This window comes from Netta rufina (genome assembly GCF_964035555.1).
Source record: "Netta rufina genome assembly, chromosome: 1".
NCBI lineage: Eukaryota > Metazoa > Chordata > Aves > Anseriformes > Anatidae > Netta > Netta rufina.
The window spans coordinates 180,935,595-181,079,773 of NC_140123.1; the positions used below are offsets into that span (position 1 = coordinate 180,935,595).

Below are 144,179 nucleotides of genomic sequence, written 5' to 3' on the forward strand. Positions count from 1 at the left end.
TTTTAATTTTTCCTCTTCCCGCCAAGAGCACCTTCCCTTTCAGAAGAAAAGCATCATTTTCAAGTTGAAAGGTACAGCTCACATAAATGATTGGAACTTGGGTTCCATTAAGCAGCTCATATTTGTGGGTGCTTGGTTGTCATCACTGAGTGGAACAGCTTTAGGAGACCAAACTCTGGAGACTCACCCCAGAATGACCACACAGGTAGGTCTCTCCCAGGGCGGGACATCTTGATCCAGGTTCATGGTCAGAACTTAGCAGAGCATGAATTTCATCGTTATTTTTGTAACTTCTTTGTGAAACTCCTTAATCTGTGGTTGACCGCCTTATTATTCCGTTACACATCAGCCATTATATCCTTGGTTTCTTTAACAACTAAGTGAAAAGCCAGAGGCCTGAGTTGCTTTATATACCCTTAATATCCCTTACTCCCTTATTTTTGCAACGTAATTGTGGTAGCCAGTATTTTACAATAAACTTTAATTTTCCTAGAGCTCTGGGAGGTATTTTTTGGCATGCAGGATCTGGAGGTGTGCAGTACTGAATTGCTCTGCAGTGGTGGGAGTCTGGGCTTGGTAATCAAGTCTTAAGTACTGGTGGTTTAGGAATTTTTATTTAAAAGTACAATAAGGACTCTTAAATTTCAGGGATTATTACGTGGAGGAATGTTTACTTCAGCAAATTCTATGGACAATTTGAATGCTGATACTCTATTGCCATTGATACCACTGTATCTAATACGATTCCTACTTTCCTGTAATGGAAGCTTTTTTTGTTTGTTTGTTTGTGTTTTTTTTTCTTTTGTTTTGTTTTGTTTTTGTTTTTGTTTTCTTGTAAGGAAGTCACAAACTATTTGATAAAGAAAATGAAATGTCTGTTCCATAGGTAGGTAATGGTGGTTTTCTCTTAATGTCACTTTACTTCTAGAAGAATCCCAGCTTTACATAAGTTCATTGACACAAGTTCAAAGGTCTAGCCTGTAGCCTCAGAAACCTTAACTGTCTATTTAAAATACACCTGCACCTGTTTGGCTTAGCACAAATGGCTGCAAGATCCCATGATGAGAAACAGTTTTTGCCTCATATAAATTTTCCATTGTGTCCAATGTGAAAGGCTTTTAATTAAACTCAGTAATTCACAATATTCTGCTGTCAGCTGCCATGTTTAAAAAAAAAAGCCATCACTCCTCATGCTGGCGAGCAGAAAATCCTTTGTGAAAATGTCAGTCAGCAAGCCCGATCCTTGTTCTTTTGTACTTGAAAACAGAAGTTTTCTGAAGCCTGGCTAAACATGGGGCTTCAGCCTACTAACCTGAATGTCAGCTTTTCCTATGGAGATGGGAGAGAGTCAGACCCCAAAAATCAGACCATGTGTCTAAGAGCATTGTCCAAATGCTCCTTAAACTCCAGCAGGTTCAGTGCCATTACCACTGCCCTGGGGAGCCTGTCCTGGTTCCTGACCACCCTGTGCAAGGACTGAGAATGCTGAGAGAGATGTGTGGAAAAAGGGCAATGGCAGATTGCTCAGACCTTCAGTGCTAATTTGCAGAAGCAAATTTTTTTTTCAAGACCAGAGAAAAAGATCAAGTCCTACAGTTCTGCTTGAGTAATGGCATTGTTTATGTCAAACTTCTTCCATTAAGGTCAGAAAATGTTGGGACCCATAAGGAATTAGTTTAGGCAAAAATATCATACACCAAACTCAACTCACTTTCAAAAAGCAATGGATTAAGTATACATTTCACATGTGGATTCACATGGCAGAGTCTATACTGCATCATTTTTATTGATGATTTTTATTGATATTATAAGATTCTGGTATAGAAGATGCCAGTCTTAGAGCTCAGTCAGGAACTCAAGCTCTTGCTCTTTTAAACACTTGTAAATAATTAAGCACTTTTTGTTATGCGCTAGTTCAATAATCTTTGTTGCTCAACTGTTTAAGACAGCAGGCATGTGCCTTTTACTGAGTCATAGGAAGGTATCAGTCTTGGATTTTTGCCCTTTTAACCTCAATAATATCATTGTTCTAGGATTATTACATGACAGTATGAAGAGGAAGAAGATCTTTGGAAACATAAACCTTGCAAGCTTGTCAGGCTTGGATTCTCAGGCTCTTAATTCCTCTCACATTTATTCTAGACTGAAAGCAAACAAACCCTGAAGTCTTGAGAAAACCTCCAGCTCATTTTCTACCGCAGCTTCCAAAGAACCAAATATATTTTATGAAGTGTGAAGTGCAAAAGTGTGTCCCCGGCATCTGGTAACTTTTTTTGTATCATTACACCAGCTTAATTCAAAGTTGTCCTTTTCATTAGCTTCACTTTTTTTTTCAACAATTGCCACTTCTCGTTTGATTGATTGATTGATTGATTGATTTTTCTTAAATGCAGGTGCTCTGTCTGCTGGGATAATTCTCATTACTGATTAAGCTCTGTCCAAACTGGCATATATTAGGAAGAACTTATTTACTGAAAGGGTTGTTAGGCATTGGAATGGGCTGCCCAGGGAAGTGGTCCAGTCACCATCCCTGGAGGTCTTTAAAAAACATTTAGATGTAGAGCTTAGTGATATGGTTTAGTGGAGGACTTGTTAGTGTTAGGTCAGAGGTTGGACTCGGTGATCTTGGAGGTCTCTTCCAACCTAGATGATTCTGTGATAACCCTCCATAGATCTTAGTATTACTGAGGGTTACTGTCAGCAGGACTTCCATCATTTTAAGAAATCTTTTAGAATTCATGCTTAAAAATCAATATTGTGACTTTCCTGTGTAATCAAGTCAACAGTCTAAACTTTCTCTTCTCAGATTTTAGTTCCTTCAGGACTTCATTCAGCATAAGTTTAGTCAGCAAAACCTCAGTGAGTACTTTGGTACTGCCTTGTGGCAAGGCAGATCAAGATGACACTTCAGCAGATCTAAGGTTTTACTAGTTTTGATGTACTGGGGTTCATCCATCAGTACAAACAGAAATGAATTGTCTCAGAATCGTGTGCTAGTGAATAAAATAATCCATTTTTACTTCCCTTATTCTGCATTAACAGATTCAAAATGCTTAAGGAAACCCTCCAGATTTTTTTTTTTTTAAAAAAGATGTTCTCATGGTTGTTAATAACTTCATAGACCAAATGGCAACTTCTGAACATGTCTAATTTTTGTCTGCTCGTTCTCTCTAGTGCATTTTGGTTGAGAATTGCATGCAACTTGAAATCCTTTGAAGAAGGAATATGAAGCATCTATAGTATCAGCACCTGTAAATTCAGTAACACTGGCACTAAACTTTGGTCAGTATGCCAATTCATCTTATGAAGAAGTGTGTGTACTACACAAGAAAAGTTAACTTGTAATTTTTCCTCAAAAGTTGTAAAGAGAAATTGTATTTATTCCCAGAGTTATCATTCCCTGAAAAACTTATTATGTTACCATTATTAGTAACTTGATACCCTCTAAAGAAGCCTTTGCTGCTTCAGATTTCTTGAAGATGACAACTATTGATTCTTTTATTTATTTATTTATTTATTTATTTATTTTTTCATGCAGAAATAGTTATTAACTGTACTTAGAGAACTTGGGGTAAATTTTCCTTTTTCATGTGATAATGTAAACTCTTCCCCTTTAACAAATAGACTACAAAGGTACAGCATCCTAACAGACCTGAAAAAAACTAGAGGAACACCAACAGTAATTCTTCTGTTCTTATGTAGGTCGGGTCTGTGATGTGCTCATCAGGGTTTTTCCTTTCATAATTTCCTTGTAAGCTTATCAAAAATGTGATCTCCTGCCCATTTTGCCTTTCCAGAATAAGATGCCTGGTATTTGCACAGTACCTCACCTCCCAGCTCTGTACCTTGTATCAGAGACATATATGCATGGTAGAAGACCTGTTTAGTTTACCACGAATATTAAACTGTTTTCAAGGCTTAGAGAGACAATGCATTGAACTGACGTAGTCAGATACTGAGGATGCAGTGTGGGAAAGCATACATGACTCAGTTTGCCAAGAGTATCCAGTGCACTTGGATTAAGTATATTAATCTGCAAGTACAGAAAGTATTGGTTGAAGTAATTCTAGCAGCATTAAGTTTATACATTGGGATACAGGCTTTGATGATGCAAATGGACCCAGACACTGTCAGTCTGGCACCTTCTATATCTAAATATAAAATGTTCTGTCCATTTGTATTCTAAATGTATTACTAACAGGTATTTTCTTTACCTGGTAAATTCCTGTTAATATATATATATATCTTTTTAAAAGGAATGCTGCTGTAGCTTTTATCTTGGTTATGAGTCAGTTTTCTTTATAATTTCTGGGAATGAAGAAGGTCTCTGGAAATCATAATAGTATAAGCTAAAACTGATAAGCAATACGAAAAGCACTATCTTGCTAATTTATCCACAAATAAACTACTCCGGGGAGTTGAGCAACTAAAAATAGAACCTTGTGAGCCATTAAGTAGAAGGCTTTTATTGAACGTTACATATATACTTACAATTCTAGTTGACAAAGTTCTTTCATTGTTACTGCTTCACTGTTTTGTGCCTTTATAAAGTTATCTCTATCTCGACACATGAGCAGCTCAGAGACAATGTTATTTATTTATTTATTCTTTTTTGTAACCAAAACCTATTGGGTAAAGTAAAACCATACCTTGCAACAAGTCAAATAGACCACAGGTCCTCAAGAGCAGGTGGATGTCGGGTGAGGCCGAGCCATCTCATGAGAGGTATTGAGAAGCTGTCCCTGACCCATGGCTTATACTATTCATCTAAGGGGTTTCGAGCCAAGGCTTCCAGCCATTATTTTAGTCACATGGAATGAGGAAGTGAACCCGGGCATGCTGGAGTCCAGCTGGGCACAGGAAAGCCTGAGGGAAAGACCGTTGTCAGGTTTGTGGATCTAGTCCTCTGCTTCAACAAAAACAAATCTGGTGAATACACTCGACTGCTTTGAGTTGAATGAAATATCGCAGACAAAATATTTCCTCATTAATCAAAAGATAATGAAAAACTTGATGTTTGAGTTAGCAGCATCACATGAGGTCTGGTGGCCCTGGGTGGGAATGAGAATGTGTATCCCAGGGCAGGGGAGAGGCCAGGGCTACAGCTTGAAGTTAGTTTCTTTCAACGTGAAAGGACTGAGCAGCTGGTCTGCTTCCGACATGCGTGACTTCAGAACCACAGGGTAAAATCAGATAGATGGTGGCTGTGGATGCAATGGAAGGATGAAGTAGCTGTTGTCATAGCAGGTTGTGTTTCTGTAGAAGTGAAAGAGGATAAAGTAAATGAAATTCATAGATAATACTAAACGTGGAGGTATGTCAGTCCCTGGAGAGAACAGAAATATTACAGTTTATTCCTACTCACACTATTGCTAATGTCAAGTTTCACATTCACATCAGAGGAGTATCTTCAACATCCCTGAGAGGGTTATGAATAATCATTTTTACAAAACCACGAAATGTTAAAAATAAGGGGGGAGTGGCGGGGGGGGGGGGGGGGGGGGGCAAGGAAACATATCGGTAGAAATTTTGAAGAAGCGTTCAAGAGAAAAATGTCAAGAAACAATCCTGTAAAATGCAACCTCGTAAGGTCTTGTGAGTTCGGGGGTAAAATTAGCCAAGTTATTTGCCAGATCACAGAGCAGGGAAGCAGTCACTCCTGGGGATCTGGATGGTGCAGAATTGGTCTCTAGCTGGTACTTTAGGAACCATTCAAGGTTTCAAGAAGAAATAGCCAAATTTTGGGACCTAGAAGGTTCATCATATGAAAGATGGTGTAATTCTTCATGTAAAAAAATGGCATCATCAGCAATGACTGAAGGTGTGTTTCTGTTAGTCCCACATTTACAACAAATGCTCAAGTTGTCTCTGGTGGTAATAGCAACAGGGGAGATACTTCTATGGAAAATACTCCATTAGGAACTGACATTTTTAGCAGTTTGGACTTCATCCACAAAAGGTTTTAAATGATTAACATGCCTCACTTTCTGATGCAAATTACAAAAAAGCCTAACCCCCTGCCTTATTCACGTGCACCAGAAATCTGAAGGCTAGAAAGGGAAGAGTCCATGGCAGGTTGTATATTGCTCAGATCACCTGTGGTCCAGGATGCCTTTAAATTCTGATTCCTCCATTTTTTAACCGAGTGAGAGGACTTCACAGTCTGTTAGGGTCCGACTGAGGAGTTACCTTCCGAGGCGATAGGAGCAGGGGGCTCCCAGCCTCGCCCCGTGCCCTACAAAGGAGGGATGCGTGTCCTCGCCTCCCTTCCTAGCTCAGCACCCCAGGAGGAGCTGGAAGGATGACCGGCTGTCCCCACATCACCAGGGGCCCGGGGGCCGGCTCCGCTAGGTGGCAGGATGCCGAAGGGATCCCGTCCCGAAACCCGGCTGGATTTATTCCTCCTGCCTCCGCGCCCTGCCCGAAGACACGGCGAAGTGCGGGCAGCCTCCTAGAGCCCTGCCTGCTCCGTGCCGCTGCCTGCCGGCTTTGTCACCGGGAAATCCCAGCCGGGAAGGGGCCGTGGGGGCGAAAAGAAGCCCGGGTGCTGTGCCAGGGGCTGGGGACACCTCCTGGCTGCCCGCAGCCCCCGAGGAAGGATTGCCAAGACAAAGGAATCCCCTGTGAAACCACGGCGGGGTGCGGTGAAATGGAAACTCCTGCAAAGTTTGCCGAGAGTTTGGTTTAATTGTGGTGCAAGCTGTAGGACCACGGGGTAGCATGTTTGCCTGTTAAAGAACCAGCTTGGCGGGGAAGAGCTGCGTGCCTAGGAAAGCGTGACCTTTTTCCAGCGATATTTTTTAAGTCACAGAAGTGAAAGAAAAAAAACAAAACGAGTGTGTAAATAGCACTTTAAAGCATTAAATAAAATCAACCGGTCTGCAGCATTAAATCACGAGCTCTTGTTCCTGCTTCTTGACATCTTTGTTCTCCTTTAAGCGTGCTTTCCATCATGCTGTCCCTGAGAGCCGGGCTGTTGTTTGCACAGCGCGCACACAGCGCTGCAAAACCCCGGCTGCACCCGGGTCTTCAGGCTGAGCCCCGGCGGGATGCGCTTTTCCCATCCCCTGAGCTTCGAGTAGCTGTGCCTGCAGGAAAACCTGAAAAAAACCCATCGCAGCACGTGTGTCCCGGAGCGGGCGGCAGCGCTCCCTGCTCCCCACCTGCCCCCGGCCCGCTGCCGGCGCCCACCTTGGGATTTCGGGGGGTGGCTTTGGGGCCGGGGCTGGCTGCAGGGCGCCGGGCAGGGGGTGCCGGGTGACTGCAGGGGGGTCCCGAGGTGCCTGCGGGAAGGAGGGAGACCCCGTTCGGGTGGGGGCCGGGCGCGGCGGGGAAGAAAGAGGAGGAGGAGGAGGAGGAAGGAGGAGGCAGAGCGCGGGCCGGCTCCCCAGCCCTCCCGCTTTTGAACCTGGGCACAGCAGAGGCGGGGAGAGGGGCAGGGGAAGGAGGCAGGCAATGACATCAGAGCGGCCCGAGCGGATAAGGTGGGAGAGCCCCGGGAGCGGAGCGGAGCGGGCGAGCCAGGCGTGAGCAATTGGCGGCCGCCGGTCCCGGCACGGCGCAGCCCAGCGGGCACCATGCAGAGGTCCCCCCTGGAGAAGGCGAACATCTTCTCCAAACTTTTCTTCAGGTGGGAGCCCCGGCGCCGCGGTCCCCTGGCCTCTCCTGGCCTCCCCTGGCCTCTCCTCCCTCCCCTGACCTCCCTACCCCTGGCCTCCGCTCCCCTGCCCGACGAGGGGTCCGAACCCGGGGGGACCCCCGGCGGTGTCGGGTCGGGGTTTCCCCCTCCTTTCCCCTCCTCTTTTTGGTGGAGTCCCCGCCGGGGTTTGGCACCGGCTTCGTCTGTCAGGTGTCATAAAGCCTCCCCGGTCCCCGAGAAATTAATTTATGACCCAATCTGAGCAACCTTTGGTAAATTGCTCAACTGGCTGATCTGTTAGCTCATTGCGCAGAGTGAGAACGCGGGGAGGGTGAGGGGATTGCTCCCCGAGCTGCGGTTCCTCCTCTGTGCCTCATCGGGTTTTTAGTGTTGGCTCAGCAAGGCAAGATTTAGTGGCAATAGTTCCTTGTAAGCCTCCAAAGCGTTCTCTTGCAAGTCAAGTTCCTGATGCCTTTTCTTTTCCATAAATTCAAATTAAAAAAGAGAAGGAGCCAACGCCAGCACCTGTGTGCAACACGCTTTAAAAGACAATATAGACCCAAACACCTTCTGCATCACCTCGCTAGGAGCAACACTGCCAGCTGGAAAGGGCAAGCTGGCTGGCTCCAGCCCACATGCCATCACTTTTGCCCTTTCCCCTGGGAGCTGCTTTCCCCCTGTTGTTACTCAAGGGTCTTTCAGGCAGCACTGAGGGGAGGGAGGAAATCTTGGGCAAAACGTACATAGTGACTGAAATGGGAGCACGTGATATAAAACCATAACATTGGCACGAGGGCTTTGGCCAAGTAACTGACGGCTTTTATCTCCCTTTCTAAACCTTTTGGGATGGCTTTCCTCTTCAGCAGCTTGGTCTGGGTCATTTTTTTTTTTTTTCTTTTTCTTTTTCTTTCAAAGGGTTTCTGAAGGGAAGTTGTCTTTATGAATTGCTCGTTTTGCCTGCCTCCCCCACATCTAGTCCTTTTGCTCACTTTTAGCCAGATGTGATAGTGGTGAACGATCCCAAACTTAACTGGTTTCTGGGGTTTTGCAAACATCCAGGTAAAGGAAAGCATCCTAGGGCTGTCCTTTACAGATACTGCAGTGTGAAAGAAGCTGTACCTGCTCTCAGATGTTGTCAGACCCAGAGCCTGTGGATGATGGGAGTAAACTTGTGTAAATTCTCCATAGAAGAAGTTTCAGTTAGCTCTCCTGTCAAGTATTAAGATACAAATCTGTAGGAAATAAGGCTGCATACTGACTTCATTGGTCATGGAGCCACTTTTTATATTTCATTTTATTTCTCTGTAAAGCTTCTGTCAACACTCTCCTAGAAGCTTGGAAGGGGTAGAGAAAAAATCCCAGTTGGTTAAAGTAAACATTTCTGATTCCTGCCTTAGTTAAAGTTCCCATGGCTGAAACTAGATGCAATTCATGCGCAGTGAGTGCATGATTAACCATCCTTTGGTCTGATCTGGAATCTTTCAAAACCCAAGCCTTAAAGTCAATTAAATGGCATTTGAATCATACACCTCATGCATGATGTGTGATATTGTACCAACTATCTTAGTGTAAATGATGTGGTAATAACTAATACATGAAGTAAAAGAGATAATCATGGTCAATACTGACTAGACCAGATAAATCTATTTACAAAACTTTGTAGTAGCAATGTTTCAAAGAAAAATCAATCTATTAAAGTACACGGTCTGTTCGTTGGGTAAGAACAGCCAAAATTGTATGGAAACGTCTATAAAGACTAATGTAATTCTAATACATTCTGAATGATATGCTTTTGTTAATTACAGTGTCTGCTTACTTGTACTTTAAAAAATACACTGTAAATGCCTTTGTTTCTTGCAAAAATTACATGAAATACTTGAAAAATATCAAAAGTGAAAGCCAAAGGTAAGAGAATGTGTTAGAGCCAAGCTGGCAGAAAGAACAGCTCTCTTTTACACATAAACATGTAAACCAATATACATTTTAAAAAAAAATGCATTATTTGTAGCTATGAGACATATTAGCTTGTTTGAAAATACTTCAGTCCTCAAGGACTCCATCAGTTTCTGTCTCATCAGATATAGATAAGGATCAATGCTAAAGATCATTAAAAGGTAAGCTATCCCAGAGCAAAAATTCATCAAGGTGTAAGAATTGTATAGTGCTTTGAAGTATGCTTACTGTAATGAGCTTCACAAAGACAGAAGTATTTGTTACATATCAGCAAGGAGACCTGTCCACTCAACTGGAAACACCCACAAGGTAGTGATTAATGAGTTAGATTGGAACAAGGTTTTCTAAGATGTCAGAATATTTTACCAGTGTTTTAGCTGAATGTACACACATCAGTGGTTTGTGAAACTGGTGCTGTTTAGTAAAGAACTTCAGGACATGCCTACATTGTATACACTTTGGTTCCATGAAAACATGAGACAGAGCTCAAGGGCATTTTGTCTGAAGTAAGGTGTGTATATGGAAAAAAGTTGCTTTTTCCACTGATAGAATAGTTGCTCTCAAGTCAAACACTGATGAAGGCTTTAGTGAAGTAACTTCTCTAGTCAGTTCCTGTGGTATGATTTGTGAATTATCAATCTGAATAAACTGCAATAAGTTGAAGGCCACTTTAGTAAAAGTGACAATAACGTATTAGTTATCATTTCAGGATTTCAGGAAATCTTGTGGATAAATGTAATGTTATTTAATATTTATTTAACATTTTATGTGTATTGTCAGCTTCTTGATGTTGATGTCTATAAACCTGTTGACAAGGTTTTATTGTTTGATTACATGTCCTGTTTGGGCTAGAGGGATAGGTCTGAATGTATCAAAATCAGAATGGAGGTACTTGCTCATAAGTGTATAATTTAAACATGTTTCAGTGTTGTTTGTAGTTGTTTTTTTTTTTTTTTTTTTTTTTTTTTTTTGTGAGTGTTTGCTTTCTTTCTTTCTTATTTCATTATGCTGAAAGGTGAGACACTGTCATGTGTATACAAGGAGTAGTATCTTAAGCAAGTTTTGCCATTTTGTTTGATTTTCAAGATCACCTAGACTGATGGGGCAAAAAGGAGAATTGTTTTTAGGTGGTGGTGGTAGTATTTAGGCACTAAAACCAAATTTCATCCTAAAATTTGAACAGTTTTGGCTTCAGAAACTGAGTTTTGATGGTTCAGAAATGAGATTTGAAGACAAGAGGTTTGAGATCTTCCATTAGTATGACACTTACAAACCCCTAGCTATTAAGTGTTTGGGGTTTCAGGGTTTCTCTGTCATTTTTTTTTTTTTTTTAATTTTATTTTCCTTATTACATTCAAAGAGTTAATCCCTTTCATTCCAAAACACATGCAAGAGGTTTATCCGTGCACTGGCAACTTTTTGTCTTGTTTGAAGAAAATAAACTTTTATGTAGAAGCAGTCAGATAGTTATGTGCTTAGCTTCATGTTTGTTGGGTAGCTTCATTCTTGTCTATGTAACAAGATTGCATATGGTCATAGGGTTTTGCAGGGTCAAGGCCATAATGCTTGTTGCAAACAAGTCAGAGCACTTTGAAGTGACTTGGTTTTATTGTAGATTAGCTGAGGTCAGGAAGTATCAGCATGGTTTAATTAATGCAGATATAATTCATTTATGGCCGGGTACTAGAAACACTTATCACTGGAGTATCAGAAGTGGCTGCAACTTTGGGACAATTCTTTTATTTATTGTTATTATTATTATTATTATTTGATATCCAATATTATCGGATTATAATTGGATTATCTGAATTTAAATACAAGTTCACAAAAGGCAATCTTTATGCTCCTGTCCAACTCTCTAAGCATATACTTTTGCTTTGGTATATACCAATATGACAACTGTCTCAGCAGGACTGAGTATTTCAATGCATGTTTATTATTAAATCCAGATGAGCAATCTAAACCAAGCCATCTTCATGCTCTGCCTTCTCATGGGCTCAGTCCAGCAGGCCTCCTCTAGTCGCTTTTTATTTCCAAACTAGACAGAAAGTAACTCAACATCTTTTCACATGGCTATCCCTTTGTTCCAAGAACAATGTAGTGTGATGGGGATATGTGTTGGATTCCTTCTTCTGCTGTGTGTGGCCTAAGAGGGATAGGAAAGCAAATTCAATTCACCGTGTCTTTCCCTCTAATGTCTTCTGGGAGGTGGGACTAGTTACCAGTGTATGGATAGTGTCTGTCCCTCCCAAATCCTTGAATTACTGTTTTTAATACTTCAGGCATTGACACAGAAAGTAGATTTATTGCTTCTATTACAGAGGTTTCTAGAAACCCTAACAGAAATTTGAAGTCTATTGTATTAGACACTGCAGAACATTTAATAATGAAGTTTGTTTTGAAGATCTTAAAGTCAAAGTAGATAGCACAAAGAATGAGTTAAAAAGAAGTTTGCTTATTAGTTCTGTAGAGAATAAAGAGGGGTGCACAAAGATTGACTTGTCCTGAGAGCATGTGATGGAGTTGGTAAATGGAGACTGCTTGAGATCTCCTGTCCAGAACTTCAGTTGCCCAGGGGTATGGCAATGTTATCTCAGGATATTTCTATAGCAAGTAATCATCACATTTTTCATGCAAAAGAGTCTCAGTCTCTGATTATCTACATTTTTTGAATGTGCTGGCTTTCAAACTGGTGAGACTAGTGCTGTTTATTGCAGGAGAGCTCTACAGGTTGCCATTATTATTATTATTAATTAAAAAAATATATATATTTTCTAGCAACATATGCATGTAGTTACAGGACTTCTGGGGTCAGGTTGGTGCCAAACCTTACTCTGGATAATAATGTGTCCCAGTACGTCTTCTAAAATAAGTAAGTAAATCAAAAGTCCAATTGAACTGCGGTAGCTAAGAAGACTTTGGCATTACATATTTTGCAACGTAAGCTTGTAGATGTATTTCAACTGCCTTCCATGGGAGAAAGGGTAAGCCTAGCTACATGACCAAGAGCTCACATGCTGTTTATATATCACGAAGTCTCATATAAGCAAAAGGAACTCCATGAGCATTTTAGGAATCAGCAAGTAGCTAAACCGAGGCAATGTGTCATGAAGCTCCAATATCAGGAGAGAATACGTAGGTGCTTAAGAGATATTTTGAAAATAATTGTTTTTCATTTGAAACCAGAACCCTCCTGCCTGTCAGATACAGGTAAGCATCCTTCCTTTGGGAGAGGGTGGGCAGGAGAAGGGACTGCTCCTGGAAGGCAGTGCTTGAGTGGCCTGCTGCAGAACTGTTGCCTTGACTCCATGGGCAAGGTTGTGCCTTAGGAGAAAATCCCAAGTGACAGCTGGGAAGGGTACTTGGTTCCAGGTATATTCTCATGGTCAATCCAACCTTTCATTCTAACTTCTTTCAGTTTAACTCAGTTTAAGGTTAGTCTTTGAAATCTAGGGTGCTTTTATTTCTCTGGAGGTAACAAATACTAAAAACCAACCAACCAACCAAAAAAAAAAACACGCACCAAAACCAAACAAATAAACAAACAAAAAAATACCACCAGTATTGTTTTGCTCAGAGTCCAAGATCATTTTGAAAATTGGGAGATGTGAGATATTTTCTCATTCATTTGCAAGAGTCAGACTGAAGACTGGCAGCATCATATGATGCAGGATGCAGAGAAGATGGCAAAAAGCAAGTCATAAGAGAGGCAGCCTACAACTCTGCATTAATTGCGTATCATTGTAGCGGCAATTTACTTGTTGATACTTAGTATTTATATTAAATAAATAATTTCCTTCCCTTTTCCTTCCCCTTTCCCATTCAAATTGCTACAAATCTATTCAATTTGAGAAGATGTTTACCTTTGATCCCATGCCAGTTGCTGATGCTGGAACAAATTACAGATTTGGAAGGGGCTATTGCATGCAAGGTGCAACTGCCTGCTAATTTATTATGAAATGTATCTATAAATGCATAGCTAAGACAATGGAGTGCTAAACCGAATCAAGATAGATGGTGTTATAATTAGTGACACATCTGGGAGCTTTTCAAATTCAGCTCAGTCATGAATAGCACAGCTCTGCAATGATTTTGTTGATACAAACTGTCTTCAATATTCTTTACCTGTTTTAAGTGTCTTTAAAAGAGTAGGAAAAAGAATGAAAATGAAGAAGCATCCTAGACAATGTCACTAGAGGTATATATTGAAACTGTTGCAAACCTCGTTTGTAGCACATCATCACCTCTATGGTATGTAGTAGCTTTATTAAAGAAATATTTGAGGCATATATTACACTTGATTTTGGTATCCAAACAGTTGACAGGCTTTAATAAGCTGATTGTATGTTACACTGCTTAAATACCTTCATACTTTTTTGTTTGTTTGTTTGTTTTTGTTTTCTTTTGTTTTGTTTTTTCTCAAAAATTTTTCAGTTCTGCAAACTGAAAGATTTTGACTGTCTTATTAACTGTAAAGAAAAATAATGCATTTCTGCTAAAAGTCTGAACGTCAAAGAAACATTTAGAGATTAGATAGATAGTAATCTGAATAAATACCACTTGCAATAAAAAAAAAAAAAGACAAAAAATGCAAGACTTTCTCAAGAGTTGCTGTGGAGTAATACTAATTAAGATTAGCTATTGAAATCCTGGGGTTTGAGCAGAACATCAATTATTCTTAAAACGGTGCTGTTCACAGCTAGTGGCAGAGTCAATGATATTGCAGCTAAACATTTTTCATGTCAAATAACTCCTTGTGGAAAAGAAGTGTTTATTAGTGAAGAAATTTAAATCCTAATCTTGATGGTCTGTTTAAAAAGAAAAGAAAAGAAAAAAAAAACTACAAAGAAAGCAGAAATAAATAGGATCTGCTTTTACCTTCTGTTGCTGGAGCCCTACAATAAGTACATATTAATATTAATCTCAGAACATCACATCTGTTTCTTCCTAAAGGGGAAAATGCTGAAGGTTTACTATAGCAGGCTACATACCCTGAAAATTATTTCAGCAGGTTACCATGTGAAGCAAAATAAGATAACTAACGCCTGTTCTGCCAAGGGCAACAAACCCCAGGATTTAGGCCGAGGTGCCTGGCAGATGTGTGCTGTGGGTGCTCTGGGTTGTCCCACCTGATAGCAAGGGCCATGCAGAGCCGGGCCCACCCTGTGTGGCTGTGTTGAGGGATGCTCCGAGGAGGGGTTGGGTGCTGTAAACACATTTCAAGTGTGGTGGAGCTGCCACCTCCTGTATAACGTAAAGTACAGTTTGCAATTTGTGCTGCTGCTGGAGCGATGAACTTGGGGCAGGACAGAAGTGAGAGCCTCTCGTAGCATCTGGTCTGGTGTGACCCTTTGGGAATGGCTGAGATCTATGCAGTTTATCAGTCTTTTCCTACGGTCAGTAGGAACTAGTGGCTCTACAAACACCATCGGTTACACAGCATCATAACCTTGGCTTGATTTTCCCCCCCCCTATAACTGTTCAAAGAAGGGATAAGATAAAGTCAGAGGCACTTTCCTTGCTTCATCTCCGTCAGAGTTTAGGCCCACTCCCTTAGAAACTGCAGGTACCATCCCCATCTGTGCTACCCACAGGTAATGATGCCTCATGGGGGGAAAGGAGCACAGCTGTGGCCAGCTTTGAGCTGCTCAGTAGACGTCCCTGAGTTGTACTTCTGACATCTGCTGGGACAGCATCAGGTCTAGCAGATGCCCCTCAGGAGAGCTGCTTCCCTGTGCAGGTCTCAGCAGTGGTGCCCAACTGTCCCGGAGCAGCATAACACCACTGCTCTGCTACTGTGCCAAGCTCTTCATGTCTGAAAGAAGGTCCCAGGTTCCTGGGAAATTCCTGTGCACTGGAGGAAGAACCATGTGGTCGACTTAGCAACACACTTCTGTCCTTCTGTCTTTGGTGGCACGCAAAGCAGCCTAAAGGGAGAGTCAAATCCTATTGACAAGTCAACACTGTGTGATAATACTCTCTGGGAAGCCAAAGACATCTGTCCTATCCCTACAATTTGCCTGCGTGGGGTGAGACTGCTAGGGAAAGAAATAGCTATAATAGCAAATCTATTATATATTGCTAAAGTAAATGATAAAGAGATGGTCATTAGAAATCTAACCAAAGAGAACTTCAAACAGATGTTATGTATATGATGTTTGTATATCAAACTTATAAGGTATTTTCTGCTATCAGGCAATTAATATAGAGGTGGAACTTGTTTTCCATCTTTTCTTCTTTCCTACCATACACCCTTGAAACTTGTCCCCTGCTGGGTTTCATGTGTGTGTACCCATAATAACATTCCTAGTTAGTGGCAAAACTCTGACAGCACTACAGGCTTCTCTGTGAAAGAGTTCATTAAATGCCAGCCAGTAATCCGGTGGCATTTGCTAACATAATGCTGTAAAGCCAACCTGTTTCCCTTCCTTCTTGCTTTCTTCCTTTCAAAAGAAATTTGTCATTCTCTGTAGACATGAAAAGAAAAAAAAGCTTGGAATTAATGCTAGCAAATCACTTCTATTAAGCTTAAAAATAGCAGAGGCATGTTGGTTAACAAACTCTGATTCAGATGTTTTAGCTGTTAAAAAAACAAATACATTAAAATACATTAAAAATACACACAAATAAATACAGATGATATTGCCAGTTAAAATAAATGTATACCTATTTTGCATTTCAAAACTTTGCAAGAAATCAAAAGCAAAATGGTAATCTGGATGGTATGCGAACCTGGCAAAATCTTGTTTGCGAGAGATATTCATATATTCTCTCTCTGGTACATTCTTTTTCATTATATACAGTCTCGTGTGGTTATTGACAGCTGCTGTTGAAAGACAGTCTTGAGACAAATACCATGCAATGGGCCAACTCCTCCCACTATGACCATTGCTAGCACCTGAGGCCACTTGGCACAGCTCATGGCTGGCCACATCTAGCTAGAGTGGGACCTGCAAGGTCAGGACAGCTGGGAGGTGAACACTGATGTGTGTGCCCTGCCGTAGACTGCGTTAGAAACCTGGCTGCAGACCAGGAGATCCCTGGAAGGTGTCAGTACTACTCCTGTAGCTGGCTGGAAAAATTAATCTGCTGTAGGTGCAGTTGCTCTGGTGAGCAGATATATGAGGACAAGGAATGCACAAAGTGACTTGTTGACTTGGGAGAGGGGTGTGATTTAGGGGCACATAATTTAGGCTGCATTGATGAGTACAGACAGTTAAATATATACAAGATTGAAAACTGTAAAGAATTTCTCTTTTGTCAAGACAATTTGGTAATTTATTATTGTGGTCTCAAAGCATTATTAAGGAGATCAGCAAGGAGATTAACTACGATATTGAGAATTAAAGAGGTTGCTTAGGAAGTACTATTGCTCACTTGTATTAGCTGCAGTACCGGTTTAGTGTCCCATAACTTATTTTATCATTGCCAAAATATATCTCCGTATACAGAACTTCTGATGAAGACAGTCAAGGAGAGCTGCTGTTCCTGAAGGACACGGATTAGTCATTTCTACATGTGATGTGCACAAAGTCAATACCAACTGGTCCTTTTTGCCATCTTGTACCTGGTTTATCATGTGCATTGGCTGACAATGACTTTCACATAGCAGTATTATTTTAAATTTAGAAGTTTTCTGCTAATCCATTTTATTATATCCCTGAAAAATCTAGTCCCTATTTCCAGTACTGGTGAAGTTGATGGATGTTTTACCAATAATTCTCCAAAGTGGATTCTCATAGCTGGCTTTGCTATAGCATAATGTGAATTGTGTGTTATTTCTCAACTAAAGTGGTGTCAAAGACTAAGCTAAGCCCATATGATTTGACTGAAACTACAGTATGATTGCAGAAAGGAAGGATAATTTTCCAATTTCTTAAAGCATACTCTCTTACAGCAGGTGTGATATAATTGTTCACTTGGGAAATATCTTTGTATTCTGCTGAATTATGGGGATTATAGACTTGTGTCTCACACAACCTGTAACTTTGAAATGAACATTAAAATGGATGTGGTATGTTTTTGCAAATACAGTGAAAAGAACTCAGTGCCCTGCTCATTACCTTGTACTGATTAAATAGGCATTTTGGGGTACAATTGAAATCCAAAACTGATTAAATGAAGTGATTTTGCATTTATTCTTTTAACATTAAGTTTGTATATGTAGTTTAGTAAATATGATACAGAGCTGTACTGTATTATGCCATCACACATAGGTGCTGTGGACAAAATGTTCAGGCAAGGCAATGCAGCTTCAGAATTAACCCCAGAAACAGTCATCTTTTTTTTTTTTTTTCTTTTTTTCTTTTTTTTCTTCCTTTTTCTGCTTAGATGGACAAAGCCAATTCTGAAAAAAGGTTACAGACAACGACTGGAACTGTCGGATATTTATCAAATTCCTTCTGCGGACTCTGCTGATAATCTTTCTGAAAAATTAGAAAGGTATGAAATGTTCATGGATTTACTTTGTTTCAAGAATCACATTGGAAATTTCATCAAGAAGTTTTTGGATAAATTGTCTAAATAATATTGGGTGCAAGATGGTGTCTATTAACTGGCTTAGAAGTGTCCTCATTCAGCAAACAAGGGCATTCAGTTGTCCTTTGGAGCTGACGGGGATCCCTGATGTGGATGTATCACCTCAATGCTCTGAACTATAATGTACAGGTACCTGTGACATCTATCTGTTGACTAGTGGGACTAGAAACACAGTTTCAATGTTAACTTCCTGTTCTGCTATTCTTTCTTCCAAAATAACTTTGTCAAATCTTTTTTTTTTTTTTTTTTTTTTTTTAACCTTAATTAATTAATTATTTTTTTAATGCCATTTCTAACAGGTTTTATTTAATTGCTTCTACAGAAGTCATGCCCTAACTTTCCTCATGTAGGCTTCCTCCCTACCCTTTCCCAGTGGGTTGTAATTCAGAAACTGCTGCACTTAGAAATAACTCATACAGATACCTGGGCTTCAGTTCAGTCCGTCTTCTGCATCCTCTGGCACAGCTTTTCCTGATGTTCTGGGGCAGTTCACATCTCCGTGATTGTGCCAATCCAATTAAACTTAAGTGCAGTGTGACATACATATTCAAAACTGGTGAAAAGTATTGAGAATATTGGTATGCTTAATGCATTTTGACACAGAAAAGAAGGTATAAATGGAATATTCTTGTTATTTAATATTCTGTTGAAAAATGAAGAAAAGTGTTGACTGATTAAATTCTTAGGAGTGCTTTAATGTGTGAGCTGAATTTTGACTAAACATATGCTTACTATATATAGCATTGCTTCTGATTAGTTAGCAATTATTGAATGCATAGTTATTGCCCTAGCAACATAGATTAAAATAAGGCTATGCAGTAGGAAAGTCACATTTTTGATGCTTTGTTGGTGTTTTCTTTCTGCAGACTGGAAGAGCTCCAAAGCATTTATTTGCCTATTATTTGTGTGTTGGTCTTAAGTACAGCAGGTTTCTTTAAAACATACAATGTGACCTTTTCATGAATTAATTCCCTGCAGGGTGATGTATGGCTGAGTATTTAAAACTGCCAAATATGTGGCTGAACTACGTTTGAACTTTTATTGATCTATCAAGTCAATGAGGACCAGGTCTTCAGGGTCTCTGCAAAGCTTTGTTTCATTATTCACCTTAGCTAAATCTCCTTGGATATACTTGAGTGAATTGAAGTATGTCAGAGCCATAGACCCATGTATTTGCTCACACAACTTAATGGTCTTGTTTTTCGGTTTCTTTTCAGAGAGTGGGACAGAGAGCTGGCAACTTCAAAGAAAAAGCCCAAGCTTATTAATGCTCTTCGACGATGCTTTTTCTGGAAATTTATGTTCTATGGAATATTATTATATTTAGGGGTAAGATTTGTTCTTGTTTCTTGTAAACTTTCAGTGTTCCAGAAGTGGATGCAAGTCTTAGGGATTCCTAAATTGATACAGAATTACGTGAATAACTACAGGTTTTGCTCTGTATATTGTTCAGAAAGATGGTGAGTACAGAGAGATACTCAGGGGCCTTCTTAAATGAAGTATTTTCTTATCACGTGTTCATATCTTTGAAACGTATTAGTAACTTTGAAATGTACATGTACATATTGCTAGGTGCTAGCATATGTTCTCGCAAGCATGTGTGTTTTTTTTTTTGCATCACTGCTGAATTTAAGTAATTATTTTCTCATGTGACATTTTAAAAAAAGTTAAAAAAAAATCATGAATTTGCAAGAGAAAATTTCGTGTACATTAGAAAAAAAGACAGTGAAATATCACATAATTTGGTCAATCTTGCTGAAGTGACTATCACTCAGCTCTATAGCTAAATGGTTTATTCAGGCTTACATATGCAAAAAAAAACAAAACAAGTTGTTTTCAGTAGTGGTAACAATTCTGCATAAGTAACTGTGTAAAATATATATGATATATACATATTATAAATATATATATATATAACAGATATAATGGCCAAAAGTGGTCAGATGTACTCATATAGTTAGTGTTTTTTGTTTGTTTGTTTGTTTGGATATGAGACAGATCTCTAGGTCAGATTTTTATTTTGGATAGGTTGATACAGAAAGGAATTAATTCTATCACCATTAGAGTTGAATGTGCCAGAGTTTAGCTGTCCTTTCAAGTAAGATTGTGAACTGGGCAGAAGGGAAATTTGTGTGAAACAACTCAGAAATTTCTCAGAAGTTCATTCTGCTTCCTATGAAACAGTACTTATTTTTCTAGTTTTCTACTGGGTATCCCAAGGAACTATTATAAGAGAATAACAAAGTTATAGAAATACAAACTTTCATTTCCATTAGAATGATCTCTCTCCCAAGTAGGAAGGGAAGAGTAGTATGGAGAGTTGTCATCATTCCTATGAACTTGCTTATCATTCCTCTCATGATACAAGTGTAGATCACTGTTAATTTGATTTGGATAATGAATAACTGACTACAATTGCACTTCAGATGAACTTTTCCCCTAAGAATTATGGAAAAACTATCTGCTTTTTTTCTCTTGTAATACTGTGCCAATGGGTAAATGTAGCATTTTAAGTTTCTACAGCACTGAAGTTTCAGTGTCAAGTATCAGTAACAGAATCAGAAAGTCACAGAATAAAATAGCCTAAAGAAAGGGAAGAAATGTTCTGAAGGAAAAGTAAATTGTTTTCCTTAAGATGCAGCATTCACTTTCTTTCTTGACTGTAGAAAACATACAATATACCTCAGTATGTCATGCTTCTTCATAGATTAAAAAAATATGTAGGCCTTATTTATTTTTAATTTTTTTTTGCAATCACATTATGACTATCCCTCAGAAGTAGCTCATCAATACTGAAATTTCTCATCACCAAGGCTTAATTTCAAAAATAAAACCTAGCATGAAAAAGTTCTCTACATTTTAACTTTATGCTTCTTTCTTTTGGGTGGATACACTCACACTTTTATATACACAATTTCTGATTAAAAGTAGGGTAATCAAGATGGTTGCTTAGTTGAGAAGAGTTATCAAAGAAATTAGCTCCAGACCAACTTCGTTTAAAGCTTAAACAAAGCTTTAAACAGCTTAAAGCTCTCTAACTTATTGGGCTCTTGTCACTGATGAAGAGCTGTAGGTCTCCTCTGACTGACATTCACCTCTCTCAATGTGCTGCTGCTGAAGATCTGGTTCAATGAGATGTGCTCTGTTTACCTTCTCCATCTACAGTGATTACACAAAGAGAAAGGAAAGGAGAGGTGGCTATGGTGCATTATGTGCTCACTCTGTAGGGTTTCGGTGACAAATTTGGGCTATCCTCTGGCTGTTCAACTATCATACGGGCCTGGTGGGAGGCAACGTGGCTAGAACTGAATTTGACAAGTCAGTTAATTATTTTTCTTATCTGTCTTTTCCAGGTATGGCAGTTAATTATCTAGGGCAGAGGCTCTTGGTGTGTGCAGAGCTATCATAACACTTATCTCTGTAATCTTTTACCTTGTTTGTCAACAGTTCTCTGGGACAAGACCATTTCTTTGTAGACTCCAACACAATTCTGTCTAATTTGCTCCTGTTGTCTCATTCCTCTTGCTAATTTTTTAACATATTTCCTCTTGTGTGTAATAGATGCCAAGCCAGTGACTCCTGATTCATGTCAGGATTGTGTTTGAAAACAACAGCAGTTCTACAGATATAGCCTGCCATGTAAAGCAGAGTCCATCAGCCTAAACTACTGGAGTAATGCATTCTTGTTAAAAGTTAAGCAGTGTCTGAAGGCTCATGCAGACAGTTCTGAGCATAACAGCCTTTCCCAGAACATGCGCAAATAAAGTACCTGGGGGCATGCATGCATGTGATGTGATGCATGCATGTGATGTGATTTCTCTGTGTGGACTTTTTCTAACCAAGTACAATTTTAGACCAGTTGCAGACAGAACAACAACGGGACTACAAAATTTTTGAGTCATGTTTGTTGTCTTTTTCCATTTCTTTAAGAAATTGCAGATGTGAAATTCAGCACATAGAAATCAAAATATGTACCTTTCACAATAAGCATGGCAAGATCAAATCTTAGTTTAAATTCTTGATTTCATTATGAGCTGATAAAGCTCTTCATTTTATTGGAAGCTGTAAGAGGAAAACTGTCTGCTAAAGCTGCTGATGTTCTTTTCAGGCCCTGCTCACGGAAATTAACGGGAGCCTTGCCATTAATTTAAATGGGGACAGGATGTTGTGCCGTATTGGCATAAGTGCAATCAAGTTGTGCATTCTTTTGAACTTCACTTTCCTTTCAACTCTTCCCTTGTCTAATCCCTGAGCCATTTCCATAACACCTTCCTCAAAGTGTGTTTTAAACTCTGCTTACATCCCTGCTGTTTGTGCAGTTGTTGTTGCATCTAGAATCACAGCTTTGCTCTCATCAGGTCTAGTGGTTTTTCTGGCTCTCTTTTTTCCCCTCATGCACTGTAGGTAATGATGTTATTAAAGGGTGGACACTTGCACTCTGGCCCCCTAGAGTACTATGTTTCTCCCTCATAAGTGGTGTTGTGTTAGTTCACTTAATGTATCTGCTCCCCTGCTGGCCTAAACAGCTTCCACATTTCACCTCATCAGCAGATGTGTTTTGCAATGTAAAGAAAAGATAGTGCAGTGGTGAAACAAAAATCTTTCTTTTTAACAAGATGCTGGCTAGCAAATTGGGTACTTTACTGTGAGGATCAGTTTGATTCTACTTACATTTTTGTCTTATAGTTATCCCCATGAAATTTATATTTTCACTCAGGAGAAGTTGCTGCTAGCATTAACTTTGAAATGGTTTTAGTATCATGTCCCAAAGGATTCTAATGAGGATTTCCTGAAGTTCTCACATATAGGTCATGTGTATGAGTGAATGGGGCAAGGAGGGATATGAAAGTCCCAAGGCATTTCTTGGGCCAAAAGCAGAGATGTGCATTATTGTCTTCAAATTCAGAGTGAAGCATATGGGGTGCATATTTAATTCAAAGTTCTCGTTGCAAAAGAGTAGCCATGCCAGACCAGGATACCATCTAGCATGGTATCTTGTGTCATACTCTCATATCTCATCAGAATTTTGGTCTTTTAATTATGATTTCTGTGAGGGGAATTTTTATGAGTTTTTCAGTGGTCTATGATGAATGCAGAGGGAAGAGCAAGAAAAGGAGAAGCAAAAACAACTCCTGAAAAGTGGATTTTCTGTTTGATGCACAATTCCTTTTTTAGATGGGTTATTCAGATTACACACCCATACTTATATCCATAGGTAATTTTGTGGTTGCAAGAGGGAAAATAAAAAGCATCTAGTTCTGCTTTCCCTTGTATGTTGACTGGATAATAGTACCTTCAGAAAACAAGCTGATAAAATTCCACAGTAAATGAGTGGATTTTTTTTTTTTTCTGCAGAAGATAGCAAAAAATTTGGCTTATTGCCAGCCATTTTTCTGACCTTAGTCTGTAAATCACCTTTTCTTTGGAGCAAGCTAGGTATGTATGCAATGCCATTATAGTCACAACAAACACAGTAGCAGAGCATGGCATTTTCACTGGAATAAAAGTAAATACAAAAAAAAAAAAAAAAACACACAAAAAAACAACAACCAACAAACCTTGCTATTTTAAGCATATATATATAAGCTTATCTTGGAATCTCTGAGAGTACAAAAGCACTGCATTGTCCTTGAAAGGTGACTGTTTTGTATTTTCTGACTTTTGTGGAGTTTTGGTTTGCCACTTCTGGATGCATATGGTCTAAGCACAGCTGCCTTGGGTCATGTGTGTTTCAATAAACACCCCTCCCTTTGCCTACTGATAACACTGAAGTCTTTGTCAAAGCAGGCTCCAGGTTTACAACATTTGTTGAGGCAGAATTGCAGTTAATCAAGTAAAAGTAGTGTATATCACAGGTTTAAGATGTAGTGTATATCACAGGTTTAAGATGTTTAAGATGTAAAATTTCATCTCTTCTGTCGAAAAAGTGAGTTTTGAATATCTACTTCACCAACAGTGATATTCAAAAGAGATTACAGTACAAGTTGAATGAGTACCTGAGATGGACCTTGTGTGAGAGACCAAAAGGAGAAGGGAAATACAAAGGGGATTTTCCCTATCTATTTATCTTTGTAAAAGGCAATTATAGCTCAGTTGTGCCAGTTCACAGGAATGGTTGGAGAGCTGCCAGGCAGAGAAGGACCTGGGAGTGATGGTGGATAGTCGGCTGAATATGAGCCAGCAGTGTGCTCAGGTGGCCAAGAAGGCCAACGGCATCCTGGCTTGTATCAGGAACAGTGTGACCAGCAGGGCTAGGGAGGTGATCGGCCCCCTGTACTCGGCTCTGGTGAGGCCGCACCTCGAGTACTGTGTTCAGTTTTGGGCCCCTCGCTACAAGAAGGACATCGAGGTGCTTGAGCGGGTGCAGAGAAGGGCAACGAAGCTGGTGAGGGGTCTGGAGAACAAGTCCTATGAGGAGTGGCTGAGGGAGCTGGGCTTGTTCAGCCTGGAGAAGAGGAGGCTCAGGGGCGACCTTATCGCTCTCTATAGGTACCTCAAGGGAGGCTGTAGCGAGGTGGGGGTTGGCCTGTTCTCCCACATGCCTGGTGACAGGATGAGGGGGAATGGGCTTAAGTTGAGCCAGGGGAGTTTTAGGTTAGATGTTAGGAAGAACTTCTTTACCGAAAGGGTTGTGAGGCACTGGAACAGGCTGCCCAGGGAAGTGGTGGAGTCACCATCCCTGGAAGTCTTCAAAAGACGTTTGGATGTAGAGCTTAGGGATATGGTTTAGTGGGGACTGCTAGCGTTAGGTCAGAGGTTGGACTCGATGACCTTGAGGTCTCTTCCAACCTAGAAATTCTGTGATTCTGTGATTCTGTGATTCACTCCTGTCTGTGTCTCTGTGCGGTAGGCTGTGTGTTTTTGAGCTCAAAGACATAATAATTTTTGATAGAATTTAACACACCTGTACAAAAGAGAATTTGATGGTTTCTTGCTATTTTTGAAGTACCACTCTGCTGAAAGTGAACAGACACAACAGAAAGATGAGGAGGCACATGTAAAAATTCTTAAGAATATATTTTTACATTACATGTGCTCTTTTGTTTCATTTTTAAATTTGTACTTCATACACTTCAGAAGCTCATGCAGAAGAAGTAAGTTGTTAGAACACATAGCACACAGATGACTTTTGCAGTTTTTGTGGAAGAATTGGGGAAGGAAAGAGAGGGAAGACGAAGGTATAAGAACAATCATGGCATGAAGAAAGGGAAATGTAACATGAGTGTAGATAAAACTAGTGGGGTTTAATTAGAATAGCAGAGGAATCTGAGGACATATGTAACAACAGGCTATGGTGGCAGATCATTTGGATGCCTTGTAGTTTAGCAGTGTGATTACCCCTCATTTTTCTCTCCTGCTCTGATACTCTGCCATGTTACTCATCCTGGGATGCGAAGTGTTGGAGCTGGTTGGGCAGGAGGTACTGATTTCTTCTGGGGCTTTTATCAAACTTACCTCTCTTACCTTTTACATTTCTCATCTTGCTTTTATTATGGCCATGGATACAATGGTCTAGAACTGTTGGGTAGGATGATCCCAATTGTTTATCATTTTATTCTGGTGTTATTCCTATTTACCGTAAGTTTTATCTGTGTTACCTCAGTATTCATTTCAGAATTTGTGAGTCTTCTTGTGTCCTATAAGCTCAGTAAAGTGCAGTGAGATTTGTTCCCCGATGGCTAAAATGGAGATCCAACCTGCAAAACTGGATTCTGTCATATTATGCAAATCCATTACATCTTTGTAAAGTAAATCTGGAAGCTAATATCTCAGTTGTCATTTTTGTAGAAAACAACTAGCAAAATTTAAAAGCTAGATTTGTTTTGGTGGAGTTGCAGGAGCATCACAGACAGAGTTATCACTTCCAGTGTGATTGCTAGTTATTTCTGTGGTTTGCACAGAGAACAGAGCCTCGTTCCTCATTTAAGTGTAAATCTCAGTTGGTAGGTCTTGAAATTACAATGCATCACTTTGGGGTGAAAAATAAAAATAATAATAAAAAAAAAAAAACCACTGACCAAAACTATTTTCTCTTGTTTCCATCTTCAGGAAGCCACCAAATCTGTGCAGCCCCTTCTGCTGGGAAGAATAATAGCTTCCTATGATCCGGACAACTCCTCTGAAAGATCCATAGCCTACTACCTGGGCATTGGCTTGTGCCTTCTCTTCCTTGTGAGAACACTGCTCACACACCCTTCTATATTTGGTCTTCATCATATAGGGATGCAAATAAGGATAGCATTGTTTAGCTTGATTTATAAGAAGGTAATTTTTTCATTTGCACTTAAAGCCAAGCTTCTGTCTATACCCTGCATAGCTTTTAGGGCAGCTTTTTAAAATGTTTGTAGTTTTGTTACAAAAAGCACACAAAAGAGTAATACAGTTAACATCCGTTTCTGACAGCTGTCCATTTCCTATGTCCAAATAATTAAATAAATGTCTACAGCTGCTTTGACTGAAGTCAGACTCTGTGTGAGCTCAGACTCACTAGATATGTAGTGAAATGCTTTAATTGTTGTACCACTGCGCTCCTGTTATGCACATGTATAGCAAAGGAAAAATAACATGCTAGTGGCTAAGGAGTATTTTCAGAAGTATAACACAGAAGGGACTGAGTTGGAATGATACCATGTGAGTTCTCTATAGCGTGAAGAATCAACAGAAGTGGAGGCATTTCATGTTCATAAATCCAAAGGTTTTAAAAGGTGTTTGCTTTTACCAATAACAAATCCAGCTAATTTAAACAAACCTGTTAGTTACTCTATTTTAAAGCTCACTGTGAAAACATATTTCAAAAAACATTTGTCTAGATAGGCACAGTAGGAGATTTTTGAGGAAGCACAGCAACACACAGCATGCATGCTTAATTAAAGCTTGTATTTCCATACATATCTATATACATAAAATATGCAACAGAAAACAGGGGCTAAGTCGATAAATCAATAGTTGTAAAGCAATTTAATGACTATGTTAAATTCAAGTGACATAAATAACAAGTTTAATGAGAGTTTCCTTATAGCATGAAGCTGATAAGTGAGTTGTAATTTATGCTACCGTACAACTGCCTATTATTTTAATTTGTATTTATTCTGTTTTAAAGGAGTGAGTTACATGGCCATTTTCCTATTGTTTTGTTTTCTTTTACAGACCTTAAAACTGTCAAGCAAAGTCCTAGATAAAATAAGTACTGGACAATTGGTCAGTCTTCTTTCCAATAATCTGAACAAATTTGACGAGGTACGTTATTAGTTGATTAATGAACTTAAAGATCCATCAAATACCAAAGCAAAACCTCAAACAACTCATGGCAATCATTAAGGGGGGAAGGAGAATAAATGTCAGACTGCACTCACTGTTCATTGTAGACATAAAATGAAGCCCATCCTAAGAGTATGTTTTGACATCTGGTCACAGAAATGCTCATTCTAATAAGTACATCTTCCTTTTTCTCCTATGCTGATAAGAAAAGCAAACTTACACACTAGATATACCATAAAAACATTCTTGTTTTACAGTGCAGTGAGAATCCACCAGGAAACCTCAGTTTACACAGTTGGTTTCATAGCAGTCAGAACCTGCTCATCCAATCCTTGTCATTTTTTTTTTTTTTTTTTTTCCTGACCACCATATCTCTTTCTAATAAGGTGAACCGGTATGGTGCTCCTGCTATTGAACAAGCGATGTTCAGCATCCTGTTGTTACTATTACCCACGCTCCTTAAAAACCTAATTACGTGTTGATGTAAGACTATTAGAAATCATTTCCAACACATCCATTTTAGACAATACAGAATCACAGAGTAGTTGAGGTTTGAAGAGACCTCTGGAAGTCACCTGGTCCAGCCTCCCTGCTCAGTCAGAGCCATCAAAGCAGGTTGCCCATGACCACATCCAGGTGGCTTTTGAACATCTCCAAGGAGGGAGGCTCTGCAACCTCTCTGGACAACCTGTGACAGTGCTCAGCCAATACATTCAAAGTCTCCTGTAAAACTTTTCATTAAAGGTATGGAGGTAGTTTTGTAGTAATGGCTCGGAGGCTGGAAACTCTGTGAGCTTTTGTTCTGCGTGTATAATTGCCCCGTTGATGGTATGAGGTTTGCTTCGTACGGGAGAAACAAGAAACCTGACGTCAGAGAGACCCTACAGTTCCAGCTTCGTGTCTTTTGTCTATGTACTTTATGCACTTTATTACTATATAGAACAACTTGAGCTAGCACTGACAAGCTAGGCCAAGTGCCCTAGTAGTGCAGTAGTGTAGCTGCAGCAACACAGAGCTCTGTGCAAGCTCTGTTTCTCAGCCTGACTACAGGATTCAGTCCAAAATCTATCTAATGATAGACAAATGTGGAGAAGAAGGCAGCAGTCTTCTTTGAATTTGCTGCATTTTTACAAAAGACATATCTTCACCAGAGTAATGTTGGCCTCCTATATCAGATGAAGTTACTCTCAGAAGAATTGTTTCCATATTTTTCCCATCTTGCAGTGATTGAAAACACCAGTGTTGATAGCAAATTCTGTTTACTTTTCCAAAGCTGGATTTTTTCCTCGTGTGCACACATAGTGAAGAGACAATTGTGTACTGAACTTTGCCTTACAAAAATCGAAGTTCAGGTGTGGAATGCATATGTACTGCTGCGCTGTCATCATTATTAACACCCAGAATGCTATGTGCTCAGAATCACAAATTCTCCTTTATAAACTTGTTTTACTACTGGAAGTATTTGTACCATCCTTCATTACATTTTTCAAAGTGTCACTTTAATGACTTCTTCCTTTTCTTGTAGTTTTCAAAGCAGTCTGTAACTTTCATTATTATTGTTATTCTCCTGTGGGCTTCTGCAGGGTCTTGCTCTGGCTCATTTTGTGTGGATTGCACCTTTACAAGTGGCACTGCTGATGGGACTGCTCTGGGATATGTTACAAGCTTCTGCATTTTCTGGACTTGCTTTTCTAATAGTCATGGTCTTTTTCCAAGCCTGGCTGGGACAAAGGATGATGAAATACAGGTGACGAGACTATTTTAAAATATTTTTTAGTATATTTTCCTGAAACAAGCGGTTTTATGAAGTTTATACTACTTAATTAAGGGTATCTCATTATTGCATTGTTACAAAAGAGATGTCCAAAGAATGCTGGATGAGTCAGAAATGTAGGGACAAGCCTTTACTTATTTAGTGGCACCTGTCTAAACTTATAAAAAAAAAAGGTCTAACATGTTTGGTGATGCATTGATAGTGATAACGCTTTGTAGTATTAAATCTCCTTGTTAGTGAAGTGATTAATGCTTTTAGAGCTTCTGTTTTCTCCTTAGTAAAGCAATTATTCCATTTCTAATAATTCCTATCACATTCTTCATAAGAATTTTGCTAAAATAAGTATATTAAGAATAGGTATGTAGGGAAAGAATTTTCTTAAGATACAATGATACAAAGATACAATGTGATACAAAATAACTATGCACGGTGAAATAGATGAGGATTAACCTACTGTCTTTTTACTTTATAGGGATAAGAGGGCAGGAAAGATCAACGAGAGACTTGTCATCACCTCAGAAATAATTGAAAATATACAGTCAGTTAAAGCCTATTGTTGGGAAGATGCAATGGAAAAAATGATTGAAAGCCTCCGTGAGTAAGTGTTTTCATTTGTTGGTCAAATTTCTTACGTGTTCAGAAAAAAAATATTAAGTGACTATGAACACTTTCTGTGGTCATGTTAGTTAAGAAGTAAAGCACACAAATATTAATCCTCCATAAACTAACCATGCATTCCCACACTGAAGTTATTTTTTTTTCCCAATTTGTCAAGTAGAGATTTTTTTTTTATTTGCTTCCTCATTCGTTATAAAGGTATTTCAGTGGTTAGCTTGTGCAGGTAAAACAATTGTGGCATCTGTGTTTGTTTCTGGCCAACCCTGTCCTCATCTTACAATAAAAAGCCCTTTTGTGATGGTTACTTAAGGCTTTACAGACTTTCCTATTCTGCAGTGGAGGAAACAGTGTGAGTCCTCTTCAGCCATTTTCTGAGAAATGCAATAAATCTGGTTTTAAATGTTGCACACAATCTGTGTAAGGATCACAGCTTCATATATTCATTCTGTACAATTACATTTACATTTATTGTCTGTGGAAAGTCTTTTATAAAGTTTATATTCTCAATTAACAATGAGACTGCACTGGAACTACCAGACACGATGCATAAAGCAGGTAAAAGAGCTAAGCTGGTTAGCTGAGTCCTGGGGGAAGGGAGGAGAAGTGGCACATTGATTGATAGGTGACGCTGCACAAAGCACTGTGTTTGTTTAGTCCTTTAGAGAGAATTGGAATTCGGTGCCAGGTGTGTGATTGGTAAAATAGAAGAAAATAGAAGAAATATAAGTGCCATATTATCGTGTAAATAAAAGAGATGAAGCGATATTATTACACAAACACCTTCTTGTTCAGCTGTTTTCTGAAAGACAATAAAGGAAAAGTCAAGTGCTCTTTACCTTCAGAATAAGAAAGTTCTTAAAATCTGTAATGTAAATCATCTGAGAAAGCTCAGTTTTAGTCTAGGTCTGGAGGTCCAGTTCTAAGATGGAACCTGGCACCACTAGTCATATGCATTGCTTTTAGGAAATTTTAGAGTATGCCTTGTAAGTAAGTTGTGTAGAAGTCACAGAAAACAGAAAAAGAACAGTAATTTTACATTTTATATTTTCTACAATAGGTAATTTGGTAATGCTGAAGTTCAATTGTTATCATATTAAGCATGGATTTTTTGAAAAAAAAATATCATGGAAGAATGACAGAAATATTATAAGATCATGGTATCTCTCTTCTGCTACTTTTGCTCCAAAATACCATATTTTTTAAGTGATCCAAAAGGTCACTTGGTGAATACATCACCAGAACAGGTCAATCTGGGAATGTAAGAATTTCATTTGAATTTTGCTTGCTGAGACCTCCCATAAATTAGCTCCTTAGGGTGGTGGGAGATGAGACAAGTTCATTTAACTCGTGCCCGTGTTTTAGCAGCCCTACATTATAACTCATTTGTTACCAAACTGATTCTGTATCCTGTCAGTTTCTGATGCAATCTGGTTTAATCTGCTCTAATTTAACGAGCTAGATATAACTGCACCCTTACTGGTAGACTTGAGCTGCCAGGGTTGCCCATCCTGCTGCAGGCAAACTCCCCCCTTATAGCTGTGACACTTCAGAGGGAGCAATATGGGCTGTCACCTGCATACCCTCTGAAATCTGTGCTAATTACTGTTCATAATATGTGTCTGAATAAACATGTTTGCATTTCTATCAGTATACAATGTATTTAGGAAGTAAAAAAGCACAATACCGACCCGTGTCCCTGAACTGCAGCACAGCACTGCAGAAGGTTAAGTCCAAGGCTGGAAGTGCCTCTATTTTGTCAGCAGAAGATCCATCTTTCTATAAAGCAGAGAAGCTCAGGCTCATTTGTTTGTACTTATTGTGGTAGCATCACTTCAAAACCAGACATGCATAGTGTAGACCAACATATATAAGATGCACATAGTGTCCTTTATGTTCTCAATGCAAGTGCCTATGTTACCTCAGCGAGACATGTTCCAAACGAGTGGTTAAGTTACAGAACTGTCGAGCCTGGATCACAGACATATCCACCCCTGGAAAGCCACTCACTTGTGGCTGGTACTTGGGAGTATACTGAAAATGGTTAGTGCATTTTTCTGTCCCCTGTTGGAGCAATGTCTGTGTGCTTCAGCACTAGGGGTGGTTTAGGTAGTTTCCATCCAGATGTCTGCATGGGACTGGCTGAGCATCACATCCCCTAGTCGTTGTTATCCCTATTTAGTCCCTATGTGCTGCCACTCACAGCCTCATACAAATTCTGGAGGAACTTTGGTGGCACTTTTTCAAGGTCCATGATTCCAGCTGTGGTGGTTACCTGCATGCCTGGCTACTCTCTTCAGGCCTCTTTTTGTGAAATGCAGACATAAGAAGAGGTGCTAGGCATCCTGCTTCAAAACTGTCTGGGCTCAGGCTTTCTCTGAGGGACTTTCAGCAACACTTTTTCCAATGACAGTGGTAGGATGCTGATATACATGCAACACTTGTGCACATGCAGGGTGGGGCTGGAAAGTGTTCCCACTCAGCACCCAAATACTGGACTTAGTTTGCATGCAGACTCTGGATCAATACCAGAAGACATGTAAAGGTTATGATGCTCAGCCTTGAAATGCCATGAATTTCCATCACTGACGTGACTGTGAACTTCAGTGCAACAGCCTAGTGGTGAGTGTACTCACCCAGTAAATGGGCAGGTTGGGATCTAGCTCCATCTCTACCCCTAGTTAATTTGAAAATCTGGTCCCTTCCATTGAAGCAGAGGTACCTGTGTTCAGACAAAGCTGAGCTGCTGTGTTCCTAGGATTATGGAGTGAAGGGGTTCAAAAGGAGAGCAGTGAATAGAAAGCTTAACTAGTGACTTTTGGTATCGGCTTAGAAAATAAATTCTACTCCCTGGATTATTTCTCTTTTTATTTAATATTTTGCTGTAAGATGCATAAACATTGTGGAGGCAGATAGGAGTAATCACCAGTTGTGTTCCTGACTGCACAGTAGTCAGTAGGCTGCTCCATGAACTGAGCTTCATCAGGAAAGGTAGAGAACAGACTCCCTGCCTCCCACTACATCAAGCTGAGGCCAGCTGATACCTTACTTCTTGGGTGAGCCTGTTAGTAGGGTGGTTTGCAAAAGGAGATGGCATTATTAGAGTTTTTATAGTCATGTATAGTAAATCTGGCACTTAAGAATATCTCATTTCCAGAGGGGTTGTGTATCTAGGTGACCATATGAGAAGGGGATGGCACTTGTGTTAGCGGTAGATGCTTCTGGATGCTTGAGCCAGGAATTGTAGAGGCTTGTGGATTATGAGATATTTAAATCATGACATAGATCATTTTTATTTTGTCTAACATCTCTGAAGATTGGTGTCCATATTTGGCTGTAATTATTTTTTTTTTTTTAGGTTCAAAATTGTTGAATTGTTGAATCTTGTTTTTTAACTGCTCTCCTAAAAATAACAAAGATGGATGAGCCTCTACGTTAATTGTTTTACCAACAGTTCCATCCAAAATTTTATGAAATGAAAACCGTGGAACCATATACTAATCATCTGTATTTGTTTTTGTTTTTAACAGAACCGAACTGAAGCTAACCCGAAAAGCTGCTTATGTGAGATATTTCAACAGCTCAGCCTTCTTCTTTTCAGGCTTTTTTGTGGTGTTTTTAGCTGTGGTTCCATATGCTGTGACTAAAGGAATTATTCTCCGCAAAATATTTACCACCATTTCATTTTGCATTGTTCTTCGAATGACAGTGACCAGGCAGTTTCCTGGGTCTGTACAGACCTGGTATGATTCTATTGGAGCAATAAACAAAATACAGGTAGGGTACATACACTTCAATCTTCCCAAATACGTAAGCTAATTCTTTATAGCATGTTATCTTGTCAGTTGATCAACAAAAGCACACAGTATTTGTGCAGACTTTCCGAATAAACTATATATTGCTTTGATTATACACCATGAAATGTCATTATAAATCTTGATATTGTTATATGGTTCCCCAGGCAGCATAACCATGGGAGTCTTATGCTACCTGCAGGCTACTTACTTTGAAACAGAAGAGGTTTTTTTTTTTTTTTCATTGCAGAATAACAAACAATAAAAATATATCAACATTTGTGGTGCTTAAGAGATGTTTTTCCTTCAGAAAAGGAAGTACAAAATTAGTATGTATTTTATATAGCACAGCTTCCAGTAGTTGCAATCACAAACCTTATTTTTTTGTAGCTATTAGTGGCAAGAACAGCAGGAGATTGTACATCTTATGCAAATGTTCGTCTCATTCATTATGAGTGCTAAACATAATTAAGGTACCGGTCTTCTAATTATTACCTACCATACCTACCAAGATCAATTGCTCATAAACCAGCATGAGAGGCAGAGTCATCTCAGAGCAAATACTCATGAACTCTGTCTTTTTTACCTGCTGTTTTCAAATCAATCCTAAGAGGAAGAATTCTTGTTCTATTTTCCTTTAAAATATTAGGGTTTTAAAAAATATGTGTAGATGTTTTTCAGTAAAATATAATTTTATTATTTTTAGCATGATAAAGAATACCAAATACATTACTTAAAGACCTTAATCAGAAATCTGAACCTTAACATAGAAAGAGGAGTATATATTAGATTCTTCTGGTATTTCTGATTTTTAACTGAACAGAAAGTTCAAAAGTCTAACCATAAGCCTGTCTATCTGACATTCAGAAGGATGCCTTGCTGGATCCCAATTTACACAGCCCTTGTCTTGATAGATTCCCTAGGTGTTTGTGGAGGCATCCTGTCTCTCTTATTTCCTGGAAGAGTATATCCTATGCCCTTTCAGAGAATTGGCAAGCCCAGTTATCATACCACTTTGCTGGCCACTTGACTCTGGGGATACTAGCTATGAGGCTGCTCTAGAATTTGTAAATAATAATCTCTTTGTGATAGGTTGAATATAGACCCAATATACTTCACAGAATCCCAAAACACAGACGTTCTTCACTTGTCACAGGAAATATGCAGATATAAACAGAAATAATAAACCACACATACATTTCTCTGATTTAATTTCCTCATCAGGTTAGAGAGGTTGGACCAGTCCCCAAGGTTATTGTATTTGCCATGTGGCTGCATCATATATTTTAGACCTTGAAGTCCTTATGGATCAACATGTTTTCTCTCACTATCACTGCTCCAGCAACTCCACTGGATGACCCCACAGCCTTTGTTATAAAAACCTATCTAACCATTTCTTTCTTTTGCACTGTGTGTGTTTTGCCTTTTTTTTTTTTTTTTTTTTTTTTTTTTTTGGTACTTGTCCTTTCAATCATTTGCTTTTTCACTTCTGCTTGTGCTCATTGGGAAACTTTCAGGTTTATTGTAGAGAACTGTTTTTTCCCCCTTACCATTTTCCCTTAGTTTGCCCACTGTTGCCCCAGTAGGCCTTCTTGGTCCCAGCTAACTTTAAAAGGCAATTTAGAGAAGATGGTACTTACAGACTGCATAACCTTAAGAAAATCATGGAATAGAAAAGTTAGTTTTCCTTCATTATCATGGATTTACACTTCCTTCTCCTTATATAATCCTAGAATATAAACAAGTATAGTGTTGCCGACTTCTGTCCTTTGAAATGACACTAATTCAGTGCTGCCCTAGCCAGGATTATTATCTGCCTTTTGTGCTGATTGAAACATAATTCTAATTCATTTAAACTCTTTCTGTTTTGGAATAGTGAGTTAGCAGCATGTAGCTGCTTTGTTTCGCTGCCTACCAGAGTGTAACCTTCCATGTCCTACTCCAGAAACAAAGGTTTATTTGAAAAAGATTAAGGTTGGAGGGCTAAGGCTTCCCAATGCAAGTCCTGAAATCAAATGAAATGCCAAGTTTTTATATTCTTTCCAAACAAGAACCAAATACATTCATCGTTGTATTTTCACTAACAATGTAAGAAATGGAAGCTTCAGAAACCATTTTCTTCTGCATCTGAAAGACATTGTATGAGATGCATTTATGCCTTACTTGAAAACACTAGAATGCAATAACTCTATCAGAAATATTAACTAACGCAGGCAAGTCTGTGCTGCTTTGCATGATACACCTGTCATCCCTTTCCATTTTCTGTAATCTGCTTTTGTTGTCTTTCTAGGATTTCTTGCTAAAAGAAGAATATAAAGCCCTGGAGTATAATCTAACAACGACTGGGGTTGAAGTAGACAAAGTAACAGCTTTTTGGGATGAGGTCAGTACTTTCACCCAAAATAAATTCAAATGCAGAGTACAGTTTAATTTTTGTTTTGTTTTGTTTTTATTGATATTTGCCTTAGCATTCTCTAAAAACAGCAGACTGCACACCCTCAGTTTAACTGCCTTCAGCTAACAGCAGGCAAGGAATATGTGGCAAGTAATGAATGCATAATATCAAATTATCCACATCTGAGAGACTTTGAAAGAGGCTTTTTAGTAAATGTTAAGGCGTATAAGTTATTTTAGATTTAAGCCAGCCTGGAAACAAAATCAAACTCCAACAAGTTATAAACATTAGAAAGCAGTTCAATTATAGGAGTATTTTGTTTATGTCTACAACTTTAGGAGCGAATACAATGCATACATTAAAACAGATATTATTTTAAGAATTTAATAGATGTGTTATGGATAGGAAAAGTAATGTCAACAAAGTAAGTTTGCAAGTCTTTGTAAGTCTATAGTAGGATGTAAATTTCTGCATATGCATGTCCTATTTGTTTTTTATGTACATACAAACACACAAATATGTATGTTGCAGGGAATTGGAGAGCTCTTTGTAAAAGCAAAACAGGAAAACAACAACAGCAAAGGTCCTAGCAATGACAACAATCTCTTCTTCAGCAATTTTCCCCTTCATGCATCTCCTGTTCTTCAGGATATAAATTTCAAGATTGAGAAGGGAGAGTTATTAGCTGTTTCTGGATCTACTGGAGCAGGCAAGGTATTTGTATTTCTGTTTTTTCAACAAAAGTCATATCAATTTTAAGGAATAATATAATGGTATTGGTAGCTGCAAGAAAACGTATGAATGAAATATGTTTCAATAAAATGTCCCATACTCATTTAAATTTATCTCTATGGCCAACATGAGAAAGAGTTTGCCGGATGTTTTTCTTTTTTTTTTCTTTTTCTTTTTAACGTACAAGGATACAGACTTAGTAAGGAAATAACAATTTAACTTACAAAACTAAAAAAAAAATTATAAAGCTTAACACTGATTAGTCTGGTAACTACAATGCATACCCCAGATATGGGGCACACCTAGTCATATGGGCTCCACTTCCTACAATGTATAGCTTGGATACACCAAGCTATACTCTCAGACCTACATAAAAGCCTGTGGTATAAGTCTGTGGAGGCACTGTTCAGTGTTGGTCTTCTGAGAAAAGTTGTGGTTTAGATAATCATCATTTTAGAACTGGAAAAATGTTATCAGTGCATTTAGTTTGCAGATAACACATCCAATTAACCTTTTTACTATGAAATGAGTTGAATTTTGATATTCATATTCACTTTGAACTGCAAGGAATTAGACAGGTATTTCAGTTTCAGTGAGTCTTCTGAGAAGAAGTGAAAGTCAAAACAAACATTCATTATGCATTTGGCAACTTTTTTTTCCTGCTTAACAAATTATCAGTGAACGTATTCTGATTCCCTTTACTTTCATTGATTTGGACTCTTTTGGGTGTGGAATCTCAAACCATGGAGATCCTGGGTAACCTGTTCTAGGCATCCCTACTTGAGCAGGGGGATTTGGACAAGATGACCTTGAGAGATCCTTTCTGACCTTAATCATTGTGTGATTCTGTAATTCCACATGAAATCTTTGGTCTATTGAACTCAATGGCAAAGGACCCATCAAATTAAATATGGTCAATGCTTTAATATTTTTCAGAAAGGACACCAATACAAAAGAACAACAGACAGAACATGAGGCTGTCCTCTAACTGATATGTTGTATTGCATTTTACTATGATAATTCTGAACTAACAGAAAAGCTTTTTTACATTGCTCAAGCCCCTATTAACCCCAAATGTCTATTGCTAAAGCTTGTAATACAAAAATGTCAGTTATTGTAGAACGATTTATATATATCTCATTTATTTGGCTACTTAAGAAATTTAGAAAAATTCAGATCACACTGAGCAGCCTATGTGAGCATTGTATATATACAACAGATCTGCACGTTTCCAGGCAATAAAGATAAAAACTTTATAATATTATCTGAAAGATTTATGTAAAATAAGATTTACGCTTAATTCCCAAGCAAAAAAAGTTTCTCCTTTCCTTTCACCCTCTTAATTTATGGTTTCTTTCTTGTTGCTTAAGGGTGGTACTGTAAATTCTTGGAATTGTCAGGCCTTTGGAACATACTGTGTACTTATTTTTTCTATAATTGCTATGAAGCCTGATATCAACTTTTTAATACAACTTCACTCGTAAATGTTATTTATTTATTTATTTTAATTTAAAATGCACAACACTTTAAATTAAAGCACAAAGTGGGTCAACATTGAGTGTGCAAAACATACTAAGCAATTATCCTTTCCAAGATCAAAAATTTCTTACTCAGCTTTTGGGAAAATTTAGATTCTGGTATGATGGAAAGACATCTTTTGAGACTCCCCCTGCATATTGTACAACCTGTCAGGTTAAAGGATCTCTGGGGTTGAGAAGATAAAATTGTGACTTGGATAGATTTTTAGGTCTTTGGCTGTTACGTCCTGGCTTTGTTGACTGCTTACTAGTGATAAGAACACCATTGGAATGCCTTTGTAACATATTTTTTCCTTGTATTTCTCAACTCTGTTCTTTGATCTAGTAGCTAGTGATGTGTGACAAGGTTACTAGAAGCTACTGATTAACTTTGAAATTATAACATGTCAGTACTGAAATTGCAATCAATTCTTTTATGAAGGGAAATAGTAAATATGCTTAGGTCATGTATTCACGTAAATGAGTTAACAGTCACAGAGGAAACTTCAGATCACACTGAGCAGTTTGTGAGCAATTAAATCCACAGACAGAGAAATTGCACTTTTCAGGGCAATTCAGATAAAAGGCTTATAAACACTAGAAAGATTGTAAACATGAATAGTGTTGTACAAAGAACAAGCGAATAGCTACTGATGTTAAAAATTTTCACCAGAATACTTGTAATACCTGATGTCTGTATGTCTCTTACAGATACTCACATTTTTACCTTGCAAAAATGATACAATTTTAATTAAAAATACATGCTTTTGTGGCAGCATGCCTTGTTTACAGGGCATCAGTTTTTCTTGTTCAGTGAATGAAGTTTCTCTCACTTCAGGGGCCTTTCAGACATACATGTCATAAAAATCTCCACTAATTGCTGCTTATACTAAATTAATGGTTGTAGGGACACTCTTTACAGAACAAAAGTACCATCCTATTGTTTTATTTTAGTGGAGTGACTCCCTTTTTTGTTTAGCATTTATTATGGTTGTACAGATCTCTGCTGTATTAACCATTAATATATTTTTTTTCAGACTTCTCTTCTGATGTTGATAATGGGAGAATTGGAGCCTTCTCAGGGTAAAATTAAACACAGTGGAAGGATATCCTTTTCACCTCAAGTCTCCTGGATCATGCCTGGAACAATAAAAGACAACATAATTTTTGGTGTATCCTATGATGAATACCGATACAAGAGTGTCATCAGAGCCTGCCAACTGGAAGAGGTCAGTCATCTAGGAATCTTAAGACTGAAGTGAAAAAATAAATAAATCAGGGAGTGCAATTTTAAGTAAGCATGACATTTCTAAGGTTTAAGGAACTCATCCTAGCATTCAGAGGTTGTAGAACTCCAAGTCAGCCCATTGCCAGCTCCTTCAGAGATACAGACAGTGTTAATTCTGGGAGTTAAATAAATTGGCTCAGCAATTATAAGGTGACTGCATTCTTAGTCTTCCTTGCTGGCTAAAAACCCAAGTAAACCTGATAATATTGAATAAATGAGCTAAAAAGTATTGTTTCTACATTTTTCTCATATATTTATGTATGTATGCGTGTGTGTACATTACTTCCCATAGATAATACTAATTTCTTTACAAGTTTGAGAAATTAACCTGTATTCCTCTTTTCTTTCATGTCTCAAAAATGTTCTGATGGTATTTAGAATGCTGTGCCAGAAACCTGAATTATTTAGAGGAAAATTTTAACTGAACTAGTAGCTTTTTTTGTGTGTGCATGCTGAACATTTTCACTCTGGAAATTATTGCAGGACCAGTCTTTACATACCATGCAGTCCATAATGCAATGACGTTGGAATGTCCTTGTGTTTGTCTGATGTTGCCATAGGGTAGTGTAGGAAAGGACACCTTTTCACATTGAAAGATATAAAAGGATCCAGCATTTTATACCTTTCCACACTTGGTGCTGTGTCATAAGATCAGACGTTCTGTCAGTAACATGTAGATGAAAACAATAAATATTTAACTGTGCTGAATAGGATCTTTCTTTAGACCACACAGTGAAACATTTTCCTTAGTGCCAGTCAAGCAAGAAAACAATAGCCAGCCTGTTTAAAAGCAAGATGAAGTTACTGCATTTTATCTCAGAGCAGGGTATAGTTAAGTGATAAAGCAATCTGTTCTTATATGCTTGTGGCCATTTCAGCCTGTGTTTGGATTGTGGTTTGCTGGAAATCTTCTTTGAAAGCTTCTGAAGACAGGAGAATTAGCAACTTCTGTTTCAGGCTTTCTGAAGTGAGAAGTCCTTACCTCCAGTGTTAAGAGCTGTAGTTAATGCCAAAGCTCCAAGAACCAACTGCAGCGATTCGAAACTGTCCTTGCTCAAGGAGGCTTTCCAACCCAGGCCCTTGCTAGAGCAGAATGTGGTTGTTTCAGTGTTGGTGGGATGGCTTGGTGTCTCGGTGTTGGTGGGACGGCTCAGTGTGTTGGTCTTGGTAAGCTGGAGCTCCTTTGTTCTCCAAACAGGCTCGATCAAGCCAGCTTTGATCTGTGTTGGTGCAGCTCTGTGCTGAGTAATATGCTTCACCTCCTAGAAGGGCTCATTATTTGAGACCAAGTTTGATATTTATGAGGATACTTTCTTCTGTACTGAACCTGAATAAATTGGTTGGACTGAAGAGAAGGCAGAATGGTTTGGAATCAATCCAAATGCATTACCTTGTTGCTATTATTGTGCTTGTTAGTCTCACTAAATTTCACATTCAAGTTACCAAATAGGACTGAGTATAGCAGATTTAAGTATGGATTTCAAATATTAATTCATTGTTTCTCCTGAGGGTGCATTTCTTTGGGTTTTATTATTAAATGAAGGATTAGTTCTTCGTTGGTTTGGGGTTGTATGTATTTTCTTCATGATGGAGAGATACCTGACGATTTTTGCCTACAGGAGTACACTTCTCCTTCTTCTCTGCAACTTTACTAGGTAGTTTATACCATTCACCTGAATGCAAGACTGTTGCTGAGTCTAGCTTTTACAAGGGCTCTTAAAGGTGGACCAGGGCGATAAAAGAGAGTTTATTTCCTTATTGAACATATGTTGAAAGTCAGTTAAAATAAAGCTCTTAACAGTGACTGACTGAGATTTTCTTTCAAGCTCCATGCTCACAAAAACTATTTTTTTTGGGGAATACAAAGACATCTCCTTTGACCCTGTAAGTGAATGGACATGTATCATGTAGTAACACACCTATGAAACGTCCCTTTTGCTTTTCAATCTCCACCTTCACCCTATAGAGGAAGTGTGCTGAAGAATTGACCCAGAGAAAGCAATAAGTACTATTCCTAAATTCAGTGTGTTTTTCCCTTTGTCTTCACTTGTGCCAATAAAATACCACAGGTATTACCATCAATACCACACTTTACCACCACTCTATGGTGGTCATGCCATACCATGTACATAGGTTTCAGACTTCCTAGAACACAGTGTTCTTACCCATCAGCAGAATGGGACACTTAAGCTTCATCCGAGGTGCTCTGCACTTTGTTTTAGGTCTATGCAGATATGCAAATAATATTAAGTAAGTGTAGTTTAAGTAGTTTGGGGATGCATGAGAATTTTCAGAATGGTTGGTGCTAGATTTTTTTTTTTTTTTGGATTGGTACATAGCTGACTTGCTAAGGAGTTATCATTTGCAAAACCAGGCTCCCCAGGGACGTAGTCACGGCACCAAGCCTGTCGGAGTTTAAGAAGCATTTGGACTGTGCACTTAGTCATATGGTCTGGAGCAGCTTGCTCCTCCTCCACTGCTAGCCTTTTGTGAAGACTTTCAACTTCTAGATCAAACTAGTCCAGCACAGATCACTAGTCCCCACTATTTATTCTTTACTCATTAGCTTTTTTGAAATAACCTGTTTGAATGGGTTGAATCCTGAGTGTACAGATATTATTACAAATGTATTACCTTTAACATCACAGGTTGACATGCTATAATAGAGAGAAGCCAGAACCTGAACTCACTCTTTTTCAAAAGACAGTCCCCATAGACAAGCTTAAAGGTACTTGAAAAGTAAGATAAGATGAACTGGTGATGTCTTAGCTTATGCTACCTTTCTCTTTTCGACAAGGTGTTTTACCCTTTTTATCAAGTACTTTTCATCACACATGATAAAAATCAATTAGAAAGAGAAAATGAACTAGCATTAGCACTTCAAATTAAGGTCCAATTAAGTATGAACAAATTTAATACTGAGAACATCATGCATAATTCTCTGCTTTTTATTCACTTTGCTGAATGGCAAAAAACACATGGGAGATGTGAACTGGATGAGTTTATATGTCTATGGAAACTTGCTACTAAATTTGTAGTAATTCCACAAGTGCAACTTCCATTGAGGCTCAAGGGTCATATTAATGTCATGGCAGGGATAGCATGAATACAAACGAGAATTTTGTAATAGCAGTTAATGGGTTTGCAAAATCTTCATTACGGATGTAAGGATAAATGTGGAAGGAACGTGGCTTGATTTTCAGATTTTTAGCATGAAAAATCATTATTGATTGCATACTATACAAAAGGTGTGGGTTTTTCTTTTGTTTTTATAATTTGTCGAGTTAAGAAGGAAAAGTCTTTGAATGGTTATTACAGGAGTTTTCAAGGATGCATGCTGCTAGCATGGAACAAAATAATCTCAAGAGAATGTATTCTTCTAGTCAAGACTGCAGAAGTAGGCACATTATAATCATCATAGTTAAAAATAAACAAGCACTGTATCACATTTGAAGAGATGCAATAATTCGTTTGTTTTAAAATTATACTTTTATGACTTCTGGTTTTGCCTTTTTTGAAAGGTAAGAGATGTTTTTCCACCTAGTTAGTTCATTCGATCCCTCAGTGGTTACTGAAGAGGCCATAAACACATAATGGCAAACTACCTTTAAGAGGCTACCACTCTTAAAGTAAACACATGTTCTGATTTGACAGGCACCAGCTGCTGGTGGATGTAATGTTTAACATGGCATGCAAACAGAGGAAGTGTTTCTATGCACAATCAAATCATATAACAGTACAGAAGAAGTCTGTGGCCAGATTCTGTCTTTTTTGAGTCATTTTTACAGGGAGTGTGGTAAATACTTTTTCAGTGAAGATCATAAGAGAATAGGTAAAGAAAGAGACTGTTAATATGCCAAGCCCTGGTTTCTATTCCTGTATGTTTGGCACAAAGGATGGCATCCATCCCCGTGTGACCAGTTCTCTGCAATGACAAGGATGCTCTGAAATGGAAGCACATATCCTTACTTGCATCTCACTGTACTTCTTCAGCCTCTTTTATCCATGCTGATGGCTTGTTTTTTTGGCAGGTGTCCTACTAGTCTGCACAGAATATCAAATCTGGAGCTGAATGCAAGTGCACATTGAACTAATCCGCAGGGGTTGTGAGGCAGCTTGACAGCTTTAGTCAGACAGTGAGTGAAGTGCTTAGTGCTCTGTTTTTGTGCCCATTGTTCACAAGGGCTATTGACACATTAGAAAGCGGAAGAGAGGAACAATAAGGACTCAAATCTGGAACTGAGTGCTTCATAGTAAGCAACTCTCTACAAGCGGATATTAAGAGGTAGCTTGGTTACCTAATCATGTAGATGCCTGCAGTGTGGACAACCATGAAGAAGCATGTTACCAGGACTGTCTTCAGAGTTGGCGACAGACACAGGCACGTCAAAGTGAAATTCATCTCATCCTAATGTAATCAACTAAAATAGCATAAATTAATTTCCTGCATCTTTTCCACTGATTTTTTAGAGAGAACATGTAGCTTAGGTGTCTTCAATACAGGTAGTAGGTGAGCTGAGTCCATACATGAAAAAGATGTCTGAAAGCCGCCAACCTATTGGCTCACAGGAAAAGACAGTAACTGTCAGATAGTTAAAAAAAAAAAAAAAAAAAAAAAAAGAGGAAAAAAAAGGCAGAAAAATGCTAGAGTAAAAAGAAGACATTTGTTTATAAAAATTATAAAAGCTCATTGGAAGTGGGTAAACTTCCAGAAATGTGGTCAGTTACTTGGAAGAAAGTGGCAAGAATTTTCTTTAATTTAAAGACAGTTGATATCTTTAAATTAAGATTGTGCTGTAAAATATCAGTTCTTGTTGAAACAGAAGTTGTGGACTTGATATAAAGTGTAATTTAGGAGTTTTTTTCATATATTCTAAATCTAAAAAAAAAAGAAAAAAAAAAAAAAAAGCTGTTCATCCAACATTTGTTTCACTGTTAGGTGAGTTTATTTTAGCTGCTTTAAGGTGCACTAGAAATTATTCCTTGTTCATTTTGCAGAAAGTGTAACTTTCTGTTTGTCCTGATTTTCAAAAAAGCTATGATCTTGAAAGTAAGACAGGTCTCAACAAAACTTAAGATTTTGAGGTTGTAGAGATTTGAAATCAAGTTCTGCGTTTCAGACTCACTAGGGAACATTAAGTCTAAAAAGATAAGAATTTTCAGTGTATTTGCCTATCTTGGCTCTTGGGTAACCAGCTTGAACATACCAGAGACCTCATTTTCCTGGGCCAGAAGCCAGAAAAACAGACCTCTTTAAAGGATTTCAAGTTAGAAATTACTTTTAAAAATTGTGTTTTATTTAGGTATGTCACTTTTCTCTAACCACCGATGTTCTCTGAAGCTCAGGCTTTTGTTAGATTTCAGCTGAACCATTTATGAGGGGTCCAAGATCCAATATCATAAGTTTTGTTTTCACAAAAATTTGTGACCTTCAGCAGAATGTCAGACTCACCCAAAACTCATACAAATGCTGGCAAAACTTGCTTTCTGTATGGTGAAATATTCCTGAGAAGCAGAGTTTTGAAACATGTGGGTAGGTTAAGCACAGGGTAAGTGAATTAGATATGATTCCAGAAGTTACACGGAAGATAGGACAGCATCCAAGATAATCTGCTCTGTGCCTAATACAGGGAAAGGGGCAGGGAGAGCTCTCTTGACTGAAACAGGTTTTTAACCAAACGATATCAACATAGAACTTAACACAGTAGCTTCATTAAACATATTTTTATGATTACTGATAAACTGTTTGAACTTGGTCCATTTACTCCTTCAAGTCAGTATCGATTTGTCCTAAGTGAGATGCTCCCTTGCTGAAAGGAAACTGTGCCGGCCTATCTACTTCGAGCCCCCAGGGAACCAGCTGCACTAGCAGCTGACCTGCCCATGCTTTTGGGCCACAGACAAGAATTTCAGTTAGAGGAGTCTGCCGGTGCCAGTGGATCATATCAGTGCAAGATGAAAAAAGTATAAAGGTAGCCAGCTTTTGGGTTGTCCTGTCTGAGATTCAATAGTTGTGCTGGGAGATTTGACATAGCTTGTGGACTTTCTGCCTGAAAGAGGCATTGTCATTTCAAGTTCATTTTCTGAAAAATTTCACTGAACTCAGATCTGGAAGTTTGTTCCAGTTCCATTTTTGTTTCTTTGGAATATTCAAGTTGAATACAATTTTTTAGAAGCATAGAAATAATTGTGAGTGAGAAAATGTTATATTTTCATCTTATAAGAAAAGAGAAAAAAATCAGGTGGAGCAGCACTGGAGCTCCTGTTTGAAGCCCTTGGCACTGCTTCTGCTTAACTTGAAGTTGGCTTTATTTGTCCTTATATGCAATAAAACCTTTGGTAGTTCTCTTCTAATTTATTGCAAATGGTCTGTAGTACAGAAAGGAAATTGCAAGGTGTGTTCAGATGCAACTTCTCCCCAACAAAGGGAGGAAGAAGAAGGAGAAAAATTGAATATTTTGATAGGGGAGAATGAGGTAGCAAAATTAACAGGGAAACTGCAAAAATAAGCTTGGGAAATATTAATGGCAATGAAGAAAAGGACAGGGTTAGAGATGGTAAAGACATTGGCACTGTTGAAAAAAATGGTAAAATAGAAGGAATGGTTAGTGAGGATCAAATGGAGACAGTCAAAAACACTGCTCTGTTCCATCAGTTTCACAAATGCTCTTTTTCTTTTTTTTGGGGAGCAGAAGACAGGAGATCTTAAGAGACATCTTTAAGAAAGAGGGGCTCCATAAGTAGCATACATATATTCTATCGTTACACCATTACAACTCCTGACATAGCCTTGAATATATACAAATCATATAAATATAAAGCTCGTAAGTCAATAGTCACTGATTATTGAAAGGTCTGCTTCTCAGAAACTATTTTCTGGCATGCTCTACTATGATAATAGTTGCTAAAAAGTGTTATTATCATGAAGATGTAAATCTATCAAATGATTTTGATAACAAAGAATTTCTAAGCACAAGAAGTCCTTTTTTTTTTTTTTTTTTTAACAAGACCATGTTCATTATTTACTGTGAAAAGATATATTACCTTAAACTATCTACTCTATATTATTCTCTACTAAGTCCACAGGTGTTATTGCTGCTGACATAGATGAATATGACATTTACACCATTAAAAATGCAAACACATTAAAAAGAGTACCTTCTCCTTGGGTGTGATATTTGCTAGCTGATATTAGAAGCCCTCACAAAAGAAATTAATATCTATGGTATCTGTGTGAGTGTTCTTTAAATATTTAACTACAATTTTCTCAATTTCAGCATTTAGAAATTGATATGATGAAATAATCTAGTAGATGCTTCATTAGTATGCTGGATTTTGTGCTGTTCAGCATCATTACATTAGGTTTGTCCCTGGCTTAATTTCACTTCCTGCATGAAATGACAGCAAGGATGTATTTGGACAAGCCCTATGTACTTTTTTACAATAGGTAACGCACGTTCCAACAAATAGCATTGTGCATCTATTGGAATTCTTCACTCTGTTTACTCCATTGAAAGAAATTGCTAAACATTTTTTAATTATTATAATTACAGCCTGAAAAGTTCTTTGTCTGTTCCATGCCATATATTATCCGGAGGTGAAGGGTAGAAGAGAACAGAAGGGGAACTCATTAAAAGTTTGATTAAAATTCCATGTTGACACACCTGCAAAGAAATATATCTGACAAAATTCAACCACCATATTAAACAATGGGAGTTATGAAATTAATTTCAGTAGGACTAGGATTTTACCTTGTTTGCAGGGGGATATATACTGGGTTTACTACTTCCCTTTTTTATTTTTCTTTTTAAATTTTGTATTTTTTATTTTATTTTTTGAAGAAATAGTAGAATCAGGAACCAGCAACAGCACCAACACGTTTGCAGGCTGTAGTACTAGTAGAAATGGGAAACTGTTGAAATCAGTTTAGATATCTCAACACATAAGCAGAGAAATCCTAATGTCCAGTTGAAGACATTGGGTAAATGTCAAAGGTACAGATGTATAAGGATTCCTGTGTGCATAGTGAAATCAGAAGGGATCTGAGCAGGTTGTCTCAAATAAATGCCTTAAAACCTTTATGCCAGAATTTCATATGTTCTTTCTAAATGCTTCATGATGATGATTTTTTCATGTTCAGATAATCTTGCTTCAAAAATGTTGCCACGATTCTTTGCATCCTTCTGTCTGTAAATACCTTAACTGTCATGTTAATAACAAAGATGTTTTGTGGCTCTCCTTTTACAAGAGGGAAGTAACTAGTTAACATTAGAATAATTTGAAAATCACCTGCAATAGCTTTTCCATACATAAGAGCTTCTTGATTTTAAGGTCAGACTCCTCTGAGCCAGGAAGTAAATGCTATTATCAAATAAGAGAACTGGGAGAATCTCCCATTTCCTGGCGGATCAGGCAGTCAATTTCTAGTCTTTGAGCTGCTGGACTTTAATCTGTCACTGATCCAGGGCTGAGCAGCATTGTTCACTCTGTTCCTGAGGTCAGGGCAATTTACAGGGGAGGAAGAAGGAAACATTTATCTGGCAAGATTTTTATTTATTTATTTGCTCTGGAAAACCACAGGGGCCTGCAATGCCCGACAGAGAGTGGTTAGCAGTCCAAATCTGAGTAGAGGTGATCAGAATTGTATTATATCTGAGTTCATACGAAATGTTAACTTCTAGAGAGCCGCTCAGCTTAGATCACATTGCTCTGGATGTCTGGTGAGCCTGGCATTCAAGCCCTGGTGGGTCTTGGTGTCTCAGCATTTCTCTGTACACACTGTGAATGATGCAAATTGCATGTGTAGAGCTGGAACTGATTTTCGTATGCAGATACCACTGCCGAAAATGGGAGTCCTGGGTTAGCTCGTTGCAGACATGATGACAGATTTTCTGACTCTGCCATGGGGAAACTTTATCTCTCTCCTCTACTTTTTTCTATTTTATTCCACATCCTCTCCACCACTGTTTTAGTAACAAAAGTCAATTTAGTTCTCTGACTGGGCAAAGATTTTGATAACCTCCAGAGCAACCTAAGCTTGTTTCTCCTACCAAGTGGTAGGCAACGGCTTTCTGATTTCATACATAGTAATGCCTACAAAAAAAGCTTCATGCAGGTCTTCCAACATTTTACTCAAGGAAAGGTAGCAAACCCTCCTTTGCCCGAGTCACAGTTATAACTTCACACTGGAGAAGAACTTTTCTAGTTGGGCAAGGCACAGCTTCCTCCAGCAGCAGTGGGAGGCCATCTCTGCTATGCCCGTGCCCTTCGTACGTGCCATCCCTTCTGGTATCCTGGGTCAGCTTCCCTGGCTTTGGGGCAATTCTATGAGTTATTGTGGTTTGCATAGATCTGTGCTAACTACTTCTACTCAAAAAACCTGGCCACCTCTGCCAGTGAGGCACAGGGAACTCTGCTGGCTTCCCTTTCTGTCTCACCTAAGAGCGAAATGGTATTCCCTGTTTTCATCACTGGCAAAAGATTCACTCCTAGCATAATCATAAATCATAAGTAAATTATAGCCTAAAAGGTAGAACTTGGTTCCTAAACTGTTTGCAAACCTTGAGCATTCCTGGCATACTCTTCTGGGAATTTTGTGCAAGTTTTTTTAATGAAACTGTCTGAACTATAAATTTATTTGAGGTTAGATGAATTCACATATAGACTTTGCTTCTTGCTTTCTCTAGTTTTAATAGCAAGTGCATTTGTCATTGTTGTTTGAGAGGAAACTCTAATGGTTACCACTGATATTGTATGAAGGTACATTCTTTACTTTTAGAGATTTAGCAATTATGACAAAAGTTTGTTTTTGAGATCTTGTGCCTTGAGATTGCTCTTTGAGGTAGAATGATATGCTTTGTTTAATCACCATTTCTGATTACATAAACAGGTGAAAGAAATAAAGAAACAATTCTGTGTATTTATTTTTCTTAAAAAACTTCTCTCTAAGCTGCCTGGTCAGTACCGTATACTATGCCTCCATTGAGTTTGTAGTTTAAGATTCTTGAATATGGAAAATACGTCTGATTGTTAAAAAAATAAATAAAAATTGTTAACAGGATATTTCGAAGTTCCCAGACAAAGATAATACAGTGCTGGGGGACGGTGGAATCACTCTGAGTGGAGGCCAGCGAGCACGAATCACACTAGCAAGGTGAGTATTTTGTTATCTATTTGAATATTTCATATGTTCAATGTTGCATATATGGGGGAAATGATAGGACTAAGCACTTAAAAACATGTGGATTAAGTCCTACTATATAAATATGCCCCAGGTGTATCAGGAACTTTCTTTTACCATCAGAAATCTGAGTTTTACTCTGCAATTTCATTTATGATGCATCTGTATTTTTATTCCTTAAATTTTAAAAGTTTGCTGTTAGACACGTGCTATGGCTTAGCTGAAGATGAATCTTTCCTTCCTGATGCAAGACACTGTTGGGAGATTCAGAACTTCAAGTGTAGCTTTCTAAGTACCAAAGAAAAACTTGCCATGCACATGTACAAAATCAAGTAGTATTCCAGGAACTTTTCCTGCTATGTCACTTATGCAATGCAGTCTTTATATCAATTAATGACATATTTTCTGTCTGTAATTAACAAAAATGTAAACAATGCCATGTTTCAAAATGTGTTTCTACTAGTTGGGGACTATTTTTTTCATATAAAGGAGTGGAAGACAATCATTAGTTGGTACCTCTGAGTAATTGTTTAGCCTTGTCCTTGTCTGTTGGGCTTTTCAAAGTTAGTAAATAATTTTGAAGGCATACAGAAGAATAGCATAGGTGTTTTTCTTATAAATTAGCTGTGTTTCTACTGATTCACATAGCTGTTGTCAAAAATCCACTAATAATAGCTCTAATTTGTAAATGGTCCCATTTATTTCTGTGCCAAATGCAAGTTGGGCTGGTTCCCATGCTCAGAAATGCTTGGTAGAGGTAAAATCAATTATGGTTATCCATGCTGGCATCCCATGAAAGATGTGCATGCCTGTGTAAGGCTAAAAATGAATTCATTAAAATAAGGAGGCTCTCAGTGTGCATCTTAATAGTGGATTTGTGAGAGAGGAAAAGGGATATGCCTGTTTCTGTTTTATGTGGTAAGACAAGAGAGAAAGGGGAGGAGCAGGCAAAGATTTCAGAGAACACCAAAACAACAATAACAACCACAAAAAACAATCAAAATCCATTCAGATTTTCATCCAAAATTTATATGAAATATATCCCAGATTCTATGAGTAATTCTGTCTGTTTCTTTTCATATGATCACAGCTCATTTACTGGAGTGTTATACAATTGATACTATGTATACATTGTCAGCTATTAAATAATTATGAATAATTGAATGTATCAGAGGCAGTAGTTGTATCTGCTTTGAATTTTGTTTGTGCTCTAGTCTAAACTCACCATACATCAAAGTGTGCAGGTCAGTGAGCTGCAGATGAAGGCCTATGAAAGCTAGAGGAGAAAATTTAGGATTACAGCCCTGGGTTGTACCCATCTGCACTGGAAATAAGCTGGACAATATTTGCTTGAAGTGCCTGCATCTGTATGTCTGGTGTATTCTATGCAAAGTCATATTAAATCAGAATGTCTTCTAGAAGTGCCATCAACCATCTTTCATGAGAAGCAGATGCAGCTTGCCTGAGGTCATACTTCTAGTGAAGCACTGTTGGTGCATGCAGCTGCAACAGGGAGAAAGAAAGGCCCGTGAAAAAACATACTGTGTGTGCCCTAGGTTTGAGTTATCTCACTGGCCCAGGACCCTAAAGTCAGTCATATGTGGCTAATAAGTCCTCCATACAAATTATAGCCGTAATCGGGGTGCTACTATTATTCCAGGAAACAAACTGCAAACTTTTTACTGGTGAAAAAGTGCCAAGAACAGTACGAACTTGTTGTTGTTGTGCAGCCACTTCATCATAATGTATGGTTACTGAAATCAACCGCAACAGAGGCTTTTTTGATAAAGTTGCTTGGTTTATTAATATAATTACTGTTATTGAGGGTTGTTTATCCTGGTGGCTACATATTTTCACATTGTTTAACATAATGTTTTTAAAACTCATTTATAAGGTACTTTAAAAAGTACCGAAATGCAATTGTCCAAATTTTCTTTACTAATTATACCCTGATTCATATCACAACACAATTTTCATGCTGATGGAGGAAGACAAGGGGCCTTTTTTGAATTGCTGTTGGAATTGATCTATAAAAAACCCTCTTAACCACAGGTTTAGATCTCACTGAGCCATGTCCAGGCACATGCAACTTAAGGGACTAAGGCTACAAATAATTTTTCATGTTCTGAACTCGAAATATTGTACAGTCCCATTTAAGATAACACTTGCAAGGTTGTGGCTTGCTAATACACTTGTCTTGGCTCACCAGTTTTTTCAAAGTACTTTTAAAACTAAGTCCCAGCACCCAAATCCTTTCAAGCATTTATTTACATATGTGTAGTATTCACTCAGGCCTCAGAAGACATTAAAGTACATATTAAATTCCCATTTAAATGTTCATTGTATGCCTAGACAGACTGTCAGATTCAGGTGTTAAACAAATCTTTAGAGTAGCCTGTGTAGAAATAGCTATATTGCTTCTTTTGCACAGAAATTAACTAAAAAGTTAGTTTGTAACTTAGTCGGCAGCAAAGAAATGTTTTATTGAAAACTGTCTTATAAGCGCATGAAATGTTGAACTCTGAATCCATATTGATACTATAGAAAAATCTTTTTGAGACAAAGTTATAAAGGCACTCATTTTAAATTATATTGATGTAAATTTACAAGATTTGTGAAATTTAATTTCATTTCCATTTCTTTTTTTCAGAGCAGTGTACAAAGATGCTGATTTATATCTCATGGATTCTCCTTTTGGATATTTAGACATTTTTACAGAAAAAGAAATATTTGAAAGGTACTGTATATTTTGAAAACTGTACTTCAGAATTCCATCAAGTGGCACAAAGTAAAACCAAGAACAAAAATCTGCATCCAATTGGTACAGAATTTAATAACTAAACAAAATTCCTGCAGTGATCAAAATGATAGCTTTTGGGGATTTTTTTTTCAAGAATTCTTGTGGGTGACTATTTAGTGTACAAAAACATTAAGACAGTGTACTGCACATAACAGGCCCGGGTCAGGTGCAAACACTATTGCTCAGTCACCATGGATTGAACCTGCTATAATTTATTAATTCCAGAGCATGCGGTTTTATGTCTGCTATGCCAGTGTACCAGAAAATATTTCTTTTAAAAATACTTATCTCAGTACACATTTTTACAAAAAATCTGTATTTTGTCTAATTTTTTTTTTTTTTCTATTGCTGAAAGCCTGGTCACCTGAAAGTGCCCACTGAAAGTGGATGACAGCAAGTTATCCTTGTGGCTTGTCCTGTTGGTGTAGTTCAAAGCAGTAAGGACATGTACTCTGCCATCCATAAAGTTTTCTGCCACCAAAAATTTGAAGTTTTGAAATTGAGCCAACAGATCTAAGTTACCCTAAGATGAAAAAAAATAAATTAATTTTCATATTGAACTGTGCTTTTTCCCCCTTTTTTTGGCTTCTGCATTGAAGTGCTCACCCTTCGCACATCTCACACTTACCACCTCCTCTGTAATTTGAGGAAGCACCAAAGACCATTCATACTGGGAGGGAGGAATGGATTGAAAATGGAAGGGATAAAAGCAATGTCTAATCATGAAGAGAAAAATATAATTTTTAACACTTTCCCTTTTTTATAGCTGTGTGTGCAAATTGATGGCAAATAAAACTAGGATCTTGGTTACTTCAAAACTGGAACATTTGAAGACTGCTGACAAAATATTGATCTTACATGAGGGAAGCTGCTATTTCTATGGAACGTTTTCTGAACTTCAGGGTCAACGGCCAGACTTTAGCTCAGAGCTAATGGGATTTGATTCTTTTGATCAATTCAGTGCAGAGAGAAGAAATTCAATTATAACTGAGACTCTCCGACGATTTTCCATTGAAGGAGAAGGCATGGGACCACGAAATGAAGTAAAAAAGCAATCTTTTAAACAAACATCAGATTTTAATGACAAAAGGAAGAACTCCATAATTATTAACCCACTTAATGCAGGCAGGAAGTTCTCGATAATGCAGAAGAATGGGACACAGGTCAATGGAATGGAAGATGTCTACAACGACCCACTAGAAAGGAGGATCTCACTGGTACCCGACTTGGAACAGGGAGACCTGTGTCTGCCTCGGAGTAACATGTTAAACACTGACCATATGCTGCAAGCTCGGAGGAGGCAATCTGTGTTAAACCTGATGACAGGTACCTCTGTGAACCAGGGGCCACGGTTTTCCAAAAAGGGGAGTACAGCATTTCGGAAAATGTCCATGGTGCCTCAGACAAACCTGTCTTCTGAGATGGACATGTACACCAGACGCTTGTCTCGAGACAGCATCTTGGACATAACTGATGAAATTAATGAAGAAGATTTGAAGGTGAATGTTGATTCACATGTATCTTTTTTTTTCTTTTTTTTTTTTTTTTGATATAGTGATAATTTTGTGCAATATATTCCTCATATCTTTTTCTGCCTGACTGTATCATTCCTAATGCAGTATTTCTCTGTGGAATACCTTTTTACAGTATCTGTGATTTTTTTTTTTTTTTTTTTTAAATCTCAAATACCATATTGAAATCCTTGAAATGCTCTTTTTTTTTTTTTTTTAAATAGTTCTTGAATACTGTCTGTAGAGGCTTTAAGTAAAGAATATTTGATTCTCATAGACTTAAACCTCAGCTTAGGATCATTTACACTACAATTTGAAACTGTAACATGGCAGAATGTTATTTTAAAACATTTATGTACAATTGACTTTTTAAATATCAAAAGCGATGAAAAAAAAATGTTTGAAGTAGTAGCCCAGTTTTTAAAACTAGAATTTGATCCAATTTGACAAGTTTGTCACACTGCTTAGCTCATATTCTGATATGAATAATGAATAGAGGAGTAAACTGTTTTTTACTCTGTTCTTATGAACGTTCTGGAAAATATGCAATTAAGCTTGCATTTTATAACAGTAACTGGATGAATATTCCTTTTTCTTATAGTTATCAATTTTACATGATGAGCTACTTTCCTTTCTAAAATTACCCCCGCCGCCCCCCAGTTTATTTAGAAAAAACAACAGTTGATTTTCACACGACAGGAAATTTTTCTGAAGTAGTTTCCTGTATGGAAAAGAGTCTAGAAAAATCCTGTAAATTCATCATTTGCTGAAGCACTGCCCATCTTTTCTTTTGCTTTATTGGTCTCCACAGGATGAAGTACCTGAAATTATTTATGAATGTATTCTAACAGCACATTAAGAATCTACATTTCAAAATACATTGAAAGAAAATAGCTATTGATTAACTATTACTTGATTTCTAGAAATGTTGGACAAATCTTGGTTGTTCCTTTCAGTGCTGTCTGAAAATTTCAAATTGTCTGCAAACTGTGTTGTTATAGCAAAGATGATTCAACCAGTCAGTACCTTCCTCTCTAGTCATTGTCATCCAATTTGAATCATAAAATCACAAAATGGTTTGGGTTGGAAGGGACCTTAAAGACCACCCAGTTCCAACCCCCTGCTATGGGCAGGGACACCTCCCACTAGACCAGGTTGCCCAAAGGCCCATCCAGCCTGGCCTTGAACATCTCCAGGGCCAGGGCATCCACAGCTTCTCTAAGCAGGTGTTTCAGTGCCTTGGCACCTTCATAGTAAAAAAGTTCTTCCTTACATCTAACCTAAACCTACCCCATTCTACTGTCACTACACTCACTGAGAAAGAATCCTTCCCCATCTTTCCTGTAGGGCTCCCTCTAGGTACTGGAAGGCCACTCTAAGATATCCCTAGAGCCTTCTCTTCTCAAGGCTAATTAATCTCAACTCTCTCTACCTGTAGCCTGAATGCTACAGCTCAATTATTTGGAGTCAGTCAGCATAGGGAGTGACAGCAGTTGTGAGTTAGCAGAACGAATGATGGCATTCATGTGTCAGTATTTCTCATATGTGGATACTATTATCATTCTAATTGCAATCTTATCAATTCTTTGGCAGGAATGCTTTAGTGATGATGCTGAAAGTATGGGTACTGTTACCACATGGAATACTTATTTCAGATACATTACCACCCACAAAAGCTTCATTTTTGTACTAATTTTGTGTGTGGCTATCTTCTTACTTGAGGTAAGAAAATCTTCTCCTGCTGTCATTTTACTATGTTTGTTCAAATTATGTTGTTTGTGATAGAAATATAAAGGGATAAACCATCAAGACATTAGCTCGTGTATGCATTACTTTGTGGCAACTGCTGTTAAAATGATATTTTTTTGTATCATTTTTCTGCTGTTTAGTTGAGCATTGCTCACCAGAGATAGCGATTAGTACATGGTAACAGCAGACCCACCAACTCAAATAACTTGCTGATTGGTACCAAAAAATTAGACTTGTCCTGAGCAGGTCTCTTGTCCACATGTGAGTAATCTAATCTTCCATTTTCCGTTAAAATATATCTTTGCAGAGCCCTGGGAGGTTAACAACAATAAACACTAAAAAACTGTTAAAGAACGCATACATAAATCCTGGAGAATTGCTTTCCAAAATGAGTTACTAGGTTGAGTTTAGTTTGAGATCCCAGATTTTTAAACCATCTCCAAAAGCAAAATTGAGCATTTTGAAGTGTAGCTGTTCTTATCACATCAGCTTTATTTTAATAGTAGTGGAAAATGGCAGTATAAAGCTACAACAGCAAAGCTAAATGTGAGTTGCAGGGGTAAAGGAAGTTTTAACTTTAAGATACATCAGGTTTACGTCTCTATATTTGGTGCAAATTTCCAATATCAATTACAGATTTTTGCTTTGAAACTAGACAAAAACCTTTTAAAATAATTTAAAATCCTCATCTTCTAATTGAAGAACAAATCTGATGACAAAAAATGTATGCATCTAAGTTAAACTCCACAGTGTGTCTATTGCTTAAGTAAAAGCAATGTTTAAATTTAGGCTATTGTGGTCATACTATTTAGTTATTTACTATAAGACCTGAAAAAGTTAGTAGTTCCCAAGCTGAAGGTGTTTATTATGTGCTGAGGTATTATCATAACATATTCCTGTACCAGCACCATAAAATATATGGTAAGGGGATCCTAGAAATTACATTTAGACTCTTAGAAATCATAGGGAGGAAAAGATCCAGACTGAAACATGGTGGCCTAAATGAAGATCTCCACTGGCTTGGTGGACAGACAAGAAAATGTGTTATAAAAGAAACTTCTGTTGGGTACTCAAGCATCTCACAATAAAGAGATGAATTCAACATTAAAAAAAAAAAAAAGACCCCCCCCCCCAAAAAAAAACACAACACCATATGCACACACACAAAACAAACAAACAAACAAACAAAACAAAACAAAGCAACATTAAAAGAGTTTATGTGTAGAATTATGTAAAACTAGCAATGAAACAAGATCAGACAAATAGATTTATCAAATTTAGGTATCAGCTGGCAAGAACAGCAATGCAAGAGTAGAAATGCTAAAGGTTTGACATTCATATTTGAATAGCTGCCTTTGAAGATATTGGGAAAGAGACATGCTCTTTTGGGGCTATCAAGAAACATCAGTCTTTAAAACTTAAGATATGTTAAAGCTTACACTGAGTGTTCCTTGTCATTAGGAATGCATTAGCAAGCCTTTGTTAATAGTATGGTAAAAAACAATAAGGGAATATTTAGGCACTTGAGAGCCAGATTGTAATAAAAGCCTAACGTAACTTTGCTGGTGGGATGCACTAAGTGGTTTCTGTGGAGGGAGGAGCAGATCTGACAAGGTTTTTGCTTTAGGGAAGTTTGATTTCCATCCATTTCTAATCCTCTCTCTACAAACAATTGTAATGTTAGTGAAAAAAGGTAAGTGAGGAGAACATAATGCGACAAGACAAAAAATTGACCCTGTTTTCTCTTGTTACAGGTGATTGCTTCTCTTGTTCTGTTATATTATTTTAAAACGTGAGTAGTTATGATCATTTAATGAGGGAATGGGGACTCCTTTATGTTGCTTTTTACTGTAAATAATTAATAAATTCTGCCAGAGGTCTATGTGTATGGGCACTAGCTTATATTTAATAAAGTGGTTCATAAATGGGTGATCAAAATACCTTATGTAGATGGTATCTTATGCTGGTACTTTGTTAACTGCTAACAATTAAATGGTATGTGCCTTCTTACTGGATGCATGACAATGCACACAAAACAATTCCTGAGTCAGCTCACTCTAGAGATTTCTGGACTTGACATTCCTGAATATGTTGTGGTTCATCACTGTCTTTCAGTGGTGCAGTATGAGATATTTGCTTAGGAATATTTGAAGTGAACGGTTTCTACAAGACCCTTTTCATATAATTTCATCAATTATGAAAATTGCCAGAAGCTGCAGGGTCAAGCAGATGAAGGTTAAAACATGTTGAGCAACAGCATGGCTTTTCCTGGGTTAATGATTTTGATCCATATTTTAGTCTGCGTCACTGTCTGTATGTTTGAGCATAGGAAGCATATGGTGATTGGGGTCTGATTTTGAGGGTGAATTTTTACCCCTTAGAGTAAGTCACTAAGACATTTGATTTTACAGAACACCTGATAAATACATTTAGAGTCAGTATATTTTCACAGTGGTTTGGAGAAAACTCTTGGAGGATTCATAGTTACAGACATATGGCTTAATGTTTATCATTGTAAAAACACTTGATTGCATAACAACAACCAATTTTAGAAATTATTACAAATGCATCAGCATCACCAAGGATGTCTGAGGAGAAGAATATGGCATATATTAACTTGGCACCTGAACACACACACAGTAACTTTGCCTTATTGGCACATGAGGTAGATCAGGATTTATATTTTATACAGGATATTATTAAAAATTATGGGAAAAGCATAAAGCTAATCATTAACATAATTTAAAAACTTTTTAAACAAATGTTTAAAAACATTGCTGTTTATTAGAGAAAATAAAAGAAACTTGCAATTTCTGGTAATACATTTATTTCTTATTTCCGTTGCACAGCACAGCTCCAGAAGTAAATACAACACAACTAGAAAACACTACCAGTGACAATGTTGCTGTGATCATCACTAATACTAGCAGCTACTACATGATTTATATTTACGCGGGAGTTGCAGACAGCTTTCTGGCCATGGGAGTCATCAGAGGCTTGCCCCTTGTGCATACGCTTATAACAGTGTCTAAAACTCTTCATCAGAAGATGGTGCATGCAGTTCTCCATGTACCTATGTCAGCATTCAACTCTTTGAAAGCAGGTAACTAGGATAGGAATTGATTGACTCATATATGGGTTTTATTTTAATTAAGCAGTTTTTATTCTGTTAAAGGATACTGTTGCTTTCCATTTATATTGCCAGTCAAGCTGAATGGTAAAAGTTTGCTACATAAAGTAATTTCTGAATCTTCTAATGAGCCTTGGTTGCACTTTATGTATGGCATATTCCAGTTGTCAGTTCTCATTCTGAAATATCACCACCTAAGTTGGCATATAAGGAGAAAATGCACTGTTAAAGCTCTTAGACAATAAAACCAGAAGAGGTTCTAATGAATAGCCTTTGTCTAAAACTGTGATAGAAAAGATATAGTCAGCTATGTGGTGAGTGACAAGGAGTCAGATGTGGATGATAAATAGTGCTGTATTTCGTGAGTAGTCCTACTAAAACGGCATGAAACATCAGTTAGTGTGAATAATGGTATTCATATTCAAATTTGGCTCTGGAGTTGATACAGAGTTCATTATATAACTGGTGCAACAAGTTCCGTCTGCTGCTGTATGTGAAATTCCTTTCCCATACTAGTATGCACTTACTGGTGCATACTAGATTACAGGGAGCATTGGTAAATGCAGTGTAACACAGGGTTTCTTCTTCATTTTCCCCTTTTTATTCTTAATTCTTTTATTTGGTGATTAACACAATAATTCCACTCAGAAGCTAACGGTGAACAAATTCATAAAATAAAATTTCTTTTTTTTTTTTTTTGGTTAAAGTAATAAATGTTGGATTATTAAGTAGTGATAAAACATTTTAACTATTTCTTTACTTTTATTTTTTCTTAATTCATAGGTAGCATACTTAACAGATTCTCAAAAGATACGGCGATACTGGATGATTTACTTCCACTTACAGTATTTGACCTCATTCAGGTTTGTAGAACAAAAGTTCTAGATTTTGCTCTTATAGTACTGTAAAGTTTCAGTTATAAATCATGGAAAAGAAAAATTATTATTTTAATAATGATGTGATATATCATTTAATCATGTTAATAAGAACTGACAACCAGAATCAAATCCCACCATTCTCTTTCTTTCAGTCTGCATTTCTGTTTACATAGCTGCTTACCTTGTTAGTCAACTTCATTGCTTCTTTTTTTTTTTTGAGTTCTTGTTCATTGTCTACCTCCACTGTTTGTGCAAGCCATTTATAAGTACTCAGGCTCAGAAACATTTTCGCCTTGCAGTTCTATTCAGTACAAGGACTCCTGCTGCTGTCCACATTCAGCTCCGAAGATGTAAAGGGCATTCTTTGATTTCTTTCAGTTATCTTTATTCAAGATTAATATTTTTAATGCAATTCCTTTGATTGCATCCAGTCATTTTCATGATATTACCCTTCTAGTCTCTTCTGTTCCCAGTTAGGTAGCATCAAAATCAATTTACTTGTCGTTTTGTTTTAATGTATTTTCATTTTTTTCTGTTCTCTTATCTTCTGTGAAACTCTTTCTGGCCTGCTTTATTTGGAAGTTTCACCCATGGTAATATGTTTTCAACTCTTAGTTGGGCAGTTCTGATTTTCCTTTTCCCTTTCTTCTTTGTTTCATTGTTCTTTTCTCTTTTCTCTCTCTCTCTCCCTCTTTTTTTTTTTCTTTCTCCTTTTTCCCCTCTTTTCTTTCCTTTTTTCTTTTTCTTTTTTCCTTTTTTACCATTTTCATTTTTTTCCTTTTTCACTATTTTTTTTTCCCCTTTTTCCTTCTTCCTTTTTCTCTGTGATTTAAGCCAAGTCTGCGAGGCTAGCTGTGTGTGATGAAAGAGAGCTTTAGGAGGAGGAATTCTTTGGAAAAATTGTATGTCTTAAGAGTTGTAGAACTGCAGACTTTCAGAGTGGTGTTTTTTTTTTTTTTTTTTTTTTTTGATGGAAACACTTGTTTCCAGCATAACTCCTGGGAACCTCCATGCATTATAGAATCTCAATGAGTTTTGAATGACCTTTCAAATCATTCACTCTGAAGAGAATACTGATGAAATACAGAGAGAGACAATTCCTATGCTTTCCAAGGAGGCCACCTTTGTTTGCTCCCAATACTGCCTGTTCTGAGACTCTGTGGCCCTATATAGATCCTCAGTAGCCCTGCTGAAGATCCCCCTCAGTAGCGCTAATGCTACAACACCATTCTTTTCTTAAATAGAACATGTTCCTGGAACATTTAAAAAATAAAAGGAAATGCATCCATGGTACTCCTGTTCTTCTCTCCATTTAGGAGACTTGCATGTAGGAAACATGCAAGTCAGATTCATTTATCACAAACACTGTGCTGCAGTCTGCTTGTCTCCATCTATGAGTTTGCTCTGATTTACAGTCCTTACCAACATGATGATCAGTTCAAAACCAAGTCCCTTTTCTCTATATCTTCGTTAGTAATTGATAAATTTGTCTTGTGACTTTAGAGAGGACAGTGCAGCTCCACCTTAAGAGGTTCAGGAAAATTACAGCACTACTTTGTGCCCTCCTGAAGTCATGGAGCTTTGCTGAATCAGTATACATGGACATTGAGCCACTCTCTGAGTCATTGATGTCATGTTCAGTGTGATCAGGATTCACTGTTGTCTTTTCTGCTGCGGCTTTTTTGTTTCTGATGTTTTGGATGTGCCATGGAGGAGATATTTGAAGCTTATTTTTGTTAGTCTGTCTCTGTGTCAAACCCTGACTAGTTTTTCAGGTTTCAATGATAAGGAAAACCACTAGATTTGGCTTTTCCTTTCTGATGCCTTTCAGAAGCTAACCTATAGTCTTAAGATCTCACCTCTGTCTCCTAAGTCTCAGCTGCAGAGGTTCTTGGATATGCACCATAAGCCACCTTGTTTTCCCATGTTCTTCTAGAGAAGATCATTGAACCTACCCACTGTCTTGAGCACTTTTTATTTGTCATCCCCTCATAAAATATTTCTGCTAGAATTCAGACTTGTATATTCAGACTTGTTTGGCAGCTTCTGACTTCCAGGAACACTGCAATAAAGGTCAGATTAATCTGAAAGATACAGAGAAGTTACATGTACGACTTTCTCTTGATATGATGATTATCACTGAATCACAGAGTGGTTGATGTTGGAGGGAACCTATGGACCTAGGACCTGGGACCTCTCCAATCTTTCTGCTCAAAGCAGGGCCAACTGCAGCCATACTGAATTTTGGATATTGCCAAGGGTGGAGACTCCTCAGCTTATCTGAGTGACTTGTTCCAGTGTTTGACCATCCCACAGTAAAAAAGTTTTTCTTACGTTTAAGTCCAATTTTGTAAATTTTGACTTGTGCCCATTGCCTCTTGTCATTTCAATGGGTGGCTCTGAGGAAAGTGTGGCTCTGTCTTCTCTGCTCTACTCCAAATACCTGACAACATTTAAATAAATATAAATTCTAAATATATTTATAAGATATTTTCTATAATTAGAGATTAAATACCATTAGGTATTTATACAAACTAATAAAATCCCTCTGAGCCTTTCCTACATAAAATCAAACAATCCCAGGTCTCTCAGTCTGTCCTCATATGTGAGATGTTCCAGTCCTCTATCATCCTCATGATCTTTCACTGGACTCAATCCAGTATGTCTATATGTCTCATACTGGAGAGCCCACTCCAGTTATTGTCTCACCAGTGCTGAGGAGAAGGGGGAGATCACTTTCCTTGACTTTCAGGCAACGTGGCCTTCTCTGCTGCAGGGATGCGTTTACTGGCTCATGGCCAGCAGGACCCACAGAACCTTCCATGAAAAGTCAGTCTCTGACCTGTACTGTGGCTTGTGGTTATTCCTTCCCAGGTGCAGAGATCTACAGAAAAAAAAAATGATTTCTAAGTCTATTGGGATGACCAAATCCAGGTCTGAAGGAGATGGAAACTTGCACTAGCCTTCAGTTTATGGTTGCTTACGTTTGTCATTAGGATATGCAAATGACTTCAGAGCTTTTCCCAAGAATTTGGCACAAAATTTTAGAGTCGATTCTCATTCCCTCTTCTATGAGAATGAGATGACTCACATGACTCTCATGTTTAGGGACACTGCCTCCTTCTTTGTTACAGCAATGGATGTCATGATGCATTTTTTTCTTAGGACTTCTGTGAGCATTAGACATATCCTCCTTTAACAGAGCATGGTTCTTCATCCAGGATAAATGAGGCCCCAGGATTTCTCTTCAGTCACTGAGATACACCCAGTTATGCAAAAAGGAAGAAAACCTAGTAAATTTTACATCAACTGCAAGAGGGAGCATGTGTGATGTTTTCTCTGACAGCTATCTGGCCTGCTTCCATATATTTTGAGTATGAATTATAGCCAGCTAATGACTGCAGTAGCATTGCAACCAGCTTAAACATCTATCTGTCTTCTACCAGTGTACGCAGAAGACAGGAGGGGTCTTACAAGGGGGTGATAATTTTTTTGGAAGTCCTTCATATAAGATGCTGCTAGTATACGTTGGTTTTCCCTAGGGTTTATATATATACATATATATATATCATATAATATATATATTTCATATATATATAATATATAAAATAAGTTTTGAGACTCACACAGAAAATTACAGTGAACTCATTGGGCATTTATAGCTATGGTCTTGACTGTGTTTCCCCTAAATTAATAAACCACCTTTGGTTAACCAGTTTGACTGCTGCTGTCCTTGCCACTCTGAATGCTGGCTGAATTGCTATCTCTACCACCAGCTGTGTTTTCCAAAATGATGACACAGAGGAAGCACTGGAATGTGTCTCCTGGTCTGGCCTCTATCCCAGTCCTGAAAGCTCAATCTCCAGGGTTGCTGCAGCGCTGCACTGTGGTTCTTAATTGGTCCACATTAACTCTCTGCTGGCGTTCCCTGGGTATATACTAATGCAGCCAGCTTGTTTTTATTTTATTTATTTTATTTTATTTTATTTTATTTTATTTTATTTTATTTTATTTTATTTTATTTTATTTTATTTTATTTTATTTTATTTTATTTTATTTTATTTTATTTTATTTTATTTTATTTTATTTTATTTTATTTTAATTTTTTACTGCTGTGTTTTACAGCAAATAGCAACTTTTGTTTGACTTCATACTTATCTATAAAAGCACTAATTTTCATATTCAAATTTTCATATTCATTTTTCATAAAATAACTGTTGGGCTGGTAGTGATAACTATATGGCATCATGGTGGTCTTTGCAAAACTTGAGTAAATGATGGAAAGGGGAACTAAAAGAGCCACTGTGTGACTGTCAGATCTCAAGTAACCTGAGAGCTGTATAATTTGGCTGATATCATTTGAATAAGTCATTCTCTTCTTAATAATTTAGGATACAAGAGGTACTAAATTCTGCGGTTTGAAATAGTGAGTAACATAAATCCATTCTTGTGTTGCTACAGACCAGAGCTATACAGCCTGTGCATGTGCTACTAACGTGTGCCAGCATTCTTCTAAGAGAAATGGGGAAAGTAATGAAAGAAATCTGTAACTGCTTCATCTGCTAAATTTTATTTTATTTTATTTTATTTTATTTTATTTTATTTTATTTTATTTTATTTTATTTTATTTTATTTTATTTTATTTTATTTTATTTTTCATGAATGATCAGTGCTATGATTGTATTGATTATATTTCTGATGAAAAGAGAAGGTAGGAATTTTGAAACATTCATAACAGTGAACAGTAGCTTGTCTGTGAAAGGCATCAAACTTGGAATACTAAAAATATTGCCTTGAAATCATGTAGATGTAACAGCAAAACCAAAAACTGCAATTTTCTTCTTAATGTGAGATTAGCTTTCCTCTCCATCTTTTTCTTTGCTGAGGCAATGGGCACAAACTTGCACACCGGGGGTTCCCTCTGAACATCAGGAAGCACTGCTGTGCTGTGGGAGTGACTGAGCTGCCAGCACAGGCTGCCATTCTTGGACATCTTCAAAACCCCCCTGGACATGGTCCTGGGCAGCCAGCTCTGGGTGTCTCTGCTTGAGCAGGGGTTGGGGCAGGTGGCCTCCAGGGGTCCCTGCCAACCTCAGCCTTGCTGTGGTTCTGTGAGCTGGTCAGTTAGAGTGATGTTTCAATGTGATATTCATCTTTGTCAAAATTGTCCATTTGCAGTTGTTTTCAGATGATAAGCTTGCAGACAGAAGTAGTTGTTTAGTGTGAAAGGTAATGCTCCTATATAAAGCAGACCTTTGCTATTCTGCATACATGGATGTATCTGTTTTTCACCAATTCAAGTACAAGACAGAAACAGTCCTAGTGCTTAAGGTGCTTCCAGAGTAAAGATCAAGACCTGATTTAGCTAAATCTCTCTAGAGCTACTGAGGATGAGGTCTTAGGAGAATGGTAGTACTTTCTGGTGGGTTAAATAACTTAACTCTGGAATGATTTTTTTTTTTTCTGTTTGTCTTCTATCTCCTTAATACATGTTTGTTTGTTTGTTTTCCCTCCTATGTAATTTTTCATACCACAAGTTCTCTTATGACTTATCTCCTGTCTTCTGATCAGAATGACTATAATCACTAGTTTCATATGTAGGTTACAGTCCCTGGGACAGGTGCCAATGTACTATTTCCCATTTTTCCTGACCCTTGGAAAAACTGATTGCCCCAGAATCTGCGGGAGACTGAGTCTCAGTTTCTGACAATCTAGCACACCTAGCCTAGGAAAGACAGCTTCAGTAGGCTTGGGAGGTGGCTGCAGATACAGCAAATATCATTCTTAGAATTTTAACTGGAGAGTGAGTACAGAGTTGTTGTTATTGTTGTTGTTTGTTTTGTTTTGTGTGTAAGAGTGGCTTCATAATTTAGAAGTTTGCATTACTTGCTGTACTACAGAAAACATTTCTTCTCTGTGTTAGAAAAGATGACAGCCATTCCTCAATGTCATAGATCTGGTCTCAGTTATTCATGATCTTTTCACAGAGGCTTGTTCTCAGCTGCAAGTCATACGTAGGTTAGCATTTTATGGTTCTCAAAACAATACATAGTTGCCATGGGAAGGAGATTCATCATCAACCTCTAGTCTATCAAATGACAAGTTTACTATATCAATAGTATTTTTCTTTCATTCTACAGTTAATACTGATTGTGATTGGCGCTATAACAGTAGTCTCAATATTACAACCCTACGTTTTCCTGGCATCAGTGCCTGTGATAGCAACCTTTATTGTGTTAAGGGCATACTTCATCCACACTTCTCAGCAGCTGAAACAACTGGAATCTGAAGGTATGAGCAGAAAAATTAGTAGACTCCTAAATCTGCAACAAATCAATTGAGAAGTGATTCACCCTTTCACCTCTTCTTTGCCTTTTCTCTTGTAAGATGCCATTGTCCCTGCAAGCAGAACACAAATCTCCTTAGGAGCACTGCTGCTACTGATCCAGACAATACTGAGTGCTCTGCTGCCAAAGAGCAATGGAGAAGACCTATTTAAAGCTGGGCTTTATCACCACTGCAGCTGAAAACAAATAAAGTCCTGACATACAGATTTTTGATAGTAAACTTAACGTGAAAAAATGTGGTCAGGCTTTTTATGTGCCCCAAGAGTTTCTTTCTTTATAAGAAAAAATTACAATGTCTGTATATTTCTTTCATGACTGCAAATAATTCTTATTTCTGAATAAGTTATTTGACTAAATTTCTTTTTCTCCCCCTACTATGAAGTCTCATATACCCCATAAAATGGAAGAAATGATTCTGAAGTATGGGTTTGCAGATCAGGACTGTGGTCTGGCTTTACAGCAAACTGGCAGACCCTCGGTTAGTAATTTGTGAATCTTAAACACTGATGATGAAGTTATGCACTTTTACTCATGCATAACTCTGAACGTCCTCAGATATAAATTTAAATTAGTTTCATGTTCACAGAGATCCAGTATCGTCTCACCACTTTAAACAGATTGTGTAAAATCTGCTTAAAGTTGCCACCATGTCAGTAGAGTGGAATCCAGGGCATTACAGTACTCTAGCTGTGCTAAGCAAACAACAAAAAAACCCACAACCTTCACCTGATGGACTTTGCAGAACTGTAGGAATTCATTTTGGCTGGGGAGGAGCCTTCTTTCCCTTGTGACATCTTACAGCAGACCAGGAGTTACCCCAAGTAGCATGCCAAATACGAGGAATTAAAAGACACTTTAAGTGTCTTCCTGGCAAGACACTGAATGGAACTTCAACCCATTCCCACAAATGCTGTTGTTGTATAGGATGTTGTTGCTGGGATTACTTAACATAAATTAAACCAATGATAGTAGTTACACTGCTGAGAGTTAGAGCACAGGGCTGTGTATTTTTGTGATATCAAAGGTATTTTCTTATGAGTGTTTATGATGTTTCTTATTTAAACACTTTATAGCTCGGAGTCCAATATTCACACATCTTGTTACAAGCTTAAAAGGACTATGGACGCTGAGAGCTTTTGGGAGGCAGCCGTATTTTGAAACCTTATTTCACAAAGCTCTGAACCTACACACAGCAAACTGGTTCCTCTACCTGTCAACGCTGCGTTGGTTCCAGATGAGGATAGAAATGATTTTTGTTGTCTTTTTCAGTGCTGTGGCTTTCATCTCTATCGTAACTACAGGTACAGTAACTTTATCTTTACTGGAATACTGAAATGCAAAACTTGCTTCTGCTCAACAGCTCAGCTGTAGACTCTTCTGATGGAAATAAATCATTGTACAGTCCAGCATACATTGGACTCACTGATTTATGTCAAAAAATTGAAAATATGATTTACTTAAAATAGAAATTATACAATCTTGTCTGCAATCTGCTGTTGTAGAAGACTCATAGAAAGGATTAGTTTGCAAATAATATCTGAGGGGCCAGAACTTTCTTTTCTTGACTCTGATGGTTATAAAAGTAATCCTGTGGTTTCTAAACCACATTAATGTAACCAAATGAGTGTACCAAAAAGTTTGGATGGTGATTATCATCTGTATTGCTTGACGTTGTTCAGTAAATCAAGGTTAATATTCCTCCCATTTTGCAAATGCCTGGGTAAGACATGGAAAGTTTTAATGATCTCTTAAAACCACATCAATAGCAGAAGTACTCATTCAGTTTTCTAATTCCCACCCACTGACCTTTTTCCTGATTGCAAATTCCATTCAAAATATCCATCAAAATGAGATAAGACAAAAGAGAATGGCTGTATACCTTATTATCTTGCTTGCATTTGAAATGCTGTCTGTGGCTGGGCCAGGTGTAGCTAGTAGCTAGCCATGGCAAGCAGTGTAGGAGCTGAAAATTCCCAACATGTTGGAACAATTCAATTTTGTGGAAAAACTCAAAACTCAGCAGGTTTAGCTACAAATAAATTTTAATACAAGTTTTAATTCAGTATACTTTTATTTTGTAAGTTTTTTTTTTGTTTGTTTGTTTTGTTTTGTTTTTAATCTTTATTCTCAGGCAGTATACTCCTTCTTCCCAGTTTTACATGGAAATTTTTATTCAGGATCTGGATATAGTTTAACTACAATGAAAACTGATGAACAAGGAGTTGCTGATTTTGTGAATGAGGTTATTTTTTCTAACAACATCCAAATGTAATTTGATCATATTTCAGTGTTGAGAAAGAATTATATAAAAGTGCACATTTCATCCAGTACTGTATTGTGTATGAAATATTATCCTCTGTTTACTGTACTGGGAGCTCTTATGACTCTTGGAAGGGAAAAGAAAAAAACACATACTTTCTATATGAAAATGTGCATCTACAGTACTTTTGTTACCTAGGAGACTTTTAATTCCTCTAAGATTCATAGGGAAACAATATTGCATCTCCCCTTTTCATTTTTTATTTTGTAGACCTAGTAGTTTTTTTCTCCATTTTTTTTTTCATGAGTTTGATGACTAAACTGTGAGTCTTTTTGTATTATCAAAAAACCCATGTTTTCTCCATAAAATAAAAGAGAGAATTTGAATATGTATTTTAAGATGTTATATGTATCTTATATATTGTATTTGGTATATACATATTATTTTCCTGATCTCTGTTAGCTTTTTATTTGCATATAAATTGAATGTATTTTTCTCTCTGCAGGTGAGGGACTAAGCACACTTGGCATTAGTCTTACTTTAGCCATGAACATCATGGGAACCTTGCAGTGGGCAGTAAACTCAAGCATAGATGTGGATAGCTTGGTAAGCATAAATTGTGTTGTGCTGTTTGTGTTGAGGAATTGCCTTATTTTATTGATTGTGGATGTTCACTGAGTTATTATCAGACTTGTATGCCAATCAAACCTGTCAGGGAAGTTCTCCTTATACCATTCGCAGAAACCTACTGGCTTTGGCAAAGCACCCGCCAAGTTTTTCTATGATCAGAAGTATTCCTGGACTAGAAGAGAGAACAGCAAATACTTGCATTTGAGGATTCAGATTGCACATGTAGCAGTGATGGGAGAACTTCGGAAAGACTTGGTGTTGTTTTGTTACGGTTATATATCTAATCAAACCTTACTTGGTTGACTTAAGGACTTTGCACAGCAGATCATAATGAATGTGTTTGAGCTCCTTTCTTGCAAAATTAATAGTGATAGGCATTTTTCCTAGACTTACTTTATGGTCTTTTTCTGGTTTCATTTAAAATAACCTATAAAATAAGGCTTTGGAGTTGTTCTTGATTATCTCTTTAATTTGTGTAGTTAGTTCATTAGTTAGGACTGACTTTAGGCTTTAAGGCAGAATATTTCACATGGTCAACTCATCATCATTTATTTGTTGAGATGTGAGAGGCAGACAGGAAACTCATAAAAGAATACATTTGTTCCTACAGTTTTCATCATACATGAGCTTAAATGTATGAAAGTTTCATATTTTATTTTTAAATTTAATAATTACACTTCAGGCATTCTAGGGTTCATTTTGGACAGAAGAATTCTTCCAACAAAATTCAGAAGTCACATAAACTGTAATTACATCCGTTAAAAAATTCTGAGAAAAAAAAAAATCTCCCACATCCAGTCATACCCCCTCTGAATCCTAAATTAGCTTCTCAAGTCAACTATTTTGGCACTGGGAAACAAACAACTTTTACAGGAGATCTTGGAGACCATTAGATCCTGATTAGCTGAAATGAGTTATTTAAAAAAGAAATGGGGCAGACGGTGACAGTGAGGGAATATTTGCCAATTCAGCATTTTTTTTTAAATAAGTAATTCAACTACCCTCATCCTGAAGGAAATCCTTAAGAGCCCTAAAACTGGGAATTAACCACTTACAACATCTAATCTCTTGTTTATGTGTATGATTAGTGATAGTCCAGAAAGCTGACTTCCATTCAGGGACATATTTTTTCCCTATCCACCAATTGTTTTATGATGATTCTTCCTTGGGTTGTTAGAATAGCCTGTCTTGAAGGGCAAGCAATTCGTGCAAGAGCTTTCTTGACATAACTGCAAGAGCAGCTGAACTGCAGCTCTGTGACCAATACAAAGCAAAACATGCCATTGGTAAGGCATGATGGTGACAGCAACATTCAGACAGCTCTCTTGCATAGTATTTTAGCCCTATAAGGCGTAACGTTATCATTTGAAATACAACAATCTGTATGAGAATCATATTTAGCTATTATACTGCTTAATGCAATCAGATGACATTTCACAAAAGAGCAACTGAAAATCTTACTGTGGGATTCAGAGGGTGATGGACACATTAGTGTTTTAATAAAGAAGAACATCTCCTTTCTAAAAAACACTGATGTATCATCCATTAGTAGCAATAAAGAAGTAACTTCATTCCCTTTCCAAAGTTGCAATTTGCCTTAGGTGTTTGTGAATTCTTTTCTCTATATTAAGACAAACCGGAGTACTGGAGCACCGGTTTCTATTAATGACAAGTTCTATTAATGACAGTCTCCTAAGTTGCCTTAGTTTATAGACAGATGGTCTGGACTTGTTTTGTCAGTGGATGGCTGCCCATCCCCATTGCATGGGTGTTTAAGTATCTCATGTGCCAGGCTCATAGATATTCCTGTTTTTCCTGACATTCAAAAGCTGCTTTTGTGCATGAAGAAATAAGAACAGCTTCATGGTTTTGGGCTAATACTGCCTCACTGGGTGATGCAGTTTTATTATTTTCTATACTTCGTATTGTCTACATTTCAAACTTCTCCCCCCCTCCCCTCCCTTTAAAGTCTTTTACAGTCATTTGGTTAAAGATGGCCTGCAAAGCCCTACATGTGTGCCTGGTGTAGTGCTCTGTTTTGGTTATAGTTCTCCCAGGGGGTACTCCAAAGCTCCCCACAGTACCAGACCAGTAAGAATTGATGCATCTCCATGTCTCCAGTAACACATATGCACACACTGTTCTTGATGACATTACTCCTGCCCTTCTTTGAGCTGTGACATCCATGCTTACCAGCCGGCACACAAGTGTGCCTGAGTACTCACAGCTGTAGGTGGTGTCTTTGGTTGTCAGATAAGCTGGTATTTTCTGCAAGTGATTGAAGCCCATTGCTGATGACACAGCTGCTGCAATTAGTACATAACATTAACCTTATGCTGATTATTTTTTACAAAATATGCAAGATATGGGACACTAGAGAAATAAGTGCAGACAAAAGGACAGGAAGGTAGGAGAATAGGTAAACAGGATCATGTGAAGAAGGAAAAAATGTACTAGAAGAAATACTGGCCAAAGAGATTGGTATGTGGCAAATTTGACTTAATTCCATGCAGTCTCCTTCTACAGCTTTCTGTGATGCTGGCATACATTTTCAAGCAATCTGAGTTTCTAGTTTCTGGATTTTTGTTTTACATGCACAGATATACTCTTCTTTGAAGTGATTTCTGTTAAATCTTATTTGGTTCTAGCTGAAAAATCCCTATTGTCTTTTAATACCCCGTAATGGTTTTGGCATTTTGTTCTCTCATCTCCTGATACTTTATCTACTCATTTTCTCCTTTTTTTTTTTTTAAACATATGTTGGTCACTCTGACAACTATCCATTGTTTCATTTAAAGCTACCAGTTAGGCTAGATTTATCTCCTCACTTTGATCATTTCTACTAAAACCTCTTTAGCTGGTCTTCTTTTTTTTTTTTTTTTTTTTTTTTTTTTAATCCCACCAGGCAGTCTCATTACATATGTTTTATATATATATAAAAAAATATATATATATTTTTTTTCTCTGTAAGGAAATAAAAAACAACTTTTTCATTAACAGATGCCTTCACAGATAAGCATTGGCTAGTCCCAGTGGAATGTTAATGCTTTATAGCCTCCTCCTTCACTGATGTGTATCCTGCAGGAGCAGCACTAAAACTGGGAAGGACAATTCCTTTTATCAGGGAACAAGAAGTTGCCATGCTTTCACTGTTGCCATGATTACTCATGTAAGGAGATATAAAAAGAATCCCCAAAATAGATATTAAAAACACTCTTGCTAAACTTCATAGTGCCCCATCCTGTACATCACTGATGCTGAAGAATTATAGTGCATGGTAGAGAAGGGAACCAAAGAAAAAATTAGGAAAAATAATGTTGCTTTTACAGCTGGTTTTCATGCTTTTGTTTTTCCATGCTATTTCTCTTTGAACCTGTTCAACTGGTAATTTTTAACTAGGAAATGATCTCTATATACATTTTACTATGGTCATCAGAAAACCTGAGAACACTGTTAGTCTAGTAAAACTTTAGAAATTGTAAAATTGACTTGACTGTATAATCTGCATCATAGTGACAGCTCTCAAAATGAAGGGCACAGAATCAACAAGAATCTGTGAGAACGTTTTCTTTTCTGTCTGAAAAGCAATACGAGAAAGAATAAAAATATCATTAGAAGTTTGTACTAAGTATTTCAATTTTGCAGTTTGGAAGAGGATTATATGACCTGTAAGTGCAGCCAAAACATAACAGCAAAATATAAGAAACCTTGGTAATAACGTATGGTCTGCCTGCACTGACCCAGTTTTCACAATGACTAACTGCACATTTTTTGTTTGTTTGTTTGTTTTTCACAACTTGAGCCATTGGACCAATCCCTCATAGCGTTTCTCAGATGCACGCTGCATGTTGTGGGTGGCCTGTTTTTGAGGGGCTGGTGTGTGCAGCACTGCTGTTAAACACAGTGCCTATCCAGTTTGGAGAAAGTAACTGCTCTTTCTAGCAGAAGAATATAGGGCCTTATGAAATGAATAGTATTAAGTTACTTGTAAAAGAATTACTTCTTCCACAATCTGGAAATACAGGTTACATAATTATATTATGAATTCTCATCCAACGTTAAGAGTTTAAGTGATATTAATGAGAAAGTAAATTAAAGAATTTGTAATGTTATTAAAATTTCAGTAAAATACAATTAGGCAAGGCTTAAAATAGTGTATTGTGAACTAGACATTTTTAGCTGAAAGTAGTAAATATACTCCTTTATTCTAAAGCATTAGTTGGAGAATGTGAATATAGCAGGTAAATTGCTGATGGGAATAATGGATAAGAAACTTGCTGTCACCTACACTATACCTGTCATTATGAATGACAGAAGATATCTACCAGTGAAAGGAAGAATGGATATCATTGTAAAATGTTGCTGACATTTATGCTGAATTCTGCCCAGATCTAAATCATAATGCAAATTACAGAATCGGGAAAGCATCTTTTTGAATTGATTTAAAGTATTAAGTTGTCTAAAATATCCTCACGTGTGAAGTGATTGATAAATCTGTCAGGGGAGCTTGGAAACAGAGATTAAATTTTCTGTTATAAGGTAAGGCTCGTTGGCCAGATGTCTTCCTAGCAGATATTAGCTATTTAGTAGTAGGATCTTTGGGGCAGTTACAGAAGTTCATTGATCTTGACAAAACCAGGAAAGAATACGCAGTATTTGTGAAGCTGTGATATTTCTAAAAATATAAGATTTCAGGTTAAAAAAAAAAAAAAAAAAACAGAAAAAAAAAAAACTGCAACTAAAATAAATGCATGGTGTTCATTGAGGGGGTTTACTAAACACAGTCAGACAGGAAAACAATTGTCAGTCTTGTCCAAGGTCCTTCTGTTTTCATTACCAACATGAGATGCCATTCATATGTCAACATGATGAGTACCATGCCTTTCCATCTTGCACACTAGTTGAGATGGAAATTGTGATTGATAGGCTTGCGTGTTAGCATGCCTCTCAAAACTTCTGTCACAGTTTTATTTCAAGGTGATGAGAAATGAAAGCAATTTTCCTAATAGTTCCTGGTATTATTTATATTTGCTTCCAACTTGAAAATCCACCTAACAATATTTCAATCTGGATCAAAGAGCAGGAAGGAATGATAATACATCAAGTAGAATGAGTTTACAGAGGGAATACAAAAACATTTAAATAAGGTCAAAGACGTAAAAATAGATTTCCATAATGTCTTTAAAGAGAGAGATCTGGGAGTACGGATTAGAGAACAAATGCTAATAATAAGGCCCAAATAGTCCTGGATGCAGTAGCAATGTGTGTATATATTTACTTACTTATTTTGTACTTAATTGGACTTAATGACCAATAAGAATTGATACGGTCTTATAGCTTACTCTTGCTTTCAAAAGTAAAATGTTGGCAAAATAAAGACTGTAGTTAACTCAATCAGGTGGACTAAAGTGCATAGGAACCTGGTTGTAGAAGAAACTCATGTCTGCTTGAAGTGAGGGGTTGGAATTTGTTTCCTGTGTAGCATGGGAATAGCAGCAGGAAATTATGGAGACTCTAAAACTACTGGTATTAACAACATTCTCTAGAAGCATATTAGTAATGAGAGTCTCCACAGAATGAAAACAAGCTATGCATTGGAGATCAACAAGCATAAAGAGAAGCACAACTTGACAAAATCAGAGTTAGATTTGCAAATGGCCCAAGCTTTAGACAAATACTTGGTCTCAGTTTTCAGTAATGACAGTGTTTAATATTGGGAGTCGGAAGTGGAGTGGAAGGTAGGAATGGGATTTATAATCTCTGAATGGGAAATTACATGAAAAACAAACAAACAAACAAACAAACAAACAAAAGTCTAGTTGTAGATACATAATGCAAATAAACACCTAAGGTATAATCCTGGTCTCCCTAAATTTCCTGTACAGTCAGTGGAGAGTTACATACACCACCACTGAGTTGGTCCATCTAAAAGTGGAGTCTTTAACTGAATGTGATTGGGTTCTGCAGTTGGGCATTTCAGTTTAACCTGTAAAACTGGGCTGGAATAAGGCAGACCAATGCACTCATACTGGGTGGGACTGGACCCAGTTCAGAGTTCATCGCAGAGTTCAGATAGAACTGTCTGAGAAGCTGGAGATCTGGTAACTGCTGCTTTAGATGAACTCACCAGTCTGGAGGTGGTGGCACATGATAACAAACATTACTTTCAGTTAAAAAGGAGAGATTAGAAGTCACTGATGCCACCAGCAGATTGTTAGTCTGATGGCAGAATCTTCAGAAACTAGTTTGAAGAAGTAAGCAAAGATGCAGTGCTTACAGAGGGAATAAACTCAAGTTTGCTGAAATTAGGTTGTGTCAGACTAACCTGATAACTGTGTTTGATGATTTATTTTCCAGACAAAAGTAATGCAGTAGATCTGATCTGATCTGTCTTCTGGAAAGCACTGGCTCTAGCTGTGTTTCAGAAATTATATAAATGAAGGGAGATCAGGATTATTACAAAACTGTAAACTAGTTAATGAATTGGATAGAAAGGAAAAGGCATTAAGCTGTAAGTATTAAGCTGTAGACAGGCTACTCAACAAAGATTAGGTTTGTGACTGAGCTAGTTTTAATCTTTTTTTTTTCTAATGCTCTCAACAAAGGAAAAAAAAATGTGTTGAAGAAATCTGCCAAAGGCACAAAGCTGAAGGGCAGCGTCAGCACAAAGAACACTGAGAGTTAAAAGGTATTAGGTGACCTCAGATGACAAATATGAAACAGATTTCAGTAAACAAAGTGCAAAGGCTTAACTTAGAGACTGCTAAGAATAACCTCTCTTGTAAGTAAGAATCTCTTCGGTTAGAAATGCCTGAGGTGGAGGAAAGCTTGGCTGACCACTGCTTGATCAAAGGATGACTATAAAATGTGATTGTGAAGTAAAGAATATGTGTTAATAGAGTTAATATGGTAAATATAGGTAGGAAAGTACCAATGCATTTGTACCACGTCCCTGTAAACATCATCCAAAATGTTGTATATGTTCTGATCAGCCAGGAAAGATTAATTTGAACTGGGATGTCTGGAGAAAGAGAACATATGCTAAGAAAGAGGCTTAAACCTGGATTTTCTTTAGTCCTGGAGAATAAAGGGTGACTCGATCTAAGATGGTCCCCCACAAATAGGTGGGGAAAGCAGCTAGGAAAAAAGAACTGCTTAGAATTTAAAATTTTAAAATGCCCAAGAACAAACCTGCCCTGAAAGTATGTTTTATGATGACCTGAGCAGTGAAGTTATAGTGAAGGAGATGAACTAACTATCTATTTAATCGACCTGTTTATAAAAGGTTATGTATGAGGTATGGAGGATTACTTCTAGTCCTGCACTTTGAAAATTCACCAAGACAGCTATAAGCAGATAGCAATTTCTGTCTGAAGTCCATGACTTGATAACTTCACATAATATGCACAATTACATATGTAAAAATAATTACGATGGAACTTCCTTCTATTTCTTTTTCTAAAAATCTGTAGATAATCTCTCATAAATATTCAGATGATAATGTCTGATGACCATACTCTTTACTTGATCATAAAGCTTTGCAGCTTTCAAATTCCATGCATTCGGCTGATCTTTGAAGACTAATCATTATTCAAAGAAATTCAGTTTTCAGGTATGGCAACGCCCTACAGGATGAAGACTCCAGGATTTCTTTCATGTTAATAGTTTGCTTTCATATATACAGTTCATCTACAGTTTTCACAATACATTATAAAGAAAAACAACAACAACAACTATTGTGCCCATTTTAAAATAAAGCAAGCAGAATCACATGCTTGGCCAGTGTTGAGAGTACAAGAGAAAGAGAATCTAGAGCTCTATAAGTGAAGTAGCCTACCTTTTAAAATTATATCACAGTATATCTTATACAGAAAAGAGACTCACTGTTCTGGCTAGGAATTAGGAATAATTTTATTTTGTTTTGCTTGATAACTAAATATAATTAGAATACTGTTTGTTTTGATTCCTAGATGCGGTCTGTCAGCCGGATATTTAAATTTATTGACATGCCAACAGAAGAGATGAAAAACATTAAGCCACAGAAGAATAATCAGTTTTCAGATGCCCTTATAATTGAAAACAGGCATGCAAAGGATGAGAAGAACTGGCCATCCGGGGGCCAAATGACTGTGACGGACCTTACGGCCAGATACATTGAAGGAGGAGCTGCTGTCCTGGAAAACATTTCCTTTACAATAAGTTCAGGGCAGACGGTGAGGCACTGTTTTGTTGTCTTTGATCTGACTTCTATTAATTATGGAGGTGTCATTATAAACCTATTTATTGACTCAGTAAGTTTTTGTAAATGGAAACATGAAATTATTGAAGAACAAGGTAATCATCAAAATGACTTGAATGACAGAAATGTCTGAAAAAAGAGCTCATCTGTATGATTATTAGCTATGGACAAAAATCGCAAGGATAATCATTAATGGCTTAAGTATCCTAGAAGTCTTGAAGTTATTTACACCTCAGTGAAGCATGGTGAGGGTGTTTGAGCAGAATAAAAAGGTAAAATATATATGCAGCAGTTCTCCAAGTCCTCTTGCGGTGCCTGAAGCTTGTCTCCTTCTCCTGTGGACAAGGAAGTGTGCAAATGAGCACAGATGCTGGGGGCACACTGACCCAGGTGGAACAGGGCACGAAAGAATACCGGCTGGTGTGCCAAGGGTATCAACGCACCAGCGGCTCGGCGGTCAGAGGGGTGTTCCACGGGTGCTGTAGGCTATGCCAAATTATTATATAGCAAACAATAAACAGTTCTATTCTTTAAAAGGTTTACCACCCCCTAACTAATCTTAGTGCATGTGTGGAGTTACGTTCAAGAAAGAGCTCTCTTTTCAGGGCAGCACTTAGGCAGGTGTTGAACACTCTGCTTGAGGTTCACGCTGAGGTATCATCCCCAGTAGGGTGGAAAGAAAGACTTGCAAGATCTCCTGTGCTTAAGCTGTATGGATGAAGAGCCAATTTTAACTCTGTCACCTAGATGGGAAAACAGGTTCAGCGACAATGCTCCAGCCTCGCCATGAGGCAGCTCTCAGCTCCTTGTTTGAACAGCATCAGACTCTGCCAGATTTCATAGATCTGTATTAGTTTACATGAACTGAATGTTTCATCTGCTAAGTTTGAGGGCATCAACACTTTGATACTGGGGGTCTGACTTCCAGCAGCACCATCCTGAAACCACTCTGCCTATGGAGAAGAGGCAACCTGTGATTCCTGGAGTGTGGAGGTGTTGGTGCTGCTGCAGTCCGGTTGATTTACTTCCTGGAAAATCCATTGAAGCAGAGGAGTAATGGGAATGAAAGATACTTTTGTACTGTACAGAGGAGGGGCAAAACAATTAAAACAAAGATCCTTTTACAATGACTATGATTTAGACATTTTATCCAATTCCACTGATGAACCCTGCACTCACAGGTAATGTGTCCAGAATTGGAGCATGCTCCTTAAACTGAAGAAGATTTGTAGGGAAGCAAGGGAAAAGCAAACATGAACAGGGAGAGCTCTCATCTGCTGAAGTTGCTGGTGACACATAGCATAGACATTTGCTTGTCTTGTTTGGTCTGAGGCACTGCTGTGGAAAGGATGCCAGGTAGCAGGAAGAGTCCTCACATCACCTCCACATTTATATTGTCATCTGACAAACACAGCCTACACTTGGGGACCACAATTCAGATTAGCTGTATAAAATCCAGTTATTGAAAAAGTCAGTATTGCAGCTTTGGCTGGTGGTTACAGAATAAAAAAATAATATATAAGCAAATTTATGTCCTTTGGCTAAGCATAGACTAGTGGATTGTCTTTCCTAGTTAGTTCTGAAGGTTTACACCAGCAAAACAGAGCCTGGAGCAGTGTCTCATTCAGCCCTTGCTGTAGGCTTTTATCATTCCCAAATGAATGGCATACACCATCCCACTGAGAGCCATTTGGATTGCTCTCCGCTGCTAAGATCTCTTAAGTATTGCTGCCTTAGTCTGTGGTTAACGTGTGAGCAATATTAAGTGTTTGCTTTTATGAATTTGCATTGCAGGTGGGCCTTTTAGGAAGAACTGGTTCAGGAAAAAGCACTTTACTTTTTGCATTTTTAAGACTGTTGAATACAGAAGGGGATATCCAGATTGATGGCATCTCCTGGAACACAGTCAGCTTGCAGCAATGGAGAAAGGCCTTTGGAGTGATCCCTCAGGTAATGAAAATATTTTATAGGCAGCAAAAGGGCAATTGTGTACCTTTATTTTTATTGATTGTATATCCATACGCATGAAGTTACCTTTAGGGTGAAAGGTAGCTGTTTTAGGATACGAAGCAGAAAAAGAAAAAAAAAAAAAAAAAGCAAAGATTTTGTGAAAGGGGAAATTGGAGGGATGGAAGTGATAATTTGCAGAAAATGCTACATTTTGAGAATTTCTGTTACCCTTACAAGAACTGTTCTAAAAAATGAGAAGTTACACTCAAACAAAAGTTTAGAGCCTGCTTATCTCTCTGCCTCTGAAATGGTTTACATGTTGATTCAAAATAAGATGGTGCCACCTAAAGAAAAAAATACAGTCAGTGGTGTTCTTACCTCCTGTTTTATAACCATCATGTTTTATGTTTAATGTGTCAATACTATACATTATTTATTTTATTTGATAGGCTAGTAGCAGTTTTAGAGTCATGCCCTGAAATTCATAGAACTCTATAATGGTTTGGGTTGGAAGGGACCTTAAAGACCGTGTAGTTCAATCCCCCTGCCATGTGCAGGGACACCTCCCAGCAGACCAGGCTGCCTAAAGCCCCATCCAGCCCGGCCTTCAGCACCTTCAGGGGTGGGGCATCCACAGCTGCTCTGGGCCTCACCACCCTCTGACTGAAGAATTTCTTTGTAACATTATTGCTTCTCCTATCATTACATTCCTTTACACAGAGTCCCTCCCCAGCTTTCCTGCAGGCTCCCTTTAGGCATCAGAAGGCCACTGTAAGGTCTCCCAGAGCCTTCTTTTCTCCAGTCTCAACAACCCCAACTGCCTCAGCCTGTCTTCATAAGAGAGGTGCTCCTGTCTCTGATCATCTGTGGACTTGTTCCACGTCCTTCTTGTGCTAGGGGCCCCGGAGCTGCACACAGTGCTCCAGGTGAGGTCTCACAAGAGCAGAGCAGAGGGGGAGAATCCCCTTCCTCACCCTGCTGGCCATGCTGCTTTTGATGCAGTCCGGGATATGGTTGGCTTTCTGTACTGCAAGTGCACATTGCTGGCTCATGGTTTTTCATTTACCAGTACCCCCGAGTGCTTTTCCACAGGGCTGTTCTCAATCCACTCATTGCCCAGCCTGTATCTGTGCTCAGGATTGCCCCAACCCATGTGCAGGACCTTGCCCTTGACGTTGTTGAACCTCCTGTTGTTTGCACAGGTCCACCTCTCAAGCCTGTCAAGGTCTCTCTGCGTGGAATCCCTTCCCTCCAGCACATCATCAGTGTCGTTCCTCTTTGTGTCATTCATAGAGCTGCTGAGGGTGCAGCAATTCGCCAGAGGCAGCAATTTTTAAGCACTTTGACCTTGCCAGAGCAGCCTCTTCCTTCACTGCCAGCTACGCCAGGCAGTCACTGCTCAGGTTCTCCTCCTGGCCCAGCTCTGCCCACCAGGCTGAGCCTGGCTGACTGCCCCGTGGCAGCTGATCTGTCACCCTTTCTTCTATGCTCTGCAACTCTTTCATTTCTGTCTAGTCCTGTAAAATTTTATTTGTTTATTACCACTGGTTCAGTGCTGTCAGCATGACTTTTGGTTGCAAGCAAGAAAAAAATGTCACCCTTTCAGGTCAAGGTAGCTGTGCTGTGGATTGTAAATACAGCTGTGTCTAGATTGGCAAAGATTGCCTTGATGGTTTAGTATGTAGAACAGATATGTTATATGACTTGTTGAAGGGTGTTTTTGTGAGAGTAAGTTGTCTCCATTGGGACATTTTTGTGATATAGTATAACTTTCTGTGTGAGAAGGGGCTTCCCTGTCTCTCCCATAATAATCCTTTGCTTTCACCCTTTTCCTCCCTTTGGGATGTGGGTGCCCAGCAGGGTTTTTGTTTTCCATCTACAGATAGCCTTGAGAATGCATGAGCTGGAGAGAAAACTGAATGCGTTGTTACTAGTAGCCTTGCTGTCACTTTGAAAACTATGATTAGTAATTCCCATAGATGAGAACTCTCTGCAGAATCACTGATGGTATGGGAAACATCACTCTGCAGCCATCAGCCAAATGTGAGAAATGTTAATTACGTGAGCAATGTAACTTGCTCTTCTGCTAGTGAGACACATTGTTTGTTGTTCAAGTCACACATTTAATTCAGTTTGGAAGTCCATGATACATGGATCAATGCCAAAAAATCTCAGCCCTGCATTCTCTGGAAATCACAAGTTGCCAGTCTGTTTCCGTGCTTCATTTTACAGCTTCTGTCCAAATCTCTTTCTGAGAAACCTCACATTATACCTCAAAAGCTCCCACATTCAGAGTGAAATAATGTTTTCACCAGTATTTTCCCAGCAGGGAAGAGAAATTACTTATGCCACTCCGCCTTTTCCACCAGAACAAAGAGAGCCTTTTGTTCTCTGCCATTCACCTGCAGCTTCAGAATGAAAAAAAATAAATAAAAAAAAATCACCTTTCCTTTCCTGGGAGGCTGGCCTATAACAACACATGGATGTTCACAGCCTTAGGAGAGAGGCTGCACTAACAACAAGAGAACAGAGCTAGTTTGACCTGAGGCATGCTTCCTCATGAAAATTTCCCAGCATTGTTCTTCTCCTCCTAAATTTTGTAATTTGAAGGAAAAAAAGCTACTTTTCCTCCATGGGAACGTCATGGGATGTCTGCGTAGCACCTACGGAGTCCTAATGGCAGCACGTACTGCACTCTGCTCCAGGCAGGAGGTGCTGAAAGAGCCTGAGAGGCAGTCAGGGCTCACACTGAGCCAGAGCAAAGGCAAAGATCCATCTGCTCCTCTCAGTATATCAAATGCAGCTGTCAGTGCACGAACTGGTAAATCATATAAAACAAGTTTCCTGGAGCACCCACAAGGAAGTTCCTTCCTGCACCTCGTCAGAGGCTGGCGCTGGTTAAGCACAGCCTAAACCACAGCTCGGCTCCTACAGGATGTTTGTAATTCTCATGTAAAAAAGTAACTCAGCGATAACAGGCTGCTGGAAGCACAATCACAGCCCATCATCCCTTTTTACGGGCAGTCCTTTCTGATGCTTCTTCCACAAGACTTTCCCCACCACATTTCCAATGTGTTTGGTGAGGAAAGCCAGCTGCATCCGATTTCATCACACTGAAGCTCTTCTGCATACTGGTCCTCAAGCAGATTATGTCCTGAACAATTTGATAGAGCTAGATTGGTGAAACAAACAAACAAACCCAGAAATTTATCTTTGAAGGGAGAACGGGAGATCTAGAGCCAATTTCCCATTAAAACAAAAAAGGAGAAACCTGAGATCCGTAAGGTGTCACAGTGGATATTTCCTTGAGCCTTGAGTGTTCTGTTCATATTTAGACTTTTAATCATCCTGGTAGATATCACAGCATTTCCTACGTTAAATATTTGGTATAGAGTTAAAATCAAGCTTATTATGGAGAACAAGATTACTACTGTTAGTGGGATTGCCAGCTGACTCCCTTTTTCTCCTTCTTTTCACTGAAGAAGTGACATTTTACAACTTTCACCTATGTAATTCCAGTTTTTCAGACGCCATCTCACTTTGTTATATCTGCCTGTCTGCCTATCTCCAGCATCAGCTTGGAGGTCGCAGGAGTGGCTGTTTTGTACCATCCCCAGTCACTCCTGTGCCAGGAATCTCAGCACCCTGGAGGCGCTAATGTGAAGGTCTTGAGGAGTCTGGATTCCTGCAGGGCATCAAGGCATGTCAGCACCACCACACCTGGGAGCATCTGCTGCCCCAGGCCCATGCACAGAACACTGGTGGAGATCAATAAGAACCCCACAGGCTCATTCGGGACATTGTGCCAGTTATCCTCTGTGCATGGGTTCAGTGCTTCCAGGAGCACAGCACCTGTGGGAGGCAGGGGTTTTAGTAGCTTCAGGAGAGCTTTGAACCTTACAGAACTGGTTCCAAAAATGGTGCCAAAGATCTTCATTGCTCACATGCTCTTATGGTTGACTGTAAATATTTTAATGTCAATGCAGTCAGTAAAGGACACTTACAAAAACAAAACCTCCATACCTAATACTAAGGCATTCGGATAAAAATTTCATTTTTCTTTTGTGTTAATATTCTTGCCATGATATTTACAAATTGGAGGAGGCAACATGGAGGTGATATGGCCGTTACTTTAACTTCTCTGTGTGTGCAGCTGGTGTCATGGGTCTTGCTAAGGTTGCACTTGCTCTCCAGCCCTGGGCACAGGGGAACAAGGAAGGGTTCCCAAGAAGAGCAGAGTGATGGGTGCTGGCCTATGGGTCTGGCTCAGGGCTTGCGTGGGTCTTTGCGACAGCAGCTGCTCACAGCCAGGGTATTTTCACTCCTTATCAGCCTCTTGTAAACTGATCCTCGACTCTTCTGTATGCATTTCCATAGGTACGTCAGGGTCTTGGTTCTCTACACAACACTTAAATCACTTAGGGAGCTTATCTGCACAAACAGTATACCCAACACCATAACCAATACGCAGAGGCTCTAGCCACTGAGGGGGATTAGTGCCCTTTAGAGGGGTTGATTTACAATATTTGGGGTGGGCAGAACATAAACATGACTCTATTTATATTCCTAAGCCTTTTTGCTTGTGGATGGGTGTCAGCTCTGAGAAACTATTTCTTGTGTGATCACACCCATTATCAGCCTGGGCGAATATGAACAAATGACCAAGAAGGAAATGGTTCCAGACTTACTGCCAGTCTCCCCAGCCATCCAGCTCCCCTTCCACCACTTTCCTTATTCCAACTTCTTCCATATTTATAAATGACACACAAACCCATGGAGTCACTTTCCTCCTCCTCCTTCTTTTTTTTTTTTTTTTAATTTTAATCTTGTAGCATTCAAGATTTTTTTTCTTTTTCTTTTTCTGCTTCTTTTTAACTGGACTGTAAATGGCCCATGTGACTAACACCATATTTACTCAAGTGAAGCCTATGTGGTTTCTAATGAGCTGGGAGGAAGGGGGTGTTGAAATGAATAGAGAAAATACCAGAATTCGGGACAATTAAATATTTACCTTGAAAAAAAAAAAGTGTATTTTGGGGAATAGCTTGCTTTTCATGCCCTACTTCTTGAAAGCACACTTATTAGAAATAACAGCAGTTTCTGTATAAAGTGGTTCCCTTTATTTCTCTCCCTGCTGCACTTCAGCAGGAATGTTATTCAGACCTATCTTCTTCAAAACTGGTTTGTTCAGTTAGCTATTCTTCACCAGTGAGAACTGAAAATACCTATTCCCTTAGTTAAGTGGATGGCGCTCAACGTGCGAACAAAACCATGCCTGACCCTGCTTCCACGGCGCTCTTATTTCCACCGCACTGACAGAAAGTGCTGCTTGCAAGGCCCTCGTCCTGCTGCACACACGTAGCTCCACGCACACCGACTCACCAGCACAGGGCAGGGGGCAGGACGGTGCTGCACACATTGAGCATTCGGTGTTAGGGGAACGATGATTATAAAGGAAAGGCGCTGCTCTTTCCCTGGTATCTGCCAAAGGTACCTCAAAGCCTGTTAGCTGAACACTCTGCTGCCTTCCCTGAGGCTCAGTTGAGTTCTTGCTTGTGGAGCAGTGAAGGGGTCTCAGGTAAGCACCTCCAGTGGCTGCAGGGCAGCAACATGGGTTTGGTTTTCTCTGCTCTCTTGAACAAGATACTTCCTTCCCTCTTACACCTCAGAAGTTACTGCCAATGGTTTGAGTCCCTTAATTAAGTAAATTAATTACAATGATTTATTTTAGCTGCTACCTTTAAACTCCTAATTAATCTTAACAAAATGATTAATGCAAACGTGTGTATAAATCACTTTGAAATCTGATGAAAGAATGCCAAGTTCCCAGGTTGGGCCAGACAGCTGACAGGCCGCACTCCGGGAAAGTATCTCCTAACTATATTGCTCAGCCCTTTTCTGCTAGAGCAGCTGGTCCTTCACTGCTTTCAGTATCATTGGACTACCAAGACTTGTTTTAATTTCATCCAGAAATTATTTGGCTGTGAATTACTTGCATTTCAACTTATCATCTCTAAATAAATATTTTATTGTAGGAGGACAAAAGGAGAGGAAAATAATTGTCTCAAATCCTTCCTCTTGATATTTGTTCCGTATGCACAAGGAAAGAGCATGCAAATGGTAGTATTTCCCAACACAGTACTTTACATTCTTTGAGAGCAAGTTCTCCCTGCTGTGAGCAGCAGGTGTACTGAGCAAGCAGCATAGAAAGCAGCAGCCCAGTGTTATCTCATAAGAAATGTTGTGCAATCTCAGTGTCACTTGAAGAACCTCATTTCCACTGATGTGACACGCCCACCCCATGTAAAAAGAGATCAAACAAATATTTAATTTCATCTGAGTCATTGCTTTTCAAGCCACAAAACATGTATCTAAGGGATATTTGTTTAAATCTCTTTGTCTAAACTGATGAAAGAAAGCAGAATTCAGTAGTAAACTTTAGAGCAAGAAGGATGCACTCTCAGTTCTCAGAAATGTGCATCCTCATCATCCTCTGTGGCATCAGGAAGGCAGAGGACAGAGGAGGAAGAGCACAGTGGATGTAGCATCCATCAGAGCTGCCTCTTGTGTGAGCAGCCTGCTGGGGCTGCGCTCATGAATCAGTTGTGCTGCATCACATCCCAGGGACGTGACACCGGGAGCGAGACTGAAAACATCTTTGCAGATAGGACTGGGACATGGTGAAGTGTCAGGTAACAGGATGACGCTAAAATGTGTTGGACGACAAGTGACTGGAGAAAGACAAATTCATTGATGAGGAACGACTTAAGAGAGTGTCCCTGAACATGGCCAAATGTCCACGAGGCTTTTTGCCTCAAAGTGAAATTGTGGAAGCACACACTTTGGGTTAGTGATCTTTTCTGTCTATGTTTCAAATAATAAAGAGTCAAAATGATTTTAGAAAGACTTATTCCAAACTTAAAATACAGAAAAACTTTTATTCTGAAAACTGCTGAAATGGGATTTTGAACGTTTTGCAGTCAAGTTTGGGTTAGTTTTTACAAAGAAAATTGCCAAAAACTAAGTTTTGTTTTTTTTTTTTTAAAAAAAAAAACACTTTTTTTTTTTTTTTTTTTCCCTAAACAATGCTTTCTAAATTTTTTAAAAATCTACAATAAACTTCACCTGGTAACTGTAGAAGGTGACTTTTTTCTCTGTATACTTTACAATTTATAATGTCTTACATGATGTTTCATATCTATCTATCTATACATCTTTTTTCTCATAGAAAGTATTCATATTTTCTGGAACTTTTCGGAAGAATTTGGATCCTTATGGGCAATGGAATGATGAAGAAATATGGAAAGTCGCAGAAGAGGTAAAACCATTCAGTGTTGTTTGTGTCCCTCTGGTGAGGTGCTTACAACAGAGTACAGTGTAGGTCAAACGACTGGCGTATCTCAACAAAGTGCTGAGAAAAGATAATGCCAGGCTATAAACCGTGTTTCCTTATTGCTTAATAAGAAAAAAGTTGCCTTTGTCAGAGTTAAAAAAAAATAAAATAAACTTCCGCACAGCACAGCCTGAGTTATTCGTGCAGTGATTTAGCATAGGTGAGGTTTTATGTACAACTCTGCTGGCTGACCCTGAGAGAAAAAGCATGGAGAAAAATGAGACAGTGAAAAATCCTGTAATTTTTTTGTCATTTTAATGCTTTGCCAAACATATGACATTTCTATAAAGTATGTTTCAACTGAGAAGTGTAAAGATGACTAGCAAACATCTTAGAGGCCAGAAAAAAGTGGGGAATTTCTGTGGCCCGTCCTAGATGTAAGACCAGTATTATTGCAATGGGAAATATTTATACTCGGCTTAGAAAAAACCTTTCATCAAAAGATTTTCCAGTTATTGCAATGCTTGGGCCAACTTAGAGCTAGCTGAGAAGGAGCTCTCTCTGACATTGCATTCAGGCTTACGTACAATCTGTGTCACAGGCAACTGCCTCCTTCACGGAGAATAAGAATCAGAGACTATTAGATTTTCTGAACCTGAAGGGTTTCTTTCTTCTAATTTAATTTTATGTTGAGGTTTTAGCAATGTTTTTGTTTTCAAATTGCTCACGATTAGGAACCTGATTAGGAAATTTTTACAGTTCTGTTTCCATCCAGAGATAAAACACCACACATTATGGTTGTAAGATGCCACCTATTGGCTCTGATAGGGTTTAATAAACGGCATGGGTGTATACCGTGCCCAAAGAAAAGGCTGCTGAAAGTTAAGGGAGGGGAAGTGCTGCAGCCTAGAAAGCAGGTGTCTCTTTCCAAGTTACAGATGACCTATTTAATACAGACTCAGAAATGAATTGGTGCCATTTTCCTTGTTCATAGCAAGTCTCAAGTATCATTAAATGCTTACAAGTGTGGGAGTTAACCTGAGAGTTTCCTCGTTTCCCATCCAGGAGGTTAACTCTGTCTCTGCTCTCAGTCCAAGGCTTATATAATTTCTTTCCTGTCTTTGGAAAAGGGGAAAATGGACACTGTCTATGCATAATTTACTGTTAAATAAAAACATCACTACATTTTTGGTTAAATGAAGTGACAGGAGCTTTTCAGCCAGTCCTAGCAGAGACAAGGGAGCACTCAGCATTGTGCTTCTCTGATTCCTGAGGCTGGGGGGGGGGAAGTTGAATGTCGATTAACATTCCCTCTCTTGAAAAAGACGAGTTCTGCTGCTTTTTAACGTGGTTTTCAGTGTGTGTGTGTTTTTAAAGAGTGAAACTGTATTTGTAACAGTGTGAAAAAAATTGTTTTCAAGTGTTTATCACTAGGGAGTTTGGCAAATCTGTATGTGATACGGAGTTTTTCAGTTAATAGACAAGAGAGTGCAAAGCAAATAGAAGAGAAAAAGAGCTGTAATACTTTTTAGTAGGAGTGATTTGATTGTTTACAAAGTTCATGCTCTTGAAATTTGGCTCGCTAGAGGCAATGAGTCAGTGTAACTTCAGGAGCGTGGCACAGAAAGAAAGCTGACTTCCAGCTTAGTCCGGATCCACAGTGGCTGCTGAGGATTTAGACAGTGCTGCTGAGGTCAGCAGCAGCTTTTGATGGTCCCTGCAATCAGCTGCAGAGAGCAAGGTGTAGTCTGGACAAATGTCAGATGTTTCATTTGTCATTGCCCCAATATTTCAACACCTGAATCTGTCAGACTTTGGGGGCTAAATTGTGCTCTTGCAGGCAGCAGGCCAGACCCGAGAGGTACAGAGAGAGATCTCATGCAGTTTTAAGAAGAAAGCAACTTTTCCAGCTGAAAACCTGTTGCAGAATTTCATTAAAGGGCAGCATTTATGTTAGGAGGAGGGAAGGACAATGCAGCAGCCTTGATTTGCTTATAAATAAAAGCATGAACTCTTCAAAAATACAACACACATACCCATGCACCACAGTTTTGTATGGTTTTCACATAAAAAGGAAACACAAAGGATTTTTTTTTTTCCCCTGGAATGAAAATGAATTGCAGATCAGTAATATTTCAAAAATTCAAGGCGGGGCTCTTCACAATCCACTAGGGTTGCATTGCAGTTCTATAATGTATTCTGGAGCAATGCAACTCACATATGTTTTCTGGTTCCCATATTTTACAACCATTTCTCTGTAAATGCCAAGGAGTGTGGCCAGTTTGGACACATGGAAGATGCAAAGCTTTAGGGTGAGCACAACGCACTTCCCAATGTGAGCTCTGGAAGAAACAACCAGAAAACACCTCCTGTGCCAGGTTTCAGTTTCTGGTACGAGTGAAGCAGCTTCCCATCCTATGCACCCCTCTAAAGATTTTGCCATTGGTGTCTTCAGTCTGAGCAAAATGCACAGGACCTTTGAGAGATCAAAAGGAGCAGATGGAAATGCTCTCAGAGCCATAGAGACAACCGCCATGGTGGCCTGGGTTATTTTCTCTGTTGATGTAATGTAGCATGTGAATTTTGCTTGTTTCTTTTTGCCCTCCTAGTAACCAAAGAGGCCTGGTTTCCTTTCAAAAATCTCTCTCCTTAACATTACCAATGACGCACATCACTTCTGGATAAAAAGTTTAAAATACATCGCTTTCCCTCGCCTTTTAACTCAGAGGGTTTTGGTCAAAATGCCAAAAGTCATTGTATGTGACAAACAAACAGGGCATTAACTCTCAGCTTCCCAACATAAGTCCTAGCATGTTGCATGTCTCAAATATTTCAGTGCTTTTAATACCATCCAGTTACTAGCTTGTAGTCTTCGTAGGACAGATACCTGTTTTTTCTCAATTTATATCTTCTGTTTACTGTCAGAAGTGAAGGGCAAGGAAATTAAAGGCACTGGTCATCATACCCACGGTGAGCAGTAACTGTACCTCACTGACTTTTCCTTTTTCTCTCCGGCAGGTTGGGCTGAAGTCTGTAATTGAGCAATTTCCAGGCCAGTTGGATTTTGTTCTTGTGGATGGTGGCTGTGTCCTCAGCCACGGGCACAAACAGTTAATGTGCCTTGCCCGGTCAGTCCTCAGTAAAGCTAAAATCTTGCTGCTTGATGAACCGAGTGCTCACCTAGATCCTGTGTATGTATCATTTCTTCTCTTACGAAAGAAAACCAGTCAGGCAGCACCCCCTAAAGAGACCTTTTGTAACTTCTCTAGTCTGGTACTAAATCTGATTTCAGCTTCAGGAACAGACCCTGGTGAAAAGGGAGGTGTAAAATGTGTGACCTCAGAGGGTGCCTATGGGGAAGAACACAGTCCAAGGCTGTTTCCGTCAGGGCAGCAATTCATTCCCAGTCTGCTGGCAGTAGTTCAGCTGTGCTAGCTGCCCTGCTTTGACCTGAGGATGTGAAGTAGGGGGTGGGATGTGCAGCCACATACACCGTACCCATCTGCGTCACGCTGAAGTGTCTGTGGGGAAAGGCTGAACAGGTCACTGGCCACGCTCAGTGCCGCTGCACCCCTGCATGCCTGCGGGGGTGCATGCTTTGTGCTGCAAGCCAGCCTGCACAAACAGTGCACTAACAGACAGCCCAACATCCTGCTGCCCAATGTAAGCTGGTAGGACCCGACGTGGCCTCAGAGGAACTCTGTGAGGCCATAAAGCCAGACAGCATCAAAAACAGGATTTGAAAACCTTGGGTGTTCCTCCACCTCTGCTCAGTGCTGTAGCATGCTATTCCTTGCTGTTCTATTACCATCACAATGCAAGGTAAGCGCTGAAACTGCAGGATGTTGGGTGCTGCAAACATTAACAGAGGGGAAGAGACTCTGTCCCCCAGAGCTTACATCAGACTGGGATTTCATAGTGAGTGAATTCAGCACTCCAAGCTGATTTACCTCCAGCTCAGACAGCAAGAATGTAAATTAGGCTGGAAGAATGCGTGTTGTGTAGTGTATTTAGAGGTACATTTTAGTAATTCTGCATGGAGGCTCAGAGAAGTTTAGTTACAGCCTTGATGTTATAGCTGATGGGTGCTTTCACAGCAGGAGTGCAGTGTGCCGAGACACTGCAGAGCTGTACTTACGTGCTGGTGTACACGCACGTCGGCTTTACACCATGCAGCTAGATGACTAAATAGCGTGAATAAAGTTACAGATGGTGTGGGCATGTGCACTGCAGTCTGAACACCAATGATTATTTGCCTTTCAGAACTTCCCAAGTGATTAGAAAAACTCTGAAGCATGCATTTGCAGACTGCACTGTGATACTCTCTGAGCACAGGCTGGAAGCGATACTGGAGTGCCAGCGGTTTCTGGTGAGCATTTCTCCTAACCTGGGGACAGTTATTTCATTACGTTTGATAAATGCACAACATGTGCTGAGCGGAATTGATGGCAGTGGCTGTAGTGATGAAGTCTGCTGCTCCGAGCTCGCAGTGGGCATCATCCATCAGCTGAGCAACCTTGTCACCTGTGTGAGAGCAACACGCTCCTGTCTGCTCTTCCCCAGGGGCTGTCATAGCCATCTATGTCCAGACGAGCTGGGTCACAGCCTGGAAGAGTTGGATTCTCCCTTTCAACCACTACAGGCTAGCTGGTTGCTGATCCTGGTGCTCTGCACTGGCAAATGGCTCAGGGACTCAACAGCAGAAGCACAACCGGCTGCACTTGTTCTTGGGTGATAGGAGGGTACAGAGGAAAGAGGGCTTTCTTGAGAAAATAGCTGATGGTCAGAGTCTTTGATTTCTTTCATAAAGCCACTCGAATATTCCTTTCTTGTTTAACCAAGGTGGCAAAGCATTAAGGTCTTAGAGTATTTCCTTTGTTATATAAAAATGCTTAGCAAAGGAAATAAAATGCAACTTACACAATTGTTCTTAAAAACGACATTCCTTTCTCTGTAGTTTGTTTACTCCTCCACGTGAGAGGATCTTCATTCCGTTAGCAGACAGAAACACCTTCTTCCAAGTAATATTTCATCGGGTGCACTTGCACAGCAGGAGGCACACGGCCTGGAGCTGGAGTGGGCTGGTTACTGAGCAGGTTGTACGCGCTTTTGGGCGCCCTGCTCTGTCCGGGCACTCAGCCTCAGCCTTTGCCAATACCCAGAGCCCTTGCCAGGCATGGCTGTGCTGCAGCTGGTGTCGGGAGGTTTCCCATCTTCCAAACAGCCTAAGCAGAGCTGCTAAAAAACACCTGCCAACAAGGAGCTCCTCATCCCACCTGTGCTGGCAGTGCCATGCCAGCAAGGGAAGCTGACTTTTCTCCTGTCATTTACCTTCTGGCAGTGCAGGCTGGCACAGCCTCGCAGGGCAAACCTGTTGTCCCTCCAAGCAGAGGAGAGCTGTCTTTTCCTTGTTGGTTGGGAAGAAAGCAGAGCAGGCTTTCTGGCACCTCGCTGGCAGACGTCTCCCTCTCCTTGTGAGATAACTCTGTTGTAACAGTCCTGCAGTTAACGCTTCCATAACTGCATCACCTCAGCAGTGCTAGGGAAATACCACAGTACCTGGGGACTCTGCAAAGTTATTTCTGCATTAAAAATTGAGTCTTCAGGAGAAAGCAACAAGCCCAATGGCATACTGTAACTTGAGCAGTTGGCACCTTTTCCACATATTGAGTTTTTAATGGCTGTAATCAGAAATTTCAAACCATAAACTAGACTTATCCTCGTATAAGAAGCTCTCTGTCATGTCTCTCCCCTGCTCTGTTACCTGTGTTAGCTGGACTCTGTGAGCACTGGCATTACCCACCTAATAGAGGGAAATGTTTCTTCAGGTAATCGAGGACAACAAAATGAAGCAATATGAATCGATTCAGAAGCTGCTGAATGAAAAGAGCTCCTTCAGGCAAGCCATCAGCCATGCTGATCGCCTTAAGCTGCTCCCGATACACCGCAGGAACTCCAGCAAGCACAAGCCTAGACCCAAAATCACCGCCTTGCAGGAGGAGACAGAGGAAGAAGTGCAGGAGACGAGGCTGTGAGATGTGGGGCAGGCACCCCTCTTTCTGGAGCAAGCTCTCAGCAGTGCCCTGTGGCGACAGGACCGGCACTTCTGAACTTGTAGGACTGCACACAAATGTACCCTTGCAGGAGGCATTCACTGCAGTGACTGCATGTGCATTTGGGAATGGCGTCCCCTCCGTGTGCAAGTTCTCATGTTCCTTGAAGACATGCCACTTTTAATGGTAAAACCAGACTTCCTTTCACAAGCTGCTCTAATTCGGTACAAACTGGGTGGCACGCAGAAGTGACATGCTTAGCCCAACGTAATTATTTCAGAAAACTTTTAGAAATGTTCTTGCTGGGGTGAGAGGTCCAGGCAGTGGGCAGAATGTTAGAAAAATAATCAAACCTGGGTGGAAAATGTGAAAATCAAAATGTAAAAGGTTTCTTTGGATTCACTTCCTGCGAACAAATTAAGAGACGCTATCAGCCACACGCACAGCATACTTCCTCCTCTTTGTTCTTCACGCGGCAGAGGCAGTTCCTACCTAGCAGAAAAGGCCAAATGCCCTTTCATAGCAGCGCACTGCTCCGTGATAACGAAGGAAGAGAGGATATTGACTGGCAAGCCTGTCACCATCTGCCATGTCTCCACAGTTACAGGAGAACTGCGATTTCCTCAGAAAACCTGGGAGGCTCGGCCCAAGCCTGCACACACCCGCAGGCTGACAGCAGCGCATGCCAAAGGACAGGACTCCTAGCAGAGGAACTCTTAACAGTCTGCACATGTAGGTCTGGCACCTTTATTTCTTACTGTGGCCTAAAAAAAATAAAAATAAAGGAGAATCCTCTCTGAAGTAGACTTTAATAATGAAATCAGTTTTTATACTCTTCTGGTTTGCAGTTTTGTGATGAAACTGAACTTTCTCTAGGATATTTTATTTATTTTAATATTGTTGCAAACATTTATTAAGAAAATGATGTATTTTCAAAGTGATTATGTACTATAAAGAAAAATATATTTGTACAAAAAGTTTTATATTTGGTTTGCATTCTTTTGTTTTTTTGCCACCGGTCTTCAATGTCACATTACACTATCAAGAACAAGGGTTACAAGAACTCCGAGTTAGGCCGGGCCCTGCCCCATGCTGTCTTTGTGCACTAGTGGTACAGACCTACCTCTGTTATTATTTTTATTTTCTTTAACTGGAAAAAATAAACACATGCGGAGCCACCCACAGGGCCTTTCCCTGTGGGAGCCCACCCAGAGCTGCTGGGAGGCGGCCGGGTGCCAGGGGTTGCAGCTGGGCCCCGGCCCCACTCCTCAGCGGCCCTGCCCAGTCCCTGCCCGGCCTGTGTGGTGCTCTGGGGCCCTGGAAGGAAATGGTGTCCCCTGAGCTTCTGGAGAGGGTCACGGTGGAAGGAAATGGTGTCCCCTGAGCTTCTGGAGGGGGTCACGGTGGAAGGAAATGGTGTCCCCTGAGCACTTGGAGAGGGTCACAGCACTGCCAGCCCCACGCGTTGCGTTTCCTCTTCACCATTAAGACCCAACACAGAACTACTGCAGGTGTTGACAAAACTCCAGCCCCAGGGCTGGAAATCAGGGCTGAACTCTGGTTTAACCAGATCTACCATGATTTGCTCCATTTATGAACCACTCAGCTCCTATGGAACTATTCTCTTCTTGATTATTTTTTTTTTCCCATGCCCTTGTCCCACTGCCAGTTTAGCTTTCATGGCCAAACAAAGCCAACAGCGTGCTGAGGCAGCATGGCTTTTGCCACCCAGGCTCCGTCCCTGCTCCCCACTTCCCATTTACCCTCTCGCTGGGCATCACCAGCTCCCAGCAGCAGCCCCCAGGGTCACACAGGTCTCTTCTAGGGTTAGGGAGAAAGGCAAATACAGCAGAGGAGACACATGTGGATGCTGCTGATACATTTCAGAGACGATGCTTTGAGTGAGTGAAATAAACCACCAGCTGCCTGCCCCCAGCCCCTTAGGGTGCTGCAACACATCCCAGCCACCCAGCTGCCGGCCCCTCTGCCATCAGGTCCTAGCTACCACCACCGCACCCCACTTCCCAAAGCTCCCTGGCAAGATGCTGCAGAAGTTGTTCTCTCCCTGCCCTCCAAAGGAGGTCCAAAAATTCTGCTCCAGCCACCATGCTCAGGCTGGGGCAGGAGGTAGCTTAGTGCCAGCCTCCCTAGGAGCTGCATGCACTGTTCATGGTGTAAAATAGAGCACAGTAGAAGGACAGAAAGGAGAATATAACCCAACATAGTGGAAGGAAAGAATGAACAACAATGACCTTCATAAGCACAGGCTGAATGTTATTTAAGAGGATTTTTCTTCTAGTATGTGCTTTACTCCATATACATTTAATAAAACAAACACCCCTCCCAAAGCACTTTGTAACTGACAGCACACACCTACACTATCAAAGGGGTGTGTGTCTGCGCACATATGTAATAAATGCCAAGGAGCGTGCTGACTCTAGTACTACAGTACTTCTTTTACAGCCTGCTATGAAGAAGTCAAAAAAGACTAAAAGAGTGAAATTACCCCGCGAAAGATCCGTAGCCCTCCTTACGCACAGAGGAGAAGGGAAAAGGGCAGCCAAACTGCTCGCTCAGCACCAAGAACCTCTTAGGACAGCAAGGGCCACCCAAAGTTAGCCTAAACAAACTCGGATGTACACATCGACGCGTCTTCATAAATCTTACATACAAAATGACTACACAAAGCAGCTTGATCATCATCATGAGCAGAAACTGCTTGCTGGGCTCAAAGTAGTCTGCTGCTCCAAAAACCAGTTCTGCTTTCACAGTTGCTTAAGTGGTGCCTTACCAGGTTTATCATTTTATGCATGAAATATCCTATTTCCAGAATCTGTCTGTAAGCTCCACCTCTCCTATTCGCACAAACCTTGCATCCCTCTGCCTGTCCCACCAGCAACAGAGCTGCCCAATGCCCCATTCCCACCTTCCTGGGCTTTGGGGGACCACACCGCACTCCTTTGGCTCCCTGAAATGTGGCAGTTCTGGGAACCTTGGGAACCACTTCTGATTACTTCTGAATTGGTGCTTAATGCTAGAGGTCAGTTCAGAACTTTAAAATTTGTTGCATTTTATTTACTTACTACATCTAGAAAATAATCTTGAAATATTTTTCTCCTTTTTCTGTCACAAGCTTGGAGTTTTAGCTCTACCATGACTCGGCTATGATTTGTTTGGCACTGGGGAGAAAAAAAAAAAAGCCATGTAGGACTGTGGGTACAGTTATTCATTAATGGACAGTTAACTGCTGCTTAAAAATCTTGTAAAGCTAGCAACATACAATACATTAACACATTTCCTTTATAAACCATCATATTCCTCACCAAACAATTTCCTGTTCTTAGGATAAACAATACAACTTCTAATTTTATTCACTAGGATTCACTTAAATCTTGAAACACAATCCTTGTAAATGCAACTTGAGGTCTTCAAGAGATGCCTTAACTTTCTTGCCTCACTTTCTCTTCTTTCACAACACATTCTTTCTCATTGTGATCAGTTTTATTTATTTATTTATTTTTATTTATTTATTTACTCTCCCCAAACCTTTCTAACACATTCTATAAAAATAAATGCCAGTTTACCTCTGATACACTCAGGGCCCTGCAATCACCACCGCTGTCTCTGTGACCAACTTGTGGGCTGGGGGCAACACATCCCTGTGCAGCAGGGCAAGGAGCATGCCCCAGCAGGAGCCATGGGCTGCTTGTGCTCAGCTTTCTTCTAAACCTGATGAGCAGCACATGGAACTGGGGACTGCAACCCTTTGAGCTGGTATTAGCTACACCTGGACTGCTGCTGTGCTGAGAAAGCAATCCCTTTACACCAGGCTTTCTTATGTCTCTCCTAGCTATAATTTGAACATCACCTACATCACTTTAGCCCATTTTTAACCCAAAAAGTGGCCACTCATCCCTTCTCCAGACTGGCTCCATCCACAGGCATCTTTCACCAGCTATTCTGCTTCTCCTGTTTTACTGGAAAGCTGCAGAGTCTTGATGTTTTTGCAAATCACTTGGCCTATGTTATCAGAAGAAACAAGACTCAGAAATTTAGGCCCTGTAATTTTTCTCGTTTTGATGAATGTGGATGCCTTTGTTGAATGATGGGACAGGTTCTTCCATTTTGGAGCTCATGCTCAGTAAATAACTGATGCAAATATTATCTGATTATCTTCTAAGCAACATATTCCATATTCTTTGTTAAGAAATAAAGTCACAGGAGATATGCTGAAAGCTTTTGTTTTCAGGGCTGATGAAGTGGAGAGTTGGAAAGTTCAGGACTCACCATGGTCATTGGTGGATGAGAACAGAGCCACGTAGGAGTGTAGTGTGGTCAGGGGCTGGAGAAGCTCACCCAGTGGTCTGTAGAGCAGATGGAACCTTAGAAACTTCCCCGAGTTCTGTTCTCCATCTAGGGGGTATCCCCACCTACCTCACCTCATGTAAAGATGGGGAAAAGGGTAACAGATGGAAGTGGAGTGTAGCATGGAGTAGTGTGGTTCACCACAGGTAGCACGCTTAGAAGGACCTCTATGCCTAAGACACAAGAAGGCATGGAGATGAAAGATTTTGCCTTTTATGAACCCCAAATAAGAGTTGTTATTACAAGCGACATATGAGATGTGCTGTTTGCAGCATCACAGGAAGAAACTGAAGAGACACTGATGCCTGTAACTCATGAACAGAGCCTTGCCTTGCGTCTGTACCACCTATCCCAATAATAAAGCACTGGAGAGGCCGATACGGCCTAGTGAGAGCTTAGCAGTTTGGAAAGAAGACTGAATTAGCAGATCTGCAATATACCATGTGATTAAAGACGTATGAAAATCACAGACTGCGGTGAACTGACAGACAAACAGAATGATAGCAGGCAGAAGTCAACCAGGTAAAAGATGCAGATGGAGAGGGATTAGGACAGCAGGCTGGAAAGAAAGGATAATGAGAGGATTTACAGGCAATGCTAAATTTAGCAACAGAGACTTCCAAACAATGAGCAGATGATCAAAGCTACCCAGTCTTCCACAGATTTTCATTCAAAGTACAGCACAGAAGACTTTTGACTCTCACAGACAATAGACAGTCTGAAAACATATCTAAAACCAGGCTTTAGGACACTGTGCCTAAGATGGTCTCACACAGAAACACACTGCTAACTTTTCATCTAAATGGGGCTTGCCATTTCTAATGTGTATCTTTAAGGTAGAACAAATCTAGCTCTTTTTTTTTTTTTTTTTTTTTTTTTTCCTTATAGATCTTAAAAATATATACATGTACCACTATTACAAATCTTGATATTGCAGCTTGTGTGGTAACTACAGCACATAAAGGATGCTAACTTCTAAGAGCAGCTTCTCTGACCTACAGCCCTTCACAGCTGACTCATTCTACTGTAAAATCAACTGTAGAAGCAGCATCCCATTTTTCAGCACCAAAATTACTACCAAAAACCAGCCTCTACAGCAATTACCCTTATTCAGTTGTATATAACTAGTACTATTGCACAAAGTATTGAAGTGCTAATAAAACAGTGGTTACTGAAAATCATAATGCTTTCTAGCCATACCGTAAGGGAAACAATTATAGAAATAAACTTCTAATACAGCGTATCTATAGAGGTAACACAAACATACAAACTAAGAGACAAAGATAGACACTATGCAGTACAAAAATTTTATTGACATGAGTTTGGGATGACTGTTTTACATATAAAGGTGAACTGATAGGAAACAGTTTTGTCATTTTTTCCTCTTTCAGATTTATCTTGAGAAAAAAGCTACTGTGGAAATTATAGGCGTGACCATGTCCATAGCTCTCAAAACCATCTCCTGATAACTCAACAGAAGGCAACTAAGTCTGACCTCAAGATAACACTACACGTTCCTCTACATATCTAATGAGGTATCTAGACAGCGAGTGTTGCCACGTTATAACAATGCACAAGTAAATAACTGTACTACCATAAGGAAAGACTGGGGAAATATTCCCTTCATCGAGACTCTGTCCTGGGAAAATGTTCTGCCTCTGTAGTGGGGAAAAATGAAAAAGACTTCATTTTCACTGCAACTCAAGTATCATTTCACAGCAATTACATCTTAAATCCACAATAGAAATTGATAATTACATAGTAACTCATGTTATCGCTACTCCATTCTCTCTCGTAATACTGTAGTTAAGCTTGTGCTCAAATTCCTTTTCAGTAAAATTTGTTTCCATAAAACACTACTATTTCTTGTGTACTTTAAAAAACACTAATGAAGCATATAATTTTTTGTTTTTACAGTATACAAGAAAAACTTAGTTAATAAATGACCACATTTTCTTCAATTTATCAAAGAATAAGAGTCTGAGAAAAATAACTTTTATTGCATTTTAATTTCTCAATCTCTTTCCTTTTTTGAAAGATAAAAGTTGTAACACAAATTCATGACATTTAAGATGAAGAGAAGCTTGGGAGAAACAGAATTGCAATTCAGCAGGCAGATGATGGGGAAATCAAAGTATTTAATATGGCTTGTAGCTGAAAGTAACTGATCTGCACTTCTGATCATTTTAGTTATTGCCACATTCCATTAATTTTTCATTAACTGAAGATAAAAACATGTCTTTAAAATGCATGTACAATAGCTTTAAGCCAGTACTGTACATATTGTGCAACTCATCTGAATGCAATTTAACACGTGAACTTAATAGAATATATTTATGTACAGTATATACACAAACAGAATCTTGTGGTAATACCCCTGAATATTATCATTTAAACAAGAGTCATTTTCATAACAGAAAAAGAAATCTATGAAGGTGGCAAAGCTGCCAGTTTTTGACATTTAAAACAATATAATTTCCAGCTGATTTACATACAAACAAAACTGTGGTCCTGTACAAACTTTACATTACAGGGAAACAGTTTATTTTAAAAAAGTATTTACAAATTTGAGTACTTGGTTCTTTGCAATAGAGATCATGTGAACACAGAAAATTGTATGGTAGGCAGGTTTATTTATTAGATTTTTCTATTTGTTCTTTTTTGTGCAAATTCCAAATCTCTCTTTTTGTGTTGTTATCTGCCTCTATTTGCCTTGTATTACTGCTGCTGCTTTTTTTAGTATTCTGAGAAGGCTGGGTGATTTTACTTCTAGGTACAGGAAGAAAAGATTTAACTCTTGAACCACCCAGCTCTGTCTTTGATTTACTGTTGCTGCTTTCTACAGTTCGACTGCTGCTGAGAGGACGGGTTCCATCCTGTGAATAAAAGAAAGCATTTTTGTATAAATAATTATTGCACTTGACCTGAAAAACAGCCATTCAACCCTCTGCCCTTACCAAACCTTTGTTATTTTCAATCCTTTACAGTTTAATATGACAGTGTGTTACTACTTGGTGAACTATGGCTTTTTTTTCCTTCTGTGATTGAAAGGAAATATCATGAGCATTTTAAAATACCAAAAGAAGAAAAGTCAATGAGGTTTTTGCATTGGCATTCAAAAATCTTAAATTTAATTCTCAAATATCTCAATTTTCAAAGTAACATTTTTTTTTTTCTTTCATCATAACAGAGAAATGACAGCTGCAGCCACAGCTAAAAGGGAAAAATGGGCATTTAGTTATGCCTTGCATTGTTAGAAGGATTTTTAAAAGTAAACCAAATTCACTATGAAAAAATTATAGTGGGAATGATCAGGTCAGCTGACTTGCCAAATTATCTAAGCATCATTACTATATAAAGGTCTGATTTGGACTGTCTGAAATTAATGTGTTTAGAGAAACAGTCAAAAGCAGTATACCTAAACATGGATCTGCAATGTTAAATTTTTTTCCATTCAGTGAAGTCTGTTCTCTGGATTTCAAGTAAAATTACAAACAATATTTTTAAAATTTTGAATATTTGAATATGAAAAAAGATGATGGTCAGGGTGGTAAGTCATCTCATCTAACTTCATTTTTTTTTAATGCTTAGGTGCACAAGTTAAACTATTTTCAGGGCTACTTTGTTGTACTGACAGAGAATAGGCAGTGTACCTCCAAAATACAATTTACCACAGTGAGACAGTGTCTGGGTTGATCTCCAGAGGAACCCAAGTCTCTGAATGCCTATTAAGAGAACACGGACAACAGACTCTGTGCTGGCTAAGGTTAATTGAGCTGTATGGTCACAAATACTCTCCATGTTCAAAAACAATAAAGAAAAGGAAATTATCATCCAAAGAATGAAAACTAAGGTGGGAATAGTATATCTTTACACTTAGTGGGGTTGTTTAGCCCTTAAACAATTATTTTTAATTTCTGTAAAAAAAAAAGAACAGATAGTGGATCTGATATATATTCCAGTAGTATTGAATGTACCTTCCCACTCTGAAGCTACTCTTAAGATAGTGAAGTTTGTTCACATTTAGACTCTCTTTTCGCAGAGCCACCAACCTTATAACAGTGTGTTGCTTTTGGCATCTCATAAATAATATGCCAAGACAACTGTAGAACAATAGATAGCTAGGCAGAGAAATAAAACTTTTAAACAAGAAAATCATACTTTTCAAAAACTCTGATTATATACCTTCTCAAAATCTCACCCACTGAGAGCTCTGACACCAGAGTGACTCAATTCTACTGAAATAAAAACACTTAGGAAAATATTGGTTTGAAATCTTACATATTTTGGTAATCACTGCAAAAGTGGGTACAAAAATAAACCACGAGCCAGTAATTTTACATTAAGAATTTAACGAAGTTTTCAGCTTTTGCAAACTTATTAAATAGATTTACTTGGTTAACAAAAAAAAAAAAAGAAAGAAAGAAAGAAAGAAAGAAAAAAGAAACCAGAGCTTTTATTTCTCTCAAAATCTGATACAAATAACTTACAATGTTGAAGGAATGTTAACAATACTTGGCCTAGGGAGACGCTTCATGTAAACATGAAAAACGTGTAGCAAATACATTCATTGTTTAATAAATCTTCATTTCCATTAAGACACATGGAAGAAACTTGGCATGGTGCGTCCAGTGAGTTTCCTAAGAATCATGACAGTTTATTCTCATAATAAACAGGGCACTGGAACACTCATTCTTTGTATCCAATCAGGAACTCAGATGTTAGAGACACCTAAACTTTAGACACTTTCAGTACTACTACGAAACTCTTCACCTACCTTTTGTTTCGTTGTTTTACTTGGGTTAGTACCACTTGCTGAAAATACAGGATTGTTCTGAGAGTTGTTGAACATCAGTAGTGCATCCTTAGAATCTGCAATCTAAAAATGATAAGAAATTATGAATTCCGTATTATTCTCACAAGAAGTTATGTTTCTGTTTACCAAGTTTTGGAATCTTGACTTGATTTTCATGTAGTTGCATAATGAGAGTGTGTATAGTAGCAACGCATAAATATCCAATGAACAAGTAAAATAACTTTCCTTTTACTCTCGACAGAATTTAAAGGGGAGGGAGGGAAAGAGAAAGAGAGGGGAGAAAGAGAGAGAGAGAGAGAGAGAGAGTTAACATTGACCATTGTCAGAGAAGACTGAACATCGTTTTCAGAGCAATACTATATAGTGGAGCTTAAGGGCAGTTTCCTGTTACATTTTATCAAGCTTCAGGGATGTCACAGAAAGAAATGATCCTGTTCTCTTCCTCCTGCCATATTTCTTTCCTGCTATATTCCATCAAAATTTGTGACCATGAAGTAACAGATACAATCTGATCAGCCTTCTGACCTTGCTGAGAACTAGGTATTTTATCCTGGGGCACGGTGACCCGATTCACTCTGCAACTGCAAAAGTACTCAATCCCATCATAACAGAGGCAGCAGGAACACGTAGTGAAAAGGCAAATTAGAAAGTTGATGTGCTTATTTTGATGGCAGCCTGAAATTACATCACACAAAGCAAGCATACAACAGCACCCTTACTTCCGTAAGCCTCTACCAGGCAGTTAGGGAATTAACAGAAATTGCTACCATGGATGGTTCCACCCATGATGAGGAAACCGAACAAAAGACAGTGACATCTATCTCCTTCCTCATCTAATCCACATTTCCTTGAATTGTCAACAACCAATTACATTTTAAATGTTATTAAACACAACTTTAAGTTGGTTACCATTTCTTTAAGCACATCCCATTCTTTCAAGGGCAGATACCGTAAATCCCTGTTAGCTGACTTAGTGATTAGCTGACCAGCTTGGAGAATGTGACTCATCCAAGTATTGTGAATACTTTTTTTTTTTTTTTAAATAAAAAAATCAATCAAAACAAACTACAGCCTACCAACTCCCACCCAAAACCAACCAACCAAAACAAAACAAAAATCACATAATGAAGAATTTAATTAAATGCGTTGAAAAATCTTCCCAAACATAGCATTTCTTAATAAAAATGTGTTTGTCTTCTAAGGATAAACAGAATACTTAATAAAACAAAACTAATGAGACTATTGTTCAAGGAGATCCTAGAGGATATAATGGATGGCCTAACTAGACAACAGCCTAGGACTGCAGAAGCTTGCTTGCTCTCTGTGTTTCCAAAGACATGGATCAGCTACTCCAGTCTGAACATAGCCTGCTGTTGCAGACATCTACCTCAGCTCTGCCAGGAAGAAAACAAAGAAAACAAAAAAATAGCCATAGCTACCGGGAGATCAAAATCCATTCCAGCATAAGTCTTAGTCATAGACTTAGGAGTCTTGCAAGGTCCTTTCACCCTCTTCTGCCAGAAAAAAGAATTGTGCTAATGCCCCATTTGCTGCATGAGGCAGCAAAACGTAATTTTGCCTACACAGCAGATGAGCTTTGAGACAGTTCTACGATGGCTAATGAGATTACATTATACAAACAAAATGTGCAATGCATACCGAGAAAAACTTTCTCTGTCTTTAGGACTGCAAAAAAGTTTCCCAGAGGAAGCAATAATAACATGAAAGATAACATGGGGAACAGTAACGCAGAGAAGGCTATTGTCTGCAGCACTTATGAACTAATAAATTTCAGCCTCTACTGCAAAAAGCTCTGTAATACAAGATAGTGAAGGTGTAATTTAAAATAATGTGTATTAAACCAGAACACTCTCCTTCAAATGTATTATTTATTAGTTGACTTTGGTTTATTGCCAGCTAACTTTACAATTTTTTTCAGTTCAAGCAGTGCTTGTAAATTAAAAATTTATTTTAAGCATGTAGCAAACAGCTGCATATGGTAATTATGTAAATTATTTAAAAGCCTTATGTTTACCTTGCTTATATCAGGCTCAGATTTGCTGGAACACATACTTTGAAGTTCCTGCACAAGATCTACTTCATCATCAGAACCAAGGGACAGCCTTTGCTCTAGATTTAATGTTCTCAATTGATCATTCTCTGAAGACCTAGTAAAAAAAATAAATATAAATCCAAACCCAAAACAAACCACAAACAAAACAAGATATAGAATTTAAAAAATAAATACTATATATACCTGGAAAACAGTAATTTATTTCCAAATGTTTTTACTACTACAAACAGGAAAAATATCTAATTCATTGGCAGTAGCAGTTGTAAATATTTGCTATTATCATAATAGATCTCCTGTCTATTCAAATTATTCTCTCTAACCTGAAATTCTAAGAAGGGATTCTTCTGCCCACTGTATTATTATCATTATTATCTTTTAATGGCGCAACCAATTTTATTCTCATCTCTTCATTGGACTTAATTCCAAACACTTTGATTTTAAAAAGCCAGCATACTGGAAGCATAAAGTATTCTATGTTCTCTGTTCCTGTGAATATGATGGCATAAAGGTTTCAGACTGAAGTCAAATCTCAAATGCAGTTCTATGTGACTAACTCATACCCTTTCTTAGAGAAACTCGGTATTATTTAGAATAAAGTGCAGGTATGGTACAACTTCAAACTGCCATTCAGTAAGCCAAAACAGCCAGAGGAGGTTTTTTTTTTTTTTTTTTTTTTTTTTTAATACAATGCCAAGTGAAAAAAGCATAAGGTTGGCTTTTTATGGCTGAATAAATGTTACATAATACTCTTAAGACATACGTTATTCTGTTACATAAAAAGAACACAAGGAGCTGCAAGCTTTGAATTATAGAAACTGATTCTAAAATAATACCAAGTGTACAAATTTTATTTTCTCTCAGACATGAAAATTAAATAGCATTCTTTTATTCAGATGTAAAGACAAAACATTATCAAGTGCAAACTCTTCATCTATTCATTGTTAGGTGCTGGGTTACCACACCATTTCAAGATCTTTATTGTTCCTATGTGTTACAAATATCAAAGATTAAAACTTACTTTGTGGCAAGAGAAGCTCTTTTCTTACAGTTTGGTTGCAACATAGTCTTAGATTTTACACCTGCAGAAAAGAGAGTTTGAGTTATTAGTGTATTATTATGTCTGCTGAATTCTTCTTCAAAACAAAAAACAAAAAACAACCTGTGATAACAAAAAAAAACAAAAAACAACCTGTGATAAATGTGCTCTCATTTACTGGCTAACAAACAAAGTCTTCCAAAGTTCAGAATACATCCCTTCAAACTGTTCAGAGTAGCATCAGGTCCATATGGGACTGCTAAAATAGCAAGAGTGATGCCTTTTTGTGGAAGTCAGAACATCAGATTTCTGTGCAAAGCACTGTTACTGGTTCTCTCAAACAGAAATCACTTATGAATGGGTAAAGATTTAACTTCATTTAAGAAAAATCAAATAATCTGCCCGTACTTTTAATATGAACAACGTAGCAGAAACGAAATTAAATTCACCATTTAAAAAAAAAAACAACACACACACAAACAAAAAAAACAACCAACCAACCAAAAAACTTATTTACGGATATTAATTCGACTCCAAAAGCATCTCTGCATACAAAGTACAGTGCTAACCATCCTACTTCAGTTTATGTTCATCTGAGTTCTCCAAATCATAGTGGGATCTTAGTGGAATTAGATTAATCTTAGTGGGGTTAGATTTGTTCACAATTCAAACAGAGAACTAGAAAGCAGAACTGGGACATTAGATTTGCAGTTCAGCAAAAGCAGATTTCTTTCTGAACAAGAGCTGAAGAAATGAATTGTTCAATTCAACATTAAAAAGTACCAGGCATCAGGTATTTCAGTCTTTTATATATATGGCAATTGAGACTAAAATCTTCCTTTTTAAAATGAAGGAAAAAAAAATCCTCTCTAAATTCCTCCCTAACTCTCCTGTCTAAAGGAGAGTTACCTTCATTTTCATATAGCAAAAACGAGTAATTTGGTGTTCTCCTCTAGAAATTTTCCTGTTCGACATGGCATTTGGTTACGGCATTCCAAGGTTTCACTTCTAGACAGATATAAAAAAGAATACAATAAAAAATAAAATGAAGTTCTCTAAAAAAGAATGCAAGAATGACAGATTGCAAAAGAATGAATGTTGCTTCTACATATATCCAGATGATATCCCTTTGTAGTAAACTGCTTGTTAGATGGCTTATGATCTTGAGGTGAAAACACATTTCAGAAGTGTCAGCTACTAGTAGAGCTTCCACATTTATACACACCCATAAACCTGGTGACACAAAGCCTTACATGATATAAAGATTTAAAAAACAAAACAACCCTCCAAAACATTGTGTGTGTACTCTAAATCAGGTGCAGATTTAAGGCATGAAGGAGGGAAGCAATCAAGTAATGAAGCTTCCTCACAGCCAGTACTGAGGAAGGGAACGACAAAGCATCACTCTCATCAGTGTGACGTGTAACTATTGCTCTATCTCCCACCATCAGAGCCAAAGTCTACCTCATTATCACACAAGAGAAAGGGCATTATAAAAAAAAAAATAAGGAATTGATTAGGTTACCTCATAGTGACAAAGAAACATATTTTTTTTGGAAAAAAAAGTCATTTTTAAAAAATGAGTAAACATAAACACAAGTGCTATTTTGTAGCAAAGTTTAAATTCATGATGTGGAAAAAAGTTACATTACTACCTACTCAGTTTAAACCCCCACATTTTTTTTTTGTTTTGTTTGTTTCCCCACAATTCAAATAGAAAACTTTACCTTCAGTATTTGTCTCTTGTTTATTCCATGACTGGGAGGATAAGTGGCCTGACTTTTTGCGAGGACTTGTACTCACTTTTCTCCAAGAAGCATTTTCTCCTCTTTTCTTACCACAATTTTTGTAGCTTGAGACCATGGATAAAGGAAAGTTTCCACCCTTAAAATCTGCTATGTAATTATCTAACTCTGAAACAAAAATAGAACAATGTTAGAAAGAATTGTTGCAAATGGTGCTTCTTTGACAAATTTGTACAACTCTGTTAAGTTTTGTGGAAGTTTTGCAAAAGGAACCAAATGGTTAAAAGCCCCACTTTGGCAATATACAACTACTTGCCTTTCTGATTGCTCACTCTTACCTGTTCTGGGTAGAGGACAGCCGTGTAACACAGCTTTATTTAGCAAGATACTGAGAGCAGCTTTAACAACAGCCTGTTGACCTTGACTGGGATTTTTTTTGGCTATTGTTTGTCCTGGTACAGATGGTCTCTTCACAGAGGCTCTGGAGAGTATTGCTTCTTGGACTCTGGGAGCTATCACAGCATTCCATAACTTGGACATCCACCTGTAGGTGCACAAACAATTCTTTAGCCTCAGAGAAAATTATCAACCCCCCAGATTTGTGGGTAATACTTTGGGTAGCACATCAGATTTTGTGCTTTCGGGATGCACATATATTTTGGACATCCCATTGTACTCAATATCAGCAAGGAACTGATTTCATCAAGGAACTGCTTTATTTGTTTGCTTTATATTCAATTATTTGACTTTTTTTTTTTTTTTTCTCTGATGGCTTTGGCAAACTGTTTACCATCTGATTCTTTTCCTCTTTCAAATGAGAACATAAACCATCATTTTCTTTCTAAAGCTTAAAGAAAGAACGTTCCAGAAAAAATGTGTATTCATGTATATTAAAAAGAAAAAAAAAAAAAAACAAGCAACCAACCAAAACCAAACCAAACCAAACCGAAAAAACCCCTCTCTTTCACCTTTGCCAGCACATGGAAAAGTTTCCATGCTTGCAGGTGTTCATTCATAGCATATTTGCTGCCAGGGTGGGAAAAAAGGGCTATTCAGTCCTGATCTCACCCTTTCTAGTATTCTTCCATTTCCAAACTCGTCCAGCTTGCATGACCTTTCTTTTTATACAGCTGCCTTGCTCTCTCTCTCTCCTTTTGTTTATTTGGTCTATTCTGAACTGTGTTTCCAGGATGCTGTGGATTTTCCAGATTGTCTGGTTTAGAGACCGGGTCTGATTACAAAAAAATTGATTCAGTGGGATGTGGTTCTTGTGGGATTTTTGCTTAAGAGAGAAATATTACACCTTTTTAGCACAGGAGTGAAAAAGAAGTGTATTAGCAAATAAATTAGTGGTATTTGTCACAGCTTACAGTTCTCAGGGGAGAAAAGCTAGCACTTTCAGGACTAAAGCTTGTTTCACACTATATCAATCTTTTTAAAATCAAATACAACTTTTTTTTTTTTTTTCTTCCTCCTTATTACCATCTTGTGGGATGTAGATGAGTAAAATCTAGAGCTACATAGATTATACCAAAGGTCTACATGAAATTACAGGCTGTAATGATGCTTCAGCTTTGCAGAAATCCATTCAGAAAAAATGAAGGCGAAAAAGTCTGTTTCACTGAGGTGAACCATATTCCTCATATGTTGATACACAGAAGCCATCTTATTACCCCAAATGATGGCTTTTGGCTGGCTAGAAAGAAAACTTTTTTTTCTTTATTTTTAATTTAGAATGCATGAGTCATTTAATATATATTTTTCATTAGTTATGAAGCATAGATTGAATTTTTATGACATATAATTATACTGTAAAGTGCTTGTATAAGCTTGGTAAAAGTTATATTAATTCACAAAAGAATTAGTGCAGCTAATAAGCTGTAAAATGCATATTTAAGATGTTCCTTGAAGCTTCTTAGCATGATGTTGTAGATACATTTCATGTAGACACAGTTTGCTTCTGCTAGCTGACTTAAACTATGAAAGTAAACACTGGTTTACTGTAAATTGCCGAACTGTAACTTTATCTCTCACTTTCTGCTCATGTAAGCTTCTGACAATCTGCAATATTGCTAGTAGGAATAGTCAGAAATGAATGCTGCAGAGATAAAAATTAATTTAGCACATTTAATCTAACCGTTAATGGCTGATGGGCTTTACAGTGCCATCCTCTCTTAATAAAATTTCAGCCCGGTGTTTAAATTCAGTCCTACGTTTGGTTTTCATTTGTGCACATTTTGATTAAATCCCCAGTTCTTTGATGTACCTGATATTTTGGAAAGATGTAGTATCGCTCATCTCTGAAAAAGAGCCATAAAAAGGAACTCTCCCCTATCAGAACATCATTGTTAATTTTCTAGATCATAAACAAAAAAATGCAGCTAAAATTTTCCTCATTTATTCAGCCTACTCTCCAAAACATGTGAAGCTACATGAAAGAGCTCACAGCATGACACAATATCCTGTTGTGCTTTCTCTCTCCCTCTCTCTTTCCAGTTGCCTGCTTTTACCACTTACCTTGCGCTAACACCCAGCCCAGACCTAACTCAGTTTCCAGATAGCTGGCTACTACGTTAATGAACTGAACTGACTCAGAGAGGCTTTGACAAATGCAAAAAGCAGCAGAATAGCAGTGGAGAAGAGGGGCAAGAGGACAGGAGTGGCTAATTAGATTGAAATAACACCAACCAGTGAGCAGTTAATTAAACCTATTTACTGCTAGTTATATGACTACACTGTTAGGCGTCACACTGCTAAACCTGAAGTGTCTACTAAGTGCTCACTGCAGCTGTGCTTTCTAATTGTTTATTAGTAGACAAAAACTGCATTCAAATGAAGAGTCAGGTGGCATATCACTACTGTGAAAGATATTACGGAGATGTGGTAATTACCTCAAAATACTGCATTGTGAATCTAGTCAAGGTTACTCAGGACAAATCCAAACCAAGAAATGCATAGTTAAGGTATCTAAGCAACACGTTTTCTGCCTTCTACTGATACCATTACAATAAATAACTGATTAAGACGTTTCAGTGGACACGGATTAAGAGGAAGACAGGAGATAAATGCATGGTGTGCTTTATTCATTTTTTATTTCACAGCAACCATAACATTTTCAGCCAATGCTAAATCCACATTTAGAATTCGATAATTACTCTGGATATTAGAAAACCTTGCCCTTTAGAGAGAGACGAGAAAATAAACAAGCAAAATTTATCGAGATCTGAACAGAGAAAAAGGTGAGAAGGCTAGCGCATGCACTAAGAAACGGACCTTGGACTAATGGTGAGCAGAAACTGATAGGGGAGAAAAGTCAGAGAGGGAATAGAAAGGGCAATCAAGGAGAATGCTGATTATACGTGAGAAAATATGATCACATGGTGAGAAAAGTAAGGTCACACACCCCAGAAAAGAACATTATTTGAGTTCTGAGGAAGTTGGAATCTTCGTTAGGGCTCGTTACCTTTCTAATATAGCCAAACAACATCCTATCATGAAATCAATATAGCTTAAATTTCTGCAAGTATTTCTTGTTTCACTTGCTAATATTTGCAGAGGTTGGAATGTGAGCAGATGTTCAAGCAATACGTACCAGGCAGGAAAAGGCAAATTTTTATCATTCTTCTTTGATTTCACTGGACATCTAACCACGTGCATAGCTAAAAAGAATGTATCTGCCTTATTTTCTAGGCTAATCCTTCCGTGAAACTGTGTGTTTAGAAATGATACCAGACATTAGAAAGGGTGAGAAAGCATTCTACTTCTCCATCTTTCTCTCATATGCAACTTCAAAAGGAAACTTTACCAACTTTTCAAGCTCAGAATTCTTGATTCTTATTTTGATCTGTTCCCCAGTGAAAAGTTTTCTTTACAGTACTGTCTTGGAATGAAGAACAGAACCCTTAAAGGGCTGAGCAAAATTAGCCGTTCCCGTACACACACTATTTTAGAAACTGTGTTGGAAAATAACTGAAAGGTCACAACAAAAGACTGATTTTCAACCAATGTTAGACACCCAGTTCCCACTTCTGTCCTTCAAAATTGCCCTTCTGGTAATTAAATACCAAACAAAAGTCTTAAAGCTTTCAGTAACTTCCACTAAAATACTTCCAAGGATGCTGAGTCAGATGAGTTTGGGGAGAAACATAACTGCTATATTGGTAGGAAATATTTGATTGGCACTGAACAGGGTCAAACAAACAGAAATCTTACTTCACTGTTGCTTGGCCGTGCCCTGGCACCACTGGACAAGAGAAGAAATGTTTTGGCCCCATAAGAGCTTCAGGTGCTCCAAGACGAGATAAGCAAGAGTTCAGCTGGTGCCAAACAGCAAGAATCCAGTCTATGATCTTGCACACAGGATCACATGGAGGAGGTACTTTGCCTCTGAACTGCAGAGAGAGAAAAGATGACTGACACAGTGCAAGACCTCTGCTGTAAACACTTATCCTGAAGTCCTGAGAAGGCCTGTTTTCTTTGTGTGTGTGTTTTTTTTTTTTTTTAATTATTATTATTTTATTTTTAATTTAATTTTTATTTTTTTCCTCCTTCTATCATGAAAACCATTAACAGACAAAAGCTGATCAAACTTTTCAATTACATATACTGAAGTCTTCTGGTATTAAACCTTATTTCCCCAACTATGACTCCTTATCAGTGAACTGACATGCCCCTACTTTGTTTTTGGAAACTGAGACACAAATTTGACTGTGTTGCTTTTTATATGCTGTTCAAGATTAGAATGACAAGAGGCATTTACCGTATCCTATGCAATATATATAATAAAAATAGGGCACATAAAAGAATATACCATCACACTGAACAGGAATGTCTGATCCAGGCATATAGTCAGTGGGTTTCTAACTTAGTTTTATATTTAGTAGCAGTGAAGGAAAAATGCCTTCCTGTAAGACTTACATTTTTAGTATGCCTTGTTAAAGGAAAATTATTTGGTGCCAAAAAGATCTTCTATCTCATCTGAGTCCAAATTACAGTCTTCATCATCCTAATCCTAGGATTATCCTCTGGAGCAGATTGAATTAAAGGAAGCTTTAAAAGATGCACTAGGGATAGTATTTGCCAGCATTGAAGCCAGAGCTCCTGGAATAACTAACAGAGTCTACAGGTGAACAATTTAATATTAATGTAGAAAAACATTTAAACTGTTCCCAATACATCTCCAAAACAAGGAGAAGAAGAACTTTTAATCTGAAAACATGAACATTAATGCACAAGCAAATTATTAAAATAAAGAACAAGTATCTATGAAATAGTCTACTGTCGTACTGTTGAAACAATGAAGGTGCTTTTATTTTCCCTTAGATTTTTAAAACAGATTAATTTTTCTTTTACTTTTAACATTGGTCTCCCCTATTTTAAAACCCAAATCATGTGGCACACACACATGTTAAAAAACAAAAACAAAACCCATGCTAATACACTGGGCATTCATAGTCATTATTTAAGATGAAGATACAAGGAGACATGCTTTTTTTTTTTTTTTTTTTTTTTTTTCTCCAAATAGCCACCATCAGCATACATGTTTTAGTGAAAAAGAACTTAATGAGCCAATTACCCAAATTCTGCTCAAGTTCAGTCAGAGGTAGGAACCTATTACACTGTTAGGCTCTTACCTATGAGACTGACTGCTGTTAGTCTAAACAAAATAGCCTGAAAATGACATGTTACACAATGCTGCAAGTTCTGGTAGTCAAAGCAGTTTGATCCAGCCCATGCCTATGGCCAAGTCAAAATACAGCAGCTTCTGCAACTGCCTGCTTTGCTGTATTTCTTGGCCTGGTACTTAAATGAAGAAAAGTCCTTCTCTCTGATCTTTAATGACCTAGGATTGTGTTCCTGTCCTTTCACAAAGGGACTTAGATCACACTTGAGATATTCTCCAGTGTAGGCTTGAGAACGCAACCTCTATCCTTAAAGGATGAAGGAGAATTCTGATACATACTTTTGCACTGTCCTCTGGTCTGTATCTCATTCCAGCACTACAGCATATTTGCAAGACAGCAGTTTCAACCATCCTACTGTCTTGCCTACACACAATTGCTACTCTCCTCTATCGTTTGCAAGGATTCTGGAAATCATTCAGACTCTCAGCCAGAAAACGACTCATAGCGAATCCAAAGATTTAAAACTTACGGGGAAAAAAGTAAACATGAGAAAAAAAGAAACTGTAAAAAGTAATCTAAGGGGAGTAATCTGGTAAGAGTTCAACTGATACATTCCCCTTTATTCTTTATATTCTGTACTCCTGTTCTTGCTATTAAAGTATATCTAGTAATGTTTTAAAATTTCCTCACTCTCATGACTGAAATTTCATTTTTACAATCTCTTCAAATTAGTAAGCTTTTATAAATGAGACTATGATAGATGGCACAGGGTACAAAAGATGACATCCTCAAGGATAACCAAGATATGCACAGCTGTACACTCCGAACTAACACTAGGTCTGCTGTCCCAGATCAGGACTCTCTACTACTGAGTTCTTCCTATTCCTAGAACAATTTCTCTTTTTAAGCCTGTCCAAAACTCTGCAGCCAAGATTATCTTCCTTTGCAGCTGTTCTGATTAAACTCCCCTCCCCCTCTCTAACACTGCCTGTCTATAACAGCTACGATTACACAGGAATGTTTTTTTTCCAAATAACATTCAAAATTCCATTTCTGCTTTTGCCCACTTTTTTTTTTTTTTTTTTCCCCTCCCATTTCCTATCCATTTATTTACTCATTTTAAAATAGGCTTCCATCTTTATACTCTTTTGGTGTTTTGTTCGAACTTCAGCAGGCCTGTTGGCTCAAAACAACCTCCTTACTAATGCTTCTCACCTCTCTTTCCTGTTTGAGTTCCTTACAAAAACTCTTTTTGCTGCATAAAGCTTAGACAATACACACGGGGCATATAACTATCTTATTTTAGATGTACAGACAATTTATTCAGAAAGGATTTAATATTTATCGAACAGATTCTTCCTTATCATGCTCACACAGAAGATGAAAAAAAAAAATACTGAAGGAGATTTCATGTGGTGGATAAGCAACTACATGCAGTATTATTCTTGTAGCCAACTTGTGTGTTTATGCCACAAGTACATACCTTCCTATATTAAGTCAAGCATGACGTTTACAGATAGACACCCCAAATATTCTTGGAAATATATTTTTTCCTGAAACAATTCCGTTATCTGATCAACTTTTGACATTATCACTGTACATATTTCATAGAATTGGTGATAAACAAAATCAGTGAAGCTAATTCAAGTTGTGCTTACCTTGTTTATAACTTTTCTTCTTAAAAACCTTTGAAGCAAACCACGCATTGGTTCCCCATCCCACCTAAGCTGAACCCAACGGAAATGCTGCTGGACTAGCAGGTCAGAGCCATGAAGATGACACTTTGCTATCGTTCCCAGTAAAAAGCAGTTTTCATGAAAGTAAAAGGCACCAGAAGCTCCATTTGCTAAAAATGAAACAAAAAACATTTTACTAAAATACCCAGATGCCTCTACCTGACTTTATATTAAGTAACCGTGTCTTGCTTTTATTAGAAAGATAAAAACAAACCATAAGCTATCCTTAAAATTTAACATGCTGATTTTAGCTAATTGTATTTTGCAATAAACCACAAAAACTGGACAAATCGTTTTTCTCCTCCAAGTTCCCCTCCAAGTGTTGTGTATTATAATAAAACCATAGTAAAAACATTTCTCCATACAAAATTCTTTAAATACCTCTTTGAATAGTGCAAGGGTTTTCCGAACTACGATTCTCAAGAGGTGCCAGGAAATCTCCTAGTAATTCAGATAAAGAAGCTCTCTCTAGATTTTCTAAAATCACGATGGTTGTCTTGCTTACAGGAGGCTGTTTAACTGGGACGAGACAAGCTGAAATATAAAAATCCCATTAATGTCTACTTACAAAAATTGATTTTCATTTATGTATACTGTTTTAATGCTACTCGTACAACAAAGGCTTTTTTATATTTTATTTTTCCTTTTAACATGTTCTAAAATATGTTCAAAACAGAAAGCATAAAAACAGTGGAAAGAATCTCACACTGTGCAGTAAGGAAAAAAAATAAAAAGCTAAAAATAATCCTGAAATGACTATAATGAAATCTTTACATATAGAAAGGATTTTAGGACACTGAAAATAAATAGCAAGACGATAGCAGAGATCTCTGGAAACTTTTCTTTCTTTTGCTGCTAATATGTCTTAAGCTTTTAACATGTACTCTTTATTCCATGCAGTGATAAATGGATAAAGAATATTCCATGTTCATATGAAACTTCATCACTTGATGAAATTAACTGTTTGTTTGCTACTATCCTCTCTTCAAAAGGTCATTCCATATCTCTAAGAATCTTCTAAATAATCAAAACTAGGTTGAGGCTAGTTTGATGAGAAATAGTAGCACCTGAATCTAACGGGCATTAAAATTAAATATTTATTTTTTTCACATTTCTTTTTTTTTTTTTTTTTTTTTTTCCTCCTGATTTCAGCACCTTATGGCCTAAATAGATATTGTTATAGAATCATAGAATGGTTTGGGTTGAAAGGGAGCTTAAAGATCATCTACTCCCAACTCCCTTGCCATGACACCTCCCACATTGCTCCAACCTGGCCTTAAACGCTTCCAGGGACAGGACGTCCACAACTTCTCTGGGTGAACACTTGTCTTTGCAAGTATTCCCATAACACAAAATCCCATAGCAATATTTCTCTAATACTATTATTAAACAAAACACTTGTCCTGAGTGTCCTTTGGTTTATTTCAGAACTTTTTGAAGGTGACACTAAAGATGGTCATGAAGGAAAATGATGAGTAACAGTGCAAAACCAGAATGGCCAGCAGTTATAACAACAATGTAAATCACAAATACTATAAGGGACATTAAAAACAAAACAAAACATACACACACACACACAAATACCAAAAACAAACAAACAAACAAACAAAAAAAAACCACCAAAGAAATCAAAGAATTTAATGGGTGAAAATCAGAGAGTACCATGATCTTCAACACAATACTGAGAGCACAAGGACATAGGAAGTCTGGAAAATAACAGGCCCATCAAATTATGCAGTCTCAGCTTGTTTTGTTTAGGAAAAATAAACTTTGATAGAGAACAAGAATGGTCTCCAAATACATGGTACACATACATGGGATGTAAATGTTATGAGGGGGAAAGAGCTAGCTAAAATAAACAAACACAAAAGAAATCATCAAGAGAGCAAACATTTAAACCATACATTAAAAACTCAGGCTGGAAAACATATCTTAAACATGGCAATGTAGTCTGGAACAGGCTTCCAGAAGGACTCAATGAAAACAAGAAGAAAAAAACACAAGCGAGTAGGGAGATCTAGCTAGTTTTCAAAAATGTCTAATATGTTGTTAAGAAACTGTAAGATAATTGCTTGCAGTGCCTAGGCATTGGACTCAGTGATGCACTCACTGTTCATCACTTTCTTTACTTTTGCCTAAATTAATCACCTGCACTTAGGGGCAAAACTGACACCTCTCTGAGTTTCTGTTGATTAAGAATGATATTAGAAACAGATCAGTTCTAATTACTGGTATCACTTAGGCTTGAACTTGCTCAGTATTTACAATGCTAAGGGTAACAGTCCTTCCAAATATGAAATTTGTCAGGAGAAAGCAATTGACTGAGTTCCAGCAGACAAATATACACTTCTTAATATACACTTCTTTACACATTAAAGCTGGGCAGCAACACATTGTTTGTGCTAGGTGAGAAGGAGATCAAGATCAGTCTTTGAATATATTTAGGTTACGACTGAACTGAAGACACTGATGTCAGACCTGTTGGTGATCATAAGGAAATCTTCAGATATTTCAATGCCACTGAAGGAGAAGCCAAGACCAAGAGGGCTTTTCTAGAACCTGGTCTCTTTTATTTTGAAGAGACTGCATTCTTATGTGTCTGGAAAGTTTTTGAGGTTCTCTGAGGAGAACACGAGGTTGCATGCAAAGTCCCAGAAGTCAAATAGAAAATAAATAAAAATAAAATAAAATAAAAAACAATGGCCAAACAAAAAACACCCAAGAAGTTTTGACAAGAAGATTCTTCCAACTGGCAATTCCCTAAAGTTTTGGCTCACTGAATACTTTGGTTTCCCATCCTACGTGACCTTCACTGAACCACACTCATTTCTGTAGTGACTGACTGTAGCTGATGATTGCTGTTTACATATTTGCAATTTCCTTACTATTATTGCCCTGTTTTACTAAGAGGATATGGCTAGGCAGCAGGGAGGACAGGTTTACCAAGTCCTAAATACAATCCCTTGGGTCTGATTTAACCATTTTGAGGGAGGAAGAGAGAGCTCTCCTAGGGGAGAAGATGTGACAAGACAATGGGGAAAGAAACAGGCATCAAAACAGACTCAGATGCACAATGCTGAAATGCAAGTACAGGTTATTAAGAAAAGCGTGTTGCTGACTTGGAGTAAAGCATTGAAAAAGAAACTTTCCTACAGACGCAGAGGCTAGTAAATAAACCAGACCATGAATGAGTTTCTGGCCTGCAGGGTAAATGCCAAAGCCTATCTGAATTCTGACTAAGTGTTCTCTCCCAGCAATGTGGTGGCACTCAAAATTGTATGTGGGAATAATCACTGGCACACGTTACCTCCCAGCTGTGATTGGGATTTCCTGGGAGAAAAACAAAAACAAAAACAAAAAACTGACATAGAAATTACACTGGGAATCACAGAATCATGGAATAATCTGAGTTTGAAGGGACCCACAAGGGTCATCAAATCTAACTCCTGATTCTGTACAGGACCACACAAAAAATCAGACTGTGTGTCTGAGAGAACTATCCAAACACTTCCTGAGTTCCAACTGACTTGGTGCTGTGACCACTGCCCTGGGCAGCCGTCCCAGTGCCCGACCACCCTCTGGGTGCAGAACCTTTCCCTAACCCCCAGCCTGACCCTCCCCTGTCCCAGCTCCATGCCGTTCCCTCGGGTCCTGTCACTGTCCCCAGAGAGCAGAGCTCAGCGCCTGCCCCTCCGCTCCCCTCGTGAGGGAGCTGCAGGCCGCCATGAGGCCTCCCCTCAGCCTGCTCTGCTCTGGGCTGAGCAAACCAAGGGACCTCAGCTGCTCCTCATACATCTTCCCCTCTGGACACTTCACCATCTTTGTAGCTCTCCTTTGGACACCCAATTGTTTCATGTCCTTCTTATACTGTGGCACCCAAAACTGCACACAGGTCTGCCAATACTGAGAAGGAAAAGTTAGGGGTTGATCCTTTCAAAGCTCTGTTTCAAAGTTTCACCATGATAGAACAGGAGACTGTATCCACAGACATACCAATCTCAAATGCCTAAAACCCAGGCTCTTTCGATAGAGAAAGTGAAACATAAAATTCACAGCTCGTGAAATACAAGGCTATCTCAAAAAGTAATGACATGTCACATTTAGTATTAACGTGAATGAAAATATTGGATGAAAGGTAAAATTTAAATCCTAGCACTCTAGACTAAGCCAGAGTAATAAAAGAAAGGTCCAGCATTTTTGGATGAAAATTAAGTCTTGCTACCAAGGTTAGATTCAAACTATGTTGTTGTTTTTTCTTAATGAAAAGTATAACTAAAAACTTATGAAACAGAAATGAAAAAAAAAAAAAAAAAAAAAAGGAAAAGACTTCAAAGGGGTGAAACCAGCTGCATAGCTGAGAACAGCTTTCACACAGCAAAACTGTATTTGAGCCAAAATTAATTTGGACAGTACCAAAGAAGAAAAAGTGTCCTATCACCCTTCAGGCTCTTATATTAATAGCTTATGTGTAATATGTTATATATATTACATATTATTTTATATTTCATATATATTGCTATATATTATTATTTTTATATACTATTATTATTACTGTATGATTAATACCGTGGTGAAATAAAAGAAGTCCCAGCTTAAATGTATGAGTATGCAGAATGCAGTAAAACCTGCTTATGAACAAATCCTCCAGAGAAAATTTTACCTGGTCCTTTACTTCTAGCATTATTCTATTCCTTTTTTTTTTTTATGTCCTCCTTGCTACATCTGACTGATCCATGTGTCTCTATTCTTCTGGTTCCATACTTATTTTGACCATTCACACTGTCACCCTACTTTGGCTACTATTACGTTTTTTTCCACTCTTATCGATCATTCATCATGAACGTGCACAGGTACAACCTATGGAGCACTCTGAGAATACTTCATTATTGAGCACCCAAGTAAAGGGACTTTAACCTACAAGTAATTATTGCCGTCTTTTAAAAGAAAACTATTCATTTTAACAGAAATTCAACTTTATCCTGGAGTAATGGGATACAGAACACAAGCACACTAACATTTGCCTGCCCTGATGACAAAACTTGGGCACATAACCTCACTTAAGTATCTAGTAAACAAGCATATATCAAAAGCAAGTGATCTGGCTTTTTAAGAACTAGTAATTATAACTTCTCTTCCCATATATATTTAAACATTTGAACAGCTACAATAAGGCAATAATACTTTCATTTTTCATTCAGTAGGTTTGAACCATAGCTATCAACTTAAAGGCTCACAAACAAAGGGAAAAAGGAACAAGACAGAAAAAAGCCATATAAAGAACTATTAATTTTACTTAAATGTCATGAACTTTTATAGAGCTCCCTACTGGATTGTCATACTTACTTCTACCTCAGTTTAGACGCTTACCATTAAAAGTAAATCACGTAAATCCCAAGTAAAATTATGGAAAACCATGAGTTCTGTTAAAACGCGTCACCCACTATGCAAAATGTTTTAATGTATTTACTTTCTTTGTACAATTAAAAACTTTCCTACAAATTACCAAAGTCAATCTGCTGAAATAAGCTTACCGCTACTGATGAACAGTTCTGCAAGCTGCTCCTTGGAGAAACCAGCATCCACTTCCACTTTAATGATGTCACATGTAGATCCTGCAGCCACTTGTTTTTGCTGTGTCGAAAATTTATGGATTTGGTGAAATGGTACATACTCCCATTTGCAAAATGATTTACTATATATGTGTTAATACCTTCATGCAGGCCGCTATCTGATATGCTATGTAGTCTTGCAAACTCCCTTCTGGACCATGGAAGATGACGTTACGGTATTGTTCAACCTACATACAGACAATACATTATTCTTGAAAGTTCATAGACTTGGATTTTTTTTTTCTTTTACACAAATGAGAATCAGAACCTAATAAATTATTAAATTCTTTGTTTTGTACTACTGGAGTTGATAATTCTTACTATATAAGATACAAAATAGACAATGCTTGCATACCGCAATATTTTCAAATGGGAAGTTCCTGTTTATATCTTTATTTGTAAAACCATAGGACAAAAGTATTCTTTTCATTAACTTGAATGTTTGTGTAGGAAGGATATGTCTAGGAATCACAGCTAAGCATTTCTTCATTCACATTAGAATAGATATATCAGAATGATGTTACAATCATTAAAGAGTAGTTTAAGTCACTGCGAAGGACTTATGGACCTAGCGTAAGGACTTTATTTCCAGCTGAAATGGGTTAATTTTATTGATGCAGCAGAATAAAAAATATTTTGTCTATCTTAACTTTAAAATTACTTCACCCATAAAAAGTAATTAAGAGAATACGCACACATCGTGCAATATTGTTGAACACAGCAGAAATCTATGACATACAACTGCTCTTCTAAACAACACAAAATGTTATCGTAGGACACAGCAAAATTTATGTAGTTTTTTAAACTAATTCCGATTTGATGATCAATGTTAAAGCAAATAACCTAAGAAAGTTTACTCACATTACCCAATTATTCCTGCATTTTCAGATATTAAATAACTTATAGGAGTTACAGGATATATATGTATATATACATGCATATATACACACATACACACAGATAGATAACTTTTATACATATAAGCTGATAATAAAATTAAAGTCTCAAATAATTGCTTACATGATTTCTAATTTACTTTTCCCTCAACAAGTGGAATGAAATCACTTTGGAAAGAAATAAGATATCAAAGATTTTTAAATATATTTTCTTAAACAGTAAAGTTAATCAGATGACAGTTATTTAAAGAATGAAGGGAATGCTCTCACGTGGCTTAAATTATTGGGAGAATGTTTACAGGGAATTTTATTTTAAAGTAGCAGCTTTCATCCTACTTACTTTTTTTAGAAATCTTGACATTTCTAGAGTAGAAGGCTTTTTTTTTTTTTAGTCACCTCTATTAATGTAATAATTTCACATATGAAAAGCATGTGGAGATAAGTTAGTTTGGTACTCACCAGGCGGAGGTAATTCTGAAGAGTCTGAAGATGAATCATAGATGCATAGGTCACACTATTTAGGCAGCCTTCTTGAGGTCCTTTAAAAAAGATATAAGCACATAACTTTTCTAAACCTCTCATGTTGATACGCATGTATAATGAATACACATGCTTTTTGTACTGTTTCTACAGCAATCTCCTAAAATTACAGGCTATGCAAATTAAAATAACAAAGAAATGAAAGACATCTAGCTACACAGATTCAGAGTTATCCATGACATATGTAAAATGGATACTACCATACAATCAAAAAAGACAGTACGGCTTTTGTGTGCCACCATATTTTCTAAATGTTGTAAGCCCTTTCAAATCAAGCTAAACAATTGACCGGATACGATATTTCTAAGGACTGAGTAATGCTGAAGAACAAAACCAGCAGTAAATGATTCTCAAAGTATGTATTTCATGTAGTGTTTGAACAGTCAAAACTGAAAATTATGAATTTAAAATTACCAAACAAAAACACTGTGATATGTTCAGCTCTGTTCTTCTTCAGAAAGTCCCATGGTGGTTGGGAAAAATTCTGACCTGTTGACCATGAAATGTTTCCTATTAAAAAGAGAAAAATGAGAGATTCTTTGCATCAATGTAAAGTATCCTATACTTATGCATATACAATTACTTAAAGATTGTGTGTATACACTTATCAATTTGAGAAATAGACCAGTCTCATGTAATAATTATACTATTATTTGATACATGCCTGATGATTCTGATGTTTTCTGCCAATTAATAGACAAGTTAATAGCTAGATTGTCTTTACATCTTTACATGTAATACACTACCCTATAAGTAAAAGAACATAATTTGCACAGTCAAATAGGAATAGATTTATTTTGTTGGTGGTGGTAACTTTTTTTTTCTTTGGGTAGAGGTGGAGAAGATGATATACATGAATTTTCAAGTGTCTTATGCAACTGTTAGTACTACCACATTCTGGTCAATTTTCTCATTATTTTGATTTTTTCAAAATATTTTTATATTATACATTGATAAGTGAAACTACATAAAACAAGGGTAGTTCTGTTCTACTTAGGCTGATGATCTACATTCTGGATTTACTGTACAGTCTAGCTGTACTGTACAGATGATAGTGTGGGCTTTGGTTTAACTCATTTTGTTTCACATGTAATACAGATACCTCCTCTAGAGTACTAAACTGAGTAAGGGACTAAATGTCATAGGACCTTACAGTTGGTCCCCAAGATGATGTTAAAGTACCATACATGGTTAAAACAAAAGCATACTTTCCCGTCAGAAATGTTCAAAATTTTACACTTATTAGCCTTTCTTAGTCTGACATCTAAAAGATCAAGAAACCTAAGATATTTTTATCCTACTCTACTTCTTTATAGTAAGTAATACTTAAACAGTGAGTATAAAAATGTTTTATTAAACGTATGTATAGTCATGAAAGCACTGATAACATTCAGCAACTGTCACAAGTAACTTTTAGTATACTTTAAACTATGGAATAAAATAAGATTTCACTAATTCAGGAAAACCATTCGTTTTTGCTTTTATTACACCGATAATCATACCTAGTTTGACAGATAATATACTGCTTGCACTGAGGCCAATGCTGGATTCTGCAGCACTATTATATGACAGGTCTTCTAGGCTCCTCCATCCATCAGAAGTGATTGCTTGGAAATGATTTGTCACTGCCTGATTTACTGCTTTTGAAAAATCATCCCATGATGTCTGTTTGCGGATATTTAAAGCACATATTGTGTTTTCTGTATCGAATTCCTCTGTACCACAATGGGCTGGTTCAATGCCACTGACTGAAATCCTTACAGGTACATTAAGAGCATCTGTTGAAAAACAGAAAAACTAAAATGAGAAAAACTGTAAAACCTAATACAAATTATGTTATTAAAGACCAGTAACACCCCATATTTAAAAGGAAAGCCACAACATAACTCCTGCTACAGAAGAGCAAATGTAAAAGCAGAGCACAGGTCACCACCACAAAATCAGAGCAATAATGAAAAGTAGATATCAAGGTATCTATTACAATAAATAAATAAATAAATAAATAAATAAAATCAGTATTATCATGCTCAAATAACAAGGGGAAAGATAAAATTTACTTAATCTTTGTTTTTCTCTGCATAGACTGATTTATTATGAATTAATATTGTAGCATGCTTATTAATGTTTCAATTTATTGTGGTTGTGCCCATTTTATTATCAATACAGAAAGGAACTTATTGGCTCTAGTGCATAAGTGGAAAACACAGTTAGGTGAGCCAAATGTCTTTAAATAAAATCTAAGAAAATTCACTTAGAACTGTGTATTTGATTTTCTATTGAATAAACACTAAGAAAATTTTAAAAGAAGAAAGTAGAAAATTTACATCCATATGCAAGAAACATACAATAAAATCAATTTAGCTATTTTGAAGCTTACTCTTTGAAAACTGGAATAAAACTCAAGAGAAGCAGCAGTCTGTATAGATTAATCAGATGACTAAAAATAAAAATGAAACTATTTTCAATCTTACTGCAAAACCAGTACCTTTCAGAAATTATTCATGTAATCTAAAATAAGTGCAATGCAAAAAAATGATGTCAGCTTATCCTGGAATCTTGCAATATTATCTTAGTTTTGGTTTTGAGCTCAGAAGCCAAATCTTCAGCTGATACAAACCAATGAGGATTTTCTGACTTCACAAAAGCCCTGATTTAAATACATTAGCCAAGCATAGGGAAAAGATTACTCAGGCATCCTTCAGATATAGGATTATGAGAAATGTATCAAAGACTTGCCCTTCTGATGTCTGGACCTCATGGAAATGAGTAATGACCGTAAGAAACAGAGGGGGTTCTCTACAAGGAAACAGCCCCCTAGGATGGAGTTACAGTGTATGCCTAAACCTCAGTGCAGGTTACCTCTACGGAGTAGCTGGCAATCCTGGCCCCCGGTCATTCACATAGGTTGGTGCACATTTTAACTGTCCTTTACATGCAAGTAACTCCTTACAATGAAAACCTTGCTGGATTGTGAGGAAGGCAGAGGATGGCACATACCCAGTTTACCCAAAATGCAGTCTTGGCTTGGTGAGGTGTACATCCATATCCAACAGCAATATTTCCAAGTTTCTACAGATCAGATACTGCGTGTGCATGTGTGTGGGAGCTAATTATGATTGCGGTGATGTGAACTATGGGCTTAACAAATGAACCATATGGGAAATGCAGCCCAAAAGTTCTGACCTGATAAAAGCAGTTGGATTCATGATAAGCCTGACCAGACTGACAGGAGATTAGGACTGATGAAAATAATACAAGCATCTACTTAGCAGGCTAGAGGTTCAGCCATTGGAAACTAGTTTCAGTTTGATACAGAAGTAGACCACCGAGGCGGAGTTTCTATCATAAAGTGAGTTGTGCGCCTATGGTAAAATGGTAGGAACCCAGATGTTATAATAGCTGAAGATGAAAATCAGAAACAGCTCAGAGAAAGTTTCTTTAGTTTGTTGATAATCAATGAACTTTACTAATCACATAGCTACATCCCACAACGCAAACAAAAGAGAAAGTGAATAAATCAAAGCATGCAAATCTACAAAGCTCATACTTCTGACAATACAGAAGAATAGAGAAAACAGAACTTGTGAGTGGATGGACTGAGTTGGAACTCAAGAAATACAGGGGTAAGCCAGCGCTACCAGATTTTAAGAAAACTTACAGACAAGGAATAAGAAAGTTTCCAAGAAAAGAACAATCTTCTGGCAGAAGTTATTCATGTGGGTAAAAAGAAATTGTTTGAAGTTTTCTCTAAGACTTGCTCTGAATAATAAACAAACAATCCCTAACACTATAAACAAGTGACAATTGAAACTGTGCTTTTAAAGACTAGATGATTGTCTTAGCCTGAGGAAATATGACAGCTATCCAACACTCAGTGATCTTTCTGCAAGAATTTGATTAAAAGACGAGAATGAAGGTCGAAGAAGATAATAGCTTTGGAAAAATTAGCTACTAATATAAAATTCAGAAATTTTACAAGGATATGGATGCTTGCATGTGTACTATATATGCCATCTTTTCAAATGGATTAAAAACATGAAGATATAAATCATGTGACACGCTCCAGCAAAATTTTATCATATGCTTTTGCAAAATTTGGACAATAGTAACTTGCTAAAGTAAGAACATTTTTTGGTGACAACTGTTTTTTTTTAATCTCACAAGTTCTTTACTAAATCAATTTTTATACATTACTAATAGCAATTACTTACTTAAGTTTTCTAGGAGGTGTTTACAGTCATCAGTAGCAACATCATGCAATGTTCGGTTACACTTATCTTTTCTTTCAGCCTCTAGTCCACCATGGCTACAAAGGATTTCTAGACAGTTCTGCAAAGGTAAGAGCTGTGTTAATTAATTGTCCATTTGCTGCATTGCAAAGCTCTACCATTACACAAGACTCCTAACTGAAATTCTTATAAATGCATTTCCAAAGATCAGCTACAGAATTTCTATATATGGTTGTCCAAGCAATATTCCTCACTGAGTTGAAAACCAGGTGTAAAAATATTTTATACACCAGTCTTGAAAGTCTCAAATGAAGATTTTGAAAAAGCAGAACATAACACAACCAGGCTTCTACAGTCTTCAAGCATCAAGAGCTGATCCATTGAAATGAGCAGTTCTTAACATCTGGCCACTAGTTTAGATATTCACATAAGGAAACAGAAGCCCTAGGTCACAATACGATACAACAGAGCCATTTCAATACATCATGTTTTGAAAATCTGTTCCTCGATATTCAAGCAATACTAAAAAGGCAATTCTAAAGCTTAATAAAGACTAAATCAGGAAGCTATTCAAATGAATCCATAGAACCAGTTTTCACTCTCTGTTTCAGCAAGTATAAGATTCCATCATGCCTGACATCTTAGTGGTACAGAGCAAAAGAAAAACAATCTTTTAAAATCACCTTTCAAGCCTCTCATTTGGCAGAAAAACACAAATTTCTCCAGGCATACAGTGAAATAATAACAATGCATTTATACTAAACTCAAAGCACAAACATTTTTTAGATCATACAGTGTAGATACCAACAGCATGATTGCCTTTTAAACTTTGAAGACTGAATAAATATATACATATATATATTAAAAATATATTTATGTTTATATATATATTTATATATATAAAAAAATATATATAGAGAGAGAGAGGGGCATGGTTGACAAAAGCAAAAAATCATTACATTTCATTAGAAACAAGCTATGAACAGATACATTTGAATTGGTACAATCATACTATAACCAAAAAAATCAATTATATGGGCATTTCAAAACTAGGAAAAAAAAAAGCCCTCACGAAACTACATTTCAAATTTTGATTTGAAATCAGTGGTCAGAAGATCCATTAATTCCTGATTTTTAATGACATTTAACAACAATACAGGTGGCCTGTATGAAAGCATTGTCATCCTTAGACATGCCTTCAAGGACAGATATCCATTTCAAAAATTCGTTATCACTAATGATACTAATTATTATTGTATTGTTAACCTCTGGATCTAACTGTAGCAGAGAAACAAATCTCGAAAATACAGAGAAACAGCTTATAAATGTTCCAATCGTTCCACGTTTGGCTTTTGTTACCTGTTTTGTAGCTGCTGTTACAGAAAGAAATCTGTCAGTACATACGATATTCTGACACATTTCAGTCATTTAAGCCCTAGCTTCCCGTGAGATTTACTATACAGCAGTTCCAGCACTTGCCAAACATTTCAAAAATTTATTAGCTCACTAAATTCTCCATTAAAAAAATAATCATGAGGAAGAAAAACAAAACAAAACAAAACAAAATTCCTGTATATTCTCATCAGGTTTGTAAGTTAAGTGTTTCTCAAATGAATGTAATGAGTGGCAGAGAGCAGAACGGAGAGGATTGAACTGTGAGGCTGAAAGTAGGAAGTAAGGAGGGAAAAAAAGAGGTGTGAAAGAACAAAAAATGAGGGTTATTTCCTCAGTAGAATAAGAAGTTTAGCTGGCCTGCAGAGCAGCAACAATTAGCGGCTAAGATGCCCTACAATAATTCACCTGTGAATGCCTTATGCCTAACAATCTTGAACTACTGTGCAAGTGCCAGAACTGTTTACAGGCAACTATCATGTAGTGTCATGAAAGACACAGCACTGGCAGTACAGATAAAGGATTAGAGAATGGAGATGAATTGTTAATAGTACTTAAAGATGTATTAAGCATTCTTTATCTTCTTAATAGCCCAAACATTTTTCTTGAGTCAAAAAATGCATTTAATAAAATAAATAAACATACGTTAATATACTAACCATCAAATCTGTAGCTATTATAAATTTTTCATATCAAATGTATCAGGAAAAAAGCAAATATAATGGCAGATATTGAATCAGGCATGCAGCCACAAGATACTTTTTAAAATCTTGCACTGCATTATCCTAATTCAGTCTGTTCTGTGTTTAGTAATTATTCTTTATTTTCTCCTTGGGTAAAAGTGTCACAGTAAGATCTGACTGACAGCTGTCATATAAATAAATCACCTTCTCAATAGTCAAGAACACTATTCCACATCCAGAAATGCTCTTGTGTGTAATCAGTTAAACCTGTCAACGTTTGTCTCTATATTATCAGTTTTCCTGACCCCAAGCTTATTAACTGCCTGCTAAAAAGGCTGCCCAAAATAAGTAATTAAATAATGTATTATTGCACAGATGATTAATATTTCTTTTCCTGCAGGGAAATTGTTTGTAGTTAAATTGTCCCTAACTGCAACTGTAAACTATATCTGTTTAACATCTTTGTTAAATACATGTCACCCTGGCATTTAGGGTGGGATTCACTTCAGCTTAACTTTGAAAGTCTGAATCTCAGGTAATCACGTTCTCTCTCTCTCTCTTTTTTTTTTAATTTTTATTTTATTTTAATTTCTCCAGAATAAATATGCATTTAAAAGAATGATTCATCCCATTTAAGTTGGATATGTAGCTCCTGGGGTAAATGATCCAATGGAAGTATCTTTCCATCTCTGTTAAATCAAGCGTGACAACAAACTAAATAAGAAAATTAGACTTGACATCTAAGTTTTAGTGGTTCAAAGTGAAAAAAGGATTTATCTTGCCTAAATTCTAGCACACTACCGTAACTTGTTCACATAGACTGACCTTAAAGCCTTTTGATGCTGCTATGTGAGCAGCAGTCCAACCCTCTTTGTCAGCATGGTTGATGAGATCTGCAGAAATAACAGGTTTTCCTCTACTGCCACAGCCGTCTTCTCTCTTCTCCAAATCAAAGTAGTCTGAATTAGGCTCTATATCAGGTAAAGAGTTCCCATTGTTTGGCTCTCCATAGTACATCAGGAGCTTGAGACTGTCAACATTACCAGAATCCACTGCTGCGTGAATGGGTGACCAGCCATCCTGAAGAAACAAAAACAAAAAGCACACTCCCACCAAACACATAGGAAAATGACTGCAGAACTCGTATCAGCAATGAATCTGAATGAAATGCTCTGCTTGGCAATTGAAAAGATAGGCAAGAGTGACAACATAATCCTTCAGGAATATGGAGTTACTTATATGTATTTGGGGTGCAGGAATGAGAGGGAAGGAAATGTAGCACAGTAATTTTACAGTTTTGTACAAGGATGGGGGAATAGATTGAGACTTCAAAGCATTTAAGAGGAGTGTAAGTAATAAAGTACTCGCTGTTAGAAGACTGATTCCTTACTACATATCAAATTAACATGACTAATGATCAATAATCTGTATCATATTGCATCAATCAATTAACCAGGTATTTTCATGTGTTTGACATCATAACTTTCCCTCATGTGAAAAAAATATTTTCATTTGAAACTCATCATAAATGAATCCAAAAAATCCCCTATATGCTTAGCAAAATGTACTGTGAGGCTAACACTCTTTTCTGTTTCTGGACAGCCTACACCCCACATTTGTTGTCATGCTTACTTCAAAATCTTCAGGAAAAAACAATCAGGAAACTACCTGAAAAGAGCAGTACCTAGATGTTAATTTTGAGACAGTCCTCCTCCTTTTCTACTGCACACTTGATTTCTTTTTTTGCCATATTCTGTCATTTGTGATATGAGACTTTATAATACTGGCTAGCAAATCTGGGCGGCGGGGTGTGTGTGTGTGTGTGTGTTGCTCAAAGACAACAATAGTAACTCATAACATAAAAGGTGGAAACAAAATCTTTATCTCTACCTTTCCACCTTAAAATAATTCAAACCAGAAGAGTCCTGTTTTGCATGTCTGGTGCTGAAGAATAGTGTGTAGAATAAATTGCAGACAGAATCTGAAGTATGTAAAATAATATGGAAGTCACGTACCTCAGGAGATTTTAGTCAAAATACACAGTTTAACAAAAAAGGAAAGTAGGATGAAAAGAAAATAATACTAATTTCAAATGACATGACATATTCCAGCTTTAAAGAAAACTTTAAATAAATACTTCAATGTAAACATTGTCTAGGTGTTTGCAATTATTCAGGATTATACAATGTATTTTAACTTTACAAACTACTTTTACTTACACTGGTTTTTACTGTTCGATCTGCTCCTCTTTTCAACAAGAGCTTAATACAATCATTATTTCCATTTTTACAAGCCAGGTACAAAGGTGTCTGTCCTCTTTCAGCAGCATGGTTAATATCAGCCTGATACATAATTAATAATTCTGCACACCTACAGCAAACAATAAGTTAGTATAATTATCCCGTATTTGACATTCAAAAACTTTAAAATTGACAATATTTAAATATCAATTTATTTTTTTTTTTTGGGGGGGGGGGGAGGGGGTAAAGTACTGATTGTATAGATACAGATCAACCCATGATTTTATTCATCACACATACATAGGTATATAATTTTATACTTATGTACAATAAAGATGTAAAATCAAGTTACTTTAAACCCATAAATCTGAAAATAAATATTTATGTCTTTAATGTTATGATTTAACATTTAATTTTACAAGGCTAATAAAAAACTTTATGACAGCTGAGCAATGAAGTAGTATTTCTTTTGTGACTACTGATCTTTAAAATAGTTCCAAGAAGAAAACAAACAAAACACAGCAACTCCCATTCCTCTTATCAAACTACTGGTCTCTTTGTTTGTTGGTTGGACTAGCTTTAGACACCAGCAAAAGAGAAGAAAACTGGAAGGGACAGCAAAAGGGGCAGGATGGTTTGGGGTGTGTTGGCAGCAGCTACTGGAGCAGGGAGGAAAGAAGACGAGGTGCAGTGCTGAGGAGCACTTGAGACTCATTAGGGGCCTGAGTATGGATCCGAGATCCTGTACTTCCTCATGACCTTGTAGCATTAAGTCCAGTTCTCTTCCTGATTCTTACAACAGGGTTGTCCCCTTTTCCCCTTCCAAACCCAGCTTTTCAGCAACTCTGAAGGCTTTACAAAAATCTTAATTCTTTCCTATTCCCTCTGCAGTTAAAAACAGTTTGAACATAAGATAACTCCCCATCTCCCTTGCTCAGTATTTATCAGTCTATAAAGATAAAAGGATAGCAACATTGAAGCCTGAAAGCAACTAACACAATGCCATATAACTAAATGTAAGGACACCATACTAGAGTAAACAGTATGACAAAATATTTTAAACAATATTATATATATATAATATTGTTTATAACATATATATATATTCCATATATATGAGAATGTAAGAAATTACAGAGGAAAAAACAGAAGCACTTAAAAAAACCCTACTCTTAGTAAGGGTTTTATTTAGTCAGAAAATCAATTGTTCAAGACTTTTTTTTTTTTTTTTTTTAACTCCAGTGTGAATGACCAAGCTGCACTTTCTGAAAACATTCAGATAAACTGAAAGAAAACAAAATTAATGTTCTACTTTATCATATGTTGAACATGCACTCTAACCATATCATCACAAACCAAAAAGTTGTCTTAAGCTGGGCTCATTGCAAGACACCTCCATAAAGCAACTGCAGATTGAGTTTTGAGTCTGCTGTATCAAAAATACCTATTCTGTCATTTTGCATTGTATTCAAGCTGTTGTACTGCACGATGATAGCAGGTTCTTAAAAATCTAGCAGTTCTGATTCTTTGACACTTCAAGGAAGACTGTCTAATTGCAGGTTCATAAATCAGCTTCAAGAAGACTTTGCTGAATATCCTACAGTGTTCCCTGGGGGACTGGATGACTCTGGAAATGCTACGCTCATTTTTATGTCAAGGGCAATTAAGGTCAGCTTGGTTTGGACCACATGGGAAATGACTTTCAAAGTTTTACTTAAGCATTTTCTGAATTACCAAACAACCCCAAAGAGCTGTCAATTTTTTTTTTTTTTTTTTTTTTTGAGTCCTTAATTCTGTCTGGAACAACAACATTGTCCCAGTTCACAAGTAACGTTAACTGACATGTCTGTTACAGGGGACTGGCTAGCAAATCTACCACAGACAAATAGTGTGTAATTGATAGCAGTTTATTGTCAATAACTCCAGATTCTTACTGCTGCAGAAACACAAGTACCACCGACTATGCAACAGAACACTTCAACAACAACAGACTACAACACTGCCCCAGATTTTGCCTATTACAGACTTTTGTTGAGCCAGAAATTTCAAGTGATCAACAAATAAAAACAGCTAGAAGCATTTGAAGTCTCTCTGATATTTTCATCTGGCCCTGTTATTATTCCACACTCACTTTTACAATTTGGTTCATGTTTAATATCTAAGAAAGTGAAAGGAAAAAAAGCATTTAGGGATTTCATGCTACGTAATAACACTAAGAGAAAAAGAAGATGAAGTCTGAAATACCGTAACTGCAGACAATACAAAGCAAAGTGTGAGGGTAAATCATGAATAAAAAGCTAAATATTGAAACAAATGAAAAAATCAAAGATATTTATTTTAGTGAGAGAAAATAAAGTGTAACTTTGGTTCATTTTATCAAATCATATACATGTTTTACAGATTCTTTGTAAAACACCGAAACATTTTATTAGACCTGTATTTTTGTGCTCAAAACACCTACTGGGGTGTTTCTGGTTTAAAGACTTCCAGTAAAAGGTATTCCTTAGTTGATAAGCTTGAAGTTCTCTAAGAAGTGGCAACAATCTCTAATGTTCCTTATACATCTGTGGAAGATCATGAAAAATGATAGGGACAACCTAGTTGGCTCAGGGCCTATCACAGTGTAACAATGCTCAAAGACTTTGATTCCTATATGCTACTGTAGCTCAGAAAAACCCTTACAAATATTAAAATGTGAGACTAAAAAAACTAATCAAAAACTGAAGATAAATAAAACCAAACATACATCAAACAAATGTAAAGTCTATAATAAAGACCCCCTAGTCATACTGTTTGATACAGTTGCATCTTTGCATCTGTAAAATAGCTTTATTCTGGATAAGGGTGCTCTGGAAGAGGTTATCTAATAGCTGCTTCCAACTTTCAGTTCTATTTCCTATGATTCTATGATACACAGTAAAGCTGCAAAAAGGAAACACGGGGTTAGCTTTCAGCTCCTCCACTTAAAGAAAAGGGAGGAAAAAAAATCATCTGGATGAATTGTTGTGTACTGGTTCTCTTATAAAGAGATGACAGAATTCTCAAACCACGCTGTCATAAAACACCAATCTTTCTAAAACAGGCGCTTCAAAGATAAAAGCAAATTACTGTAAGTATGTTCTTAGAAATATTCTTTGACTCATACATAATTTTCTGTTTTTCAAACTTACTGATACAAAAACTTAGACATTAAAAAAACTCTTTTGGATGTTTAAAGTATTTGATTCCATCACTTATAAGAAAACTTAGATAAATGTTCTTTTGTCTCTGTATATGATAAATCACACTTCTCTATGCTTCAAAAATTTAATACAAAAATAATTTATTTTCCTTATTCCTCTGTTAAGCCTGTATTTTGGCTGAGAACATGAAGAAAATTAAGAAATTCAAAGGTATGACTACCATGTAGACCAGCATCACGTTGTGGTTACTAACAGTACACATGTTCAACAACCATAAGAGCTGCAACTGGAAAAAAAAAAAAAAAGAAAATAGGAAAATATCGAAAATAGAACATCATATGAATTTGAGTGGTTGTTTTCAGTAAATTATATTTAAATGCACTTACAGCTAAGAATGCAACAGTAGTGTAAAGTGTAATGTAAGGAAAATATGTAAAGTAATGTAAACAGAATACAAGGAGAGCAATAGCTGACGAGAAAAATATTAAGACTTCACTTACTTGACATGTCCCTGAGCAACTGCTGAACACAAGGGTGTAAAGCCATTTTTATCAGCAGCATCAACTTGTGCTTCTGCAGTCAGCAGCAATCTCACACAATCTATAAATTGAGAATAAACATAGACTGATGCAACAAAACCAAGTGGTTAAAACTACCAGAAGATAAAACCTGCTCAAGGAGCATCACCTTGGAGCAACAGCTGCCAGCCTTTATGACTATACGCCACACATCTTAGCGAACCAAAGTAGAAGCTCAGGAAGGAATTTGCAGGAGAGAGATGAGAGATGAGAATTGCTCCCTCGGGGCACCACCACTCTACTGCAAAAAGGGCCTGGGTTGGACTCTACTGGATCCAAAAACATGCCCATTAGGGGCAACTCCCGTTGTTAGTGTTAGCTAGTTTAGCTATTTCCAAAGCTGGAAATATGAATTAACCAGCAGCCCCCAATGGCAGCACATTCCCACTGGCAGCCACGTGACAAGTCCCCAAAACGACAGCCACAGTGGAAATGCTCACAAACTGCACGGAACTCAAACAGCAGGCTGGCCAACCTTCTACTAGGACACTTTGACATGGGATTGCAATGACTAATAAGATCACAAAAGCAAAAAACCCCAAAACTTTTCCTATTCAGAATGTTTCCTGAATAACATGGTTCAAATAATAGCAGCCTGACTCCATCAAGCAAAATTAAATTAAAAAAAGTAATTACACAGCAATTATACTGACATTCATCCATATATTGGAATATCATTTAATTCAATAAAGCTTGAAGAAAATACTAAATCTCCACTATATTCTTAAAATTGTTTCTACATCAAAATAAAACAAGTCTTTTGTAGCTAAAACTACTACCTTGAAAATAAGCTCAGCTTGAACACCAGTTATAAACTCCTGGCCCAGTTTCTGAGCACGCTTAATGCATCCTGTTACAGCACTGAGTAAGATCCTGGAGCCAAGTTGTAATAGTAAAGTTCATCTCTAGACACCAGAAAAATACCTTTAGAATTATTTCGAAATCTGACTGAAACATTTCTGAATATACTCACTGGTGTTACAATTCTTTCAAATATTAACGGCAGATGTGGAATTGATTAAATAAATAATTTAAGATTAAGAAGTAAGATTCTAAACCATTGAAAATCATTATATTGCAATTTAAGATTCTTAAATGCATAATCTGATTTGAAATAGCACTTCTTTTTTAAAGTTGTTTGTCAAGATAAACTACCTAATTTAACCTGTAGTATTTTTAAGTCATGAAGAAACTCTCTGTCAACTAAACTTAACTAGTATTTCCACATGTAATACAATGCTAATTAAAGGCAAATTGTATTTTCAATCACTTTGCAGCAGGAAAAAATACTTTAACATTGACATAATTTGTACCTCTTTCCATTGTCAATCCCAGTCTTACATTAAAAAGGATTCCTGCTTGTTATCCTAAAATTCTTCTAAAGTTTTTGAAGGATATTGAATTACTTTTTTTTTTCTAGTAGTTTCAAGTATTTGGTAATACTCTTTGGCTTCTTCACAAAGCATACGTTAGCCATGCAAAAGCAACGAAGAACGCACAGAACAAGACCACCTTTCCAGAAAGGTACAGTTAACTCACAATTATTGATTGGCAGATCATTCAGGTAGTAGCTTATCTATGTGAAAATACTGTTTCTGATGAAGATCACTGAAAAGAGCTCTTTATTCTCCAGGCCGGGTGCAAGCATGAGGAAGCATAGCTACTTTCATAAGGCATACCATGTGAGCTAGCAAGGTCTATACAACCTATTCTGGTAGCACATCACGTAAAAGAGCAATAATCTCCAAGAAGCCTGCATCCTCTAGATGGATTTTAATTGGGATTTGGATGAGAATAATTGAGGTCAATCCAGACTCATTAACTCCAGTTCACTGCCATAGAAGTAATCAGCAGTGGAGAGTACTGGGCAGAAGGGCAGGTACAAGACAGATACTGATGTCATTTATTAAAGGTGTTGGTCAAAACAAAATGTGGAAGTTCATTAGCAAACACCTGGAGACTTTGCTGCTCTCCATCAAAGCGGGACAGTCAGTTCCTCCAGAGTGCTGGCAAACACCATGCAGATATATCCAGTGGCTTGGCAGACCTAACTTCACGTAGCTCTCTCTCTTTGCACCTCACCCATTCTACTTCCCAAAGCATTCCAGTTTTTTCTATCAACGATGGTCCCACAGCCTCCAAATACTCATGGTAGAGGAGAATTGATTATACAAAAAAAGCATGCGATTAGCACATAGCTGAGTCCAAAAGATATTATTATTGGATATTATTCTCTTTACATCTCTGTTTCAGGAACTCTTACTGCTTAATTCTCTCTTTCTGAGCCACCTCGTGAGTGGCAGAGAATGCTCCGGATTGCCAGCACTAGTCAAGATGCAGATGTATGGGGCTTTGGGCGACCAGATCTATGACAAGGGAGTTGGGACTGGATGATCTTAAGTCCTTTCCAGTACAAACCATTCTATGCATCAGTCACATGAACTGGTGTGCATGTTATCAAACACGTAGTAGATTCAAGTGGCTCCTACTTTGTTAATGGCTTAAACCAAGATAGCCTGACAAACAATCTGTTCAGCTCTCCCAGTTTAGTGGTTAAATCATAACAACAACAGTTTCCTAGTGTCCATTCAAACAGAAAGAAAGTACTTAGTGTATATTTTTAGGGTGAAGTTTTTTCTCTCAGACCCACGGAACTGAGGACAGTGTGTGCACAGAAACAAAGAAGCTGCTATGAGCTTCATGTGCTGGGACAAAAAAACAAAAAAAAAAAAACAAGCTGCAGCTCTCAAAGGCCAACTGTTTCTGAACAGGAAGGCTATCCTTTTTGTAAATAGAACAGATTATAAAGAATATTTGAGTGTTCTCTTATCTTGTATAGTTGTCAGTTTTCTCTATAGACTGGGCTGCAAGCACACAACAGCTGCTGCCGCAGTCTTGGTTACAGTGTGCTCTACCTTTCTTTAGATATCTACAGATCTTAAATACTATATTTCTTCACTGAAAGCATGTGGAGACCATTTGCATTCCACTCTTCCCAGGCTCTGCAATATGGTGGTTGTTTCTGAAGGGAGGTACTCACTAAACTGGCCCCTACCAAGTCTAGAGCTACTCTTTATTTCTGGTCAAGTATATCCCGGGAGAAAGAAAAAAATCTGGTTAGTTGACTTAGAGGAAACAAGACGTCCCAAAAATCGCTGAACCTATTTAGTCACTAACTCCAGGTTGAATGTATTCCCAATAAATCATATCATGGTGTTCTCACCCTCCAGGGTAAGCATATGTGTTAAGTCTTCCACAGAAAGAAAGAAAGAAAGAAATCAGTCAAAAGACAGTAACTTACCATTGACAATCCTACTTAACACAATGAAAAACTTTGTAAAATTTAAATGGTTTTATCCTTTTAAAAAATACATCAGTGTCATTTCTTTCAATCTTTTTAGTTAAGAAAGCTATTAACAAAGACTTTTTAAAGTATGAGATTTATCCCTATAATTCCTTTGTTCCATCTGTATGTTTTAACATAACATTATTCTTAAAAGACTGCATTTTGAAGAGCTGCATCTATCCATGCACTTGGGAACAAACTGCAAGTAACAAACAGAGGATCACATATTAAAGTTAATCACAAAAACCTTTCTCCAAAAATACTATAAATCTAATTATTTGCATCACTCTCAATTTTCATATAATATATTACGAAGACACCAGTGTTACTGCTGTGTGATTCTCTCGTTCAAGAACTCATACAATCCACTTAGTCACTAAAATGCCATTTGTAAAGCAAAGTATTATTCACATCCTGTCAACTATAAATAGCAGTGCGACACTAAAACTATGGTTACATATATACATATGGTTTTTTATCTTAAAAAGTAAAAGGTACCAAACAGCTACAGGATGCATATGTGTATGCTTGTTTGTATTATTTTGTTTTCATGCTTCTCCAAGTGCCTATTATTTGAAAATTTGCTAAGAAAACAAGAAATCAAGTTGCCTTTGCTGTCAGTAAGAGCTGCTTAGTAATTGTAACTGCAGATCAGGGCATTTGCTTGAAAACATACTAGGAATACAAGATGAGAGGAGAACTGGGGCAAGCACTGTCGTCCACAAATACCACCAATGGACATAAATCTAGAAAAATCTACAGAACATCCATTCAGTAAGGGGAAAAATAAATCCATGCTGTATAATAAATGTGGACCCTTAATACTGTAGACAAAAAGTTGCAAGAAATACTAAGTGCCAAAGGAAGAAAATAAAATAAAGGACTTTTGCAATAGTATAAGGGTCATTGCAACAGCAAAGAATCTGTCAGATGAAAAGGCCCAGATGTTACTAGGAGGTAAACCATAGCACCTAGCAAAGAAAGACAAAATGCATTGTGAACAAAGGGAAAATTCCTCTTATCCTCATGCCTGGTAGCAAAATTAACCCTGAATGTGTCAGAAAAACGTATACCATTTGCCTAGCTATGGATTTTGGAACCTAGCTTTACACTCTGATTTTAAAAATACTTCAGGGAAAAAAAAAAAGAATATTTTTCTCCAAATACTATTTTAATCAGTGAATCAGGGATTATGTCACTAACAAATACGTTGTTAGATGAAATAACAAAGTAGTCTTGAATGCAGTGGCTTTTAAGTCACCACATTCCACCTTCTCTTGTGAAAAACTAATCCTGATTTCACTAAAAGTTAAGTGTACTCTGATTTAGAGAAAGCTGCTGTTCAAAAGCCTTTGATAATGCTGTGAAAACTGTTACTTGGACTTTGTATCTATATAATTTTAAATCATTTTGTTAAAGTACCTATAAAATATGAAGACTGACAGTGTGAAGGTTCAGAGATTCTACCTCCTCAAGGCTAAGGGCTGGAAAAGTGGAGAAAAGAAAAAGAAAATTGTTAACTACCTCAGTAGAATGTAGGGAATGAACTGAGGCTATTTCATCTAGTTCAAATATAAAGAAGGTTCATTTTAATGATTCCCCAAGTAACACACTACTCTGAAAACATCTTCCATCATTTTCAATGCTGCTGCAGAAACACTGGTGATGACATATTCTTCTTTGCTTACTGTAAGGCAAAGTTTGTTCTTTCAAGTTTTTGCCTTTGCTACAAAAAAGAAAAAATCAAAATTGTCAAAGAACTTGGGGTGAAGATACTTGATTGCTTTTTATAGCAAGGGAGTGGAGAATTAGAATGGATGTTCATGCAGAACACAAGCAAGAATGCCTTTCTGTGTTCCCATTTTTTTCTCTGGAAGTATTGCTTATATATATATATATGCTATACTATGACTTTTGTCATGTAAACTATGTATCTCAGTTTCAGTTTCATATTTTAAAAAGTGCATTTGATTAATTTAATATTAAAAGCTAATGAAGTAATACTTTACTTCACATGAATGCTGTAACAAAACTTGGAATCACTTACCTGTATGTCCATTCGTAGCAGCAGAATACAAGGCAGAATAGCCATCTTCACAAGAGTAATTAATGTCCAGTCCTTCTTCATTAAGCAGCATTGATAATAAAGTGACATTTCCCTGGGCAGCAGCTTGGTGAAGAAGGGTGGGCCTGCCACCCAGGGGGACAGGACCACCACTTGTTAACAAAGGGGTTAGGGAGGAAGACCAGCCTGTGAGTTAAAGCAACAGAAGTTAGAAGGAAGACAAATAAATAAAGCTTTGCATTTTCTGTGCTCTTTCAAAAATTAAGAAGGATTTTCAAAATGACAGAATTCGTTAGTTTAGCACAAGTTATGTGATAATGCTTTGTCTGCAAGAACATAATCTGAAGAATAAAAACTTTGTACAGGGATGACAAGTTGTTAAAGCAAACGATTTCAACAGGTTAATGTAAAACTTGTTATGAATTGTAGCAGTGGCTGGATGTCTGCCAAAATTAAAAATTTATATTAATAAAATTCAGAAAGTACTGAAAGTTTTCTATAAGTTTTAATTGGATATATTGGGAAGGCTTTTTTTAAAGTATCTAAGGAAAGGTTTCCAAAACAAAATGTGTTTATGTGAAAATTTATTATCCCTTACAGTCTTAGCCCAAGCCTCATTATATCTCATCCATAGTTATATAAACAAATAATGCAGACAACTCTTAATAACTTCAACTGACTTTCAATAACTTTGTGGGAAAAAATAATTTGCAGAAATAATGCAGAAATAAATACTGAGCAACATCTTAAGGTAATGACCATTTTACTCAGCAATACTTAAATGATATATTATAAATGTTCCAGTGTGAATGAATAAAGGTTATATAAAATTCACTAGTGAAAGCTTTCAAGTTATGCAGCTCAAAGACAGTATTCAACCCAAAGCTTTAAAAGCTTTGGAGTTATCTTGGTTAAATGTTGCCTTCATTACTTTTCAGCTTTAGTAGGGAGTTTGTTAAGAATATGAAGTTTGCTGCATAAGGCATAAAAAATTTTGTGCATTCTTCCTTGATCAAGGACTGCAAGAGAAAATAGGAGAAAGATCTTTTTGTATATTACCTTTGGAAATTCCACATTCTCTGTTTCCCTCTTGAATAAGTAAGTTTATTCGTATTCTGTAGCCACATACAAGATATTATATCAGACTGAAATCTGACAATATGAGGAAAGTTTGACTAGATTTTAACGTAGCTCTGTGACACTCAACACTGAAGAGGAGCTGCAGGGCACTACCTCCAGCTCCATCAAGCTGGTTAAGTGCTACCCAACCTTCAACACCTAGAACCAAAATAGTACTGTGCTAGGATAAGCTCTACATTTTAGAAAAAGAAAATTAAATATGGAAACTCCCCCCAAAGATTTCTATGGATGTAACAGATTTGGGAACCTTGCAAGATCCAGGCAAATTTTAATTAAGTTCCAGTCTTACATTGGAAACCATCAGCTGAGCAGCACTTATTAAGAGAGCATAGCTTGATCTCAGTTCAAAACAACAAAGAAATATGTGCTGAGTATTGTTATACTTGTTTCAAAAGCAAGCTGAATTTATCATTTCAAATTAAATTTACTAACTTAGTACATAAAAGAAAATATATTTGCAGTATTTTCACAATGTTAGCTTACTATTCAACTTATTTTCTTTATAGAGTATAAAATTTATCAGTACAGCTGTGAAATTACCTTATAAATTTAGTTTTAAACTGATGAAAAACTCTAAAGTTAACTCCATCCACCTTTCTATAACTTCAGTTCTGAAGTTACCTTTTGACTACTAATACTTTTATTAATGTTTGTTTTTCCTATATTTTTAATTAAGAATTTTGAAGGTTTTCAAAAGTTTTCAGAAAAACTAAGGAAGATACAAAGTAAATTACATCTTTTAAGTGATAAAATATACTACATTTACAGTTCCAACAGTTGAGAACAGCTGACTTAAAAAAAATCCCCAAAGAACTTAATAACTATTGTCCATCCTCTCCACTATAAAAGTGCCTTTATTTTTCTGATTTTCTATTATTATTTGATACTAAGTGTGCTGCTGTTCTTAGTACACACATCACTGTTTTTTAACTGGCATTTGATATGTATTTTTTACTGTCTCGACATGGTAGTTGATAGTGGACGCTGCTTGTATGGCACTCCAGAACAGTCTTGGTTCAAGCTTCCTCCTCATTTTAGAAATACAATCTGATTCGTATGGGATTTAGGGGAGTTTGGGGAGACTGACTCTAAGCTGTAAGCATGAAGTCCACTCTGCAAAGCTGTTTCATAATGTGAATAGTATTGCTGGGAATCCTTCCTTATTGAAAATAGTGCAAGGTAGTTTTTTTTTATTGTTGTTGTTTTAAAGCATTAAGGGAAATAGAAAGAAAAAATAATAATAAGGAATGTTTATTGTGCCATATGTGCTATCTTAATTTTTGTTCCAACACCCTGAAATTACATTGTGGAAATTCAGTGATGACATTCATTATATGTAGCTATCATTGGATGAAATCTTTCTGCACAGAAAGATACAGAAACTGAACAATAAGATATATGCAAGTTTGGTTTCTATCATCAATGTAAATGAATACAATCAGGCTGCATTTAAATAGAAAATAAATACATCAATATTAGGAAATACCAATAAATAAGGTACATCATTACAGATGCAAAAAGTTAGGAAATGTGAAGCATCTGTGAAAGCTTGTAGGACATGCAGTGATGAAGGGCAGAGGGATAGACAAAAACAGCTTCTGGCATCAGCTTCAGAATGTGGAGATGGTTAATTTCAGAGCCCAGATCAGTGCCTTACCCCCCCCCCCCCCCTGCCCCTTTTATATTCTAAGCCAATTGAATAGAGAGAATAATTAAAGAAATCACTATAGAAATGAGCAAAACAAAAACCATACTTCACTGAAAAGTGACATAAAAAGCGCCAAACCAAGAAGAAAGTGAAAGCAGAGATCCCAGGGGTATGAAAATCCAACTGCCTAGATTCATTTCCATTTTGAAGTCTTAGAGCCATTGAAATGTAGGAATCCAAACAGAGCAGAAGCACTTTGGCACCAGTTCAAAGGCTGCTGAAGTTAATGAAAACACTGTCGCAGATTTTGAATCAGGCCATAAATGTTCATTGTAATTTCTTTATGTGCAGTCTGTTCAACATTGATGACAAAAGCTGGTGTCTTTTCTTACCAGGACTGAAAAGAGCAACACAGTACAGTGCCCCACATTTAAAGGAAGGTATCACTGCATTCATTTAACAGAACATGTGACTGAAACTATCTGAACTCATATTTTAAGATTTCTTTTAATACTTGTTCTTTCTAGAACCAAGACACTCCCCCAGTGAAAATCACACTATTGATATGTTCTTACAGCAATCCAACCTAACTAGGACATTTGTTTTCAAAATAAGAAAAGGAATGCCTTAGTGACTAGGCTATTGTCAATTCTTCTGACTCCACAGTAAGAAGAAAGAAACGTGAAATTATCAAGAAACCAAAAAATATGAAAGTTGAGGATTCTTTCCATTTCTTTCAATATTAAATCTGTTTTTCACATTTTTGTAAAATATTACAAAATTCAGATTGAAGCTCACTACTTACTATACAATAAAAAATGAATAAGATTTCACTATGTTCTGCCTTAACTGAAAGAAAAATTGAAATTCCAAACATTTTCTGGAAAAAAAAAAAAGTAAATAAAGTAGATTAAAGCCAACCAGAAAATTAGCAAAACTACCTGAATCTGTGGCTAGAGGGCATGGCAAAATGCAGATATGGGAACGAGGTTTCAGTAAGATCATACTCAAAAAAAAGAAACTGAAAAAAGAAAGCAAATGAGTGATATTAATTCAGGCATTACTGGCCAAATCATCTTACTTAAAACAGTGTTATTGAGTTTGGTCTAGCTTTTTTCTAAGGCAAAGTCAATTTGTTTATTAAATCTGTTTTTTTTTTTTTTTTTCTCAGCATAAAAATTCAATGGAAATGTCTTTCCATAATTGCTTAATGTCTACTGCTCAAAGTTTATTTAGTTCTAGTGCAGATCACAGGAACACTTGGCCCAAATAGATAAAGTATCCTTAAAAACAAATAAAAAATAAGAAACAAGGTTGGATTGGAGAAAAATGCAATCAAGTGTTACTTTAGGTTAAAGTCAAAGGAGCTCCTGAATATTCACCTGAATATTGCAAATTTACTAACATTCTTTCTGCCTTATTTTGGAGGTCAGTAGAGGAGGGATATTAAAATAACAGCTTTGATAAAAATTAATAGTAGACCACCAAATATAGTTTAAGTAATCTTTTTTTTGCGTACTTCTGGTTATGGGGTATGTTTCCCATTTTCATTTGTGAAAATTCACAAAAAGCAGTGCCACTTACAGAACACTAAGTGTCAAATACTCAGAACAAGGATTATGAGATTAAACGGTCTCAATTGTTTCTATCCCTTCCAATAGCAAGTGAAGACTGAGTAAAGCCTAAATTACGAAAGGCAATCTGAACACATAAAACAGTACAATTGAAAAAACAACAGTTTTTGACAAAAATCTCATGTTTGAGAATTGCCTTTAAGAACTGTCATGAATTTCACAAGCTAAAAATTCACTATTTGGTGAGAGTCCTATTTAAAGAATGATTGTTGCCTAAAAACGTTCATACTTAGAAGCACAAACTAGTGCATGCAGTTATGAAGTCAAGTAGGAAAGAAATAAAGTAAACTTATATTTAAGATAGAAGATTTATTTTTTTTTTAGAGAATAATCAAAAACTGTTTTAATTGATCATTAAAGATCATCTAGTTAATGTAAAGGTAATTGAAATATACAGTCTATTTCACACTGGCAGGGTTTGTGCAAGACAGCCTCTAGCCCACAGAAACTATTAACTTTGAAGCTGATTTTCCCAATAATTAATTTGTTGTACATTAATAGAAACTTAAATTCTTTACAAAGTTATAATTCCATTATGGAGTCTAACAGCTCCTGAAGGCAGATGAGATTCAGATAATATCTGGAACACTGGAAGACTAATGAACTATCTGACACGGTAATTGGACTATCAAAAAATAAAGCTTGAAAATTCAGGGCATCTATATGAAAAACAATAAACTAAGAGGCAGCCATCAAATCCCACAGCTGATGACTTCAAGATGTAGTAGACAAATGCAGGATAAGATTTTTGAGGTCATATTTCTGTGTCATACTCCAGAAAGGAGAGAAGATTTTGACAGTGTGGTGTACTAGGCAAATGTTAAAAGCATAACTGTATGAATAAGATTTCACTATGGTCTGATTTAACTGAAAGTAAATTTGAAATTCCAAACATTTTCTGGAAAAAAAAAAAAAGAAAGAAAAAAAAAAGTAAATAAAAGATATTAAAACTTGAGAAACGTGCTGGAAGTCTTCATTGAAGTGGAATGGGAATAAAAATTCCTAAATAATGCAAACCTTGGAATCTCCTGTATATAC

General features: G+C 37.6%; 2 protein-coding genes across 3 annotated transcripts in view; one reads left to right on the top strand and one right to left on the bottom strand.

The window, feature by feature from the left end:
• The first annotated feature begins 7,520 nt into the window (after nucleotides 1-7,520).
• CFTR (CF transmembrane conductance regulator) lies at nucleotides 7,521-93,457 on the top strand. The gene is made up of 26 exons (XM_084296550.1): nucleotides 7,521-7,630; nucleotides 17,924-18,034; nucleotides 19,348-19,459; nucleotides 26,180-26,395; nucleotides 27,278-27,367; nucleotides 28,972-29,135; nucleotides 29,635-29,760; nucleotides 33,308-33,554; nucleotides 35,862-35,954; nucleotides 36,498-36,680; nucleotides 39,253-39,444; nucleotides 49,562-49,656; nucleotides 52,334-52,420; nucleotides 53,250-53,982; nucleotides 55,588-55,765; nucleotides 58,598-58,846; nucleotides 59,657-59,736; nucleotides 65,892-66,042; nucleotides 67,172-67,399; nucleotides 68,864-68,964; nucleotides 76,959-77,201; nucleotides 79,022-79,177; nucleotides 86,406-86,495; nucleotides 89,529-89,701; nucleotides 90,774-90,879; nucleotides 92,339-93,457. The coding sequence occupies exons 1-26, from the start codon at nucleotides 7,578-7,580 to the stop codon at nucleotides 92,543-92,545; spliced, it is 4,464 nt and encodes a 1,487-aa protein (XP_084152676.1). The 5' UTR covers nucleotides 7,521-7,577; the 3' UTR covers nucleotides 92,546-93,457.
• A 4,797-nt stretch (nucleotides 93,458-98,254) lies between these two features.
• CTTNBP2 (cortactin binding protein 2) overlaps nucleotides 98,255-144,179 on the bottom strand; it is an 87,767-nt gene continuing 41,842 nt past the window's right edge. Inside the window, exons 5-23 of one of the 2 annotated variants that reach the window (XM_084304433.1) lie at nucleotides 138,702-138,905; nucleotides 133,231-133,330; nucleotides 129,528-129,678; nucleotides 128,134-128,388; nucleotides 125,216-125,333; nucleotides 122,507-122,782; nucleotides 121,419-121,514; nucleotides 120,924-121,003; nucleotides 119,670-119,756; nucleotides 119,491-119,590; nucleotides 114,341-114,493; nucleotides 113,882-114,069; nucleotides 110,812-110,990; nucleotides 106,938-107,143; nucleotides 106,582-106,767; nucleotides 104,837-104,897; nucleotides 103,780-103,912; nucleotides 101,706-101,807; nucleotides 98,255-99,804 (exon numbers count right to left, since the gene is read on the bottom strand). In XM_084304433.1, coding sequence (XP_084160559.1) covers nucleotides 99,559-99,804; nucleotides 101,706-101,807; nucleotides 103,780-103,912; nucleotides 104,837-104,897; nucleotides 106,582-106,767; nucleotides 106,938-107,143; nucleotides 110,812-110,990; nucleotides 113,882-114,069; nucleotides 114,341-114,493; nucleotides 119,491-119,590; nucleotides 119,670-119,756; nucleotides 120,924-121,003; nucleotides 121,419-121,514; nucleotides 122,507-122,782; nucleotides 125,216-125,333; nucleotides 128,134-128,388; nucleotides 129,528-129,678; nucleotides 133,231-133,330; nucleotides 138,702-138,905 — 2,921 coding nt within the window. In that variant the 3' untranslated portion in view covers nucleotides 98,255-99,558. Of the gene's footprint in view, nucleotides 99,805-101,705; nucleotides 101,808-103,779; nucleotides 103,913-104,836; nucleotides 104,898-106,581; nucleotides 106,768-106,937; nucleotides 107,144-110,811; nucleotides 110,991-113,881; nucleotides 114,070-114,340; nucleotides 114,494-119,490; nucleotides 119,591-119,669; nucleotides 119,757-120,923; nucleotides 121,004-121,418; nucleotides 121,515-122,506; nucleotides 122,783-125,215; nucleotides 125,334-128,133; nucleotides 128,389-129,527; nucleotides 129,679-133,230; nucleotides 133,331-138,701; nucleotides 138,906-144,179 lie in introns of those variants that run through there. The other variant, XR_014619271.1, reaches the window with a different exon arrangement.

Bases quoted from the DNA above. Each gene is read 5' to 3' on its own strand.
- CFTR (XM_084296550.1), top strand. From the start codon at position 7,578: ATGCAGAGGTCCCCCCTGGAGAAGGCGAACATCTTCTCCAAACTTTTC. The intron at 35,955-36,497 runs GTCAGTACTTTC...TGTATGTTGCAG, and splicing joins TAACAGCTTTTTGGGATGAG to GGAATTGGAGAGCTCTTTGT. The intron at 77,202-79,021 runs GTGAGGCACTGT...TTTGCATTGCAG, and splicing joins CAATAAGTTCAGGGCAGACG to GTGGGCCTTTTAGGAAGAAC.